General features: G+C 48.0%; 11 protein-coding genes across 29 annotated transcripts; 6 read left to right on the forward strand and 5 right to left on the reverse strand.

The window, feature by feature from the left end:
• The first annotated feature begins 19292 nt into the window (after positions 1-19292).
• Upk2 (uroplakin 2) lies at positions 19293-21067 on the forward strand. Of its 2 annotated transcripts, none has more exons than XM_052189756.1 (5): positions 19293-19368; positions 19779-19910; positions 20040-20178; positions 20455-20529; positions 20935-21067. In XM_052189756.1, the coding sequence occupies exons 1-5, from the start codon at positions 19293-19295 to the stop codon at positions 21065-21067; spliced, it is 555 nt and encodes a 184-aa protein (XP_052045716.1). The 2 variants fall into 2 exon arrangements, with proteins under 2 accessions (XP_052045716.1, XP_052045715.1); XM_052189755.1 differs by having other exon boundaries at positions 20455-20525; positions 20931-21067.
• Positions 21068-28314: 7247 nt separating this feature from the next.
• Positions 28315-36229, forward strand: Foxr1 (forkhead box R1). The gene is made up of 6 exons (XM_052189359.1): positions 28315-28444; positions 33452-33526; positions 33629-33864; positions 34069-34298; positions 35528-35772; positions 36177-36229. Exons 1-6 carry the CDS (start codon positions 28384-28386, stop codon positions 36227-36229), a joined length of 900 nt encoding a protein of 299 aa, XP_052045319.1. The 5' UTR covers positions 28315-28383.
• A 14923-nt stretch (positions 36230-51152) lies between these two features.
• On the forward strand, positions 51153-58678 carry Cenatac (centrosomal AT-AC splicing factor). 3 transcript variants are annotated; one of them, XM_052188535.1, is made up of 11 exons: positions 51153-51342; positions 51417-51580; positions 52012-52110; positions 55175-55241; positions 55313-55375; positions 55643-55707; positions 55801-55927; positions 56330-56360; positions 57830-57916; positions 58224-58356; positions 58439-58678. In XM_052188535.1, exons 1-11 carry the CDS (start codon positions 51223-51225, stop codon positions 58497-58499), a joined length of 1017 nt encoding a protein of 338 aa, XP_052044495.1. In that variant the 5' UTR covers positions 51153-51222; the 3' UTR covers positions 58500-58678. The 3 variants fall into 3 exon arrangements, with proteins under 3 accessions (XP_052044495.1, XP_052044496.1, XP_052044493.1); XM_052188536.1 differs by having other exon boundaries at positions 55822-55927; XM_052188533.1 differs by lacking the exon at positions 58224-58356.
• On the reverse strand, positions 58610-61732 carry Rps25 (ribosomal protein S25). Of its 2 annotated transcripts, XM_052188539.1 has the most exons (5): positions 61615-61732; positions 61294-61389; positions 60653-60836; positions 58749-58847; positions 58610-58656 (listed from the first exon to the last, which is right to left on the reverse strand). In XM_052188539.1, exons 1-4 carry the CDS (start codon positions 61615-61617, stop codon positions 58753-58755), a joined length of 378 nt encoding a protein of 125 aa, XP_052044499.1. In that variant the 5' UTR covers positions 61618-61732; the 3' UTR covers positions 58610-58656; positions 58749-58752. The 2 variants fall into 2 exon arrangements, with proteins under 2 accessions (XP_052044499.1, XP_052044498.1); XM_052188538.1 differs by having other exon boundaries at positions 58610-58847.
• Positions 61733-62005: 273 nt separating this feature from the next.
• Trappc4 (trafficking protein particle complex subunit 4) lies at positions 62006-66164 on the forward strand. Its single transcript, XM_052188537.1, has 5 exons — positions 62006-62251; positions 62442-62616; positions 64543-64646; positions 65457-65583; positions 65815-66164. Exons 1-5 carry the CDS (start codon positions 62077-62079, stop codon positions 65891-65893), a joined length of 660 nt encoding a protein of 219 aa, XP_052044497.1. The 5' UTR covers positions 62006-62076; the 3' UTR covers positions 65894-66164.
• A 611-nt stretch (positions 66165-66775) lies between these two features.
• Slc37a4 (solute carrier family 37 member 4) lies at positions 66776-72932 on the reverse strand. 4 transcript variants are annotated; one of them, XM_052188531.1, is made up of 9 exons: positions 72821-72932; positions 71172-71518; positions 70269-70501; positions 69705-69948; positions 69103-69261; positions 68822-68907; positions 68225-68338; positions 67552-67690; positions 66776-67455 (listed from the first exon to the last, which is right to left on the reverse strand). In XM_052188531.1, the coding sequence occupies exons 2-9, from the start codon at positions 71317-71319 to the stop codon at positions 67289-67291; spliced, it is 1290 nt and encodes a 429-aa protein (XP_052044491.1). In that variant the 5' UTR covers positions 71320-71518; positions 72821-72932; the 3' UTR covers positions 66776-67288. The 4 variants fall into 4 exon arrangements, with proteins under 4 accessions (XP_052044491.1, XP_052044492.1, XP_052044490.1 ...); XM_052188532.1 differs by lacking the exon at positions 72821-72932 and adding an exon at positions 72516-72753; XM_052188530.1 differs by lacking the exon at positions 72821-72932 and adding an exon at positions 72358-72753.
• Positions 72933-76632: 3700 nt separating this feature from the next.
• On the reverse strand, positions 76633-89478 carry Hyou1 (hypoxia up-regulated 1). Of its 6 annotated transcripts, none has more exons than XM_052188543.1 (27): positions 89242-89372; positions 88768-88868; positions 88371-88468; positions 87986-88079; positions 87764-87842; positions 87488-87642; positions 87312-87388; positions 86820-87001; positions 86271-86386; positions 84263-84455; positions 83973-84107; positions 83785-83867; positions 83548-83680; positions 83200-83387; positions 82798-82936; positions 81563-81623; positions 81314-81393; positions 80746-80931; positions 80472-80644; positions 80279-80366; positions 80042-80164; positions 79725-79858; positions 79531-79615; positions 79206-79446; positions 79058-79108; positions 78076-78126; positions 76633-77972 (listed from the first exon to the last, which is right to left on the reverse strand). In XM_052188543.1, exons 3-27 carry the CDS (start codon positions 88459-88461, stop codon positions 77911-77913), a joined length of 3000 nt encoding a protein of 999 aa, XP_052044503.1. In that variant the 5' UTR covers positions 88462-88468; positions 88768-88868; positions 89242-89372; the 3' UTR covers positions 76633-77910. The 6 variants fall into 6 exon arrangements, with proteins under 6 accessions (XP_052044503.1, XP_052044505.1, XP_052044500.1 ...); XM_052188545.1 differs by lacking the exon at positions 89242-89372 and adding an exon at positions 89046-89229; XM_052188540.1 differs by lacking the exons at positions 88768-88868; positions 89242-89372 and adding an exon at positions 89389-89478.
• Positions 89479-98763: 9285 nt separating this feature from the next.
• On the forward strand, positions 98764-113933 carry Vps11 (VPS11 core subunit of CORVET and HOPS complexes). 3 transcript variants are annotated; one of them, XM_052188546.1, is made up of 16 exons: positions 98764-98986; positions 100634-100782; positions 100873-101008; positions 101493-101656; positions 102245-102492; positions 105233-105434; positions 105810-105961; positions 106537-106723; positions 107424-107570; positions 107684-107872; positions 107973-108134; positions 108603-108742; positions 108834-109036; positions 109143-109314; positions 112902-113124; positions 113443-113933. In XM_052188546.1, the coding sequence occupies exons 1-16, from the start codon at positions 98800-98802 to the stop codon at positions 113605-113607; spliced, it is 2826 nt and encodes a 941-aa protein (XP_052044506.1). In that variant the 5' UTR covers positions 98764-98799; the 3' UTR covers positions 113608-113933. The 3 variants fall into 3 exon arrangements, with proteins under 3 accessions (XP_052044506.1, XP_052044509.1, XP_052044507.1); XM_052188549.1 differs by lacking the exon at positions 98764-98986 and adding an exon at positions 99042-99163 and having other exon boundaries at positions 100611-100782; XM_052188547.1 differs by lacking the exons at positions 98764-98986; positions 100634-100782; positions 100873-101008; positions 101493-101656; positions 102245-102492 and having other exon boundaries at positions 105272-105367.
• Positions 113934-118004: 4071 nt separating this feature from the next.
• On the forward strand, positions 118005-126104 carry Hmbs (hydroxymethylbilane synthase). Of its 2 annotated transcripts, none has more exons than XM_052188555.1 (14): positions 118005-118169; positions 120096-120149; positions 120468-120540; positions 120903-120952; positions 121041-121096; positions 121355-121432; positions 122133-122210; positions 122295-122370; positions 124405-124518; positions 124762-124800; positions 124987-125106; positions 125292-125345; positions 125441-125530; positions 125608-126104. In XM_052188555.1, the coding sequence occupies exons 1-14, from the start codon at positions 118137-118139 to the stop codon at positions 125779-125781; spliced, it is 1089 nt and encodes a 362-aa protein (XP_052044515.1). In that variant the 5' UTR covers positions 118005-118136; the 3' UTR covers positions 125782-126104. The 2 variants fall into 2 exon arrangements, with proteins under 2 accessions (XP_052044515.1, XP_052044514.1); XM_052188554.1 differs by lacking the exon at positions 118005-118169 and adding an exon at positions 119805-119947.
• A 254-nt stretch (positions 126105-126358) lies between these two features.
• LOC127689182 (histone H2AX) lies at positions 126359-127752 on the reverse strand. Its single transcript, XM_052188556.1, has one exon. It carries the CDS (start codon positions 127666-127668, stop codon positions 127237-127239), a length of 432 nt encoding a protein of 143 aa, XP_052044516.1. The 5' UTR covers positions 127669-127752; the 3' UTR covers positions 126359-127236.
• Positions 127753-128998: 1246 nt separating this feature from the next.
• Positions 128999-135508, reverse strand: Dpagt1 (dolichyl-phosphate N-acetylglucosaminephosphotransferase 1). 4 transcript variants are annotated; one of them, XM_052188550.1, is made up of 9 exons: positions 135003-135499; positions 134536-134656; positions 134065-134278; positions 133374-133520; positions 131182-131266; positions 130297-130485; positions 129909-129996; positions 129607-129762; positions 128999-129527 (listed from the first exon to the last, which is right to left on the reverse strand). In XM_052188550.1, the coding sequence occupies exons 1-9, from the start codon at positions 135161-135163 to the stop codon at positions 129462-129464; spliced, it is 1227 nt and encodes a 408-aa protein (XP_052044510.1). In that variant the 5' UTR covers positions 135164-135499; the 3' UTR covers positions 128999-129461. The 4 variants fall into 4 exon arrangements, with proteins under 4 accessions (XP_052044510.1, XP_052044511.1, XP_052044513.1 ...); XM_052188551.1 differs by lacking the exon at positions 133374-133520 and having other exon boundaries at positions 135003-135507; XM_052188553.1 differs by lacking the exon at positions 134536-134656 and having other exon boundaries at positions 135003-135097.
• Between the last annotated feature and the right edge of the window lie 823 nt (positions 135509-136331).

The following is a 136331-nucleotide window of genomic DNA, read 5'->3' on the forward strand; positions in this document are numbered from 1 at the left end:
GACCTCCGGAAAAACAGTCAGTACTGCTCTTAACCGCTGAGCGATCTCTCCAGCCCCAATACACTTGGCTGTTTTGAGAGAGGATCTCACTATGTAGCCTAGACTGGCTCCTAACCAAGTCCACCTACTTCAGCCTGAATTTCAGTAATACAGATATCCACCACCACCCCAAGTAGTAATAGGTACTACAAAGGAAAATCACTTCATCCAATCAATGCAAGATTCTTTTTGAGATAGGGTCTTATTGTGTTGTTCAAGCTAATCTCAAAATCCTAGAGTCAAGCAATTTTCCCAAGAGCTCAGGCTATGAGAACATTCTCCCTCCAATCCCCAACAGGCTTTCTCTGTGTAGCCCTGGCTGTCCTGGAACTCACTCTGTAGATCAGGCTGGCCTTGAACTCAGAGCTCCTCCTGCCTCTGCCTCCTGAGTGCTGGATTACCACCACTGCCCAGATTTACTATGGCATTCTTAAGCCCAAGAGAAGAACTGATGGTGTGACCCAAGGTAGAGTGGCTGCCTAGCATGTTCAGGACTCTGAGTTCAATCCCCAGCACAGCTAAACCTAAAGATAAACCTAAGAGAGGCTGTCAGAGGCAGGGTCCGGGGGAGGGGGGGGGAGGAGCTGTAGCCACTTTCGTCCTCTCTTGGCCTGCTGCCCAACTGTTCCACCAGTACTTCATCTTAGAAACATAATTCCTGCTCTTCAATCCTTGTGTTAAAGGCTGGAGCCTTCCTGGGATTGTTCTGGGAGGAGGGAGGGCTCGCAGAAGATGATTAGATACTGCTTAATTTGCTCTTCTGCATAGCACTATAGAAGTGTCCTTTTGCAGAGAGAGGGTTTGCAGGGTGCTGAAAGACTTATGCAAAATCACATGGCTGGCGAGGGATAGCTGGGAGATGACCCAGGCTTCTGGATCTCCATCCAGACTCCGTCCACGACACCATAGCAGAGCTTGCGTCCAACTTTCCATTGGATGTCTTCCTGTGCCTGGCTCCTTTCCCCGTGGCGCCTCCAGAGCTGCAGTGACAGCCTTGACCTCCTTATCTGGATCCTTCCCAGAGCGTAGGGTGCCAGGGCTCCCAGCACTGCACCCCTCTGGTCATGAGCCTATTTATAAATTCCTTTAGCTCTCTTGGTTCATTTTAAAGCATCACTGGATTCTAGAGGAAGCCCTGGGCCAGGCAGAGCTGGAGTCCCAGTCATTCCTAAAGAGCTCTGTGACCTCAGACGTGCACATCTTCCCAGGCCTCATAAAGATCTGTCAAGACCACTAACCAGGTTTTAACTCCTAGGGCATTTGTAACTTGCCGTCCCAGGTTAGGAGGTGGCTCTGAGAGGCCTGGCATGTTGACGCAAGCCTATAATCTCAGCATTCAGGATCATGAGTTCAAGACCAACGTCAATCAAAACCAACCTGGGTTATGTGATACCTGTTATGCGATATTTGTTTTGTTTTGAGACCGGTTTCTCTGTGTAGCCCTGGTTGTCCTACAACTACCTCTGCAGACCAGGCTGGCCTTGAACTCACAGAAATCTGCCTGCCTCTGCCTCCCGAGGGCTGGGATTAAAGGTGTATGCCACCAGTGCCCAGCCATGGCACCATGTCTTTAACAACAATAACATCAACAAAAAATATACAACATGAGGCAAAGGAATGGACTGATATTTCTATCTCTCCGCAGCATCCCACAGCCTCAGGGCCATATCTGCAGTATCTTCAGGGTTAGGGTGTTATATTGAGACACCCACACTCTGGCCCCATGTGTGACCCTGTGAGAATTAGGGGACATGTGAGCTGAATATGTGTGGGGCCCCCATAACTCAAATACTAATAATTACAGAAATGAATTCCTGTTTGGGGGCCTGGAGAGAAAGCTCAATGGCTATGAGCACTGGCTGGTCCAGATGGTGGCTCCCATTCACCTGTAAGTGCAATCCCAGAGGATCTGAGCCCTCTTCTGGTGTGTATGGGCACTGCACACAAAGCGGTGTGAACAGACATATTGGCAGGCAAAACACACATATGCGTAAAATAAGAACAAATTTAAGCTGGGCGGTGGTGGCACATGCCTGTAATCCCAGCACTCTGGGAGACAGAGGCAGGTGAATTTCTGAGTTCGAGGCCAGCCTGGTCTACAGAGTGAGTTCCAGGACAGCCAGAGCTATACAGAGACCCCCAGTCTTAAAAAAAAGAAAAAATCCAAACAACAACAACAACAACAACAAAAAAGAATTCCAGTTGCTATAAATGACTCCAGTCCTCTGCACAAGTCATAGCTATACTCATACACGTCTTTCTACCATTCTGTTCTACTCTGCAGTCATCCCCAGCACACTGCAAACAGTAAGCCACCAATTCTTTACTACGTGGATTGGGTGGGGGGTACCCCTCAGGTTTTCTTTTTTTTCTTTTTTTCTTCCACCTTATTCCATGACAAAGCTGCTTTCCCCGTGCCTGCCTCATCCAAACTCTTAGCTCTGGTCCTCTCAGTTCTGCATCACAAGAGCTCTGAAGAGCAAGCCAAGACCAGGTGTTTCTACAACAGGGAGGGATAACATTATCTTGACAGAGAGAAGCAGGCAGGCTGGAAGCATCAGAGATTAGTAAGGTTTTGTTGTATTTGAGACAGGGTCTCCTACGTATCCCTCGCTGTCCTGAATCTCTCTACTAAGACCAGACTGGCTTCAAACTCAGAGACCCACCTGTCTCTGCCTCTTGTGTGCTGGGATTCATGTGCCGCCACACCTGGCCTTTGGTTGTTGTTTTTGAGACAGGGTCTTGTTATGTATGGCCCTGGCTAGCCTCAAATTTGTCTATAGACCAGGCTGACCTTGAAACTGAGATCTCCCTGCCTCCACTTTCTGGAGTGCTAGAATTATAGGTGTGTACCACTATACTAGCTGACCAGTACACTGTTATCCAATAATAGGTAACTCAGGTACCTGACTTAAAGGTAAGATGGGGACAATGATTGGATACTGAGTACCGAGGAGATGACCAGATAATAAAGGATGGGGCAGCATGCATACAGGTAGGTTTAGAGGGCTGAGAGAGCGGCAGGAGGGACCAGGAGCAAACCCAGAAACAATCCCAGCTGTCGCTGGGACTAGACCTCAAGAACCAGCCGCCAGTTCAAATCCTTTCTGATGCCGAGCTTCTTACCAGAATCTTCCGCAAGGAGTGTTCCAGAACCACCCTGAACACCTCCAGCACCGGGCACTTTCTGCCCGAGAGAGACAGCAGCTCCACTTAAGCGCAGGGATCCGCTTTCCTTTCCTCTGAGCTGAATCCGGCTCCCAGGGTTCTCAGCCCAGCTGGACTTCACCGGAGCAGGGATGGGGGTGGGTGGGAGGAATCCACTTTTTAGAAAAAAATGTTTTTAATGTATATAAGTATTTGCCTGTGTACCCCGCGCGTGCCTAGTGGACATCAGATTCCCCAGAATTCAAGTTACCAACAGTTATGAACCATCATGTGGGCACTGAAAACCATCAGATCCTCTGCAAGAGCGACAGTGCTCTCAATCACTGAGCCATCTCCCCAGCCCCATGCTGCCTCGTTGGCTGGGCTGGCTGGCCAGTGAGCCCAAGGATTGCCTGTCCTGGACTAAAAGCACAGACCACTGCAAACGGCCTTTTTCAGTCATTTGGTTTTGTTTTCCAAGATAGAGTCTCTCTATGTATCCCTGGCTGGCCTGGAATTCTCCATGTTAAGATATATATATATATATACTTATATATATATATATATATATATACTCATATTTATGTATATGAGTATTTGCCTGCATGTATATATGTACACTACCTGTATGCACAATGTCCACAGAGGTCAGAAGAGGGCATTCGATTCCCCTTGACCTTGAGTTACAAATGTTTGTGAGCCACTCTGTGGGTAATGGGAACAAAATCCAGGTCCTCTGCAAGAGCAACAAGTACTCTTAACCACAGAACCATCTCTCTAGAACGAACTCACTATGTAGACAACGCGTGAGTGCTCCCAAGTGCTGGATTAAAGGTGTGAGCTTTAAAAGCCGGCTCAAAGCACAAAGCTTTTTAAAAGATGGGTTCTGAGGCTCCAGATGTGGTAGGCATGCTTGTGAAGGAGCCGTTAGAGGCTGAGCAGCCAGGGCTGCATAGAAAGACCCTGTTCGGAGTGGGGGGGAGAAACTACTTTGGCGTGTGTAGGGAGCCCAAATGTCATATAGTACATGTGGCGGTCAGAGGACAGTTTGTGGAATTGGTTCTCTCCTTCTGCTTAGCATGCATAATCCCCATCCAGCAAGGCATAAGGGCATTGGGGGGTGAGGGGGCTGTACATACTTTTGATCCCAGCACAGGAGCCAGAAGCAGGCAGATCTCTGGGTCTCCGTGTGAGTTCAAGTCCAGCCTCATATGCAGGTCAGACAAGGCTACAAAGACTCTGTTGAACAAACAAAGAATCCAAAAACTAGGAATGGCTGTGCTCTCAATAATCCCAGCATTAAAATGCTGAGGCAGGACGATCAGTAGCTTATAGTTGGGTCACAGAAGTTACTCCTCAGTAAAGCACTTGGCTCTCAGATCTAATGAGAGAGGGGACGAAAAGAATTGTAGTTGATAGAGATGAAGACAGACGGGAAGCATACAAAGGTTGATGTTTGTGCTAGTTCATATCACATAAAACAGTAAGACACATGCAGGAGACACTAGACGGGAGGGCTCAAGACCAGATGAGTCTCAAAGTCTGTCCTGAGAATAAGGAGTCAGAAAGGCTCAGATGCCTTCTGACTTGGAAGAGCCATGTGAGAACAGTGCAGTGTAGCAAAAAATTAAAAAATAAAAAATAACACACTAATTTTGGAGAATGCCAAATCTGGATTTGAGTCTCAGCTCTTTGGCTGACTGGCGTGAGTAAATTAACTGCTCTGAGCTCCAGAGTCTTCTTGGAAAATGGAATAATAACTCTCTGATCAAGTATCCTGAAGATGAAGTGAAGAGCCAGGTATAAAGCAGCTAGAACACAGTAGCTGCTCAATAAATGGTAAAGAGAGACAAAGAGAAAAGGATAGCAGATGTGCTTAAGGCAGGCCTAGCTTCTAAAGTGTGTTTATACATGTAGTCTGCCCGGGTCTATCTCCGGGATGTTAGCGAGTACGTAAAATGACTTGTGGGGTGTTTGACGTAGACTCACATCCAGAGAGCTGTCAAAGTGGTGGCAGATGAGTACCTTCCCCAGAAGCACTGGAAAGGAGGACAGAAGGGTCACACGTAGCATCCCTCCAACTTCATATCTGAGAAATGAGGTACTTACTATACCCCTCCCAGTCAGGGCCTCCTATAGCCCAGGCTGTCCTCAAACCTCATGTTTAGAGAATGACCTTCAGAGCCTGATCCTCCAACCTCTACTTCCCAATGACTGGGATTACACATGTGCACCACCATGCCTATCCAAAAAAGTCTTTATTTACAGGTTACATGATGATTCAGTGTCCCATTTCTCTGTTACAAGATAAGAGGGACAGTGAAGTTTGTAAGGGATAGTGACAGGGAAATCCCTGCACTGGGACACGATAATACCCAACCTGCCCGGTCTACCCCACCCCCATAGATATGATCAATGAAGGGATGAAAAGGCTTAATTGAAATTCGAAGAGAAAGAAATCAGAACTGGTTAGGCTTAGAGGCTCTGCCCCATACTGGTGTTAACCTGAAAGGCATTGCTGAGTGTCTCCAAGGGTGAACCAGGGAGAATATCCCACAGGACACCCTCAAGAACAGGTTGATTTGACTGAGCGCAGAAACAAAAACAAAAACTGTCCAGTGCTGCTGCCTGCCCCCCCCCATGCCCTTTCTTCTGGTCAGAGTACAGTCAGCTCACAGGGGCACCCTACACCCACACACCAGTACAGTAGACCCCTGCCCAGAACCCACTGGGATCCAAACCCTGCCCCTCTGAGATGCTCTCTTCTCCATCCAGGAGGGAACAAGAGTTCTTGTCTGACCAACAGACAAGACCCCAGGCGGCGTCTGCAGTCTTAGACTGGAGAAGGGAGAGGTGAGAGAGAGGTGTTAGAAACAGATCTGCACAGGGGGAAGGACAGAGGGACCTGGGGGAGCTGAGAGGGGAGACAGGTGAGCACCTGGCACCCTTAGAAAAGCAGAGCAAGGGAGGATGAGGAAAGGAAGATTGAATTGGGGAGGGTAGAAAAAAAGATTTGCTGAGAAGCTGATCAAGTGCAACTGAGAAAACTGTTGCCATGGTGACAGGTCCAGAGGAGGGAATAGGAATATAAATCGGATTATGAATTTTAGGGATCTTGTATGTGCTGGAGTGGGGGCTGAAACCCCAAAGGCAGTTCTCCCATCACCAGGCCTCCTTCTTACTAGACTTCCTTCAGCCCATGAGGGATGCCGTTCCAGCTGTCAGTCCCAGGCCAGAAAACCAGCCCGTGGAGGGCTCCTGAGCTCTAGCGTGGAGGGAGACAGACTACGCCTGCATTCTTACCTCAGGTGATCCCCACCTCTTGAAGCACACCCCTCTTCTTTCAGAGCCCCCAAAGAATCCCAAACAAGTTCAGAGGAGATGAACTTGTTCTAAGCACCTGCTATTTGTCAAGCACCGTGTTCGGCTCCGAGAGCCTCGTGTTCTTTTGCATTACCCCAGATCTGAACAGATTACAACTGCTGTTCATAGGCAGTCACCTGAGTTCAAGGTCGGGGCTGGGCCCTCTGCTCCAGGCTCACTCACCCTCTCCCAGCCCTCTGCTTCCCACTCTCCAGTTCTCCCATTACCCTTAAGGCAGGCCGCACCCTTGGGAGCTGATCAGAGGGTGCACTCCTCAGAACTGTCTGCCTCCATTTTTGTATGCTATAGACAGCGAGGAGGATCGGGGCTCAGAGCTCAGTGGGAAGCTCAGGATGCTTTGAGGGCTGACTTGGGGAAGTGGAGAGGAAGGAACTGGGTTCAGAAACTCCTGGACCAGGAAGAGGGTAGTGGGAAGCACAGGCCGGGCTGTTTCTAGCAGTCGTGAGAACTCAGAGCTTGACCAGGGGCACTTGGGTAACCAGGGAAGCAACAGCCTCCAGTGTGTTAGTCCAAACGGCAGTGAGAGTGACTAGGGGGTGATGTGTGTGTGCCTGCAGATCCCTCAGCAAGAAGTGGTGGCAGGGACAGAGGATGAGGAGGGGACGATTTCCCTCCATCCCCATCCCCTGGGCTTCTGTACAAATAGCAGCTTTGCAAAGGACACCAGTAGCTGATGTGCATGTCAGATAAGGTCTGGAGATGTGGAGGGCCAGCTTCAGGTTTGTGGCGGGCGGCCATGCTAAAACTACCCATCAGCTTCAGGAGGCTGGGAGCAGATTCAAAGCATTATTGGTCCCTCCCCATCACTCTTTGCTCTTCTTCCTGGTGGGAACCTTGACCTATCAGAGCTGTAGACTGGCTTGGGCTACACCCCAACTGGAAAGTCCCTATTGGTAGGGGAGGGCTCAGAAATGGCTAGACTTCAAGAGGAATTTAAAAATGGCAGTTTTTGGGTCCCTGGGTCACCTGGCTGGAGATGGAGTCCTACTCTTCTTTGGCCACGGTGTGCTCCTTCTGCTGAAGCATTCAGGCCTCTCCACCCTCCATCCACGTGCCAGGAAGACTCCTGCATCTCCTTCCCTGTGCCCATCAGAGGTGCCCATAGATACTCTGTATGAGACTGTCTTCCTTACTTTTCCATTGCTGTGAAGAGACACCGTGACCAAGGCAACTTATAAAAGCAAGCATTAAATTAAGGGCTTGCTTACAGCTTAGGCTTTGGAAACCTCAAAGCCCCACCAGGTGCGTATCTTTTCCAACAATGCCACCCTCCTAATCCTTCCCAAACAGTTCCACTAACCGAAAACCAAATATTCAAATACATGAGTGTATGCGGACCATTCTCATTCAAAGAACCAAAGAGGCTTAGAACCAAAGAGGCTTAGAAAATCTTAGAAACGATATGACAAGGCTTAGGAGGGAAGATCTTTCTGTACGCTTCCCCTGATCCTGTCCTCCCTCCCCAGGCTGCCTGGCCTCTTGGACGTTAGGGAGCCCTAGACCCATCTCCATACAGCCATTTTCTCTTCAGTACCCCCTTGTCGTCCATGCTGGTCCTTCTCTGACTTTGGATCTTTACAGTTTTTTCAGCCTCCAACAATCCTCCTCCACCCCTCTCTCCCACTTCATTAGGCTAATTCCTACACTTTTAGCACTCTACCTCTTCTGTTTCCTCCAGGAAGTCCTTCCAGACACCCCCTACTCCAGTCCATTTAATTTCTTCTTTGGCAAATTATATTTGGTTAAGAAAAATTCCTCATTGGTAAAAGTCCTACAGAGAAGTCCATCCTTAGTCTCCAGATACTAAAGCAAGAACAACAGTTCCTGGCTACCTACACTGCACCTCTGTGGTCCCAGCTCCCCCAGAGGGCTGAGGCTAGAAGATAGCCTCAAATATCCGCTTTAAAATATAATGTTCATAGTAATTGAGATTATCCATCCTGTCGGTTCAGTTTCAGAGAACCTAGTATAGTCGGTGCTGACAAAGAGAGTAGACCCTGGAAAAGTGGCTTGTCACCACCAGTACAGCTTTTCTCCGGAGTCTCGGGAGCTTTAAAACCCAATTCACAGCCAGGTGGCGGTGGCGGCGCACGCCTGTAATCCCAGCACTCTGGGAGGCAGAGGCAGGCGAATTTCTGAGTTCGAGGCCAGCCTGGTCTACAGAGTGAGCTCCAGGAAAGCCAGGGCTACACAGAGAAACCCTGTCTGGAAAAAATCAAATCCAAAAAACAAAAAAAAACCAATTCCCCTAACGGCCATTTCAAACTTCTTTGGCCCCAAGATCTTCTCTCCACTGAATTTTTCATTTCACCAAAACAGAACAAAATAAAACAAAAACAAAAAACCAGAAGCCTTCAGGAAGGAACCCCTGAGTCTCTTAGCCCCTGCCCCCTGCCCCCTGCCTTTTCCACTCAGCTCCCCCAAACACCGCATTTCATAGCAGGCCTGCCCATATCCCTCCCTCTTCAGAGGACCATGGCTCTTATGGTCAAAGACTAGTGCATCCACATCTCTAAGCAGAGTCCTGTTCTCCATCTTCCAGAAGGCTTTCATCCATTTTAGTCATCTCTTTCTGATCTCTCTTTATATTTTTAAATATTTCCTTTGTTATTTGCTGCTTTGTTACTTACTTCTAGATAACTCTTTAATAGATTTATTTTTAAAAGTGTGCCTGGGCTAAAGAGATGGCTCAGCACTTAAGAGCACTGACTGCTCTTCTAGAAGTTCTGAGTTCAATTCCCACCAATCACATGGTGGTTCACAACCATCTGTAATGGGATCCAATACCCTCTTCTGGTGTATCTGAATACAGCTACAGTGTACTTATATACATAAAATAAATAAATGTTTTTTTTAAAGTGTGCCTGTGTGTGTGCGTGGGCGGGGGATGTTCAGGGGTCTGAGGTGGCCAGAGGTACCGGATGCTCTAGAAATTAGGATTGCAGGTAGTGTGAGCTTCCTAGTGTGGGTATCAGGTAGCGCTTGGGTCCTGTGGAGGAGCAATGCGCTCTCTTAACTAATGAACCATCTCCCAGCCCATGATATGGGGGTTTCGTTTGTTTGGTTTGGTTTGGTTTTGAGATAGGATCTTAAAAGTTCTGGCTGGCTCAGAACCCAAAGGAATCTGCCTATCTTAAAGGTATGTGCTGCCAGGCTGGAGTTTCTCCTCCATTTTATAAAGGGGTTGAGGGAGTAAGACGGCCTGGCAGGTTGGCATTTACCACCAAGTCTGATGACCTGAGCTCAATCTCTGAAACTCTCATGGTGAAAGGAGAGAAGTGACTCAAATTGTTCTCTGATCCTCATACACACTATGGCCTGCACACACTACACACCACACACACACACACACACACACACACACACACACACACACACACATTGTGTGTGCAATCAACCAATCAATCATCAATCAATCATCAATCAATCATCAATCAATCATCAATCAATCAATAGAAACAAAGAAGAAAGCCAGGCAGTGGTGGCGCACGCCTGTAATCCCAGCACTTGGGAGGCAGAGGCAGGCAGATTTCTGAGTTCGAGGCCAGCCTGGTCTACAGAGTGAGTTCCAGGACAGCCAGGGCTACACAGAGAAACCCTGTCTCGAAAAACCAAAGTCAAAAAGCCAAAAAGTCAAAAAAAAAAAAAAAGAAAGAAACAAAGAAGGGAGGGAGGGAGGGAGGGAAGAAGGGAGGGAGGGAGGGAGGGAAGGAGGGAGGGAGGGAGGGAGGGAAGGAGGGAGGGAGGGAGGGAGGGCGGAGGGAAGAAGCTAAGCACCACAGCCTGCAGCTCTAGCACCCTGGAGATGAAGCAGGAAGATCAGGAATCCAAGATCCTCTCCAGCCTTGTAGCATCTGAGGCCAGCTTGGGCTTCATGAGATCTTCTCTCAGAAAACCAAAAGTGAGCTGGTTTAAAGTTGGTAGAGCACACATGAGACCCTGGGTTTAGTCCCCAGCACCACGCCTGTAACCCCGGCCCTCTGGGATTTCAAAGGAGAAGGGAACAGGAGGAAGAGCAGCCAGGCGTGGTGGTGCACACCTATATTGCCAGTCCTGAGGGAAGACCTTGTCTCTAATTAGTAAGTTAGAGCACAGCCAATCACGCTTAAACACACTACAGTCACATTTCTTGGAAGATTGAAGATCAGGAGCTCAAGATCAGCCTGATCATCAAATCAACCCAACTTTATAAATAGTAAATAAATAAACAAATAAATAAAATCCAGAGCCAGAATCAAGCTAGCAGGGCTGGCAGGGCTGAACCCAAAAAAGGGATGACCTGAATTTGGTCCCCGGGACCCTCCCAGGAAGGAAAAAGCCAACACACAAGTTGGTTCCTCATGTGTGATGTAGCACACACGCCAGGGTTTCTCAGTGTAGCCCTGGCTGTCCTGGAGCTCACTTTGTAGACCAAGCTGACCTGGAACCTACAGAGATCCTCATTCCTCTGGCTCTGGAGTGCTGCAATTAAAGATGTATGCCACAATGAGGCTCAATTTATTCTTATTCTATGTATATGAGGGTTTTCATGCATGTACATCTATGTAGCGTGTGTGTGTGTGTGTGTGTGTGTGTGTGTGTGTTGATCTTAGAAGTCAGAGGAGGGCATTGGATCCTCTGGAACTGGAGTTGTACAGTTGTGAGCCACTACGTGGATGCTGGGACCCAGACCTAGACCCTCTACAAGAGCAGCAGTTGCTCTCTTCAAAGAGCTGTCTACCCTGTTCTGACCCAAGCACCTCACCCTGCAGCTCTGGTTTCTGTGTTCCTCACCTCCAGGAAGCCGCTCTCCCGAGGTGAGGCAGAAACCCCGTGGTACCAGGCCCAGTAGGTAACCTTCATTGTTTCCTCCAATCCTGATCTTCACGCCAACGTGACACTTCATTTTTAAAAGACTTTAAAATTATTTTTCAATCGATGTGTATGTGTGAGCATGTGCCTTGAATGTGTGTGGTTGCCCTCAGAGGGCTAAAGGAGGAGCCAGGGTCCCCTAAACTGGAGTTACACATCATGGCCTCCCAGTGCCTGTGCTGGAAACAGCTCCAGTGCTCTTAAAGAGCGGCAAGCATTCAACTGCTGAGCCCTCTCTCCAGCCCCAACACAGCATTTTTGAAACTCCATCTATCCCTCCTTTAATATTCATTTCTTCTTCATCAACCTCTCTTCCTCTACTCTTTTAAATGCCCTCCTCTGCCACCTCAGGAGCCGCCGTGTGGCACTCTGAAAGATCCTCCTTCCACTGTCAAAAGGGGAATCCTGTCACATGCCAGTCTGTGCTAATGATTCAGGTGCCCATTATAATGTCTTCTTGACTACTTCCCAAGGCAATTAATTGTATTGGTTCGCTTTTACTGTAGGGGAAACTACCACCAGTGTAGTAACTTGTAAGTGTAAGCATTTGTTCTGAGAGTCAGGTATTTGAGCAAGACCTGTTGTGTGTGTGTGAAAGGTGGTGGTGGGAGTGTTGTCTCAAGAAGGCATGGTGAGGCTGGCAGGTGAGAGATGGTTATTTGATGACGTCCTTGGTGCTGGAAGACAGACTTAGCTCCATGCCTTCCCCGTCACACGCTATTGTCTGAAGCTTTAGTCCCTTGCTGGGGAGGCCTCACCTCACCATGCAAGTGCTTCTGTCTCCTTCAGAGTGAGCAAGGAGGGACATCTGGCCCCGCCCTCAAGTGAGTCATTGCTTGCTGCCCTTGGGGGAAGGGGACTTCTGAGACAGATGTTCATCTTATATCCTGTACTGTCTGGTTCTGTGCAGCAACTTGACACAAGCTAGAGTCATCAGAGAGGAAGGAGCCTCAGTTGAGGAAATGCCTCCATGAGATCCAGTTGTAAGGCATTTTCTCAATTAGTGACCAGATGGGAGAGACCAGACTATTGTGGCTAGCGCCCTTCCTGGGCTGGTGGTCCTGGGTTCTATAAGAAAGCAGGGTGAGCAATCCAGGAGGAGCAAGCAGTGAGCAGCACCCCTCCATGGCCAGTGCATCAGCTCCTGAGTCCAGGTTCCTGCCCTGATTTCCGTTAGTGATGAACAGCAGTGTGGAAGGATATGCTGAATAAATCCTTTTCTCTCCAATTTGATTTTTGGTCGTGGTGTTCTGTTGCAGCAATAGACGCCCTGACTAAAACGTGCCCGAAGCTGGCCCTAGAGCTGCTATAGTTCAGGCTGGCACTGCCCCTTAAATCCTCTTACTAAAGTCTCTTGAATACTGGGATTGTAGGTGTGCAGTGTCTCGCTTGGCTATTCTGAGTTCTCTTTCTTTCCCTGCCTCCCTTAGACCTGTTCATCTGTCTCTTAATTTTGAGACAAGGTCTCATGTAGACCAGGTTGGCTTCAGACTTCTGATTATTCTGCCTTTAACCTCCCAATGTTGCTGGCTTCAAACTCCTGGCTCAATCCATCCTTCTGCCTCAGCTTCTCAAGTAGTTAGAACTACAGACACACACCAGCAGACCAGGCTACTTCTGTGGCTGTCTTATTGGTCACACAGACTAACCCTGACACAACGGAAAGGGGTTCCACACAGATTCTAGGAAACAGGAAGCAGGGATAATTATGGGTCATTATGGAGGAAGTCTGCAGTCATGACACCTCTGCCTTAAAGGCTCCACAGGGAACACTCTTCCTCTACCCCATCATTCAAGCCTGATCTGAACCATAAATCTGGAGATCATCTGTTCTGCCCTTCTCTGCTCTGGAGTTGTCCCTGATAGGGACACCACTACAGCCTGCTCCTTTCTATCCTGGTGCCCACAGCCTGGCCACACTTCTTTTCTCTTGGGCATTTCAGCTTCTCAGTCTCCTCACCTCACATCTGACCAGACGCCAGTCTATCCTCTACACTGCCAGGGGGATCCACGTCAGAACGATCCCTACAGAACTTTGGTGAAGAATCTCAAAGGCAACAATTAAAACCCTCAGCAAAGGCTGTAAGTCACCGGTGGCCCAGAGTAGCTGGAACTCCTACCAGGCTCCATTTTTAAATTTACCTTTTGAGGAAGACATTTGGTATGCAGTTTCTAGGTGTTAAGTATAATTCAAGTTACTCAGCCTTTCTGAATGCAGAATCTCCCCACCCCTGCCCATTTTTTTCTTTTTTCTTTCTTTTTCTTTCTTTTTCTTTTTCTTTTCTTTTCTTTTCTTTTCTTTTCTTTCTTTCTTTCTTTCTTTCTTTCTTTCTTTCTTTCTTTCTTTCTTTCTTTTCTTTTCTTTTTTTTTTTTTTTGAGATAGGGTTTCTCTGTGTAGCCCTGACTGTCCTAGAACTCTATCTGTAGACCAGGCTGGCCTTGAACTTTTGAGATCTACCTGCCTCTGCCTCCGGAGTTCTGAAGATTAAAGACATGCCCAGTAACAAGGTCCCCTCTTTCTAGGCTGTGGTCCTCTACTTAGTCCAGGTAGACCAACTGAGAGCAGGGGTTGAATCTCATTTCTCAGTATCTCAACACCCATAGTGGTACCCACCATAGGGGATTTCTCTACCAGTGTTTAATAAGTGAAAGAATCAGACAAGCTCTTCAGGACGCCTGATAGTCTGTGGCTACTCGCCCCTGGACAAGTTTTTCTATCCTAAACATCTCTATCACTGACAAAGCTGGAAAAGCAAATGCTGAATTGTTTAGGGCACTGCATTCCCTGTTGGTGCTGCAACCTCGGGGATGGCGTGGATCACCTCATACCCTCATTCCTCATCTACAGTGAGAGCTGATACAAGGGAGACAATAAGGGGCTGGAAAGATGGCTCAGCGGTTAAGAGCACTGACTGCTCTTCCAGAGGTTCTGAGTTCAATTCCCAGGAACTACATGGTGACTCACAACCATCTGTAATGGGATCTGATGCCCTCTCCTGGTGTGTCTGAGGACAAAGATGGTGTACTCATGTACAAAAAACAAAATAAAAATCTTAAAAGAGGGGGAGGGGAGAGCAAGATGGATTACTTAAATCAGTATTTATTGAACCAGATACTTTCCTAGGCACCTTTAAGTAAATTAGATGGACTGAGAGTCACCATATTCCCTCGAGATGGGTTTCATTTCATTCCTATAGAAGTAGAAACTAGAGTGGCTGGAGAGACCGCTGTGCAGTTTAAAGCATTTGTTGCTCTTACAGAGGCCCTGGGTTCAGTTCCCAGCGCCCACATGGCAGCTCACAACCATCTATAACCCCAGTTCCCTGGGATCTGATGGCCTGATTTCCAAGGGCATCAGCCCAGAAGTGGTGTACAGACATATATGCATGCAGGCAAAACACTCATAACATTAAATAAGTAAATAAAAAAATAAAGTCCACTTACAGTGGGAGCTACAACTTGACAAAACAAAGGAGATTACTTAGCCAAGGTCAAAAGCTGAATGGCTTGGGGCAAATAGGTATTTTGGCCTTAAAACAAAGAGTACTCAAGTCTCTTCCAGCCTGAATGATGGAGTTCTCCTTTTGTCCACGGCATCCTCCAGCCTCAGATCTCTAAGGAATGGTCCTCAACACTTCCAACAGACCAGCATTTGCTGAGCATCACTTCAGGCCTCCAGGTCCAAGCCCTCAGGGGGTCCACTGTGCTCCTGGATCGTGGGTCTCAACCCTCTCTCTGCATCTTTGCCCTAAATCATTTTTACACTTGTCATGCCTTGCTAGACCTAAGTTCGAGAAAAACGAATATTTCCATTTTCAAATTGGAAAAAAAAAAAGTTTCAAAGTGTCTCACCCAAAGTTATAAGTCAACACTCACCACTAGGAGTACAACGGCCACCATCAGTATCTGGCATACCCCAGGAGAAGACAGGCATCTTTTTCTAGTTGACTAGGAGGGAGGCAGGGGAGTGGCCTGTTGAGGTGGGACCATGGGCTTATCAGGCAAACCTGGGTTCTGAGCCCAGTTCTTCAGGTTGCTGCAGGACTGCAGTTCAAGAAGGGGACAAAAGGACCGCAGTCCCTGAAGAGGAGGTTTGTTTTAAGAGCTAACTGAGCAGTAGAGGAAAGTGGGGAGCCTCAAGGACAAGAACTTCCCCTGCTTTTATAGCTTTACTGCCTTGTCTACTCCAGTGGCATCCCTGGTACTCAGTAAATGTCTGTTGGCTTGAGGAGAGTATGTGTAAGGAGGAAGGAGGGGGAACTTGAGGGAGTTTAGATTCAAGGATCAAGGAGAGGACAGCAGAGAAGACGGGGTTTAGGGGAGAGACTCCAGACTTGTGGCCCTGGTTCCCTTACGTGGCTACTGGGAAATCCTCCAGAGGGACAGGTGCTGTGGCTTTAAGTGACCTCAGCCACTGTCAGAGAAGCCACTCTGCTCAAAGAGTTATCCTCCTGCTCCTGCGCTGGCCTCCCCCTCCTCTCAGCTCCCCAAACCCTTCTCAGCCACTGTGATGGGATAATTAGATGCGAGAGCTCAGCACAGATGATGCTCCAGTTGCTTAGCAACTAATGGTTTCCATGGAGACCGCAAAGCACAGCCTCCAGAGCAGCCAGTGAGCAGCTCGGCAGGGCAGGGAGAAGACGCAACTCTGCTCCTCCAGAAACCTGGGGAGGGTTAGGGTGGGGAAGATGCAGGGGGGATTGGAGGCAGATGGAAGGGCTTAAAGGCACAGGACCCTCATATCCCTTTAAAACTGTGACCAGAGATCTGCTCTTTCCTATCCCACACTGTCTCACTTCTAATTTCAAGTGGGGCTTAAGAGTGGACCCTATATGGTCTGCTCTGCAGTAAACCAATTCTCTCCCTGATTCCTCCTTAGCCCAAATGGGAAGAGACAGATCCTTATGTAAACACTGTGCTATGTTGAGGTTTGAGACTTGCCAGGAAAATCTCCTGACCCTGACACCCCATCATGTACCCCACCGCCAGTTCTCCCTCATGTGTGATCTTTCTGTGTGTAAAGGGAGACGATCTTATCTAAAGGGGACAAAAGCCAAGGAGCCGGAAAAACAGAATTCAGTTCCAGTTCTCCACCCAAAGCAGCCTGTTGTGGCAGCTTGAGAAAAACCTCTGGCCCACTTTGCATGCGTGTGTGTGTGTGTGTATGTGTGTATGAGTGTGTGCATATGTATGTGTCTGTGTGTATGTGTATGAGTGTATACACCAATACAGCATCTGCTAACACCAAATGTGAGTCTGTGACTCTGCATTACCTGTAAGCGCCTTAGGAAGTTTTGCGAAACCATGAGATGGCTCAACAGGTAAAGGCTCTCGCCACCGAGCCCTACAGTTTGATGCCCAGAGGCCACATGATGGAAGAAGAGACCCAATGCCAACAACTTGTCCTCTGACCTCCACATGCACACTGTGGCACACACACACACACACAATAATAAATGCAATTTTAATTTTGTTTTTATTTTTCGAGACAGGGTTTCTCTGTGTAGCCCTGGCTGTCCTGGAACTCACTCTGTAGACCAGGCTGGCCTCGAACTCAGAAATCTGCCTGCCTCTGCCTCCCAAGTGCTGGGATTACAGGCGTGCGCCACCACGCCTGGCTCAATTTTAAATTTTTGAGAGAAATTAAATTTCATGTTTTACCTCAGACCCACTGAATCAGAAGCTGCATCTGAACCAGTTTCCTGATTGTCCATTGCACAGTAAATTTGGAGACATTCTAGTGACAGCTCCTCCTGCTCCCTGCCAGAGCCCCTAAGTTTTGTCTCATCTTCTACCCCACCCCTTACATATATTGCAGACTTTAAGTCCACCCACCACGGGGAAAAGGACAGAACCCCATCAGCCCTTCAGTGGCTCCCACTCTTCCACCAGGACCATTCTCTGGGATTGGGGAAAATAGGAGGTTCCTGGAGCAAATCCTGACAGTATGAGCTCAGGCCCTGCAGAGTTCACCGATCTGAACCCCCCACAGCCCTGCAGCCACTTTGCAGTGAAGACCTGAGCTCAGGGACCACATCTATATAAGCAGTGCCTCTCAGGAGAGCATGCAGAGCCCCTGGCCAGCGTCTAGAGGAGGGCTGACAGTAAGTTCACATCACTTGCCCTGGACTCCAGAACTCCCATCAGCTCTCTCATTTAGCCCTGGGGTGGGAGACAGCCAGAGGCCATGTGACCAGTGGTAATTTCCCCCCAACAGAAAATAGTATTTGTCTTGTTGCCTCAGGGATCGAACCCCAGAGCCACCTGCACATAGTCCACTACTAAGCTACCCTCTGTCTCAGTGTCTTCTCGTTGTTACAGGATTGTTTTGTCTTTGTTACAGGGTTTTGTTGTTGCTATTTTTTGTTTATTTTGTTTTTTGTTTGTTTGTTTTGTTTGGATATAGGGTTTCTCTGTGTAGTCCTGGCTGCCCTGGAACTCACTCTGTAGGCCAGATTAGCCTCAAACACAGATATCCACTTGCTTCTGTCTCCTGAGAGCTGTGATTAAAGGCCTCTTGTTGCTCTGTTTGTTACTTTTGTTGATTTTTGTTTGTTAGTTGAGACAGGATCTCTCAACATAGTTCTGGCTGTCTTGGAACTCACTCTGTAGACCTGGCTAGCCGCAAATTCACAGAAATCCTCCAGCCACCGTCTTTTGAGTGCTGGAATTAAAAGTGTACACCACTGTGCTTCACTTGACTGGTTTTAAGACAGGGTCTCCCTGTATAGCCTAGGTTGGCCTGGAACGTACTGTGTAGCCCAGGCTGACAAAAATAAACAAATAAAAATAGCAACGACAAACCCCTCAAGCATGGAACTCAGGGTCCTCTGTGTTTACTGAGGTTTTTCTTCTTTACTCTATATCAACTGAACAAATGCTTGCTGTCCAGGCTGTGTGTATACACGCCACAGTCGGCTGTCCTGCTGGACTGGACCAGTGTTTACCTGGAAGCCTCCCCTGACTTCCCTGGTCTTCACCCTCTGGAGAAATCTGAAGGCTCACACTGAAACCCTCAGCTTCTCCCAGAGTTGGTTTCTTCCTTCCTTCCTTCCTTCCTTCCTTCCTTCCTTCCTTCCTTCCTTCCTTCCTTCCTTCCTTCCTTCCTTCCTTCTTTCCTTCCTTCCTTCATTCTTCCTTCTTCCTTCTTTAAAGATTTATTTATTTATTATATATGAGCACACCATAGCTGTCTTCAGACACACCAGAAGAGGGCGTCAGGGCTCATTACGGATGGTTGTGAGCCACCATGTGGTTGCTGGGATTTGAACTCAGGACCTTCGGAAGTGCTCTTGACTGCTGAGCCATCTCTCCAGTCCCCCCCCCCCCCTTTTTTTAAATATAAGAGTTGCAGCTTCTTGGGCCTACGTTAACAGCAGAACTGGATCTCTGGCTCTGCCATCCCCACCCTACTCAATGAACCTCTTGTTCTCCCATCCTTATTAACCAAAGCCCTTTCAACCCTCGGCGGGTTTCCTAACATACCAGAGCAATTTTAGAACTCATGGCCCTCCTAGGAAAACTCCTACCTCCTTGGGGAGAGCAGCCTCTACAGTCCAGGATGCAGACACTCATACAGAGGACCCCTGTGCTTCAGATATGAGGGTTTCAGAGTCATACTCCCCTGGCTCTAACTGAACTGCCAGGACCTGGCTAGAGCATCCCCTTCAGGCCTGAGGGCCACCCCAGCCTGAAAAACCTGTCTGGGGGCCCTCCCTGAGGCTACAGTGCCCAAGGGGCAAGTTGGACTGGATTCCCAGCAGCCCCTCCCACTCCAAGGCAAAATCAGCCACCCTGGGGCAGGGCCTCATTGGTCCCAGGAAGCCCCAGCCTGCCAGCATCTGTTCCAGGATCCAGTTCCCAGCGCAGTATGGCATCCACACTACCTGTCCGGACCTTGCCCCTGATCCTGATTCTGTTGGCTGTCCTGGCTCCCGGGTCTGCAGGTCTGTTTCTGGTGGGAGGGAGGAGGGTTTCAGAGCTCTAGACAGGAAGCATTGTCTCTCCCAGGGCTCTCAACAGGAGAGTGTTGGTCTAGCTGGTTGGGGTTGAGTGTTACTGGTGGTAGGGATCAGGTGACAAATTCCTGGGCTTCTTCCAGATCCAGGAGTAGAGAAATATGGGGAAGGGTCCAAGGTTTGCGTGGGTTGGGCGAGACTGGGTGTCAAGGTCTAGTCCGGCTCCCAAGCAGTGCGGCGTACCCACCATCCGCAGCTCAAGCCTGCCATCTGGTGGTCAGAGCTACACGGTCCTCTTCTGTCTTTGCAACCTTAGCAATGACCCATACACCCACCCTGCCAGCTCTGAGCTAAGAGGGGGCTGACTCCTTCTGAGTTCCGGCTTGGCTCCCTAACAGACTTCAACATCTCAACCCTCTCCGGTCTGCTGTCTCCGGCGCTAACAGAAAGCCTACTAATTGCCTTGCCCCCATGTCACCTCACGGGAGGCAATGCCACGCTGATGGTCCGGAGAGCCAACGACAGCAAAGGTAGGCCTCCCTTGTACCCATTTATTCTCCTCATCTTAACCCCTCTTAACAATACCCAAGAGCTGCCCGTTCTGCAAGAGTGGGCTTGCTACAAATCTAATCTTGCCTTTCACCCCTATTCCCCATCAGTGGTTAAGTCGGCCTTTGTGGTGCCTCCATGTCGTGGGCGCCGGGAGCTTGTGAGCGTGGTGGACAGCGGGGCTGGCTTCACCGTCACAAGGCTCAGCGCTTATCAGGTGACAAACCTAACACCAGGAACCAAATACTAGTAGGTACCGATGGACACCTGCGGAGGTGGGACACAGAAAGGGAAGGACACCTGTGGAGGTGGGACACAGGAAGGGAAGCGGAGGCCGGGTGAGGGTGGGGAACGGCTGGAGAGCACGGGTTAGAGAGGGTGCAGCTAGAGGGTGTGAAATGTGAACCTGCACTCCAGGGCGGCCCAGATGGGAGACACAGCTAGAAGGTGGAGGCTGGAACCCCTCCTCCCAAGTGCCAGATACATACTGGGATCTCTGCTTTCTCTCCACTCCTATCTCTAAAGCATATCCTACCGAGTACAGAAGGGGACGTCCACCGAGTCCAGTCCAGAGACCCCCATGTCCACACTTCCTCGTAAGTGAAATGCCTATATTTCACACCTCAGTGTCCACACACTTCCCTGAGCTCTGGCTTTATTCCCCTAGAGCAAGTTAGCTAAATGGTTTTCTGAGCTCTCCCTCCCCCTCCCTCTCTTCCCTTTCCCTCCCTCCCTCCTTCTCTCTCTCTCTCTCTCTCTCTCTCTCTCTCTCTCTCTCCCTCCCTCTCTCTCTTTCTCTCTCTCCTGCTGAGTGTTTGGTATAGCCACCTCCTGTCCTGTTCATTCATCTGTTCCTTGTGCAGAGGGATGACGTCCTATTAGATCTCCTTGGTGGTTGTTGTGAGAGGGTCTATGTTTGCTTGATTGGGGTTGGCTGGATAACCACAGGGCGGCTAGGAACCCCTTTCACTCACAAAGGTTTGCCCATCTTCTTCTGACAGGAAGAAACATGGAGTCTATTGGGTTAGGAATGGCCCGGACGGGAGGCATGGTGGTCATCACAGTGCTGCTGTCTGTGGCTATGTTCCTGTTGGTTGTGGGTCTTATCGTAGCCCTGGTCCTGGGGACCCGAAAATGAGAAGGGCTCCCCTGCATCCCAGGCTCTTCCAAGAAGGCCAGCCTGCCTCCTCCCAGGCCGCAGTCCAGTCACCGGCATTTCAGTGGCTTCCCTTCCCTCCCCCTCCGCTGAGTCCATCCCGACAGTGCTCCTCTCCCTGCCCCCCAGCTCACCTTGCAGCACTCCCTGCCACCCGCACTGCCAACCTGCCAAAGCTGATTTTTCTCTGAACTGTACTTAATTCTCACAATAAAGGCTTACCCACGGAGCCGACCCTGTCTATGTGTCTAAAGTATCAGTGTCAATGGCACATGAATGTCATTCTCTCTAGCCCCAAACTCCAAGGACGGCTTTTCCCAGGAGGGAGGCAAGCAGGGGCAGAGACAATGACAGGGACAGCTCTCCAAGCCCCAGACCTAGGTTGTGGGGTTTGCATCCTGCACTCAATAGATGATCTAAGGGTCATCTTAGGAGAGATGGCTCAGTGGTTAAGAGCACCGACTGCTCTTCCAGAGGTCCTGAGTTCAAATCCCAGCAACCACATGGTGGCTCACAGCTATCCGTAATGAGATCTGATGTCCTTTTCTGGAGTGTCTGAAGGCAGCTACAGTGTACTTACATATAATAAATAAATAAACTTTAAAAAAATAGATGACCCAAGCAGAACTCTGAGTTGGGCAGGGGGGTAGAAGCTGGGTTACCATGTGGGGCTGTGTCAGGGAAGATGACAGAGCTTAGGGAAGTACTACAGAAAACATAAACAGGGCAGGCCCTGGAGCCTGGGTAAAGAACATGCTAAATGGTGCTAGACCGAGAGAGCTGAGGTGTCTGGCAGGAGGGCACAAGTGTAGTCCACTGTGGCAAACAGGCAGGGATGTCACCCTCATCCATCTTTTTTTTTTAAGATTTATTTATCCTATGTAAGTACACTGTAGCTGTCTTCAGACACCAGAAGAGGGGTCAGATCTCTTTACGGATGGTTGTGAGCCACCATGTGGTTGCTGGGATTTGAACTCAGGACCTTCAGAAGAGCAATCAGTGCTCTTACCCCCTGAGCCATCTCTTCAGCCCACCCTTGTCCATTTTTTAAATTTAGTTTTGTTTTATAAAAGTTGTATTTATTTGTTTGCTTGTTTTTATTTTTTGAGACCGGGTTTCTCTGTGTAGACCTGGCTGTCCTAGAACTCTCTATAGACCAGGCTGGCCTCCAACTCACAGAGATCTGCCTGCCTCTGCATCTCCCAACTAACGGTTTTGTTTTTCCGCGCGTGTGCATATAGTATGCTGAATAGATTGAGGACAACTTTTGGGGCGTCCATTCACTCCTTCAACATGGGTTCCAGAGATCAGACACGGGTTTTGGGGTTTCACCACACACAGGTGCCCACTGAGACATCTCCTTGGCCTACTTCCTTCGTTTTTGTCCTCACCAAGATGTATTCCTGATGGGAAGCAGTGACCTTTGCTTTGCTTTTGGGTGAAAACCCCAGTCTGTAAAGTGACCTTAGGGCCAGAGCTGAAACACACAGCTTCCCCTCAGCTGTTGCCTGTTTTCTTTCTTGCCACAGGACCTTTGCACAAAGGACTGCATGTGCCTAGACTGCCCTCGTGCCTGCTCATAGCTCACTGCCCCTTTCCTAGAGAAGTGTCTAACCTTCATCAGCCCCTTCCTCCCCCCTCTAATTCCTACCCTTCCCCCCAGTGTTACAGAGGCTCACAACTGTGTATGCCATGACTCGGTTGCCCCACCCCTCCAGACTGTAAGTTCCCTGAGAGCAACTACTTTGATCTTAGGGACTTACTATACCTGGTTCTATGGTGCTGATGACACAGTAGGTACTCAGTAAATGTTTGTCCATTTCAACTCTTGCGAGGTTGAGGAGGATTGCCCAGCCTGGACTAAATAGTGAATTCCAGAACAGCCTGGGCTGTGAATTCCAAAAACAGCGAGATCCTGTCTCTTATAGTTTTTGGTTGTGAGCCTAGCCTTTAATGGCTGAATTTGAGAGATCCTATCTCAAAAACAGAACAAATGCAAAGGGAAGTGAGATAGCTCTGCAGGTAAGGCTCTTGCCAGGCTAGCACAAGGACCTGAGTTCAATCCCCAGAACTCACATGAAATTGCAAGAAGAAAACTGAACCCACAAAGATGTCCTCAGACCTCCACACATTCGCTGTGGCATGAGTGCTTCAACCATCATACACACACACACACACACACACACACACAGAGAGAGAGAGAGACTGGAGGGTTAGCTCAGTGGTTAAGATTACTGAAGTCCTGGTTCTATCAATTCCCAGCACCTACACCTACATGGGGCTTCATAACCATCGATTACTTCAGTTCCAGGGAATATGATGCCCTCTTCTGGTATCTGCTGGTACTGCATGCACACAGTGCCCAGGTAGATATAGGCAAGCAACTCCTCCCCCAACCCCATCCCACACCCCACATAAAATGAAAATAAATAAATCTTAGAAAAACAAAAACAGAAAGGGAAAAATCATTTGGAATGTAAACAAAGAATATAGGAAATTGAAAAAAAAAGCCGGGTGGTGGCACACACCTTTAATCCCAGTACTTGGGAGGCAGAGGTGTGGTGGGAAGAGAAATGGTAAGTGTTCAAGAGCGCAGGTGACATGGAGGCCAGAAGGTGTTAGGTCAAGGTCCCTTTAGGCTGAAGTTACAGGTGGGTCAAGAGCAATGGAACTCAGAACTCAGACCCTCTGGAAGAGCAGTGGAGCTAGCTTTAACCTCTGAGCCATCTCTCTAGCCCCACTGCCCGCCCATACTTTCCGCCTAGATAAAATATTTGTGTAACAGCCCTGGAACTCACTCTGTAGACCAGGCTGGCCTCGAACTCAGAAATCCACCTGCCTCTGCCTCCCAGAGTGCTGAGATTACAGGCGTGCGCCATGGGGGGGGGGGGGGGAGCCTCACACACACCCTTTAAAAACAAGGTCTCAATGTGTAGCCCCAGCTGGCCTAGAAATCACTCTATAGATCATGTTGGCCTCGAACTCGAAGAGTTCTGCCTAGATCTGCCTTCAGCTCCGGGACTCAATACATGCATTGCTGTGTCCAGTATTAAATAAGAATTGTAGAACGTAAAACAAAACCCAGCTTGGCTGTGGTGATGCATGCCTTTAATCCCAGCACTCAGGAGGCAGAGGCAGGTGGATCTGTTGAGGCCAGCCTGGTCTATAGAGTGAGTTCCAAGACAGCCAGGGCTACCCAGAGAAAACTCTGTCTCAAAAAAAAAAAAAAAAAAACACTTAATTGTTTTTAGAATCTTTATATGAATGTTGTGGTTTGAATGAGAATGGCCCCATGGCCCCCATTGGAACTATTTTGGGAAGGACTAGGAGGTGTGTGGCCTTGTTGGAGGAGGTGTGTCACTGAGATGAGCTTCAACATTTCAAAAGCCCATGCCAGGCCCAGTCTCTCTGTCTCTCTGTCTCTCTGTCTCTGCCTCTGTCTCTCTCTGCTGCCAACCTTCAGATAAAATATAGCTCTCAGCTACTGCTCAGTAGCCGTCGTGCTTCCTGAGGTGGTGAACACGAGGTGGTGAACACAGGCTCACCATCTGAAACTGTAAGGAAGCCTCCAGTTAGTACTTTCTAACATAACTAGGACGACAAGTAAAAATTTAACACCCTGTATAAAATGCACAATTAAAATATCACAGACAGGGTGGTTAGGAGCATTAGCTGGTCTTGCAGAGAACTTGGTTCGATTTCTAACACCCACTGGGTGTCTCACAACTGTTCTAAGATCCAATGTCTGGCTGGCAGTGGTGACCCACACCTTTAATTCCAGTACTACACGGAGGCAGAGGCAAACCTTGTCTCTCAAAAAAACAAACAAATAAACAACAATAACAAAAACAGCTATTTACATTATAATTTATAACAATAGCAACGGAAATAATTTCATGGTTGTGGGTCACCACAACATGAGGAACTGTGTTAAAGGGTGGCAGCATCGGGAAGGTTGAGAACCACTGGGCGAGTCATCTGAGAAGAGGGAGCTTCAGTTGAGAAAACACCTCCATAAACAGACTGGAGGTGAGCCTGGAGGGGATTTTCTTAATTAGTGGTTGAGGTGGGAGGGACCCCACTCTTTGTAGTGCTACCCCCAGGCTAAAGATCCTAGGTTCTGTCAGAAAGCAGGCTGAGAAAACCCTGAGGAGCAAGCCAGTAGGCTGCAGGGCCTTCTCATTAGCTCATGCATCAAGGTCCCTCGAGGGGACCATGTATGACTCTGGGTATGTCAGCCAAATAAACCCTTTCCTTCACAAGTTGCTTTGGTCCTGAGGTTTCATCACAGCACTAGTAATCCTAAAGTACTTATCTTAGCTCCGTGGCATAATTCCAACCTGGGCTAAATGAGAGTTCAAAGGAAAAGAAAGATTAGCCTGGGTAGATGGATGGTGGGTGAGAGTATTTGTTCTGCAGACTTGATCTGAGTTTGAATCCTCATTAAAACAAAAACAAACAAACAAATCATGATTCCCTACACTTAGGAGGCAGAATAAGCAGATCTCTATAAGTTTGAGGCCAACCTGGTCTACATAGTGAGATCCTGCCTTGAAAGACAGACAGACCGACAGACAGGCAGACAGACAGAAAGTTCCAACTCCCAATTTTTGTCTATGTAATCTAATATTTGTTTTTAGGAAATACCAATAAAAGTGTTTCTGGGTGAAAGGATATGCTGTTGACAAATTACTAAACGATTCATTAGACATTATAGACTTTTAAGGGCTGATTGTGGGGACACAGACACTGACACCTGAACTCCAGCCCTTGCGATTGAACGGCAAGTGCTCTTTACTTCTGAGCCATCTCTTCGGCCCTAAAAACCAGATGTAACTCCAGCAAAGCAGTTGCCTGGTGTCCCTAAGTCCCTGGGCTCTATTCCCAGCACCATCAGGCAGCCATCATTTAGGAAAAACAGGCCAAAAGGAGGAGGAGCAGGATGGGCGGGGCAGCACCTTTTGATCCCAGCACTGCAGAGGCAGAGACAGCTGCATCTACTTGAATTTGAGGCCAGCCTGGTCTACATTGGGAATTCCTGGATAAGGAGCTACATAATGAGATCATGTCTCAAACAAACAAAAAAACATTAAAAAAAAAAAGAAAAGGAAAAATATCCACTGAGGATTCATAAGATGGCCCAGAGGGTAAACTCAGGGATCTGAGTTTGATCCCTGGGACCCAAATGGTTGAAGAGGAGAACCAACTCTCCCAGCTTGTCCTGACCCCCACTAGCACCATGGCAAGCTCAAGCACACACACACACACACACACACACAAAATAAATTAAATGTGACATATATGTATAAACATGTATAATGAGCTAAACATGATGATGCATACCTGTAATCTTTTTTTTTAATCACTTACTTTAATTTTATGTGCATCGGCCTCCATGTGTGCCTGCATTATAAGGGTGTTGCATCCCCTGGAACAGGAGTTACAGACAGTGGGGAGCTGTCATGTCGGTGCTGCGAATTGAACCCAGATCCTCTGCAAAGGTTGTCAGTGCTCTTTTCCGCTGAGCCATCTCTCTTTTCCTGCATGTCTGTAATCTCGGGGAGTAGATGAACGAGGTTCAAGGTTTCCCAGCTACTCTCAGACCACAGAGTTCAAAGTCCAGTGAGATCCTATTTTCAAAAAACTGAAAAGAAAAAAAATACATGTGTGTATACATGCATACATAAATATACACATATGGGCTGAGCGTCTAGTCAGACAGTACAACGCTTGCCCACCAATTCCCAGAACTGAGGAAAATAAGTGGATGAATGAATAAAAAATTAATAAGGACATAAAGAAATGTTTACAGCATATAAAATTTTTCTGTAAATTTGAAAAACCAATTTTTGTTTTTGTTTTTTTTTTCCAAGACAGGGTCTCTGTGTAACCCTGGCTGTCCTGGAACTCACTCTGTAGACCAGGCTGGCCTCCAACTCAGAAATCTGCCTGCTTCTGCCTCCCAAGTGCTGGGATTAAAGGTGTGTGCCACCAATGCCCAAGTGCTGGGATTAAAGGCGTGTGCCACCAATGCCCGGCTGAAAAACCAAAAATGTTAAGTCAATTTTTATTTAATTTAATCTCTGCTCTACTCTCCATGTTGCAATCTTGAATAAACTGTTTAAAACTTTTATGAAATATAAATTTAGTTAAAAATAAAATACAGCTGGGTGTGGCAGCACACACCTTTAATCACTGCACCCAGGAGGCAGAGGCAGGCAGATCTCTGTGAGTTCAAGGCCAGCCTGGTCTGCAGAGTCTTCTCCAGAACTTCTCCAGACAGCCAGAACTACACAGAGAAATCCTGTCTCAAAAAAACGCAATTAATGCATTAATTAAATAAACATAAAATCTTTGTTTAAAAAAACTAGATATGCTTTAAAAGCATTCATGATTTGTGGAATATAGATATTAATACAATCATGGGATCATTGTGTCTTTAAGGGCTTTCTCAGACATGATTGAGCATGGTCTGGGATATGTTTCTTCTGTATCCTCATATTCTTTTGTTAGGACATTTATTTATTTATTCTGTTGGGGAAAGTCACCTGGATGAACCTTGACCCTTCTCTGAGCCATTCCATCTTCCTTTGTTCTCTTCATCTCTTCATTCATTTATTTGTTTCTTTCTTTTTCTTTTTATGTATTTATTTTGAGACAGGGTTTCTGTGTGTAGCCTCCAAAAACTAGCTCTGTAGGCCTTGAACTCAGAGATCTGCCCGCCTCTGCCTCCAGAGTGCTGGGATTAAAGAAAGGCCAGAAGTGCACCACCACGCCCTGTTTTTTTTTTTTTTTTCCTTGCCTTAAAAAAAAAAAAAAAAGACCTTGCTGGTCTAGCACCACGCCTCCCGCATTTAAACTCCTCCTCCTCCATCCCCTCCACTCGCTCCAGATTCGCTTGTGTCGTTTAGGGTAACTTTGAATTTGTGCTTCCGCCAAGTGTGATTGATTTTAGGCGTGTAGCTCGAAATCTGGTTTTAGGAGGTTGCAGGCTTCGAACTTGGCAGATAGGCACTCTACCAGCTGAGCCACATCCGCAGGCGCAGGGAAACCTGATGAGCGAGAGCTGGTTGTATCCTGAGGCAATCCGGAGTGTCTGCAGGGATGCTGAGCTCCTGACCGCTCCCACCCCGGTTTGCCCGCGGCTTGAGGAAGCACCTTCCACGCGGGCGAGTCTCCCCAACCCTTGCATCCCGCACCGCTTGTCTCCTCTAGCCTCAAAAGTGGACCCCAAATCCCAGGACCCGGACTTCTGGGCCAGCCTCCATGGCCAGGTTCCGGGCTTGCTGGATTGGGATATGGGCAACGAGAGCTTCTTGTCCTTCACCACGACACACTTGTCCCAGGCCGAGCAGAAACGTGAGTGGGGCAGTGGGGGTGGGGCGCGTGGGTGACTCTGGCGTCAAAAGGGCGGACTGCCTCTGGCTTCCCAGGCTAGCCAACTCACTGAGATAAGGGTCTCGAACCACTCGCCGGAGTGGGTGTGGCCCTTCCCGCAACTGAGTCCCTAGAGGCCATATACTGTGGGTTATCAGCTTTTATCCCCAGAACCCCCCAGAACATTCCTAGACCTCTTCTGAGCTTTGGCGCTTGGGCATAGGAACTTGACTTTTTTGTTCTCTTTCGAGAAGTATCCTTTGCCTCTTTGGTTGTTGCTGTTTTTGATTTTGGTTTTTGGGTGTTTTTTTTTTTTTGTTTTTTTGTTTTTTTTTTTTTGCTTTTTGTTTGTTTGTTTTTGGGGGTTTTTTTGGATTTTGGTTTTTTCGAGACAGGGTTTTTCTGTGTAGCCCTGGCTGTCCTGGAACTCACTCTGTAGACCAGACTGGCCTCCAACTCAGAAATCCGCCTGCCTTTGCCTCCCAGAGTGCTGGGATTACAGGCGTGCGCCACCACCGCCTGGCTTATGATTTTGTTTTTGAAGTCCAGGTTTGCTTCAAGTCTTAACAGTTGACCTACTACTGGTGCTCTAGGCAGGGGCCTCCACCATCCCTGGGTGCTAGCCCACCTTTCCTTGTTTTATTGTAGTACAAGATGGAGTTAATATCATCAAAAGGATGGTGGACCCATTTTAGGTTTTTCCTCTTCCTTGGAGCAAAAGTTCAGTAGTTTTAGGTGATCACCCTTGCTTTTGAAGTGCTTTTCTTAATCCAGTGCAAGGTTGTTGTTTCCCCCTATTGATAGTCAGAGCCATCATTTCCACATCCACATATAAATGTTTTATTCTCCAGAAGCTGAGACCGGAGTGATTGGACCCAGGAGTTCTAGACCAGCTTAAAGGTGTCTTGTGCAAGGCCCTAGTCTTTGTTTCAGGACAGGTGTTGTGTTGTGTTTTGTTTTGGGGCAGGTTCCCACACTTGTAGCATTGGGCTGGATCCTGAACTCTAGATCTGGCTGGAGCAGGAGCAGTAAAGTAGGCCGTTAGATGTTGGAGCATGGACTTCTGGGGAGGAGTGTGATTGGTGACACTTGTTGAGTGGCTTTGGTATTTAATTAGAATTGCCGGAGTGAGAACACTTGGACCAAGGCTGAACCCTGAAGCATTCCAGTGTAGAGACTGAGGAAACAGATAATCATCCTCTCGGAGACAGCCGAGAATAAAAAACAGTGGTACAGCCTACAGGAACCCTGCTGATAAGTTTTAAGGACTGAGATTGGGAGATAGGCTGGAGGTCAAGGTTGTGCGTGGCTTCCGCGGGACTTAAGGGCTGCATGGGCTAGACGCTATGCCCTCCCCTTCCCCTGAATGGGGGGATAAAGGGGGCCAACAAAGGGAAACGGAGCCTCACTGTGTGACTGAGGTCTTACCCTGTGACACACATGAAAGTCAGTGCGTCCTCTAGGAGCTCACTCATTCTGTTATGAGGTTAAACCCAAATCTGCAGGCCAGGCGGCAAGCTCTGTGACTCGCTGATGCATCTCATAGACTCTAACATGCTTTTATGTCTTCTAAAGGTACTGTATAATTTTTGCATTCCAAATGGATCCTTCCATCTCAGACTCTCAGATGCTAGGATAATTACCTTGTACAACTCCTGCTCCTTGGCTTTACTATGTTTTTATGTTGGTCAAAGTTATCATATAGTTTTTGTGCCCCAAATTCACAATCTTCCAATTAGACTCCCACTACTGGGATTACAGGCGTGTACCCTTATGGATATGTTTATCAATCAAAGTTGTTGTACCCTTGTTTTGTTTGTTATACCAGACAGGGATTCTCCACGTATCCCCAGCAGTGCCAGAACTGACCTTGAAATCAGAGAGACCCACCTGCCTCTACCTCCCAAGTGCTGGGATTAAAGCCCTGCACCACTATCCTGGATAAAACAAATATTTTAACAAAAGACAACCTAAATAAACATCAATTGGATACTTACATACCATGGATGGTAGTAAAGCCTTAAGACTTTAATGCTGGACATGGTATTACACTAGGAGTCTTAGGCAGACCAGTCTCTGAGTTCAGTGCCAGCCTGGTCTGGTCTACAGAATAAGTTATAGGCCAGCCAGGATTACATAGTGAGATCCCTCCATCTCAATACAGTCTTAATATTTCATCTTGTTTTGTGGTTGAAGAGTGAACCCAGACTTGTGCCTCTCAGACAAAGGCTTTCTTTTTTTGTTGTTTTTGTTTTTTGTTTTTGTTTGTTTGTTTGTTTTTGAGGCAGGGTTTCTCTGTATAGCCCTGGCTGTCCTGGAACTCACTCTGTAGACCAGGCTGGCCTCCAACTCAGAATCCGCCTGCCTCTGCCTCCCAGAGTGCTGGGATTACAGGTGTGCACCACCACGCCCGGCTGACAAAGGCTTTCTTTACTGATGAACTGTAACCTTAGCCCTAAGGTCTTTTGGGTCTCTTAACAAAAAACGTGGGGGCCAGGGAGGTGGTTCAGTGGTAAAGGGCACTTAACTCTGCAAGTATGTGAGGTTCTGATTTCAAGTCCCCGGCACCTGCCTCAAAAACTAGGTATGACTGTGCTTGTACCCCAGCATTTATGAGTAGAGGGGTACTTCTGGTTCAGTGAGAGATCTTCCTAAAAAACACTAGGGGCAGCTAGTTGCTTAGTGGGTAAAGGTTCATGCCACCTGAGTCTCATGGTGGAGAGCGAGAACCAGCCCCTTCAAATGATCTTATGACTTATACATACCATGACACATGTGCTCCCACACACCAATTAACTGTAATTTTATATATGTACATATGTATATATGGTAGAAGATGAATGAGGAAGACATTGGAAGTCCTGGCCTCCACATGCACTCATACAGGTGCCTGCATACACAACCCATACATATTGGTGTTCTGCCATGCACGTACATGCTCCACAGCAAACATACATCCTCCACATCTCCACCTGTACACACATATACAGGCCCAAACACATACATGCTCTACACCACACATACACACCACACACATAAACCCACAATAAAGACAATAAAGGCAGACAAGATGGCTTAGCAAATAAAAGGATCTGCTGTCAAACCAGATGACCTGAGTGTGATCACAAAGAGCTCACGGGATGGAGAGAACTTGCTGGGTGTGTCAGTGCGTGCCTTTAAGACCTCCCCCTATCCCCCCAAAATAAGAAAGAACAAAACGTTTTGTGCAACGAAGACACTGCAGTTTAAGCCCAGCATTGGGGACGCACGCCTTTAATCCTAGCACTGGGGGGGGGGGGGGGCAGAGGCAGGTGGCTCTCTGAGTTCAAGGATAGCCTGATCTACAGAGGGAGTACCAGGACATTCAAGGCTACACACAGAGACTCAGTCTTGAGAAACACTGCAGTTTGTAACAGAAAATTCTCAAATCTAAGCTGATGCTTATCAGGCCCGTTGGTAGTTTGCTTGTGTGCACAACACCTGTGTTTGTTTTGCCTTTGTTTTGGTTAATTGGTTTTTTTGTTTTCATTCATTCATTCATTTCTTCTTCTTCTTCTTTTTTTTTTTTTCAAGACAGGGTTTCTCTGTGCAGCCCTGGCTGTCCTGGAACTCACTCTGTAGACCAGGCTGGCCTCAAACTCAGAAATCCACCTGCCTCTGCCTCCCAAGTGCTGGGATTAAAGGCGTGGGCCACCACCTCCCGGCTCATTCATTCATTTCTTTTTGGGGAGGGGGGGCAGGGTTTTCAAGACAAGATTTCTTTGTAACCCTGGCTGCCCTGCAACTGGGTCTGTAGACCAGGCTGGCCCAGAACTCAGAGATTTGCCTGCCTCTGCCTCCCAAGTGCTGGGAATAAAGGTGTGAGTTACGACTGCCTGGATGGGTTTAGTTTTTATTTGTTTTTTTTTTTAATTTAATACAGGGTCTCTCTAAGCAGCTAGCTGTCCTGGAACTCCCAGTAGAGATCCTTGCCTCTGCCTCCTAAATGCTGAGATTGAAGGCCTGAGCCACCATGCCTGGCTGTTGTTCTTGCTTTAAATGTGGTTCTATAGATTGAAGTCATGTTGAAGTCGTGTCCAAGTGCTCAGAGCTATCTTCTCAGCCAAGGGTGTTTTGGGGTATTATTTGCATATGCAAAGACCTTTAACAGATGGCCATAAGTCACCATCTGTAAATCCAAGGCTCTCAGATCTACCTACAGACAAGAACTCCACCATCTGTGACCCCCTCTTTCCGTCCTACCGACTGTATAAGGGTATGGAATAACTCACAATTTACTAAGGTCAGGTTATAGAATGAATGACACTTCTGAGCAGGGGCTGAAATATAGGGCTGGACATTGCCTGATGTGCTGCCATCTTGCAGGCCTGAGAAAATGTAATTTAATTAAAATATGCTAACCATGAAGTTGACCATGTGATACATGTCTATAAGCCTGGGAGGCTGAGGCAGGGGTATAGCAAGTTTGAGGCCAGCCTGGGATTTATAGCAGGAACTCACATCAGGAGGAAAAGGAGCAGAGGGGAGAGAGAGGAGGAAAGGTGAAGGGAGAGGGGACCAGGAGAGAAGATACTGAGTTTGAAGTACTTGTCAGTTACCCAAGCAACAACATCCGGTCTGCAGCTCTGCCAGAGACTAGCAGAGAAGCCTGGTGTGTAGTAGATTTGGGAGCCTTGGATTTGTGGATGGTAACTGTCAGTCATGGGTATGAGATTGTTGAAGGATAGTATGTGTGGAGTAAGAAGAGAATGAAGAAAACTTGCAGTCAGAGGTGACGGGAACGCCAGCCGCTGTAGCCTCATACTACCTGGGTTTGGCCCACACCTGCCCCCAAGGGATCTTCAAGGCCCAGATCGTGGGGTAACAGTGGAAATTCTAGAATGTCTTGACTCTGTTTTTGCCAGTTGCCAAATACAGACTCCAAATAATTGAACCACCAACACTGCCTTTCTCTTGACTCCTCTCTCTCTCTCTCTTTCTCTCGGCCAGTTGCCCTATACAGACTCCGAATTGTTGAACCACCAAAACTGCCTTTGGAGAAAATACCCAACCCTGATCAAGATGGTAAGTAGTGAGCTCTATGGCCAGGATTCCATCTCCTGAGCTGGGAGCACCTTGCTCCCCAAAGCCAGTGAACTATAAGATAGCTCCTATTCCTCGGCCCAGGTCCAGACATTAAACCCAATCTGTGGATGTGGGTGAGCCCCAACATCGTGTATCCTCCCGGCAAGCTGGAGGTCGCAGCTAAAAAGGAGGCCCTGCCAAGCTTGCTGCCTGCCCTGAAGAAGGAAGAAGACAACTGTTCAGAAGCATCGGAGGCGCCGTCACAGCAGCAGCCTCACAAGCAGAAGAGGAAACAGAAGGAGAAGCACATTGCCTCTTCCCCCAGCCCCTGGGAGGAGGTATGGATGGGTGGGCACAGGGTTGAGGCATCAGCAGCTGGATTTCTGAGGGCCAATAAAAGATGAACACGTCTAGACCTGACCTGTACCCTGGGCCTGGGGAGAAGGTCGGATAGTGGGTTCTAGACTGCACCCCTTTCTGTCACTGCACACTGGAGCTGAGGCTGAGGAGTCAGGACCAGATCCTACTCTGTGCCCCTCTAGCCTACAGAAGAGGAGGCGGCCAAGGACCAGGATGACAGCTCCTCTGTGGCTCTCCCATCACTTCCCACAAGGGCCCCACTCCAGAGTCTGTGGAGGCTTCAGCAAACCATCAGCCCAGAGGGGAGGCTCTGGTCCCGCCCCCCTCTCCATTACTTCCATCTGATTGCCTTGGCACTCAGAAACAGTCCCCCCTGTGGCCTCCACGTACAGCAGATCTACAACTTCATTCGGTATGTGCCCAGGGGGCCCTGTAAAGAGGGGAAGGGGAGGGTCAGGGTTTAATAACTTCCAACCTGGCCCTGGGCTGCTGACTCAGTTTCCCCTTCTGGTTTTATTTCCTTCCACAGGCAAATGTATGCCTACTCAATGGTCAAGAACATAGCCATTCCCACCCCCTCGCCTCTTAAAATTCAGCTGTTCCTCAAATACCAATTCTCCTGGGTCAAGTCTCCCATCCTGTCCTTAAAGATTAGCCAGAATAGAATTCAGTATCCCCAACAACATCTCTCACTTCCTGCCCCTTAGACTGTCCTGCCTGGCACAGAACCCTGTACCTCCAAGGGTCAAGGAAGCTTCACTGAGAATTTGAATTGTATGTGTCTGTGTGTGTGATCATTGAAACTAGGGCCTCTTTTTTGAGACAAGGACTCACTTTGTAGCTCAGGCTGGCTTGAATCTCACTGTATAGACTGGGCTAGCCTTGAACTCAAGAGACCTACTTGCCACTGCCCCCCTGAGTGACAGTGTGTAGCCCTGGCTGTCCTAGAACTCACTGTGTATACCAGGTTGCCTTCAAAATCAGAGATCTACCTGCCTCTGCCTCTTCCTCTTCCTCTGCCTCTGCCTCTGCCTCTGCCTCTGCCTCTGCCTCTGCCTCTGCCTCTGCCTCTGCCTCTGCCTCTGCCTCTGCGGTGGTAGAATTAAGGGTGTGTTACCATGACCAACTAACATTTTGCTTTGAGTATGAGGGAGGCCTTCCTTGGTATTAGGCAAAGAGCCCCGTGTCTCAGATTAAACCACCTCTTGGGTTCTGCTTTGTTCCTGCTGTCAAAATCCCCAGCCCTTGAGGGAGGAGCAAAAATGAACCTGAAATTGGGGACAGTAAACTAAGCTAAGAAGAAGCAATTTCTCATCCTAACATGGTGGCACAGGCCTGTGATCCCAGCACTCGGAAGTAGGAGGGTGGCCAGGGGTTTAAGGTCATCCTCAGCTACCCAGTGAGTTCAGGGTCAATCCAGGCTACATTAGACTGTCTCAAAGACTGAAAGGAAAAAAAAAAGATGGTTCATAAACTGAGTTGTGGTTCTGCCAGCAAAGTGAATTCCAGCAAAATTCCAGACCAGTCTATCCTTCACCCTGAGAGGAAGCTGAGGGTCCTGGCCCTTGGGAGGAACAAGGACCAGAGTGTGTCCTCTTCAGAGGCGCCATGCCTTTCTTTACCCTTCCTCCCTGTCCACAGAGAGCACTTTCCTTTTTTCCGGACAGCTCCAGAGGCCTGGAAGAATACAATCCGTCACAATCTCTGTTTCCGAGACAGTTTTGAGAAAGTGCCGGTCAGTAAGCAGGGCGAGGCCAAGGCCAGCATTCGGCCTCGATCCTGCCTCTGGAAGTTGACGGAGGAGGGACACCGCCGCTTTTTGGAGGAGGCCCGCACCTTGGCTTCCACTCAGATGCAAAGTATCCAGCAGTGCATGAGCCAGCCAGGTGTGAAGACTTCTATGAGCCCAAGGGTGGGGGACTCTAGGCCAGCTGTGCCCTCTCACCCTCACCCCCCCAACCCCCCACCCCCGTTATTCTCCACATCTGCAGGAAGCAGAACACGAGTGGTTGAGACCCTCTAAGTGATACCATCCTCTGAGACCTCCCAATGAGAGTCGGAGTTTGTGTTCAAGGAATAGGGAAACTGAGGTTGCCGCAGACACCACTCACAGCCCGGAATCCTGGGCACAAGGGCGTTTGAGCTAGGGCTTATCTGTTAAGAGGATTCTGCTGTAGCTAGCAGAAAGGCTTCAGAAGTGGTAGCATCCGAACCTTAAGCTCTGTGGGATAGCATAGCAGACCCGGCACAGAACAGGCCAAGATTGCAAGCTCCTCTGACTCTCTTACAGATTTGATGCCCCTCCTCTTTGACCTTCATGAAGAATCAGCCACGCCCTATTAAAGTTTTTTTCAGCAACACCTGTGTATGTGTGTGAGAGATCTCTGAGGATGGGGCTAAGCAGGGAGTGGGATTCAGCGATAGCTCACAACCATGTGTAATGGGGTCTGAATGATGAGCGAGAGAAGGAAGAAGCAGTGGTGTAGAAAGCCTTTAATCCCAGCATGTTGGAAGCAGAGGCAAGTGGATCTCTGAGTTCTAAGACAGCCAGGACTACACAGAGAAACCTTAAACTCGCTTCAAATTAAGAACAAAATCCCTAACAGGCGAACCCAGATACTTGAGGTTTAGTTAATTCCAGATGTTGTGAAGTTGATAACCAAAAAGAAAAATCACAACTCTGCCCCTCGCCAGTTTGACACAACCATATCTCTGTATGCCATGTTTAATTTGCAAATGAAGACAATAACCAGGTCATAATTATGCTGAACACGATGTGACTATCTCATACAATTGCCAATGTATTATATATTTAACCAGGTCATAATCTGGTTAATATGATACAACTCTCCTTCATACAACTGCAAATGCATTATAAATTTAAGAATAGGGGCCAGGGACTGGAGAGATGGCTCAGTGGTTAAGAGCACTGACTGTTCTTCCAAAGGTCCTGAGTTCAAATCCCAGCAACCACATGGTGATGTGGTCCGATGACCTCTTTTTTTTTTTATATGTGAGTACACTGTAGCTGTCTTCAGACACTCCAGAAAGGGGCATCAGATCTCATTACAGATGGTTATGAGCCACCATGTGGTTGCTGGGATTTGAACTCAGTACCTCGGGAAGAGCAGTCAGTGTTCTTAACCACTGAGCCACCTCTCCAGCCCATTAAATGTTTTTTGTTGTTGTTGTTGTTTTTTCTGAGACAGGCTTTCTCTGTGTAGCCCTGGCTGTTCTGGAACTCACTCTGTAAACCAGGTTGGCCTCGAACTCAGAAATCTGCCTGCCTCTGCCTTGCAAATGCTGGGATTACAGGCGTGCACTACCACGCCCGGCTATATAATTTTCTTTTTTTTTTTTTTTTTTTTTGGATTTTGGTTTTTTCACGACAGGGTTTCTCTGTATAGCCCTGGCTGTCCTGGAACTCACTATGTAGACCAGGCTGGCCTCGAACTCAAAAATCCATCTGCCTCTTCCTCCCGAGTGCTGGGATTATAGGTGGCCGCCGCCCAAATATTTTTAAAGATTTATTTATTATTTGAGTATACTGTAGCTATGTTCAGATGCACCAGAAGAGGGCATCAGGTCTCTTTATGGATGGTTGTGAGCCACGGCCCCCCCCCCCCCCCCGCCCTCTTCTGGTATATCTGAAGACAACTACAGTGAACTCATAAATAAAAATAAGTAAATCTAAGAACTGGGACCAATGTTCCATGAGGGTCTTTTTTTTTTTTTTTTTTTGGTTTTTCGAGACAGGGTTTCTCTGTGTAGTCTGGCTGTCCTGGAACTCACTCTGTAGACATGACTAGCCTTAAACTCAGAAATCTGCCTGCCTCTGCCTCCCAAGTGCTGGGATTAAAGTGTGTGCCACCACTGCCCGGCTAACACATTCTTAACAGTATATGTCAGAAACACTCTTGTCACTTAGGTTTCTGCAACTGGTCATGTGTTTACAGCTGGTATTAACTACCTCTCTCTACTACCCATTCCTCTATTTCCTCCATCCTCAGCAAACACCTCAGCAGGTCTTGACTTTTTCTGGAGGAGTGACCCATACCTTCGTTCCTGAATAGTCTGTGTCCTTTGTCACCCTGCCTAGGTTAGGTTATTGTAGTTTCCCATTGACTTTAATCACAGGATGATATGGTAGCACCAAGAGATGTCCTAATAGATTTCCTGCACTCCAGACATAACCTTTCTTACTTCCATTGTGGAGATGCAATTCAATTTCCTGAGGGTAATCTGTATCTGCCGCACCTCCTAACAGTGTTATTCCTTCCTTAGCCTGTAGGTTTGCGGGCATTAGAAGCCAGAAGTGGCCAGGAGGAAATCCGAGCTTCCAACTCTTGCAGGAGTGCTCCCCACACTGGAACCAAAACTTCTAGGCCAGCAGAACTTAAGGTTGTGGAAACAGGAAGCAAAAAATCTAGTTGGTCACTAGGGCGGATGGATAGTGAATGGGTCTATTTCCTTTTTCACCCCTTGACTCCTGGGCCCATGGTTCCAAGCTATGGGAGAAACCACACCATATATTGGAAGCTGATTAAAAGCACATACCACACTTTCTGGACAATCCTGCCCTATTCTTCCAGGCTGCTGCTATCTAATTGGTGCTGGAATCATGTCTTCAAAAGGCTATTCCAGCCTGGCAGTGGTGGCACACGCCTGTAATCCCAGCACTCTGGGAAGCAGAGGCAGGCAGATTTCTGAGTTCAAGGCCAGCCTAGTCTACAGAGTGAGTTCCAGGACAGCTAAGGCTACCCAGAGAAACCCTGTCTTGAAAAAAACAAATCCAAAAAACAAAACAAAAAAACCAAAACAAAACAAAAAGGCTATTCCATATTTCTTTTGGCCAGCTGCTTCAGGATGATGAGGAACATGGGAGGACCAGTGGATCCCATGATCATGAGCCCACTGTCACACTTCTCTAGCTATGAAGCAAGTCATAGCATTGTCAGAAGCAATACTGTGTGGAATATCATGATGGTGGATAAAACATTCTGTAAATCCATGGATGGTGGTTGTGGCAGCATTATGTGCAGGAAAGGTAAATCTATAACCAAAATAAATACTCCAGTAAGGACAACATGTTGTCCTGTTCATAGCAAAAGTGGTCCAATGTAGTCAGCCTGCCCCTAGATCACTGGCTAGTCACCCCAGGGAATAGTGCCATATCTGGGTCTCAGTGATGGTCTCTGCCGTTGGCAGGTGTGGTACTCAGCAACAGCTGTAGCTTCTCACCAGGTCAGCTGGTGAAAATCCAGTGGGAATCCATGTGGTTGAGTCCATGCACATTGTTCATCTCCGCCACCATGGCCACTTTGTTCATGAGTCCATTGGCCAATGGCAGGAACGGGTTGGGAATGGGGCTGACTGTCCACAGAATGGTTCATCCTCTCTACCTGACTATTGAACTCCTCTCCTCAAGTCAACATTTACATGGGACACAGGTAGCTTTACATCCTTTGCCTATTTGGAGAGATCTATCTTATTTCTTTCTTCCTTCTTCCCCAGATGTCTCTTTTTTTTTTTTTTTTTTTTTTTTTTTTTTTGGTGGTTTTTGGTGGTTTTTGGGTTTTTTGGTTTGGGTTTTTTTTTGTTTTTTGTTTTTTGGATTTGGTTTTTTCGAGACAGGGTTTCTCTGTGTAGCCCTGGCTGTCCTGGAACTCACTCTGTAGACCAGGCTGGCCTCGAACTCAGAAATCTGCCTGCCCCTGCCTCCCAGAGTGCTGGGATTACAGGCGTGTGCCACCATCGCCTAGCTCCCAGATGTCTTTCTCACCAATTTTCCAATCATGTTTTCCAAGTCCCTGACCATACATCTGATCCACTAGTTACAGACCATGAGTCAGTAAACAGTCACACATCTGACCATTTATCCTTCCAAATAAAATGTATGACTGTATGGACTACCTACTATGAAGATTTCCCTTCACCAGGATTTTTCAGGGTTGTTCCAGAAAAGGGTTGTAATGCTGCAGTTGTCCACTCCTTGGTGGACATAGTGTGCAGAACCATCACTAAACCAGGTCCTAGTCTTCTCTTTCATGGTCAGTTGATCGCAGGGCACACCCCACCAGGCTATAACTATATGCCTGACAGCAGATGGCATTGTGACAGGATTAGAAGCCATAGGCATTTGGGCAACTTCTTCACATAACTTGCCTGTGCCTTTAGGACCTGCTTGGGCCCAATCACATATATATCATTTCCATTTGATAATAAATTGCTGCTGTGCACACCCTGCTTTATGACTTGGTAGGTCAGCTTGTGATGGACAGCTCAGAGCCCACAGTAACTTGATTACCTCACTGTCAAACATTCAGTTTCTACTAAGGCCCAATAGCAGGTGAAGACTTGTCTCTCGAATGGTGAATAATTGTCTGTAGATGATGGCAGAACCTTGCTCCAGAATCTCAAAGGTCTCTTCTGTGATTCACTAGGGACCTGCCAAAGGCTCCAAACAGCATCTGCCACTGACAAACTGTCAGGTAGGTCTGCTGATACAGTCTAAGTGGTAGAGCAACCTGCACAGCAGCCTGAACTTGTTGAGTCTCCTGTACCAGGCCCCTTCAAAGCTAGCAGATTTCTGAGTCACTTGGCATATGGGCCAAAGGAAAACACCCAAGTGAGGAATGTATTGTCTCCAGAGTCCAAATAGACTCACTAAACACTGTGCTTCTTTCTTGGTGATGTGAGGGATGCGAGGGGCCAGGTGCACCAACTTAGAATTACAATGTTCATCTTAGAAGTCATGTACTGGTGGGGGGTGGGGGGACAGGTGGTAGTGTGTCAGGTAGAGGGGCATATACACAGAGGCAGGAGGTGGGAGGAGGGGAGGGGGGCTTTTGGGAGGGGGGAAATTGGGAAAGGTTTTACCATTGGCAATGTAAATGAAGAAGATATTCAATAAAAAATAAATAAATAATAATTAAAAAAAAAAAAAAGAAGTCATGTACTGCATGTCCTATACCACTGGGTACCTAGGAATTTCACTGAGGTAGAAGGCCCTTGGATTTTGGTTGGTTTTATTTCCCATCCTCTGATGCACATATGCTACCAACAAAATGGTTGCTACCTCCGGCTCACTTGGTCCATGTGAATCAATGTGATATTTCGTGGAAGAGACAGTCGAGTTTCCTTCAGACCAAGTTATGACACAGGACTGCAGAGTTAATATATGCTTGAGATAAAACCGTAAAGGTTTACTGCTGGCCTTGCCAACCAAAAGCAGATTGCTGACAGTGCTTCTTTTCTTATGGCCTGGTATTGAGAAAAAGGCATTTTCTAGATCAATAGCTGCATATCATATACCAGTGGATGTGTTAATCTGCCCAAGTAAGGGTACCACATCTGGTACAAACAGTTGCAATCTGAATCACTACCTGATTGAATTTTCAATAGTCAACTGTCATTCTCCACCACCATTCTGTCTTCTGCACTGCCCACATAGGAGAGTTAAAAGGAGACGTCTTTCAAGTCCTTGATAGTGGCACTAATTTCTGCAATTCCTCCAGAGATGCAATGTTTTTGACTCACGATTTTCTTTGGCAGAGGCAACTCTAAAGGCTTCCATTTAGCCTTTCTAGCCATATTAGCCTTCACTCCACAGGTCAGGGAACCAATGTGAGAATTCTGCCAACTTCTAAGTATATCCATCCCAATTATACATTTTTGGACTGGGAAAATAACCATAAAATGAGTTTGGAGACCAACTGGACCTACTGTGAGTCAAACTAAGGCCAATACTCCATTAATCACCTGACCTCCATAAGCCCCTGCTTTAACTGAAGGGCTGTAATACTTCTTGGGAATTTCTGGGAATCAACATTAACTCAGAACCAGTACTCAATGGATCCCAGAAAATCTGATGGTTTTCTTGCCTCCAGTGTAAAAGGCTATAGGTCCCTGTGGGGAAGGAAGGACTGAAGAAGTCCTAACAGTAGAACTTTTATCAAGGTATTTTATCAAGGTTCCCCTTCCTTGGGGGAACCTGGCTATCTCTTCATTCTGGGTCTACACATTGACTCAAGTCTGGAAATTGGTTCATGGGCTGAGATTCCCTTTTGCCACTACCCAATGTAGTCTTTCTTTCATTTGTTTGAGAATTTTTCTCCTTATATAGACCAAATTTTTAAAAAATATCTATTTCATGCCCAGAAATACCATGACTGATTAGATAATACCAAAGGACCACTTTGCATAATAGCATAAATAGCTATGGCCTGAAACCAAACAGTATGGTACGTGCCTATCAGTCCTGGCACTCAGGAGGCAGAGGCAGGTGGATCTCTGCGAGTTCGAGGCCAGTCTGGTCTATGGCTAGAGTTCCAGGACAGCCAATGATATGCAGGGAAAAAGTCTTGAAAACTTAAGGGAAAAAGTCACTTTGCCTGTGCTGACCACTATGGGTTAGGCCACTATGACATTACTTTGTCTATGTTGTCTATTACAAGAACTATACTTACATTGGCAATTCAGTGCTACCACCTGGCTCCAGACATCTCTAGGGCCAATTAAACCCTTTGCATTAATTCATCTGATTCATCCAACTGAGCAGCAGTGTCTCCAACACTAAAGCCTGGCGCAAAGAAAAGGGCAACAACGCAGCTCTTTAAATGTACTGGTGCCCCTCTCACCATGTCTTAGGGTTTGACTGCTGTGAACAGACACCGTGACCAAGGCAAGTCTTATAAAGGACAGCATTTAATTGGACTGGCTTACATGTTCAGAGATTCAATCCATCATCATCAAGGTGGGAGCTGGTTAATTTTATTACAAAACATATTCTTCTCCTTTGTCAATTTTTCCAGAGATATTTGGAGCAACCAACCAGCATCATTGTTTTTCTTATTTTTTCCCACAAATTGTCAATTTTTGTTTTTTGTTTTTTTTGGTTTTGTTTTTGTTTTTCGAGACAGGGTTTCTCTGTATAGCCTTGGCTGTCCTGGAACTCACTCTGTAGACGAGGCTGACCTCAAACTCACAGAGATCCATCTGCCTCTGCCTCCTAAATGCTGAGACTAAAGGTGTGCACAACCACCTGGAAAAATGTTTTTATTTTTAGTGTGTGTGCTCATGCACGCGTGCGCACAAGAGTGCAAGTACCTACGAGACCAGAGGTGTTGAATTCCCCTGAAGCCAGAGTGATGGGAAAGTGGTGAGTCAGCCAAGGCAGGCGCTGGGAATCAAATTCTAGTCTTCAGGAAGAACGGTCATTGTTCTTAACAACTGAGCCCCAGTAAAAAAAAAAAATTTAAAGACACCAGACCAGGAGTAGTGGTTTATGCCTGCAATGCTGGTACTTGGAGGCTAAGGCAGGTAGATTGCTAAAAGTTCTGGTTTTAGCCAGAGTGAGACTCTTAACTCAAAAAAAGGCTTGGTGAGCCACACACAAAGTCCTGACTGAGGGTTGCAGCACCACCTAAAACTGGTGGGCCACACCTATAATCTTAGCCTTCTTGAGGTGGAGGCAGGAGAATCAGAAGGTTCAGGGCCACTATCTGGGTAGTGAGTTGGAGGCCTGCTAAGATATAAGACTCTGCCTAGAAATAAGTAGATAGATAGTAAGAGCAATGTGTAGAGTTTAAGGCTTATCAGGGCTCCAGATACCGAGCGTGCATTCAAAAGCCCTATCTCCCCTGGACTGATCTGACTGTCCAGTTTGACATTTCTGCACCCACGGCTGGGTCCTCAGAAGCCCTTGCCAGAGTTTTCTCTCCAGAGACACCCATGGGTGTGACTGCCTCCTGAGCATAGGTCTGTGACGGGCTCTCTTGTCCCACATGCACTAAAGTGGTCTCCTTCATCTTTCCTTGCCTTCCTTGCTGGCTATCCGCCCTGACGTAGCTCCTACCTCCTCATTCTGAGCCTGCCTTGGATAAGGCTTTAGTATCCGGAAAAGGAGGCCTCTTTCTAAGACTGGGAAAGGAATGGAATGCAGTACTGTGCCAAGTATAGAATCTGGTTCTTAGTGGGAGCTAAAAAAAAAAAATAGTAGCTGTCTGGGTCTGGAGAGATGTTTCAGTGGTTAAGAGCACTGGCTGTTCTTCCAGAGGTCCTGAGTTCAATTCCCAGAAACCACAGGTGGCTCACAACTATCTGTAATGATATCTGGCGCCCTCTACTGGCCTGCAGGCATACATTCAGGCAGAACACTGTATACATAACTCTTTAAAATAAATAAATAAGCCGGGCGGTGGTGGTGCACACCTGTAATCCCAGCACTCTGGGAGGCAGAGGCAGGCGGATTTCTGAGTTTGAGGTCAGCCTGGTCTACAGAGTGAGTTCCAGGATAGCCAGGGCTATATAGAGAAACCCTGTCTCGAAAAAACCAAATCCAAAATAAATAAATAAATAAATAAATAGATAAATAAATAAATAAATCTTAAAAAAAAAAAAAGAAAAGGAATAGTAGCTGTCTTACTGTTCACTGTGACTTCTGCCTCTTCCAGGATACTGATGGACTAGTCATAGCTGGATGACTCCTACTGATAACTGGGACCTGCACGTTGCGCAGCAACTTTTTATTTTTGTCTTTGACACCTCTCTTGCCCTTTTGAGTGAATAACCTGCCCTGAATAGAGCTATGTTTTTTGCATAAGTTTTCTTAACATTTCTTTAGCCTGTTTCCTCAATATGTAAAATGAGGATAATGAGATAAAGTGGGGATTTGATTTGAGAAGTAAATACGATCACGGAAAGGGCGGTGTCTGGTGCGGTAACGAACGAGAGGGATGTCTAATCTGATCAGACACCATCCTAGGTGCTTCTGGGTTTCATGCAGCTCAGTGGCTCAAAGAGCGGGTATCTTCTACATCCCGGTTGGTTCGTGTGTGTGTGTGTGTGTGTGTGTGTGTGGTGTGTGTATGTGTGTGTGTGTGCGTGTACATATATATGCATTTATTTAATGTGTGTGAGAGCAAGCAAGTGCATGAGTGTGCACACATGCCGTACCACGATGCGCATGTGCAAGCTAGAGGACAGTTCTGGGGTGGAAGCTCTCCTTCCACAGTATGTTTTCAGGGACTGAACTCTGGTCTTCAGCTTTGGCAGCAAGCACCTTTATCCACTGAGCCATCTCAGCAAGTCAGTTGGCCAATTATTTCAATTATTTGAGAACAGGGTATCATGTGTCCCTGACCGGCCTCAAACTTAGTATCTGAGGATGACCTTGATCTCCTCATCTTGGTGCCAAGCCTCCAGAGTCTAGGATTATAGGTGAATGCCGCAAGACAGTTTTCATTGTTTTTGTTTGTTTGTTTGTTTTGTTTTGTTTTGTTTGAGACAGGGTTTCTCTGTATATAGCCCTGGCTGTCCTGGAACTCACTGTGGAGACCAGGCTGGCCTTGAACTCAGAAATCTGCCTGCCTCTGCCTCCCAAGTGCTGGGATTAAAGGCGAGCGCCACCACCACCACCTGGCTTTGTTGTTTTGTTTTTAAGATACAATCTTCTTTGTAGCCCACGCAGTTCTCTGACCTGCAGTGTCAGGATACTCATGGCCACACCCTCACAGACATCATTTACACACACAATAATGATAAAGTTTTTTTTTGTTGTTGGTTTTTTTTGTTGTTGTTGTTTTTTTTGGTTTTGGTTTTTTTTTGTTTTTTTTGTTTTTTTGAGACAGGGTTTCTCTGTGTAGTCCTGGCTGTCCTGGAACTCACTCTGTAGACCAGGCTGGCCTCGAACTCAGAAATCCGCCTGCCTCTGCCTCCCAAGTGCTGGGATTACCGGCGTGCGCCACCACGCCCGGCTTAATGATAAAGTTTTAAAAAGTGAAAGATGATCTGGAGAGACAGCTCAGCAGTTAAGAACAGTGGCTGATTTCCTAGAGAACCCGGGTTCAAGTCCCAGTACCCAGAAAGCTCACAACCCTCTGTAACCCCATTCTAGGGAAATTTGGCCATTAACAGTATTGCATAGACATGATGCACAGATATTCATTCAAGACAAAACATATAAAACTTTAAAAAATAGCTGTGCCATGCTGGTGCATGCCTTCAATCCCAGCACTCCAGAGGAAAGGCAGGCAGATCTCTGTGAATTGAGGTCAGCCTGGTCTACAAAGTGAATTCCAGGATAGCCAAGGCTACACAGAGAACCCCTGACTGGAAAAACTAAAATAAACAAAATAAATTTTCAAAAAAGGCAAATAAAATCTACATTCTGGTTCAAATTTTATAATGAAATAAACTTATTATTTCTTTTTTGTTTGCTTGTTTTTTTTCTGAGACAGGGTTTCTCTGTATAGCCCTGGCTGTCCTGGAACTCACTATGTAGACCAGGCTGGCCTGGAACTCAGAAATGGGCCTGCCTCTGCCTCCCAAGTGCTGGGATTAAAGGTGTGAGCCACCACCACCCGGATATTTCATTTTTAATTATGTGTGTGGGAATATGCACGTACAGGTGCCAGTTGGGTGCTGGAGTTATAGGCAGTGTATGGCCAGCATGTAACTTGGGTGTTGGGAACAGAACATGGGTTCTCTTGAAGAGCAACAAATGCTATTAACCCCTGAGCCATCCCTTCAGCCTTTAAACAAATTCTTAAATGTCAGTATTGGGAATGTAGATGAGAAAAATAAGGTAGTTAACAGGACAAAAAGCATCTCTTCCTGTCCATTTGAATGTCATCTTTAAGTCGACTTTCATGCAGGTGTCTAACCATCTCAGACTCTCAAGTCCAGTTGCTCATTGCAGTATTTTTCATTGATTTTTCTCCCCTGCCTTTCTTTTTTAGTTAACCCATCTAGGCAATTACAATGAGATTTGACTTGAGTTCCTCTTATTCAGACATGGTCTCATGTAGCTCAGGCTGGCCTTGGACTCCCGATATTGTTCATAATCACCTTCACCCCCTGGCCCTCGTGCCCACACCTTCCGAGTGCTGTTACACTTGGGTTACAGGGATGAAGTGCCATTGCTAGCTCTATAATAAGCTTTTAAAGGTTACATGTGTGGTAGGTTATTCTGTCAGGAAGATTCATCTCAGAGGAGTGAAGTGTCTACTCTGGGGTGAGGGGGGGTACCCCTGAGGACGGGGAGATCCTCCATCCCCCAGGGGGTCCCTTTCGGTGCTCCTGGCAACCAGGGAGGACACCACCAAAGAATAAATGATGTTCATGTCCAAGTCGCCAGAGCCTACCGTGGGGTCTGCTAGGTGATGATAGGACCTCGCTGCTGGCTGTGAAGAGTCACTTCTGTAGCAAGCAGATGCCGTATATTCCTGGGAGACACACAGAGAGGAGGAATTAGCTCTGGCTGCAGGAGCTGGAGGTTTCTCAGAGGAGTAAATGCTAGCTCTGAGTGTTTTCCTGGTCTGGAAAAGTTAATTCATTTCCATAAGGACCCTAACCTAGGCCTGCTCAGCCGGATCAGCTTCTGTTCCAAGAAAGCCCAGGTATAGGGAAGTGAAGAGCAGAGGTGGGATTAGAAAACATGGGTTACAGATGTGCATGAGCCTCTGTCCAGATGTAAATGTAATTCTTGGGGGCTGCCAGGCATCCCTTGGCCGCTCCATTCCACTTCCAGCTCTCAAGTAAATGACACAGAGACCTGGGATTTTTATTAACAAGCTGCTGGTACGATGGTGGACGGGTTACCCTAACCCTCTAAGCCACAAGTTCATTTACCGTCAACCTGAGTCTTACCTGGGTCACTCTGCTCACGTGTGTCCTCCTGGCTGCTCTCTCATGGTGGCCTCATGGCGAATCCTCATGGTCCCTCCACATGGTCTCTGCACACCGCACACCTTCTTCTCTTCTTCCTCTCCCTCCTCCGCCCCCCACCCCCCTGTTTGGGGCTCTTCACTAGACTCAGACATCCTGCCTCCCCTGTCCTCTCCCGCCCAGACATAGCTGATCAGCTCCTTTTTTTTTTTTTTTTTTTTTTTTTGGTTTTTCGAGACAGGGTTTCTCTGTGTAGCCCTGGCTGTCCTGGAACTCACTCTGTAGACCAGGCTGGCCTCGAACTCAGAAATCCACCTGCCTCTGCTTCTCAAGTGCTGGGATTAAAGGCATGCGCCACCACTGCCCAGCTAGCTTTTTTTTTTTTAATTAAAGATGTATTTATTCTGTGTAAGTGTACTGTAGTTCTCTCCAGACACTCCAGAGGGAGTCAGATCTCATTACGGATGGTTGTGAGCCACCATGGGGTTGCTGGGATTTGAACTTGGAAGAGCAGTCAGTGCTCTCAACCGCTGAGCCATCATGTCTCCAGCCCCCATCAGCTCTTTATTAATCAATCAGAGATGATAGAAAACAAATTTTAGAGGGCTGGAGAGATGGTTCAGCGATGAACAGCACTGACTGCTCTTCCAAAGGTCCTGAGTTCAAATCTTAGCAACCACATGGTAGCTCACAACCATCAGTAATGAGATCTGATGCCCTCTTCTGGTGTATCTGAAGACAGCTACAGTGTACTTACATATAATAAATAAATCTTAAAATAAAAAAAGAAAGAAAACAATTTTTAGTGGGCTGGAGAGATGACTCAGTGGTTAAGAGCACCGACTGCTCTTCCAGCTCTTCCAGAGGTCCTGAGTTCAATTCCCAGCAACCACATGGTGGTTCGAAACCATCTGTAATGGGATCCGATGCCCTCTTCTGGTGTGTCTGAAGACAGCTACAGTGTACTCATGTAAGTAAAATAAATAAATAAATCTTTTTTTTTTTTAGAGAGAGAGAGAGAACAATTTTTACATAACTTGAGACCAGAGATGCTTGACCATGCCATACTCCAACTGCAACTAGATGTCTGGGCATAGAAATCTAGAGGTCAGCATCTGAATGCACAGTGCACAAAACCATTCCCCAACACCAGATAAAGTGATTTCCCCACTGTAAATCGAAAATGCATTGAATGCCTCTAACAGAGAACTTCCTCATTTACCTTAGAGCATGGGTTGTCTGTCTCATGACAGACTGTCTAACTGGAGCAGTGGCTATGCTACTGCCCAGTATCAAAAGAAAACAAGCTTGCAGCGGGAGAACTGGCTCAGTGGTTAGAGTATGACTGACTGCTCTTCCATAGGACATGGGTTTGATTCCTAGCACCCACTTGTATGGTTCACTGTTTAGTTGAAGTCCTCTGCTTGACCCCTCCCCCCACATGGTTCAACAAATTCCATTTCTTCTCTCTCCCTGCAACCTCACCCACTCAGAAAACCTCCAAGCAGAAAAAACAACGAAAAGGTCCAGTCTGGCATTCCTGACAAGTGCCAAGTCCCTCTGAACACCTCCTACCCTACTCCCCACCCCCATCTATAATCGGATCCCACACCATAATCTGCCTGCAACTTCTTCTGGTTTCAACTCCTGAAACTGGTGAACTTGTCAAGGAGTCCATTTCCAAATAAACCTGCCCTTTTACTTTTAATTTGGCTGAATTGGCTTAATTCTTCGGGGGAGAAAAAGCTATCAGTCTGTAACTAGTTCCAGTTCGAGAACTGATGCCCTCTTGTGGCCGCCAAGAGCACTACGCTTTCATAGCACACATACACAGAAAAATTAGAAATTTTTCTGAGCACCGTGGCTTACATTTAGAACTCCAGCACTCAAAGACTGAAGCGGGAGGATCATTGTGAGATAAGAGGCTAGCCCAGGTGCAAAATCTTGGTAAAGGGGGAGGGAGAGAGACAGAGACAACGGGGAAGGGAGAGACCAGAGAGAACGAGAACACACTCATGCTGGACAAATGGTTCAGTGTAAGCTGGGCGGTGGTGGCGCACGCCTTTAATCCCAGCACTTGGGAGGCAGAGGCAGGCGGATTTCTGAGTTCGAGGCCAGTCTGGTCTACAAAGTGAGTTCCAGGACAGCCAGGGCTACACAGAGAAACCCTGTGTGGGGGGAAAAAGTTTCAGTGGTGAGGAGCACTTGCTGACGCGAAAGATCCAAGTTCAGTTCTCAGAACCGAAAGGTATCCCAGCATTTGAGAGCCTACGAACACCACAAAGTCACACCTCACACAAGAGAATCATTAGGAAAGGTACAATAAGACGACCGCCTCTCCTCAGGAAAGAAGCCGCAAAGAGCATAAAGAGAAGGAGGCAGGCTTTATATAAGGTTTGCGGGTGCTTTCCAGGATAGTTTCTGATTGGTGGGATTTTATGGTCTGATCTTGGGCAAGCTCCTGGATTGGTGGGATTCTGTGACCTTTTGAGGGGCAAGCTCAGTGATTGGTGGGATTCGGTGGTCTGATTTTTGGGGCAAACTCAGGGATTGGTAGGATTTTGTGGCCTAATCTACATATTTTTTCCTGTCGGCTAGGGCTTGGCTACCGGCATCTTGAGGTGCTGGAAACCTGGCCCCTCAAGGGGACTTAATCATGGAGAAGCTGGCTTCTGTGTCACACGAGGCAGGTTCTGGTGGGAAGTGAGCATTCGGTAGAGGAGACTGGCAGGAAAATACTATCAAATAAGCTAAACTGCAGAGACTTTGGGAGCAGACTAGCTTTGGAACAAAGGAGGACCCACTGGTCTGACCTGGGTGGCACATAACATATTCTGGTAATGGCGGTAGGGCAAGATTTACCGTGTTTTCAGAATTAGATTTCCCAGCCAATGCTGGGAGAAGTGATTTACGGAGAATATTCCTGTGCGGAGCACCTTTGAAGATTAAGAATATTACAGGTGTTAAGAGCACTGACTGCTCTTCCAGAGGTCCTGAGTTCAAATCCCAGCAACCACATGGTGGCTCACACCATCTGTTATGGGATCTGATGCCCTCTTCTGATGTCTCTGAAGACAACTACAGTGTACTCATATAAATACAAATAAATAAATCTTTAAAAAAAAAAAAAGAATATTACAGGCACTTAGACCAAGTGCTTGCTCCCCTGCAGGTCTGGGGAAGCTGGAGGGGCTGACTACCTGCTTAACACACCTCTGCAGCGTTCCTCAGAGGTCTTCTTCAGAATACATTCTTTCCCATGTGTAAAATGCCAGTAATCCCACCCCACGAAGCGTCGATGTGAAGATTCAGTGAGGTCATTAACACAAAGTCTCGGGGACACAGTGTGCGTCCTGAAATTACCAGTGAATTGGGTCTTTGTCAACGCCTAAAAGAATGCGCTTCTGAGGTCCTAACTGGCGTGGGCTCGGTCTCGCTCTTTCCCAGGCTATCGGGTTTTCTGCGGGTGCGTGGGAGGTGGAAGGGGCGGGGCAGGGAGTGAATAGTCCGCGCAGCCGCAGAACAGAACGGATTGCAGTAGCCGCCTACTGCCTCTAGGGGGAACCGGGAGCTCCCAGGTCGCCCCGCCCCGTCCGGTCCGGAAGGGTCAGGGGTCAGTGGGTGGTGACGAGCCGCTGCTGGTGGCGGTGTTCGCGGGTCCCGGGTCTATGGCGCCACCGCAGCGATGCCCTCTGTGTCGGCAAACTTTCTTCTGTGGTCGCGGGCACGTCTACAGCCACAAGCACCAGCGGCAGTTGAAGGGGGCTCTGGAGCGGTTTCTACCGCAGGTGCGGACCCGGGGCTGGGGAGGCCAGGAGTGTGGGCTGTGGTTTCAGGGTCCTAGCTGGCTTCTGTCCTGTAGGTGGAGGCTGCTCGCAGGGCTGTCCGCGCCGCCCAGGTGGAGCGCTATGTCCCCGAGCACGATCGGTGCTGTTGGTGCCCGTGCTGTGGCTGCGAAGTGCGAAAACACCTGAGCCATGGAAACCTGACAGTGCTACACGGGGGTCTGCTGGAACATCTGGCCAGGTGACAACTAGGGAACACCCACCGCCCCCGAACACACACACACTTGTGGGATGGGAAGTTGGAATTGGGGAGAAGGAAGGTCGTCGACTTTGTGACTTAATTGAGTTATGGAATTACCTGACCAACCGTGGAGCTTAATGGGTCTTAGCCCTACCATGGTCCCAGTGATGTAGGTGATCTTTCTAGAAAAGCCAGCCTGCCCTCCACTCACCACCACCACCACCACCACCACCACACACTTTATTGGAAGAAAGGAGTCCCAAATAGAGGTCTTGAAGAGGTTGGTAATAAATAATAGTCTTCTCTCTGCCTTGTCCACAGAAGCAAGCCAGTGGCCAATCTGCATTACTTACCTAGTGCTGGCTCTGGTACTCAGTACTGTTTTACTGTCTTAATGACTAGCTACGATTACTCTTCCTCTCCATTCTCAGCCCAGAGCACAAAAAAGCCACCAACAAATTCTGGTGGGAGAACAAGGCCAATGCCCAGATGAAAGAGAAGTTTCTGATCTCCCCCCAGGATTATGCGCGGTAAGTCACCTGCTATAAAAGACCATGTAGCTATCTGGGTCTTTGTCAGGCACAAGAGCTTCTTTAAATTGGGAAGTTCTGAGGGAGTGCAATGGCTCACATCTGTGATCCCAGGACTGGGGAGGCTGAGAGTGGATCCTTGAGAGGCCAAAGCAAGCTACAGAACCTTATATTGAAACAAGAACTAATTGGGTAAAATCAAAGTCAAGCATGTTGGTAACCATTTATAGTTCCAGTACTCAGCTGAATCAGGTCAAGGTCCAGCCCAGCCCACACTGTATGTTTCAAATCACCAAAAATAAGTAAATGCATTGCCAAGTCCAGCAGGGATTTCATTATAATCTACTTATATCCAGTATTTTCATGACTTTTTTTTAAAGATTTATTTATTTATTATATGTATATGACTACACTGTAGCTGTCTTCAGACACTAGAAGAGGGTGTCAGATCTCATTACAGATGGTTGTGAGCTACCATGTGGTTACTGGGAATTGAACACAGGACCTCTGGAAGGCAGTACTCTTAACAGCTGAGCCATCTCTCCAGCCCCTTATGACACTTTTTAAACACAGAACACTAAAGATGTGATGGCTGGGTATAGTGCCTTAGGCCTGTAGTCCCAATTGTTTAGAAGGCTGAGACAAGAGGATTGCTAGTTTCAGAGGTCAAAAGAGGGCGTCTGAACCCCCAGAACTGGAGTCACAGAAGTAAGGCACAGGCCTGTGAACTGTCATATGGATGCTTAAGTGTAGGTCTTTAAAGATCAGCCAGTGCTCTTGACCTCTGAGCCATCTCTCCAGGCTCCTTCATAGGATTTTTGACTAGTGAATGAAGATATATAAAAACTTACTATTGGTGGTAATGAATTACTGCTTGTTTTTTGTTTGGTTTGTTTTGTTTGAGGTAGCATATCTCTGTGTAGTCCTGGCTTTCTATATAGATCAGGCTGGCCTTGAACTCACAGAGATCTGCCTGCCTCTGCCTCCTGAGTGCTGAGACTAAAGTCATGTGTCACATTTGACTCCCACTTCTAAGTAAGAAAAAAAAGCCAAGGTGTAAAGGAACATCAAAAGCCCTGAACCTCTGAGCCATCCATCTTTCCAGCCTTTATTTTTAATAATTGGGTCATTTGCATGTGAATTCGGGTGTCCTCGGAGACCAGAGGTGATAGCTTCCTGGAGCTGGAGTTACAGGCAGCTGTGGACAGCTGCACATATGTGTTGGGAACTGAACTTGGGTTGTTTGCAAGAGCAGTATGTGCTCTTAATTTCTGAGCCTTCTCTCTAAGCAAATAGTGATATTTTTTTCGAAGTGGTATTTTGTGTGTGTGTGTGTGTGTGTTTATGTGTGTGCCCATATCTGTGTTACTGTGTTGAGTATGTGCATCTGTGTGCTACTGCACAAGATGGCCAGAAGCACCAAATCCCTCTGGGGTTGGAGTTATAGCTTGTGTCAGCTATCCAACATGAATGCCGAAAACTGAACTTGAGTTCACTGGAAGAGTGGGTTGTGGTTTTTTTTGTTTTTTTTTTAAATGAATGATTTTATGTGTATTGGTTTTTTATCAGCATGTGTGGTGTGTGTGTGTGTGTGCCATTTGTGTATTTGATGCCCTCTAAAACTAGAAGGCATTAGATGCCCAGGAACTAAATTAGAGTCTCCATGAGACACCGTGTGGCTACTGAGAATCAATCCTGAGTTCTCTAGCATAGCAGCCAGTGCTCATAACCACTGAGATCTCTCTCTAGCCCTACTTTTTAAGATTTATAGTGTAAAACAAATACAAAGGGGCTGGAGAGATGGCTCAGCAGGTAAGAGCACTGACTGCTCTTCCAAAGGTCATGAGTTCAAATCCCAGTACCCACATGGTGGCTCACAACCATCCATAAAGAGATCTGATGCCCTCTTCTGGTGCCTCAAGACAACTACAGTGTACTTACATATAATAAATAAATCTTTAAAAAAAAAAACAACAACAACAAAAAAAAAAACCAGCCAGGCAGTGGTGGCTCATGCCTGTAATCCCAGCAGAGGCAAGTGGATTTCTGAGTTCGAGGCCAGCCTGGTCTACAGAGTGAGTTCCAGGACAGCCAGAGCTAGAGTTTTCACTGTAGCAGAAGGAATAGACACATAAGGAATGAATGGAGGGATTTAGATAGGAAGAGAGAGAGCCTATAATTTCTTTAGGTATAAAGGTTAAGTGGACAAGAGTAGTATTGGTAAGCCAGGCATGGTGGTACATACCCTTGATCCTAGCACTTGGGAGGCAGAGGCATGCAGATCTCTGTGAGTTGTAAATTGGAGGCTAGCCTGGTCTACAAAGTGAGTTCCAGGACAGAAAGGGCTTTGTTACACAGAGAAACCTGTCTCAAAAAGCCAAAAAAAAAAAAAAAAAAGACAAAAAACAAAAGTGACATTGGTAACAGGGTAAGTGTTGGCGCTTCACCAGCAGTGTAATATTCCTGTCAGAAACTGTTAATGTGAGCCTGGCATGGTGGCACAGCCTTTAATTGATCTCTATGAGTTCCAGGACAGCCTGGTCTACAGGGGCTAGAGCTGAGCTCTGTGATTAAGAGAACTTGCTACTCTTGCAGAAGACTTGAGTTCAGTTTCCACTACACACAATTGTGCAGCTCACAGTTACCCATAACTCCAGCTCTAAGTGGTCAACACCCTCTTCTGGTCTCCAAGGAACCAGAAATGCATGTGGTAGACAGACTTGTATGCAGGCAAGATAACCATTAAAAACTCTTAAAGAAAATAAATGAAGAATAGCGGAGCTGTATGACAGTGTTCTGTGTCCCCAGGTGAGAGGCAAGGTGTTCAGTTTCATTTCTGTGAGTTAAAAATTCTCAAAATTTTCTGAGATGACATGTGATTCACTCCTGTATTCTCAGCACTCAGTGTCTGAGGTGGGCATTCTCTGCTGGCTTAATATACAATCAGACTGTTTCTTTTAACCCCCCTCAAAACTATCACTGAAGTGTTCTTTACAGCTGGTAGGGTAGGAGTTCTAAGTGGCTTTATTTCTTTTCTGTATCTTTATAATTCCTATATTTTTAGGTTTAAGAAGTCTATGGTGAAGGGCTTGGATTCCTATGAGGAAAAGGAGGATGAGGTGATTAAAGAGGTAGGAGGAAAGGCCTCTGAAAGACCGTGCCCCATAACCTTGAGCCCTTCTAAGCATTCTCTCCCCCACAGATGGCAGCTCAGATCCGTGAGGTAGAACAGAGTCGGCAGGAAGTGCTCCGCTCTGTCTTAGAGGTTGGTTTCCCTCGGAGGACCCAGAGCAGTATCCAAATCCAGTGATGCCTGGCTTCCCCCATCCAGCATTTCAAGTCAGCTCTTCTCAGAGAACTAACGGTTCATACTACCATGTCCACTGGGGCAGGCCCAGAGATGTGGGCAGGGCTGGGAGGTGGCAAAATGGGCAGTACCTTCCATAAGATACTGGAGTCTGGAGTGTGGGGCATGGCCCAGGCAGGCTCTTAAGCACTTTAGACACATTTATTTTTCCTGAATCAAACTCAGCCTCAGGCAGAGTCAGATCCAGAAGAGGGTTCTTCGGCACCTGAAAACTGGAAAGCAACCAATGGGTAAGTCCTTGGGGTGTTGTGGAGTTGGATGCTGGGGAGTGGGAACTGACCTGATCTTTGCCATCCTCAGTGCTCAAGGACCTCATCTGCCAGCCTGGCTCCCCTGTCTTTCAGCCATGTAGCCTCCGGCTCACAGCAGGTACCACACTTGGCCTTGCAACCTGTTGCAGAGCTTGATTGGATGGAAACAGGACAGCGCCTAACATTCATTGGCCATCAGGTATAAGAACAGACCAACCAGATGAGGTCACTAAGCTCTCATGTCCCACAACAGACCTATTTTGGCTTTCCTGCTTATTCTAGCCATCTCTATCTTCTCTGTTATCTTCCCTTACTGTGCCCTTCCCTCGCTATCAGTGTCTCAACCTGCTCGAAATAGGGTGTCCACACTCGGGTATCCACGCAAGCATCTGAAACTAGCCACCCTGCCCTTAAATGCTAGTACCTGCCCAATTTTACCCAGTCTATTTTGAGAGTCAGTCTTTAGTTATTGGTGAATTCTTTAGAAGTGCTGAAGAAGCATTGTCCAAATTTGTGTTCCCCATCCCCTAAAGTCTGCTGTCAATTGCTTTTGAGTATTTTATCTTGTGGCTTTCTTATCTCTACCCCATTTTTACCACAGGATACACCTGGAGTTGGTAACATTCACTCAGGTAAGTTTCTGTTGTTTGGACAGTCTCACTATGTAGCCATGGCTGTTTATGCCTCCTGAGTGCTGGAATTGAAGAATGTATTACCATGCCAACTATTTTAACCCTTTGTTTACACTGGCCTTGAGTTCTTGGAACAAATTAAGTCCTAGAACTAGACAGTTTGCCTGGGGTCTTGTTTTGTTTTCCCTTTTGGTTTTCGGAGACAGATTTTCTCTGTAATCTTGGCCATCATGAGACTCATTCTGTAGACCATGCTGGCCTAGATCTCAGTGATCTGCCTGCCTCTGCCTGGAATTAAAAGCGTGCCCCATCACCACCCAGCTGTTGCTTTCTTTAACTTCTTTATCTATTCAAGAATTTGTATCCAGAATAGATCTAAACTTGCAACAGGTGAGGAAATGGTTCTGTAAGAGTACTTGCTGTGTAGGCATGAAGACCCACCTTCCAATCCCCCAAACCCAGGCATGACTTTAGCCCCAGTACTATGGGATGGAGACAGGTGCAGGCCAGCAACCCTAACTGAAACTAAGTTTATTTCAGCTAGACTCCAGTACAGCAAGACAAACACAAAACTTTAACTCCAGCACTTGGGACTAAGTCAGGGAGGTCATCATTCGAAGCTGGGTCGAGGGACACAGTCAAACCATTTATCAATTTGAGAATTTTACAACAGAAGGTGACTAAAATAATAACTCCCATGTACCAACTGCTTGGCAGTTCTGCAAGGTGGAGGTTACTATAATGCTGCGGAGTATAATATGCCACCTTGAAAGTATATATACACTTACAAATATCCCTTCTAAAGGAAGCTATACTGCAAGCATTTCTTTTCCAAGACTGAATTTCTCTATATAGATAGTCCTGGCTGTCTCTTGAAACTCAGTCTGTAGACCAGATTGGCCTTGAACTCAGAAACCTGCCTGCCTCTGTCTACCAAGTGCTGGGATTAAAGGTGTGCACACCCCCCCCCCCTTACTCCAAGTATTTTAATGGAGTACAATGATGCTTGCATCATTAATTCAGGGTTTTCATCGAAGCTAGTTATATTGTCAGCATTTTCCTTTAAAAGCATTAGAGATAGCCGGGTGGTGGTGGCGCACACCTGTAATCCCAGCACTCTGGGAGGCAGAGGCAGAGGCAGGTAGATTTTTGAGTTCAAGGCCAGCCTGGTCTACAGAGTGAGTTCCAGGACAGCCAGGACTCTACAGAGAAACCATCTCAGGAAAAACCAAATCCAAAAACCAAACCAAACCAAAAAAAAAAAAAAAAAAAAAAAAAAAAAGCATTAGAGATAGAGGCAGGTGAAATCCTTGAATTTGACGATCAGTGCCCAGCACCCATTTGGCAGCTCAGTCATCAACTCCAGTTCAAGGGAATCCACTGTCCTCTTGTGACCTCCACAGGAGCACAGCTAGCTGGAAGTGATATGATCTGTATTGTGGAGCTTAAAGGGCTTTGCTTTGTTGTAGGTGCCACCCCTCCCTGGATGAGGGAGGAGCAGCACAGCCCCGGAAGCCTCCCAATTGGACCCTCCTATGAAGAATTCCTCAAAGAAAGTAAGCAAGCTGCCTCCGCAGCACCTTCAATTTCAGGTCTTCGTAAGTCTTCACAATTGAAATTGTTTTTCGAGACAAGTCCTAGCTGTCCTGGAACTTACTCTGTAGACCAGGCTAACCTCGAACTCAGAAAATCTGCCTGCCAAATGCTGGGATTAAAGGCGTGCACCACCACAGCCCAGCCACAATAGAATTTCTTGAGCTAGCTGCAATGCAGTAGCACACGTGTCAGTAGCCCTAGCTACTTAGCTAAACAAAAGTACTTAAGTTATAAAATCAGCCAGGTCATCGTATTTCCTATTTGCAGAGGAGAAACAAAAACTGAAGAAACTCCCTCCAGATAGAGTTGGTGCCAACTTTGATCATAGTTCCAACACCAGTGCAGGTTGGCTGCCCTCTTTTGGCAGAGTCTGGAATAATGGACGCCGCTGGCAGTCCAGGTATGGATAAATGTCCAGACTTTAACTGGCAACCCCTCTAAAGATTTACCATTTATCTTGCTAAGTCTTTATTTCCTTTCAGGCATCAATTCAAAACTGAAGCTGCAGCAAGAAGCAAGCGGCCACATAAAGGGAAGAGCTAAAGGCTCCAAGGCTGAGTTTCTTCTGATCTCACAGTCAACAAACCCATTCCAGCTGTTATTCCTAAGACCAAATCCTCTCCACCTGGGAAACAGAGAGATGCACCCATTCATTTGATTCAATAAAGTTTTATTTTCCCAAATGTACAGCTGATTGAATCTGGAAAGAAAAAAAAAACAAAGCGAAGTCATAACCGGAACATCTCATAGGGGCCATGTACTTCCTCAGCACTAAGAAGCCTTGGTTCCCACCTGCTCATGCATCTTCACCAGCAGCTGGCGCATCTCCACCCTTTGTGTTTCTGGTGTAAATTACTTGGGCTCTGTGCTTGGAAACCAGCTTGATAAGTCCTATGGAGAAAGGGCACAGTATTTGAATGTTGTTGTTTACATGAATGTATGTACACATGTGCATCAGGTATCTGAGAAGGAAATCTGATGCTCTGGAACTGGTTATTAGAGATGGTTTGGAGCCATCTTCCCAGCTCCAAAGATGTCTTCTCCAAACAGAATTCCTTAACCATTCTTTTTGTTTTAGTTTTTGGATTTGGTATCTTTGAGACAGGGTTTCTCTGTGTAGCCCTGGCTGTCCTGGGCTGCACTCTGTAGACCAGGCTGACCTCGAACTCAGAAATCCACCAGCCTTTGCATCCCATAGTGCTGGGACTAAAGGCGTGCACCTTCCTTAACAATCCTTAGGAGATTAGGTCATATTCTGTATTCCAAACTGGTCTGGGATTTGGTGCTGATCCTTTAAAGAGGATTAAATATACTAGGTTCACAAGCATGCACCCTTAAACCCAACACTTTGGAGACAAGACTCTGATGATGTGGTCTACAGAGAAACGGTCTCAGGAGAACCAACAAGTGAACCATCAATGTAGCTACTTTTAGGAATTACTATAAATTCAGTGTGTGTGGGTGTAGGGAGAGTCAATTATCAGAAGTCAGTTTTTCTCTTCCACCCTGTTGAGCCAGTATCTCTAATGCTGCTGTCAACAGTGTACAGCTGGTCTGAAAGCTCCTGGGTAAGTCTCCTACCTTGCCATGGAAAGGTTATGATTATAAGAATAACTGCATGAAACTCTGAAGGACATGAACTTTGCTTTTTTAGATCCTTAGTACAGATCTGATAAGCCTCCATGTTATCGGGACCACAGTTTATACTTGTGTCCCGACTAAAACCACAACACCTAAACCCCATCTGTGTAGACCTTGCTGTATATAGTCGGTGTCTGTACTTTTTTTTTTTTTTTTTTTTGGTCTTTTGAGTCAGGGTTTCTCTGTGTAGTCCTGGCTCTGGCTGTCCTGGAACGCGCTCTGTAGACCAGGCTGGCCTCGAACTCAGAAATCCGCCTGCCTCTGTCTCCCAAGTGCTGGGATTACAGGCGTGCGCCACCACTGCCCGGCCCAGTGTCTGTATTTAAAAAAAAACTATAAAACACCAGAGGCAAGAGGATAATTTGTCCAGACAACATAGTGAAATGGTATTCCAAAATAACAAGGCATGGTGGTAACTTGCCTTTAATCCCAATCAACTAAGAAGCTCCCCCCCAAGATAGGGGGAGGGGGCGCCGGTAACCAGGAAACCAAGGCCAACTCTAAGAACACTAAAAAAAAGCAGTGGAGGGAGGTGGCAGTGAGCAGGCAGTAGGCCTGAGTTGGAGGCCAGACAGGTCTACAAAGGGAGTTCACCTCTAAGGCGGCTACATAGAAAGAGGGTTCTATCACACAAAAAAAGCAGTTATTTTTTTTTCTCTAATTGCATGATATATATTCACTTGAAAGATCCTTGTGCTTCACTGAACTGCAAAGGAATCTATGACACTAAAGTGATTAAAAACTGAGTTTTTCACATCTGAAGACTTTAGAAGGGGCTGGAGAGATGGCTCAGTGGTTAGGAGCACTAACTGCTCTTCCTAAAGTCCTGAATTCAAATCCCAGCAACCACATGGTGGCTCACAACCATCTGAAATGAGGTCTGATGCCCTCTTCTGGTATGTCTAAAGACAGCTACAATGTACTTAGATATGATAAATAAATCTTAAAGAGAGAGAGACAGACTTTGGAAGTGAGCCTGTCCTTCAAAAGTTTTCCCCATAATGCCTCTACCAACAAGACAACCCACTGGTAAAAACACGGCACACATCATTTACCTTTACTAAGTAGCTCCTGAAGGGCTGCCCTGGCCAAGGAACCTCGAATCTTCAGTCTCTCAGAGACCACAGCTGGAGTAATAAGCTTATAGTTGGGAACTTCCTTACAGAGCTTGTCATATGTAGCTTTGTCAAACAGGACGAGATTGTTCAGCTTGTCCCGAACTTTGCCTTTGGACCACTTCTGCTCATCAAAACAAATGAGAGACCCAGTCAGAATCATCCCTTTCCTCCCAAATACCAAGTATCCAAGAAACCCGTCTCTATCACCTCAGGTAATCTAAAGACTTTACGGCTTTATTGCATAGACTCTAAACTTTGGAGTCGCTATCAGACTCCTGAAGACGAGGTATTTACGATTCATAACAGGAGCAAAACAAGCTATGAAGTAGTAGCAACAAAAATAATTTCACAGTTGGTGGTGGTCACAAGTGGAACTGTATTAAACAAGCCGCAGCATTAGGGAGGTTGAATGCCACTGCTTTAAAGGGATATATGCCGCCATATTCTTTTAAGATGACAAAAATGAGTAGGAAGAAAAGCGTCAACAGTATGACTTTAGAATTCAGTATCTAGGGGGAAAAAATACAGCAGAGTTCACGAAAGGTCCCACAGAATCGCACTATAATCATATCTCGTACCTTCTTTTTGGCCTTGCCACCAGATTTATTTACTGGGTCTTTGTCTTTTTTGGCCGACTTTCCGGCATCCTTCTTCTTCTTGTCGTCTTTGGGCGGCTAGGGGAAGAAAGCAGGAGTGCGGGCTTGTCACACGGTGGTCGCATGCGCCCGGATCGCAGTCCTTCACCCACCCACGGCAGCCGCGCCGCCGGAGCACATGGCCACGGCAGCCCGGAAAGGCAGGCCCGCGGGTCACGAATCGCTCCGTGTAGGGTCGCCTCCACCTTCCCCCAGAACCGCTCAGCCCTCTAAACCCCACTGCTCAGCATTCGCGGGCCTTACCATGGCGAAACTCAGAGAGTAGTGTGGACCACTGCAGCCTCCCTAAGATGTCGGAAAAAAAGGAAGGCGGGTGGGCCAACAATCCCAGAAACCTCTGCCTCGAGAGAGTACTTCCGGAGCAAGGGGTGGGACCAGGACTTGGCTAAACTCCACCTCACCCTCCCATGAGACGGAATAGGGGGCGTGGCTTCCAACCTGCAAACTGTGGGGATGGTCGCAGAATTGATGCTCTTTGCTGTGGGTCGCCCGACAGCCACTAGTCCTCTTCTGTGTCACTGAGAAATCCAGTACACCAGTTCCCAGAAATTCGCTTATTAGAACTATGGGACCTTTGAGCGTAGGCTTCAGACGGGGGTGGGAGTGGGGCGCAGGAGGGAGAGCAGAGGCGGGGCTACGACACCAGTTCCGGGGCTGGAGCGTCTGGAAGGGGCCGGGTTGTAGCGCCCTATCCGTAGCGCAGTAATGGCGATTTTTAGCGTATACGTGGTCAACAAAGCCGGCGGCCTGATTTACCAGTGGGACAGCTACTCGCCACGGGCTGAGGCTGAGAAAACATTCAGCTACCCGCTGGACCTGCTGCTGAAACTGCACGACGAACGTGTGCTGGTTGCTTTCGGCCAGCGCGACGGCATCCGGGGTGGGCTGGGCTCGAGGGCGGGGCCGGCGCTGCGGAAGTGTGCTGGTGGGCTGGTGCGGGGTGGGAGTAAAAGGAGGGGTTAGGTGCAGGGTGGGAGTAAAAGGAGGGGTTAGGTGCAGGGTGGGAGTGGGAGTAAAAGGAGGGGCGGGGAGTGGACGGAGCGTCTCTGATCCTTGTCACTCTTACGCAGTGGGCCATGCAGTATTGGCCATCAATGGCATGGATGTAAATGGTAAGTACACGGCGGACGGGAAAGAAGTGCTGGAGTATCTGAGTAACTCTGCGAATTACCCGGTTTCCATTCGATTCGGCCGGCCCCGCCTTACCTCCAACGAGAAGCTTATGCTGGCCTCAATGTTCCACTCGTAAGTGTCCCTACCCCTCTTAAACAGTTCCTGCCCAGATGAGTGCATCTGTCTCTAGGCTGGCTAAAGTGTTTTTTGTGTACTGACAATCACTTTGTACCTCATAACGGCTGAGCTCTTGTTATGAAGAAATATCAACTATACCCAGGTTTGAGATAGTTTGATTTTTGCCCAGTCAGCTTCTTGTCCTCTTGGTTCTAGTTTCTTCATCTTTTTTTGGTTTTTTTTGTTTTGTTCTGTTTTGTTTTTGATTTGGTGTTTTCGAGACAGGGTTTTTCTGTATAGCCCTGGCTGTCCTGGAGCTCACTCTGTAGACCAGGCTGGCCTCAAACTCAGAAATCTGCCTGCCTCTGCCTCTCAGAGTGCTGGGATTACAGGCGTGCGCCACCACTGCCCGACTAGTTTCTTCATCTTTAACATAAGGTAATTAAACTTTAAAATATATGTATCATAAGATAATTAAACTTTAAATTATTTATTTATTTATTTATTTATTTATTTATTTATTTATTTTGAGACAGGGTTTCTCTGTATAGCCCTGGCTGTCTTGGAACTCACTCTGTAGACCAGGCTGGCCTCAAACTCAGAAATCCACCTGTCTCAGACTTATATGCACACCACATTAAAGGTATGCACCACCACCACCACCACCACCACCACCACCACCACCACCACCACCGGGTAGATAATTAAATTAAGTGGACATTCAAAGTCTTCTTGTGCCAAGCGGTGGTGGCGCACACCTTTAATCCCAGCACTCTGGGAGGCAGAGGCAGGTGGATTTCTGAGTTGGAGGCCAGCCTGGTCTACAGAGTGAGTTCCAGGACAGCCAGGGCTATACAGAGAAACCCTGTCTCGAAAAAACCAAATCCAAAAACAAAAAAAAAAAAAAGGAAAAAAAAAAGTCTTCCTGTATCTATGTGTAGTGTAAGGTGTATTGATATAGCCATGAACTAATAAGGTATGCATGTATTCCCTAGCATGTTGGCTTTAGCTAACACATTTAGTATAAGATGTTTCAGTTTGGCCGGGCGATGGTGGCGCACGCCTGTAATCCCAGCACTCTGGGAGGCAGAGGCAGGCGGATTTCTGAGTTCGAGGCCAGCCTGGTCTACAGAGTGAGTTCCAGGACAGCTAGGGCTATACAGAGAAACCCTGACTCAAAAAAAACAAATAAAAAAAAAAAAAAAAAAAAAAAAAAAAGATGTTTCAGTTTGAGGCTTGAGAGATGGTTTGCTGCTTGCTGTTCTTGCAGAGAGCCAGCATCCACGCGGTGGCTCACAACTCTAACTCCTGTGTGAAGGGATTTGATGGCTTCTTCTGGCTTCCATAGTCACCAGGCACATGCATGGTACACATACATACATACATGTAGGCAAAAACACTCATACACTTCCATAAGCCCATTTTTATTTTGTTCTTATTGCTATATAAAGCAGCCTACAGAGGAGGCTAGAGATGGAGTGACTTCACTGTCTCCAGGTGACAGAGATGATAAATAAAATAAAAATTAAAGCTGGGCGGTGGTGGCGCACGCCTGTAATCCTAGCACTCTGGGAGGCAGAGGCAGGCAGATTTCTGAGTTTGAGACCAGCCTGGTCTACAGAGTGAGTTCCAGGACAGCCAGGACTATACAGAGAAACCCTGTCTCGAAAAAACCAAATCCAAAAAAAAAAAAAAAAAAAAATTAAATAAATCTTAGGGAATAAATCTTGTTTCATGACAAAATGTACAATATATAATGTGTACAGAAGGCAGATGAACCTAAAAGGAATTTTGACACTCCTGCTAGGCAGCTCACAGTATTTCTCCTGACTGTCCCTGTAAAGTGAATTCCTCCAAAGATTGTGTACAGAGTGGAAAAGTTTGAGGACTTTCCCCTCATGTCACATGGAATATTCTCAACTTCACCTCTTTTACATACAGGCTCTTTGCCATTGGTTCCCAGCTATCTCCGGAACAGGGCAGTTCAGGCATTGAGATGCTGGAAACAGATACATTCAAACTGCACTGCTTCCAAACACTGACAGGTATGCGCCTACAGAGGTCATAGGGATAGACGGGGCAGATTGGTCCAATATGGACCAAGGGATTGACTTGAGAAAGTTTCGTAAACATCAGGATGGTGTTAGGTTTTCCCGGCACACGTGTGTAAACATACCCATTTGTTTGGTGAATCCAAAGCCACTCTTTAGTCCAAAGCTGATTTTGTTTGTGTCAGCCAGCTGCTCAACCCTAGTTCTCCTGGGCTTGGATACAATCCAGATTGGTAGGTTTCACACATTTTGGAAGGTGTGCGTTCTAAATAAAATTTGAAAGCCAAGTAGACATGGCCTTTGGATCCTATTTATCGTTGCTTCACTCCTTGGTGGGATCACTGAACTGTCAGACTTTGGCTTCAGTTATCCTGTTTCTGCTGAGGAACTGCAAGTGTAAAAATGCGGCTGATGCCGGGTGTTGGTGGCGCACGCCTGTAATCCCAGCACTCTGGGAGGCAGAGGCAGGCGGATTTCTGAGTTCGAGGCCAGCCTGGTCTACAGAGTGAGTTCCAGGACAGCCAGGGCTACACAGAGAAACCATCTCGAAAAAATCCAAAAAACCAAAAAAAAAAAAAAAAAAAAAAAAAAAATGCGGCTGATGTTGAGTCTGGTCACTCAGTCACCTAGTGAGAGTGAAGTCGCCCCATCTCTAGCTGCTTTGTTAGCTGCTTCATGTGGCAGTAAGGACAACAAAAAAATGGGTTTATGAAAGTAATTTATAATATGGAAAGGGCTGCAAGACTACAGAATGGTATTGATGCATTCTCTGTTCTTGGGTGACCATTCCTGGCTTTTCTCCAGGGATCAAGTTTGTGGTCCTGGCAGATCCTAGGCAAGCTGGAATAGATTCTCTTCTCCGAAAAATTTATGAAATTTACTCAGACTTTGCCCTCAAGAATCCATTCTACTCCTTGGAAATGCCTATCAGGTAGGTAGCCCCATTCCCCAGATACTGCCAAAGCTTTGTGTTGTCTCCCGAGTCGTTCAGAGTATGGCCAAGTATTGCTGTTTGCAGACAATAATGACCAGCTCTGTATCCTGAGAACACAGGGTTCCCTTAGGCTTTATGTCCTCCAAATGGTTTCCACCAGTTCTGCCTCTACCCTTTGTGGTGGAAGTCTCATACCTCACAATTTCTTGTCTTCTGGGTCTGACCTAGATGTGAGCTGTTTGACCAAAACCTGAAGCTAGCTCTAGAGGTGGCTGAGAAGGCTGGCACTTTTGGACCTGGGTCATAGGATGAACCTGGAACGGCCCACCTAAGGTCTGAGACGTGCTGCAGAGGCTTCGCTGTTTCTGCGTGGTGAGGATCCCACTTGAGCAGCCTTGCTAATATACTTGAAAATGGTGGAACACTGAGCCTGGTGATGGGAACAGATCCTGTGCTCGAATGCTGTGTTCTCTGCTCCTCTGTATATATCACAGTCCTTTGCCCTACTCTGTACAGATTTATTTATAGAGGAAGCTAGCTTAGCAATGCTGTAATAAACATTCCTTTGTTGTAGTGTTTTCTGTCCTAACTGATCATTTGGGAGCAAGGCAGGAGAGGGGAAGGCAGAGCTGATAAGGACATTCTATGAATGTAAAGTACTGTCTTCTAGTAGAAAACAAGACACACGATGTTCATTAAACAAACAAGCAGAATACTTTGACTCTGAGCCTTAGAGGCAGTCCCAGAGCTGCTGATTTTCTAAGAGCCTGAGGTGGTCGTGGTAGATGATGGAGCATTTACTTGCACTTGAAATCAAGCTAAATTTTATCTCAGTATGCCCTCCAAACCCTCAGTGTACATTCTTTTATATTCTCTTACAGAATTTAGCAAATTATAAAACACCTGTGCTTCAAAGTTCTCGAGCCAGTTACCACTAGCCTAAGTTTGGATCCATGCTTTCAGAGCCCCCTTCCTTAAAATTATTTAACATTCCTGCAACCTCGAAGTGTGTAGCATTAGCCGATTGCTGAGCTTCTACTTCAAAGGTTCCATTTATACTTCTGCTGTCTTACTCCAGAGAAAAGTCTTTCCTTCTGGGGGCAGAAAGAACAGATACTGGGAAGAATACTTTCCCAAGAAAAGCTATGTCTAGTTTATGTCTCCCTTTGAAAGGACGAGCCACTGACTGTTTAGTATCAAATCTAGTTTTATTAATCTATACAAGTCGGTTTGCTCTATTTCTCCCTTTTGTCACAGGGTATTGATGAGAGTGGTGGCCTCTCCTCCCTTAGGGACTGAGGTATTGGCAACAATTTTGCCCCCTGACAAGAAGCCTTGGGGTATAGCAGAAACCACAGGCCATTAATATTCTGCAGCTGCAGAGGCCCATTCACCTAACTAGGAGATCAGGACCACGGAGAAGAAGGTATAGGAGACGCCCTGAATTCAGCAGTTGTCTGTCTGCTAGAAGGTAGAACCAGAAGCTAATGGGGTCTAAAACCAAACATCATCATTTAAATAGCGCATAGAATGGGGATTGGGACCTCATTAGCCACTGGTAACGTGCAGCACCACGGAAGTCCAGAGAGACAGTGGGAACACAGAAATGCAAAGGTTCTGAGCTAGCCAGAGCAGCCAGCCTCCCTTTCTGTGTCCTGCCAGTGAGGCTGCAGTTGGGGATGCTCCATTGTGAGTACTCTGTTCACTCTGCCTTCTTGGATACTCGGCCCATCTTGGTGCGGATATTTCGAAGCAAGAAGAAGACGCCTGTGCTGGCTATACAAATCACTTCTGCCACCCAGAAGGCCGTTCCCCAGCTATAGTGCTTGGCAATGGTGCTGAAGGGTAACCCAGCCAGAAATCCACCCACTGTTGGAGAGAAGAAGAAGAAACTGAGCCACACATGAGGAGTAATAGGTAGGCGGTCGCCTCTAATAGGCCCAAGCAAGGCGGAGAAGGACTTACCATTGGCCATGAGCCCCACAATAGCATGAGAGGTTCCACACAAGTTGGGAGGTGCACTCTCATTGGCTATGACTCCAAACAAGGCAATGGGACCATAAGAAGAGAAACCAAACACGGCTCCCAACACCAGGATCCAGATCTGCAAGAGGTGTGAGAGGTGGCATTGAGAACTAGAAAGTGCCCGCAAGTGCCTATCGAGGAAGGAGTGCCTAGCCCTCAGGAACAACCTAGACAAGGCATATAGTCGAGAGCCATCCTCAACCCACAGTGAATGAGCCAGCCCCAAAGGCCTAGGTGGGAAGGGACGGGAGACAGAGTCATCCCTCAGAGTTGGATGCTGGCTGTTTCAGACTTTGTGCAAGCTGGGATGATTAGGGGCAAGACAGGGGTGAAACAAAAGTGAGACAGACCAGGAGGAAAACCAGAGATATCTTTAAGGCACCTCGTGCTCCGTAAAGCCCGTGAGCTCAGCCAGAGGATGGAGAGCGGGAGTCCTGAAAGCATCCTAGAGAGCAGAGGAAAGAGAAGAAAACCAGGCAGAGTGGAGGCGAGACATAAAGTACCAAGCAGAGAAAATAAGGCACAGCCAGAACTGCAAAAGGAGGAGCTGGCCCAGAGGAGGATGTCTTTCTTCTCTCCTCGTACCTTGCAGCCGGCTGGGCTCTATGTTTACCTTGGGTGAGTCACTGGTCACCGTTACCCGGAAGAGGAACATGGATGCCGCCATGCCAGCCATCATGAGCAGCAACAGACTGTGGCGAGGGCTCCCATACACAGACAGCCCTGCCTGTGGACACAGTACCAAGCATATCAGGCCCTCCAAGCAGGGCGAAACACCCCGACCCCTGGACTCTGACACAGCAGGCCTATTGCAGGTCTTTGGCAATCTGTCACAGTTCTTGGCCCCAGGCAGCCCTGGGAGGCCCTGGGAGCTGCTCTGCGTTCTGAGGCCAAATTCCACAACATCCCTTCCTCCACCTTGGGGCAGGCATGGGACACGTGCTAGGGAGCTAGCTGTACCTAGTCCACTGCCACCCCTAGTTTTCTTGGGGCAGAGAAGCCTGCTGACTAGGGAGAGAGATCCTGGGTCTCTTTCTTACTGGCTTTATCTCTGCATCTCTAAGGCAGGCAGTGAGAGACCTGGGATCACTCCCATCCCACCCAACGTCTGCCTTCTGTGCCAACCAGCTCATGCCAGGACTCCCACATCAGCCCAGCCATGCGAGGAAGCTCAAAGGGCTGCTCTCCCCAGTTCCTCCTGCCCACTCACCTTTGCCATGGCTCTGTCTGACAGGTAGCCAGCTGCAATGCTGCCTACAAGGCCTCCAACCTCTAAGGCACTGATGTAGGAACTACCTGCATGGGGAATTGTGAGGAAGGGGAAGGGAAGAGTGAAAAGGAATTTTCCCATTGAGGTTATCACAAGGTACAGACCCACCTCCAAGGATGCCCAGCCTTAAGGAGGAAGCGGAGTAAGGGAGAAAGGGCGGGGATCCCATCTCCTGCACTGGCACCTGGTTTGCACATTCTCTGTCCAAACACTCATCTTACCCACAAGAGCGGATTGCCCTCTCTCCTGGATAAGGAAGAACTGGCCCCAGTCTGTACAGCAAGTCTTTACTCCAAAGACCACGAGGTAGCCAGTGGACAGCACCCAGAGATAGGGGGACAGCAGCAGATCTCGTAGGGTGCTCTCCTCCTTGGATGAGCCTGGGGATGGGAAGAGGCCGGTTAGGATTCGGGCTCTGCTCTTGCTGGCCAGCCCCACTGCGCCACCACCATTCATCAACCAGCTGCCAGGACAGGCTGTGAGAGCAACCAGGATGGATGCGGGGCCTCCCCTCAAAGCCCCGCTTCCCTTCCCAACCTCGATGCAAATGAAAGAAAGTGAGGATGCGCAGGTGGAAGAAGGCACCCAAACTGCTTAAACTCAGGGTGCTGCCCAGAAGACAGGTCTGTGCTGTCAGAGAAGGCCCGGGATGTGCTGGCTTGGACTCTCAGGAGAGAATTTTTACTCCCCGCACCCAGTCTCCATTGCCAGTCCTTCGCCTTCCTCCATTGGAAAGCACAGGCCAGGCAAAGACTAGTCCAACAGAACCGTGCGGAGCCAGGGGAGTGAAGGTGATGTAGGGGCCAGCCTGGTAGAGGTTTACCCTTTTTGCCCTTGGAGGGGGCAGGGTCCAGATTTCGGAGTCCAACATCAGCAGGTTCGTTGTGGATGAGCAGCAGACAGAAGAAGGAGACAACCACGCACAGTGCCCCAGACAGGGCCAGGGTGCTGCGCCAGCTGTAGCTCTGGGCAAGGATCGTTGCCAGGATAGGTCCCAAACTTCCAGCCAGGTTCATGCTGGTTGACAACACAGCCCACCAAGTCCCAAACTGGGAGGGCTCAAACCACTGTGATGCCGAGGGGAACAGAATAGGTTTCCTGGCTTAGAGGCCACAGAAAGGGAGCAGCAAGTGTGACAGACCCGGAGACTCACATTACAGGGATGAGGGAAAGAGTGCTTCTACTTGGCAGAGCCAAGTCCCTCATCTGCCACCCGATCCTACCACCCTCAGGCTCCTAAAATATCCTGACAGCAGAAGGAACTGGCAGGGAACTCCTAAGGAACCTGCTGTGGGTTAGGGGTGGAAGGGTTGTGTAAGAAGAGGTGCTCCCGAGTGCTCACTGGGTAGCCTGTACCACTTGAGGCAGGCATGTCGGGTGTGCTCACCTTCCTCAGGATCTTCCCACAGGGGGGCCAGCCTAGCCCCTGTGCCAGGCCATTAAGAAACCAGAGAGCAGCAAAGACTGGCGCTGTGGAGCTCCAGGAGAAGACCACGTTGACCAGACCAACCAGGAGCAGCCCCGAGGAGAAGAGCCAGCGGGCACTCGTCCGATCTGACAGCACCCCACTCACAAACTTGCTGATGGCGTAGGCTGCCGACTGGCTGCTGGTGATGAGCCCTGCAGCGAAGGGGAGCAGGGAGCAGGACACCTGGGGGGTTAGGGACAGGGCAGAGGCACAGGAGGGGTGGGGGAAGGTAAGGGGTCAGGTGTGTACAGGTGCTCGGCGGGGTGAACCAGGTGCCTTCCCAGAATAACAGGGACCTGTGCTGAAGATATGACGCTCCCCTGCCTGCTGAGCCGTGGATCATAGGCCCAGGCTGACTCAGGACTTCTCAACCTCTTGGATTTCTTTCCCTCCCCCTGAAATTTGCAGTTCCCACCTCACCCTGAATACCCACAGAAGCCCTCAAGCAGTTCTGCTGCTCAAACACGGCTGGATGTGAAGGGCTCTAGAGAGTCAAGGACCTTATTCCTCCTGGTGGGTAGCACAGCAGGACACATCAAATCATGGTGCTACTTTCCCAGTGTCCACTGTGACCTGCAGGTGCAGCCTGCACACACTGGCGTGAAAACCTTGCTGCCCCTCCCAGTAGCGCCTCCTGGGCACGTGTGAACCCCAGGCCTATACCCCAGATAAGCACTGGCCTCAGCCCTCCACCCACACCCATGCACGTGGAACTCGGCCTCTGCACAGGATACATGCTTGAAACCCCTCACGCTTGGACAAACCATACTCCAAGTAGTGTGTCTATCCCACAGCCTTCCACCCTACTCTTCCCAGGCTTACCCAGATCGTCCTTGTCCAGAGTGATCTCGTCCACCAAGGAAGGCATGACAAAGGAGAAGGTTTTGCGGTTGAAGTAGTACAGGCTGTAGCCGCCAAACATGGCTGCGAAAATGACAGTTCGATAATAGCCGTAGCCTTGGGCTGCCATGGTAGGAAAAGCTGGCCCTGCTGGCCCGCTCACAGTGCTTCTGACCAGACTCTTGACGGCTCCTGCTTGCAGCTAGCTCTCTTTAGTGCCTAGATCTGCTGAGCTGTGTTTTTCTGCACGCACTCCTCCACCCAGGCTCTTTATAGCCGCCTTCTGGACAATCATTAAGCCTGGGGCAGCAACCAGGGAACCCAGTGTCCTGAGAGAGACAAGAAAACAGTAGATTACTGAGAGCCAACATGGGGGAGGAGAGGGTCCCCAGGATTGCTTGCCTTTCCCTCCTTTCCAAGTCCTCCTGCCTGTGACACCAGCTGTGATTAAAGGCTCAGCCTAATTACTTTTGTCTGCAGAGCCCAGGGGAGGCTGGGGTAGGATGAGCAGAGCTGAGCTCTCAGTATAGCCCTGCTCCCTTAGTCAATGAACTGTCTGGTTCTCTCAGGTTCATTGACTGTGCCATGCTGCCAGGCATCGTGAAAGGCACTAGATTGGTTTCTTCCCCCAGGCTCATTCAATCAGCTACATACCTTAAAAACAACCCGGTACCTACTTCTGAGCCTTCTAGAACTTACTGCACGAAATGCTTAGCAAACAATGGAATATACTTTCCTAGTAAGTATTCCCTTCATCGGGGGATATTATAGTCCATGAGCCCCTCATGGTGGTAGTGAACAGCGCATACACTTTCTTTAATACAAAGTGATAAAACTTAAATATATAAATTAGGCCTAGTAAGTAAATAATAAAACACAATAAGGCACCATAGTAAAAGTTCCTTAAAGCCTATTATTTATTTCTGGAATTTCCCGTTTCTCCTTTTCCGTTGAGGCTGGCCTCCTTCACTGAAATGTGCAAAGAACAATAGTAAATAAATAAGGAGCTAGCTAACTGCAGCAGTTGCAAAATTAAACGGGGACAAGCCCCTCAGTTCATCCCGCAGTGGCACGCAGAAGGCCCGCTAAGGACTTAGGGCCTTGTGAGAGCCCCTTGGAACTGCCTCTGGGTCCCTATTACCCTGCGACATCAGTAGGGCGTCCGTACTGCAGGGCTGTGGGCCCCGAAGCCCGCCAGCGTAGCTTTCTGCTCCGCTGCGCAGCCGCTGGCGCAGAAGCCGCAGTCGAGAGGGAGCCTCGGGAGGCCCCTCGCTCTGGCAGCCTAGGCTCTGCCAGTCAGGATGGGCAGACGGCGCCGCTAGGCACCTGCCAAGCACCCCGTGTCCTCAAGCCACCCGGGACACCCGACTCCAGGCTGGGAACTGCGGGTCCTGGGAACTGGAGCGAGAGAGCTGCGGAGACTGTGCACTGCAGCCACGAGGGCGCGACATCTACAAGACCACTGTCCCTGGGCGGTGGAACTGTCGCCATCCCGGAAGCCACCGGGACAGCCTCCGGCAGCCACCGGGACAGCCTCCGGCGTAGTCGGAAGTCAGGGGAGCCCCAAGGCCCCAGACTTGCCCTCTAGTCCCGCCCTCGCTTGACGCCCCTCCCTCGCATGCCACCCCTACCTGGACAGAGGCGGTAACCCCTAGACGGATGGGGCGGGACTCTGGTGCGCACGCACAGAGTTGGGCAGACTACTATCCACCCTGGGATGGAGACGTCATCCTGCCAAGCAGCTTCCAGAGTAAGGACAGTGCCGCTTAGAGGCTGAGCACCACATGACCCATTACGTTTCGTCGACCAGTGTCTATGGAGTGCCTCCTGTTAGGGCGCAGATGCAGAAAACTAAAGAAATACTCCCTGCTTGTAGAGGCATGGTGTTTTCTCCGGGAAATAGAGTCAGCACAATTTGGAGTTTTAATTCGTGGTTAGATTAGTCAGAACAGAGACAAAACCATTTAGTCTCAGCATTTAAAAGACAGAATCCCAACGAAACCACGAATTCTTTTAAAATATGTTTAATGGTTATGTGTGTATGTATCGTGTGTGTGTGTGTGTGTGTGTGTGTGTGTGTGTGTGTGTGTGTGTGTGTGTGTGTGTTACGGTGGGTTTAGAGTCAGGACAGCCTGGAATACTACTTCCTTTGAGACCAGTCTCTCATTGATTAGGCTAGGCAACACACCTCTGGCCATTTTTTTTCACATTGGTGCTAGGGCTGAAATGTAGGTCTGCTCAGGTAACTTTACCAACTGAGCCACCCCCCAGCCTCACCTTTTTTGGAGGGGACAGGGGTTGGGTTTTTTGTTTTTGTTTTCCTCTGTATAGCCTTGACTGTACTGGAACTTACTCTGTAGACCAGGCTGGCCTGGAACTCAGAAATCTGCCTGCCCCAGCCTCTCAAGTGCTGGGATTAAAGGCGTGTACCACTACTGCTTGGCGAGGGTTGGTTTTTTTTTTTTGTTTGTTTGTTTGTTTGTTTGGGTTTTGTTTTGGTTTTGGTTTTTTTTTTTTGTTTTTTGGTTTTTTTTGAGACAGGGTTTCTCTGTGTAGTTCTCTGTTGTGTGTCTGGAACTCACTTTGTAGACCAGGTTGGCCTTGAACTCAGATTCAATTGCCTCTGCCTGCCTCCAGAGTGCTGGGGTTAAAGGCACGTTCCACCACACCCGGCTTCAACTCACATTTCAATCCTTAAGCCACTACTTTATGGAGACAAAGTTATAGCTTGGATCTAGGAGGGTGATCCTCCTACCTCTGTCTCCAAGCACCTAGGATTACAGACATGCTTTAAGCTGACTTGGGCCCACCATAGTCTAACAGTGCACTGTTCACTGTCAGGGCCAATATCCAATCCTTTGAGGGTTCCACAGATGATTTCTGTAAGATCAGAAAAGTTAAACCTGACCTTGACCAAGTGGCCCAGTCTGGGTTCTGCTCCCCAGAAGGATGAGGCAGGGAGTTCACAAATTCAATGCCTGCCTGAGCTACAGAGCCAGCTCAAGATGAGAATGGATAACCATGACAGGCAAGACCCTGTCAAGGAAAAAACATACATCAATTTTTTAAAAATGATGATACAAGCTGGGCGGTTGTGGCGCACGCCTATAATCCCAGCACTCTGGGAGGCAGAGGCAGGCGGATTTCTGAGTTCGAGGCCAGCCTGGTCTACAGAGTGAGTTCCAGGACAGCCAGGGCTACACAAAGAAACCCTGTCTTGAACCCACCCACCCCCCAAAAAAAGAATACTGAAAGCCAGGGGCAAAGGGAGATAAACTAGGATTCAATCGGTCCTGAACTTCCTAAGGATCTACTAAACTGAAGCCTGGTATATACCAGGCTCATGCTCTTAGGTAGATGACAGAATCTAGAACTGAGTTTCTTCAAAAGAAAGCTCCAGGGGAGTCAGTCAGATGTGGTGGTGCAGGCCTTTAATCCCCACTTGGGAGGCAGAGGCAAAGCAATCTGAGTTTGAGGGCAACCTGGGCTCTAGATTTGGGGAGGTAACTCAGCGTTAAAGCACTTGTGTTGAATGTCTAAGGTTCTAAATTTGATACACAAGGCTGGGGGGGCGGGTAAGGAGATTCCCTAAATCCCTTAGATTGTTTGTAATCACTTGTAAACTCAGCATTTAAAGGACAGAGCAGGTTCAGCAAATAAGAGCACACATGGCTCTTGCAGAGCACTGGAGCTTGGTGTCTAGCACTCCCGTGGAATAGGTCACAGGCACCTGTATAACTCACACATGCAGGCACACGAGTGCATACCCACACAGACACATAGAGCGCAAAGAGCTTGTTCATTGGGGCTGAGGGGATGGCTCAGTGCTTAAGGGTACTTTTTTAAAAAAAGATTTGTTTGTTTTTTGAGACAGGGTTTCTCTGTGTAGCCCTGACTGTCCTGGAACTCACTCTGTAGACCAGGCTGGCTTTGAACTCAGAAATCTGCCTGCCTCTGCCTCCCAAGTGCTGGGATTAAAGATGTGCACCACCACTGCCTGGCTTAAATAAATATACATAATACCATTGCCAAGCCATATGAAAGCTAGTGGCTGCATCATTAAGCTTCAATTTTGGGTAATATTGCTGTAAAAACAAAAATATTCTCCCATACAACCACATGACTGTCACACTAACACACATGAGCCACAGTGTGCCATTAGAAACCTAAGCATGCGTGTGTCTTTCCACAATATTGGAACCTATTAATTACAAAATGACAAGCCACCTCAGTTTCATTGGCTGTCAGTCACCAATGAGTAATTCCCCTTCACAGATGTGAACTGTCACAGGTGCCTTTGTCCAGTCTCTCCAGCTATTTTTTGTTCCACAGTGTAATGATTCCTGGATGTCCTAGACTCCCTTTGTAGACCAGGTTGGCCTTGAAGATCCACTTGACTCTGCCTCCTGAGTGCTGGGTTTAAAGGCCTGTTCTACCATGTGTAGCCTACTCTGTATTTTTGTCTGACCACAGATCTGTCTGGTTGGTTCACCAGTCCACTTGTGGATGTTTTGTGTTTCTGATAGAGTGGATGTAGTCCAGGCTGAACTGAGACCTTGAACTCCAAGATCCACCCACCTCTGCCTCTGAGTGCTGGGCTTAAAGGCCTGCAGCCACCTCCCAGCTTTTTGTATTGAGACAGGGTCTCATGGTATGCCTCTGAATGGCTTAGAACTTGCTACATGGCCAAGCTGGGCATAAACTCCAGGAGATCCCTTGCCTCTGCCTGCAGAAGCCTGGTAACATTTCAGTGCAGATTTGAGATAAAGCAGTAAGAGACACACATGGACATTAAGATCACTGTGCACCAAGGTCTGGCTGTGGACTTCTCAGGAGATTCATTTAAAAGCCATTTTCTCATAAGAATTTTGAACTTTCTATCTTATCACACTAAATATGATTGTTACAGGAAACAATGACTTTTTTTTTCAATATAACCAAAACTCCAAATCAAAAAAAAAAAAAATGCACTTGGGAACTAGAGCAATGGCTCACAACCATCTGTAAGGGATCTGAAACCCTCTTCTGCTGTCTGAAGACAGCTAAAATGTGCTTATATAAATCAAATAAAATGAATCTTAAAAAACAGCCGGGTGGTGATGGCACACACCTGTAATCCCAGCACTCTGGGAGGCAGAGGCAGGCAGATTTCTCAGTTCGAGGCCAGCCTGGGCTACAGAGTGAGTTCCAGGACAGCCAGGGCTATAAAGAGAAACCCTGTCTCGAAAAAAACTAAATTAAAAAAAAAAAAACAAACAAAACCAAACAAACTGCACTTGGTGTCTAAGTTATAGTTTCAGCATTGGACAGATGGAGGCAGGAGGGGGGTCAGGAGGGTCAAGAGGCCAAGGCCAATTCTCAGTTAACCTGACCTATATATTACCTGTTTGAAACAACACACAACAAACAAAAAAGGGAGGGAAGAAGCAAAATACATACAACCTATAGAAAAGAATATTTTATTGAAACAGTTTTTCAATTAACAATGGAACAAAGTACAATTTGATTCAAACCTGTCCAACCAGCCTGAACTGCTAACATAAGAATTCAAACACACAGGAGGGAACTGTGTAGGACCTTTAGGTCCCTCTGCCAATGTGGCAAAAAAAAAAAAAAAAAAAAAAAGGGTGGGGTGGGAATGGTCGGGTAGAAAAGGCAAAAAAGATTGACATCAGGTTTGCTTTGCCCCTGCGCTGGGATGGCCCTAGCTCCTGCTACAGGTGCAATACTGGAGGACAGGCACTCTAGGCATGGGTACAGCGGGCAAGGGGCTCTCCTTCCTAGCTAAGTACACTGTCAAGATGAACCCTGACCCCTCTTCTTTTCCCACAAAGGTGCCCAAGAGTTAGGTGGCATTTTTACATTCACACCAAGGTCTCTCCATCCCCCAGGGTCTTGGGAAAGGGGCTCACAGTAGATAGCACATTTTTGGTCAGCCCAAGGGGAAGAAGGAAAGCGCGTGAAGGAGCAGGTGTCACAGGAACTGGGGATGACAAGGATGGCAAGTGCCTCAGTATGCTTGCATCCTTGCCAACCATTCTCCGGACTTGTACTGTCCTGGGCCCAGCAACCCATTGGGGCTACAGGGCTTTCCCTGCTTGCCTGCTCCTGCTTGCTCCAGCCACCAGGGGTCGCACGAACCATGAGAGCATATTTACTCTATAGACAGTCCAGATGAAAGGCTTTGGGCAACAACACCGTAGCCCAATCTGCACAGGGAAGGAAAGGACAGAAGAGCCAAAGAGGAAGGGCAAGGGAAGAGAAGACACAGAAGAGAAAAGAGGCACTCAGAAACCAAGTGGGACTGAGGCTCTGTAGACACTGGCCCAAACAGGACACTGATTTTGTGTTAGAGAAAAGATGAAAGGATGGTGAGAAGACTGGCCACTCTCCAGTGACCCACGACATCCTTCCCACTACCAGGTCTCCAACAACCACTGGTAGCCATTCTCTCACTTACCCACAGGCATAAGAATTACGACATAATAGTGATTTTTCCCAAACACTGGGCCAGAGAGTAGGAGACCAGAGGGCGAGGCTGGGGACAGAGCTATAGCGGCTTCACCCACGGAACTACTCCAGGACTGAGCAGCCACCTCCAGTCCCAGCTGAGAGAAGGAATTTGAGCCAAGGGCACCAACCCCCTCTCCAACCCTGATGTATAATAAATAGAGGTGGTAGGAGAAGGAGCTGGAGGCAGGTCAGGAGGCAGGAGCTAGGGTTATAGTTCATCGTTCTTCGAAGGCCGCTTCTGTCCTGCTGTCTGCTCTTCCTGTTCAGATTCTGTTGGGGGGGGGGGGAGGGAGAAGAGCAGTCTAAGGCTCAACAGTCTGTTCTTTCCCTCCAACCCTAACAAACCGCCCAATGCCCCAGGCTTCAGTCTTACCAGCCCCAGGACCTCCTAATTCCAGAGGCTCAGAGTCTGCTGGTTCCGTACCTGCATTTCAGAAGGAAAAGGCCAGTCACTAAACAAGGGAGAGGCTTTACAGATCCAGCTGGTAAATATCGAAGATGTGTGAGTCACATCTGGGTTTCTCCGTTTTTTATTCTTTAATTTCTATTTAATGTTTGTGGCTGTTGTGTTTGCATGTATGCCTGTGCAGTATATATGTGCCTTAGAGGCCAGGACAGGGAATCAGGTCTTCTGGAACTGGAGTTATAGACAGTTGTGAGCCATTAGGTGCAAGCTGAAAATAGAAACTGAGTTCACAGAAGAGGAGCCAGAACTCTTAAGTATTGAGTCATTTCTCCAGCCTTTTCACCCACACTCGAGAGGCAGAGCCAGGTAAATAAATCTGTTGAGTTCAAGGCCAGTCTGGTCTACAAAGCAAGTTCTAGGTCAACCAGGGTTATATACAGGCAAACTACCTCAAACAACCAAAAAACCTAAATAAATAAATAAATAAAATAAAATAAAATAAAATAAAAAATAAAAAGTGTTTGTTTTGTCCAGGCATGTAGAAGCCAGAGGCTGACGCAGAGCCTCTCCCTCATTGCTTACTGCCTTATATATTGAGGGAAGGTCTCTCACTTGAATCTGGAGTTGGTAATTCCTCTAGATAAGCTAACCAACCTGCTCTAGACACCTGTCTCTTCGCATGCTGGGACAGTAAGCAGCAGTATAGCTGCGTAGCATTTACGTGGGGTTCTGGGGATCTGAACTCTGATCCTTACACTGTGCAACCAAGCGCTTACCACTGAGCCGTCTCCCCAGCCTGTCTTTGCCCTTGTTTTTTTTTCCCCCCAAAGAAAAAACAATGCTTCTAAAAACTAAAGGCCACCACATTCACCAACCTGAAAGAGACCATGCTTGCCAGTTTGCCTGCCCAGACTAATGAACTGTCCCATTCCTCAGGTCCCCAACTCACCAGTCTCTTCTTTGTCAGGTTCTAAAATGGGCTTCACCTCTTCAGTCTGGCCTGGAGGGAAACCAAAAGTTAGATGCAGTCCTGAGGAAGAGGTAGGTGGCGTTCTGACTGCTCGTAGCAACTGGAGCCAAGCATCATCCCTCCTCACCTGCAGGTGGAATGACCTTTTCCTCTTGGTCACCAGCACTGGCGTTGAGGGGAGGCTCTGTCCGAGTGCCATTCTTGTCCTTGGGCCTTGGCCGGGGTTTGGTAAACTTGGCCTTATTGAGTAGATACTGTACCTCCCGGTCCAGAGCCATCATTTTGGACTCAATGTCTTTTGAAAGCAGTACCGGCTTCTCTGTGGCAGGAAGCTTGGCCTGCTCGGCCAGAGTTGCATTCTTCCAGGCCTGGGGATGAAGCAGGGAAGACTCAGGACTCTCACCAACCCAGGGCACCAGCTAAAGCGTCTGGTTACATCTTAGAGCAATTACCCAGGTATCATTGATGACTTTCTCCAACGTTGTCATCTCCACCTCAGTGAAGATCTGGTCCATCTCTGGGATGAGCCGGGCACCCCTAGAAGCCAAAGAGGAAAAGATCAGCCTAGAGCAGAACAGAAGTTGGCAGAACGGGGAATTACTGTCTCAACAGGACTAGCCAAAGAAAGGGAGCAGAGGACACCCACTTGAGGAAAATGCTGGAGTGGTTGAGGAGATTATCCAGAGCTGAAAGCCGCTCTGGCCATTTCCTGCGCTCTTCCACCCGAAAAAACAGCCCTTGGCACAGCTTCCTCAGCTCAGCCAGCTTGTCCTTCAGCATCTGATGGGCATGAGGAGGAAGAGGAGGGCTGGGGTGTAACGCAAGCGTCCCGGACCCAGCCCTGCAGCCTACTTCATGTCCTGACACCCCAGCTCACTCTGGCCCTAGAAGCGGGGGTGGGGTGAGGGATTGGGGGCAGGGCAGCACTCCCATCTGCCTGCCACACCCCAGAAGGCCCCTCACCACAGTGGTGGCTCCAAATCCCTCCTCCTCCAGCCAGGTAGAAGTGGCGCTGAGCTTCCCAGAGATCTCCTCCCGCTGCTCCTCAGTGGATACTTCCTGGTACTCAGGCTGGTACAGCTTGTCCTGTAAAGGCCGCAAGTCCATGATGCACGCAGTGGTCTTTGGGGCAAGAGAGAGCCACGTGTCCCCAAGCGGACGTCCTGGGAGGCGGGAGTGCTTGCTGCCCTTGCTGCTCACCTGGGTCTCAAAGATAAAGGCTTCCAGGCTGTTGGCAGCTTTCTCCCTCTCCTGCTTTTCTAGGTCTCGCAGGGTCAAGTCCTCAAGTCTGCCAGATGAAAAGGCAGGGAGAGGTGGGGCTGGAACTGGGGGCCCATCCAGGATCACCTTTCCACAGCCAGCTGGCTCACCTTCCGCACGGGCCAACACTTACTTCTGCACGGACCGGGACAGCTCATCCTCTGGCAAATCGGGCAGGTCCAGGACAGCCAGCTCCACACCTATCTCCTCTACCATCTTCTGCTTCCGGGCAGGTTTCTGCTTTTTTTCTTCCTCAGGAGTTGGAGCAGCCCCCTCAGGCCCTGCCTGCCCCTTCTCATTGGGCTTCTGAGTAGACAGAGCAGTGATGTAAGAAAAACCTTAGCTGTCTCCTCCTCTACAAGGCAAGAAGCAAGCAGACTCACCCTCTGCCTCTGCAGGCAGCTCACCTGGGCCTCAGACTTGTCCCCACTTTCTTTTTCTTCAGGTTTCTCTCCCTCCCGGGCTGCATCCCCCTTAGGCTCAGAGGGTGGAGGCTGAGAGGTAGCCTCTGCTGGGCCTTCAGCTTCCCCCTTGAGCTCCCCCTGCTCTGCAGGCTCTTCCTTGCTCCCCTCAGCAGGGCTCTCCTCTTCCTCCTGGGAGACAATTACGGGAACCCCAAAAGTTACACACATTATTAGCTGAGTCTATGCCCACACTTCATCTTGACCGTATCAGCTCCTCTGTCTATAAAGGGAACGCTAGGCAGCAGAAAGCTTGGGTCAAGCAGATGACACTTGTGGGCAATCAGGGGCTGCTGGAATTCCAGAGATATAAGAGAACAAAGGGAGGGCAAGCGGTGCTAAGAACAGTAAGCCGTAGGTTCTGGCTCAAATCTGATGAAGCAGGGGCAGGGCAGCCTGCCACAGAGAGACGAAGACCACTGAGGTTCACTGAGATCCAGTCAGCTGCAGTCCCGCCAGACTTGGGTGACACCCCCCAGCCCCAGACCGCTGCTAGTCTGCCCTCTGCCCTTACCTGTACAGCATCAGTACCATTCTCTTTGGCATCTGACAAGGTCCCACCTCCAAACAGGCTGGAAATGGTGTTGCCAAGCTCTAGGAGGAAAGAAGTAGAGAGGTTTGGGGGGGGGGGGGGGGAAATCAAGCAGCAACTCCACTTCAACGCCAGAACAAGGCCATCACCTCCCCAGCAGTCATGCGTGTTTACTCGTTCGTGCCTGCTGGCACTCCCTTGCATGCACACAGGAGCCCAGGTTCATCTTACTGGTAAGTGTAGATTCTTCCTCCGGGCTGTCCTCCACCAGGGTCTCAAATACGGACTCCACCTATTTTGAAACAGTTAAAAAAAAAATGGCTATAACCCATGTTGTTCCCAAAGTGTGCTGCTTATGCATACATTAGGAATACAAAATGGCTTGCACCGGGAGGACCTACTCTCTCACCTCCCGTTTCTGAGACTCCTGGATGGCCACCCCCCTTTAAGTAGCAGCCCTCTCAGTACAGCTCCCACTGCTCTCCTTAGAGCCCTGTTGGTCTCCACTTGGCAATACAATAGACCATTTTCCCAGGGTGCCAGAAAATTCTAATTCAAAAGCAATTTTTTTTTTTTTTGAGACAGGTTCTCTTAGTATAACAGATCCCTGGCTGTCCTAGAGTCACTTTTGTAGGGCAGGCTGGCCTCAAACTCAGAGAGCTGCCTCTGCCCTGAGTGCTGCACCACCACACCTGGCTCAAAATTACTCTTCAGAAGCTGGCTTATTTGGGGGCTGAAGAGGTGGCTCAGCAGCAAAGAGCGCACAGCCTGTTTTTTCAGAGAACCCATGCATGATGCTCCGCACTGACATGGTGGCTCACAGCCGTCTCTAACTGCAGCCCAGGGGATCTGACTCCCTCTTCTGGCCTCCTGGGGCATCAGACATACACATTATACAGACACATGTGCAGACAAACCACCCATATACATTTTAAATTGAATTAAAGAAGAACAGGGTTTCTCTGGGCTGGCAAGATGGCTCAGTAGGTAAAGATGCTTACTCTCACCAAATATAGAAGAAAACCAACTAGTTTCCTGTTTCCTCTGCCTCTACATCCACTGTGGCATGTTTGCATCCCATCCACATTATACACATGCACACTCAAAAACCTCTTAAGGGCTTGGAGAGATGGTTTAGCACTAGGTCCAAGTCCCAGCATCCATACCCATTTGTTAAGTCCAATTCTAGGAGATCCAATATCCTTTCAGCCTCCATGGGCACCAGGCACATAAATGTTGCACAGGTATATACCAACAGATATGTTTTGAAATCTGTACTTGCCTTTAAGCAAGTTACAGTGACCATTAGCATGAGGTCACAAAGAGCCCATTGCTGCACTGTGTTTAAAGCCAAGATTCATCCGATCTGCTTCCAAATGCTTTCTGGTTATCCTGTGAACCACTGTGAAAGTGTACTGGGTCCAGGGCTCGCCCCTACCCAAATAAGGGTTCCCTTTGGCTCTCACCCTGTCTAAACTGAGCACCCCACTCTCGTCCAGGTTAAAGTGGGCCTTGATGCCTTTGGACTCGTAGTCGGGATATTTCTTGAAGCTCTCTCCCACACCTTTTAGTTTCACTGTGGTCAGATTCTGGGAGCCAAACACCCTGATTGGGAGGAAACGAAGAGTTTGAGGAGATGCACCTGGCCCATCACAAACTCTAGACGACATGGCCTGCAGGCATGAATGAGATGACAGGGTCCCTACCCAGGACTTGGCAAGATGGACCCTCTCTCTAAGACAGGTTGTTCATAACAACCCTAACCCACCTTCAGCCCTTCAAGTCCCGCATTGCCCTCCCCATCCTCAGATCATCCGGCAGGCACACCTCCCACACCCTGGAGGTGCCATCCTGCCCCCGCCCCTCACCGAAGATCCTCAGGCCCCAGGAAGCCCAGGTCACCGTAGTTGATGTGAAAGTTGAAATCATGGCTGTAGCGGTTAAAGGTGATGACTTTGCGCTGGGGGTAGGGCCCCATTCGGGAGAAGAGCACCCGCTTATTGTGCTTCAGGCTTCGGAGCCCAGGCTCCTCCTCCACCTCCCTTGTGAACTCCACCTACATCACAAGCAAGGAGAAGGTGCACTGGAGAACCAGGGAAGGTTCGGTGAGTAGGGAAGAGGGAAGATCTCTCAGCCTAAAGAAAAAGGGACAGGGTGAGGTGAATAGAGCTCTCAGTTGGAGAAGCGATGGGAGTGTGTCACCTGAGGAAGCTTACCAGGATGGGGTAAATGACAGCATCACGCACAACAAATGGCTTCACTTTGAAGGCTTTGCTGAGTGCGGCTGCCTGGTACACAGCCCCCATGGCAGCCGCTTCGTCGGCATTGATGTTCTTGCCTAGCTCCTCCCTAGGAGACACAGCTTTAGCATTATCTGCCTGGAGTGGGCTCTCCCCCGCCTTATGCAGGTGCCCAGCCCACAGCTCCAGGCCTAGCTCCAACACCATACTCACTTGCCCACAGCCTTTAGCAGCACCTCTTGAACTTTGGGAACACGAGTGGCCCCACCCACCAGGATCACCTGCTCAATTTGATCCTGCAGAAGGGGAAGGTGACATGCAGGAGTTAATGTCCTTTTCCTCTGACACTCTGGGGTGTGCTATGCTCTCCTGTAGGCACACCTGTCTCCCTCATCCCTCACCAAGCTCATCTCGGCACTCTGCAGGGCCTGCTGCACTGGCCCAGGCACTCGATCAAACAAATCTGCACACAGCTCCTCAAACTCCACTCGAGTTACTTTTGCCTTGAAGTCCACATCATCCATCAAGCCCTCAATCTGTGGGAAGAGGAGTAAGAAGTTCTGGTCAGGTCTGCTCTCTGGGCAAAAGAAGGTGGAAATCAAGAGAACAGAAGAGCACTTTGGGAGGAATAAAAGGCCCTCCATCTCCATGGACAGGAGCCACAGGCCTGCTCTCTGTCCCATGTGGGTACCTGTGCCATGTGATCTGCATTGGCACTCAGGACGGTTTTCAGCCGATTGGCTTCCCGAAGTAGTTTGGCCATGGCGCGGGGGTTCTCCCGGACATCCTTGGCTTTCTGACCCTTGCGCTGCTCATTGAATAGCTTAGCCAGGTGCTCTCGCAGGCGAAGCTCCATCTCCAGACCACCCAGGGTGCGGTCAAACCTGCTCAAGGAAAGGAACAAGGACAGGGTGAGGACATGGATGACCCTCCTTCTGCAACAAGAGGCAACAGCGCTTCGCCTGCAGTTCCCGGCAGCACACACAGCAGTTCAGGGGCAGCTCGGCTACCTAGTCACTCAGCAGAGTACTGAGAACCAAGTATTTGAACGTAAGTGAGGAGGAGCAGGAGAAGGACAGCTCCCTGCTGTCAAGGAATTTGTAATCAAATAGAATAGCTTCTTAAACTTGAAATCATACATGTCATAAAAAAGCTGCACCCAGCATCAGTGAGTTTGAGGCTAGTCTGCTCTACATACAGACGCCCAGGCCAGCTAGGGTTACACCGTGAGACTCTGTCTCAAAACAAATGAAGAAACACAGAAAAGGTTAGAGGAACACATAGAGGAGTCTGAACCACTCAGAGTAGTCAGAGAAGAGAGTGAGGCACATTCCAGATAGAAGGAACTGTTACTAAAGACCCCAAGGAAGGATGTAGGAGAGTACATTCAAAGCTCTGAAGGATGACAGACATATTCTTTAAGAATAAGAGGAGCCGGGGCTGGAGAGATGGCTCAGTGGTTAAGAGCACTGACTGCTCTTCCAGAGGTTCTGAGTTCAAATCCCAGCAACCACATGGTGGCTCACAACTATCTGTAATGAGATCAGATGCCCTCTTTTGGTGTGTCTGAAGAGAATAACAGTGTACTCATATACATAAAATAAATATCAAAAAAAAAAAAAAAAAAAAAAAGAAATGAAAAAAAAGAGTAAGAGGAGCCACCCAGGGGGACTTCACCTCCATGCAGCTCATGTTTTACACCCAGCATTTGGGGGCAGAGGCAGGCGAATCTCTTGAGTTCTAGGCTAGTCTGGTCTATACAGTATTCCATGAACCAGGACCATGTAGAGAGATCACCCAAAAATTAAAACAAAACAATGAAAGAGCTCGGGCAGAGCTCAAGCAGGTGTAAGGAGACCCTGGAGAATGGAGCACTGTTACACTGGTGCTTTATCTCTTTACTGCTGAGTCTAGGGCCCATGAATACTAGCCAAGCTCCCAGGATTACTGTCCAGACACCAGCCAGGATCTTGAGAGACCCTCCTAGCTCAACAGTGAGGAGCCGGAAAAGGTTTTTTTTAATTTTTAATCAGGGTCTCATGTATTCTATACTGCACTAGTACTCCATATATAGCTACAGATGAGTTTGCATTTCTGACCCTCCTGTCTCCACCTCCCCAGGGCTAGGATTATACCCCAATGCCTTGCTTAGGAAGGGTTTTGCTGTTTTTTAAATTCTGTAGGTGACAACATAAGAGGTAGGACCTCCATAAGTCTCCGACCAACCTGAACAACACAGTAAGTTCCAGGGGTATATAGTTTAGTAGCAGAACGTTTGTGTGGTGTGTGTGAGACTCTAAATTCAACCTCAGTAAAAACAAAGAATTGGTAGGGTGGTGGTGGTGCAATGTGTGACTTTAATCCTAGCACTCAGAAGGCAGAGAGGCAACTGTATCTCTGAGTTCAAGGCCAGCCTGGTCTACAGAGTGAGTTTCAGGATAGCCAGGGCTACCCAGAGAAACCCTGTCTCGAAACACCAAAACCAAAATAAAAAAGAAACCAAAGACGGGAAGAAAGACAAACAATGTCACTGATATAACGTAATGTGTCAGGAGTCAAACTGCCTCTCCTGCTTTTGTGTCTTCTTTGGGAGCAGACCCTCTAGAAACACATGCTGTGTCCAGGAAGTGTCCCTTCAGGGATCAGAAAAGGCACCTGAAATGCAGGAGACACCCCTCCCTGAGGTCTCAGTAACCTACCCCACGCCCCGGATCTGCAGCTGCGGCTGCATCCCAGCCTCCTTCGTCTTCACCGTCTGGTAGGTCACGATGGTGCACACAGTGCTGCCTGAGCCCATGTCATAGAACATGACATTCTGTGGGGACACCAACAATAGTCAGGGGAACCTAATGTAGAAGCCATGCCAGGTATGATAGTGTACATCTTTAATTCCAGTGCTCAGGAGGCAGAGGCAGGTGGATCTCTGAGTTCGAGGCCAGCCTGGCTTACACAGTGAGTTACAGGACAGCCAGGACTATACAGAGAAACCCTGTCTCACCCCTCCCACCCACCCTACAACAAAGCAAACAAAGAGACAGTTTATCAAATGCAGGATGCCTGTCTACTTGTCTGCCTGAAAAATCAAAAACTGTCACCCTTCATAAAGCTAACCAACTCCAACAGGTACTGAAAGGTCACAGTTCGTCAAGGGATGGTCATGCAAACAAGATGCAAAATGGGTCAAGGCTCCTCCATCCTCAGACACAGCGTCTTGTGTATCTAGTTGCCAGGCTGCCTCCCCGGCTCACCTGTGCAGTGGCATTGATATCTTTCCGGCGGAAGACACCATAGCTGAGGGCTGTGGCGGTGTTGTCATTGATGAGCTGCAGCACCTTGAGGCCAGCCATACGAGCAGCCTGCAGCACAGCTCGGCGCTCGGCCTGGTTGAAAAAGGCTGGCACGGTGATCACTGCATCCTTAATGGGTTGTTCTACAGAGGACAAAAGATCAGGATCTCACCAACTCCAAACCTCAGACCGGGGTTTCCAAACAGTATCGCTGACTCCGAGCCAGGTAACTAATTCTCTTATTGGGCCTCCCTATCCTCTTCATACTGGATGCCAGGAGCATATCCCAAGCTTGTGACAATGAAACCTGTCTTCAGGCACGGTCCAATTTTCAATAAGGAATAAGAGGCTCTGTTTGACAGTCACGTACATTTTGGGATGTCCCGCTGCCACCAGCCCCACCATGAGGCTCACCTGGGGATGTCCCATTGCTACCAGTCCCACCATGCTCACCTGCAAAATCCTCAGCCAAGGAACGGGAGTAGTTCAGAACCATGCCCAGCACCTCCTCGGGGGAGAACTGCAGCTGCCTGAGGGAAGAGGAGGTGAGGCACAGAAAGGTAAACACCAAGCCCGATAATCACGAATTCATGCCAACAAGGGGTTACCTTCCCCCCCTGGACACTCACGGGCTGATCTGGAAGCGCACAGTCTGCCTCTGTGGGTCAACGATTAGCTCATGTTCTGGGAAACGGGACCGGTAAAGGGCCACATGAGGGTTATCCGCCTGTTTTCCAAGGAGGTGCTGGAAATAACGGAGCGTAGCCTTTGGGTTCTTGATGGCCTGAAAGGAGAAGGTCCGGCAGGTTCTTAGGCCCAAAGCTACCTTAGCTTGCCTCTACTTCATCCAGACAGATAAGAGGCTAGCCTCTGGGGGATCCAATCTGGCGAGCGCTGTTACTCACCATGCCGGCTGCACTATCACCTAAAAACCTCTCATTTTCTTTCAAGGTCACGGTCACTGGAGTTTTCCTCCGAGATTCCCTAAGAAAAAGCAGCATTAGCCTAGCTGCCTGCAGCAGACTGTGAAGCCAGAAGCCTCCAGATCTCATGCGGGGGCTCAGCCACCACAGTCTGGAATGGGTACTATACATTAGATACACACCCCGACATAGAGCTACTCTTACTTGTTCAATACAATCTCCATGGGCACTCCAGGCTTGACAATGGCCACCTTCATAGATTCACTACCCAGGTCTACAGACATCACGGCCAATGTGTCTGAAGGGAAGACAGAAAATAGGTTTATCTGTCAGTTCTCTGCTTCCCACACCTTCCTGCCTTCGTAAGCTAAATCAATGAAAGCAGCCTGTTTTCCACGGCAAAGACAAAGAAAAAGGGCTAGATCCAGCAACCCCAACCTCGAGCAGGCACTGTCCCCTCCTATTCTTCCATTTACTCTTTTTGGGATTTGAACTCAGGACCTCTGGAAGAGCAGTCAGCGCTCTTAACCGCTGAGCCATCTCTCCAGCCCCCATTTACTCTTCTCTGACACCTCTGCCAGGTACATACCGCTCAGTGCCAACAGGTCTGCCAAGAGGACAGCCACCAAGGCCCAACAGAGGAGCCTCCTTGGCCTCTGCCTTCTTGCTGTGGCTGCCATTGTGACCCTGATGGGGAAGGAAAAACACTTGTAACTGGATGCTGAACGGAGAAGGAAACAGAACTACATCCCAGACCAGACAAGCTCAGAGATTCTTATCTGCTGCCCTTTGGCTAAAAGCACAGCAGCTCGGACCCCTTCTCTTCCTTCCTGAGGAGTTTCAATCATTTTAAACATCCTCCCAAGTCTCTCTCATTCGAACCGAAGCAACAAGGTCCTCCACCACTCATTTAGACAAGTAAGAAGGAGGTCTGACCTTTCCCCATCTCCATACTGCCAAGTAACTGGCACACCACAGCACTGTACCTGTCAGACACCTGGAGCCTGGCCAGGACCCTCGAGATCGGCTCAACTACCTCACACCTGGAGCTCCCCTGGTGGCAAGCCAGGTTTAGACTGGACAGGAACTGGAAGGTGATGACGTTGGGGATGGCTGGCATAGAAGGGTCTGTCCCCTTCTCTGCATCCCTTGAGCATTGTCCAGCCCACTCTCCTTGCCCATCCCACTCCCGGGCCCCGGCTGCCTAGGCAGACATTGTGCGGGCTAAGGTTATAAGCCGGGTGAGTGTTCACCTAAACCTCACCTGACGAAGGTGGAAGATCCCACTCCCAGAAATGGATTCCGGCCCACCCCGAGCACGAGGGGGCAGCTCAGCGCCTGAACTTCAGGGCCGAAGGAACCGGTGTCCGTGCGGCCCTCTCTCCCGCTCCCGGCCCGCCCCCGAAGCTAGCACGCTGCCTCCCCTAGGAGCCGCGGCCCGATGGCTGCTCCATCCTCACCCCCGCTCCCTCTGGCCTTCAGCTCCTGCGCCCCTCGCTCCGGGATCAACGCGGCGAGGACGTACCCACACAGCCAGCAGCACGACCCCCAACCCCAGGCCCTTCACAACTCCCCTTCGTTTGCAAACTGTTACAGTGGCCACCAACCTCTCAGAGGCGTCTCGCGCACCAGCCAGCCCCGGACGCACGCGGCGCACGCTCATTGGCGCCTCCACTGCCCGGCCCTGTGCCGCGCACCCGGACCCGCCCCCGAGACCCGGCGCGAGTCTCCGTTGGTCCACGTAGAAGACCCGCCCCTCTCCGGCCCCGCCCCCGAGGACGAAGCTGGGCCTGAGTACCGGTTGGGACGAAACTGCCGGAGCCGGCTGAGGATTGGGCCACGTCACGGTTCGCGGCCGGGTTGCTCCTCGCGGGACTTCTGCCAACCTTGGTGCTAGACGCTTCTATGCGGAGCGCTAGCGGAACCCCGCGTGGGAGCAGGTGCTCTCGTGGATTGCGAAGTCCTCGGTCTTCTTCCGGTTACCTGGGGTGTCCGCGCGAAGGAATGGTACTGAGCTGCATTCGCCCCGGCGACGCGGAAGAGGCGCGTGCGTGAGCCCTCGGCTTGGGCTGGATACCAGAGGACCGCGGCGGTACTCCAGCCTTCCTGATGGGCCGGAGATAAACCGTGTTTGTGACAGAACTTGGCTTTAACTCTGAACCCCAATAGTAGGAGAGGCAATTTTCCAAACTAAAAAATAAGACTTTCATTGGCTTGACCGTACCGCCATTGTTTCTTTTTAGGAATGGTTCAGGGCTGGGAAAGTAGCTCAGAAATACAGCTCTCGCCTGGCGTAGTTGAGGCTCTGGATTCCATCAATAATACCGTTCAAAATGAAAGAAAAGAAGTCAGTATTCATGTGATGTCAAATTTAGAAACAGGCTGGTGTGGGTGGTGGTCCTTAATCTTAACACTTGGGAGGCAGAGGCAGGCAGATCTCTACATGCTTGAGGCCACCCCAGTCTACAAAGCAAGTTCCACAACAGTCAAGGTTACCCAGAGAAACTCTTGTCTCGAAAAAACAAAACCAACCGAACACACACCCAGGAAGGGGGGGTGGGGGGGAGGAAAGGAAAAGGAAAAAAAAAAAGCAGACCTTTGCTTAAACTCATAACGCAGTGTAACCACACCAGACGAAACAGATGCAGTCGTGGAAAGATTTATAAATAAAAGAAAATCCCCTGACACAACCTCCCACTCTATCTGTAGCATGATATGTAACTTTCCTGCTCATTCTGATTTACATAACTCTTTCTAGAAAATAACATTTTCCGAACAATAACAAAAAGCAATTATTTGCTACTTTTCAACTAAGAATTTTCTGTTAGTGGGATTTGCCTTGTTACTACTGTACAACGCTTTGTACAACCTTGCATAATGTGAGCCTTATTTGCCGTAGTGATAAGTTGTCAGTTCTATTGCTTTTTCCTTTTTCCATTTTGTGTGTGCTATACACAATTTATGGTGTGTGTGTATGTGTGTGTGTTGAGTCCAGAAAAGGATGTTAGATGTCCTACTGTATCAATTTCTGCCTTACTTATTTTTGTAGACAGGGTCTCTCCTGGAACATGGAGCTAGGCTGGTGCCCACCAAGCCCCAGTGAATTTCCCTTTCTCCAACCTCAACAGCACTGAGATTACAAGTGCATAGGGGCTTTTAAAATGTGAACATTTTCATCTGAACTCAGGTCCTCATACTTGTGCAGAACACCCAATATCTATCTAATGCCCTCCCCCTTCTCCCTCCCTCCTCTGACCTTCCCCTCCCCCTCTCTCCTGTCCATTAAAAAAAAAAGATTGATTTATTTGTATGAATACAGAAGCTATCTTCAGACACAGAAGAGGTCATCAGATGGTTGTGAGCCACCATGTGGTTGCTGGGATTTGAACTCAGGACTTTGGAAGAGCAATCAGTGCTCTTAACCACTGAGCCATCTCTCCAGCCCCTCCTGTCTCTTCATGTCATTAGTTGTTTTGTTTTTCTTTGGTGTTTTCCTGTGTAGCTCTGGCTGTCTTGGACTTTGCTCTGTAGATCAGGCTGGCTTCAGATTCAAAGATCTGCCTGCCTCTGCCTCCAGAACATTGGGACTAAAGATATGGCTTGTCACCATGTCCGGATGTGTTTTGTTTTTTTAAACAAAAGCCTAACTACGTAGTGATAGTAGATCCTGGACAGGTACTCACTATATAGACTAGTTTAGCTATGGACTATGAATTTGAGGCAACTTTCTTGCCTAAAATTCTGTCTCCTGGGTGCTGGAATAAGAAGTATGTGCTACAATGTACAGTGAACAATTCTATTTCTTGTTTCGCTTTTATTTGGTTTTCCATTTTTTGAGATAGTTTCATGTAGGCTGGCCTTGAACTCACAGTGCATCTGACTTCACCCATCAAGTCCTTAATTGCAGGGGAAAAGATTGTGTTTCTCAACAATAACTCCATTTTTGTCCAAAGAGGCAATATATTGAACATTCCATCTATTTTGAAAACTGCATTTAACACTTATGTGGCCTCTGGAATGATCAAGGAGTGTTGTAAGAGCTAGGACTCCAGAAAGGGGTATGCATTCATCTTTGCCCTCGGAAAAGTTACAATCAAATGTGTCCAATGGTTTCCTATATTTATTTAAACCTCTCAGCTGGTTGCTGATCTGGAAGGCCAGTTTCCTGTTAAGAGTGCTCCACCCCGAGAATACCCTGGACAGAGCAATGCCCTTGCCAGTTACAGTCCTCAGGCTGGGTATCAGTCCCTTTGGAAGGTGTGGCAGCTGCAAACACTCTAGGGAGCCACCTGTTTTGTTCTTTAACCAGAAAAAAAAAAAAAAAGAACAGTATTTCACAAGGACAAGTTGTGGAACAATGGAAAATTTTTCATGTCAAAAAAATGCCTGATTTGGTTTGACCTTGGCTGATAAACTCACTGTTCTGACCCAGAACAACCTATTTATATAGCCCTTTTCTGGCACTGTGGAAACCAGAGGAAAGAACATCGATGGCATACAAGGCTAGTGGCTAAACTGACAAGATTAAACTGAACACACATTGAATATACCAGCACAGGCCTGTACTCTGAGTAGTTGGCAAAATGAGTCTAGAGTTCTAGACAAGTCTAGGCCACTTAACCCATCCAGAAAGAAACCCAGGCAGAGGATACCTGCTGTGTTTTTTACTTACACAAAATTTAACAGGAGGTGAACAGTTCTGGAAGTGAGGACTGTGCTTACCCTTAAGGAAAGGTAGCACTCCAAAGAAGTCCATATGCAGGCTTCTAGAGTGCTGGCAAATTCATTGCTTATTGCAAAAGATATGTCCTATTTGTATAATATTAGTGGACTGTAGCACTGAACTTCTATATATCTATATATCTATCTATATATATATGTTAATTTAAAAAATGTAGGGTTGGAGAAATGGCTCAGTGGTTAAGAGCACTGACTGCTCTTCTGAAGGTGCTGAGTTCAAATCCCAGCAACCACATGGTGGCTCACAACCATCCATAATGAGATCTGACACCCCTCTTCTGGAGTGTCTGAAGAGAGCTATATAATAAATAAATAAATCTTTAAAAAAAAAAAGTAGCCAGGCAGTGGTGGCACATACCTTTAATTCCAGCACTCAGGAGGCAGAGACAGGCAGATATTTGTGAGTTCAAGGTCAACCTGGTCTACAGACTGAGTTCCAAGACAGTCAGGGGTACACAGAGAAACTCTGTCTCAAAAACCAAAACCACAACCAAAAAGATGCAAATATAAAGCATTTTTCAATTAGTGATTGATGGAGGAGGGCCCCGCCCACTGTGAGTGGGATCATCTATTGGCTGATGGTCCTGGGTTCGATAAGAAAGCAGGCTGAGCAAGCCGTGGGGAGCAAGCTAGTAAGGAACACACCCTATATGGCCTCTGCATCAGCTCCTGCATCCAAATTCCTGCCCTGTTTGAGTTCCTGTCCTGACTTCCTTTGATGATTAATATCAATATGGAAGTATAAGCCAAATAACCCATTTCCTCCCCTACTTGCTTTTGGTCATGGTGTTTTATCACAGCAATAGTAATCATAGCAAAACATGTGACCTGCCATGGCTTTTTTTTTTAAAGATTTATTTATTTATTATATATTAGTACACTGTAGCTGTCTTCAGACACACCAGAAGTAGGCATCAGATCTCATTACAGATGGTTGTGAGCCACCATGTGGTTGCCGGGATTTGAACTCAGGAAGAGTTCTGATTTGAACCTCTGGAAGAGCAGTCAGTGCTCTTAACCACTGAGCCATCTCTCCAATCCCATTTTTTTTAATTAACTTATATATATATAAGTTATATAGTTATAACTTATATATATATAAGTTTTAATTAACTTATATATATATTCTGTATATATATATATATATTTCTGTATATATATACAGAAATATAGTGCTACAGTCCACTAATATTATACAAATAGGACATATATATCTCCAATCATGCCATGGCTTTTTTAATGAAAAAAAAAATTTTTTTCCGAGACAGGGTTTCTCTGGCTGTCCTACTACTCACTTTGTAGACCAGGCTGGCCTCGAACTCAGAAATCTGCCTGCCTCTGCCTCCCAAGTGCTGGGATTAAAGGCATGTGCCACCACTGCCTGGCTGAAAAAAAATCTTAAAGATTTATTTTATTGTGTGTGATAATTACTACAAATGCACGAGTATCACATGAGTGGGGTCACCATGTGGATGCTCAAAGGGAATGATATCTGCTCAGGACCCCAAAGACCAAGTTCTCAGCACAAGGGAGAGTTATTTGCCCCAGAGGTACAAAGTACAGGAAATAAGAGAAAGGAGAGGAGATAGAGGGTGAGAGAAGGAGTATTTGTCCCAGAGAGGGGGAATAAAGGACTGCCTTTGGGTAGAGAGAAGACAGGTGAGACCCTCAGGAAAATGGCAGTTTATAAAGGTAAAGGGGGAAACCCAGTGTCAGAATGAGGAGCGAGTTATTTATATATGTATGTATGTATATATGTACATATTTTTGGTTTTTGGAGACAGGGTTTCTCTGTATTGCCCAGGCTGTCCTAGAACCCATTCTGTAGACCAAGCTAGCCTTGAACTCAGAAATCCGCTTACTTCTGCCTCCCAAGTGCTGGGATTAAAAACGTGTGCCTCCACTGTCCAGCTCAAGGAGTTTAATTTTAATTGGGCATGCTAATTAGGTAAGCCAAAGGGGGCTTTTGAATTCAATACTTTACTGGACTTTGGTAGTCAGCCTCAGGAAGAAGTGGCCAAATAAGGGAATAGACCTCTGTTAACTTTAGCAATGTAATCTAATGAGTTTTTAGCAAGCAGGGGAATGGAGAAGGGCCAGGTCAGCCAGAGCTGTGTTTGTTGCCATATGTGTCTGACTGGCTGGAGTCCCTTCAGATGCTGAAAACAGCAGGGGTCCTGCTGAAAACAGCACCAGCTCCCTCCGACTGTTCTGAGATAGTTGTCTATAGCCCAGGCTCGGCCTTGGGCTTAGTTGAGGTATCTTTGGATTCTGTCTCTTCCTGTCTCCATTTCACAAGTACTAAGACTGTAAGCACCTGCCACATGCCTGCCCCTACGGTGGGTGGGGGAGTGTTATCTTGGCTCGCTTTCTTCTCTTTCTTACATATTTGGCTTTTTTTCATTTGTTTTTAGAGGGTGTATTTATATTATATTTTATATATGTATAGGAAGTTTTGCTGGCATATACATTTATGTTCAATGAATGTGCGGTTCCTTAGAAGGGCAGAAGATGGTGTCATTATCATCTGGTAGATTCTAGAACTAGAGTTATAGATGGTTGTTCGTTGTTGTCACATCAGTGCTGGGAACCAACTCTGGATCCTTTGCAAGAGCAACAAGTGCTCTTAACTGCTGAGCCATCAAGCCAGGTGGTGGTGGCACACGCCTGAAATCCCAGCACTTGGGAGGCAGAGGCAGGCAGATTTCTGAGTTCGAGGCCAGCCTGGTCTACAGAGTGAGTTCCAGGACAGCCAGGACTACACAGAGAAACCCTGTCTCGAAAAAAAAAAAAAAAGAAAGAAAGAAAGAAAAAGAAAAAAAAAACCTGCTGAGCCATCTCTCTAGCCCCTATTTTTTGTTTTTTTTAAATTGAGACAAGGTCTTGTCATTTAACGTACACTGGCTTCAAACTCGCTATGTAGCCTACATTGGCCTCAAAGTTACTGTGATCCTCCTGTCTTATCATACCAAATCGTAGATATGCACTGGCATGCTATGTGATTTCATTAACTTCCTTCCCCGAGCCCCAGCATCAGCGTTGAAACTAGGCCCACTTCTACACAAGGAAAGACTTCTGCCATGGGTACAGCTTTAGCCTTTTAAAATTATTTTAGGGGGGTTGGGGAGTTGGCTCCATAGCTACATTAAAAGCACTGGCTGCTCTTTCAGAGGACCAACCCTGGTTCAATTCCAGCACCCACATGGCAGCTTATAGCTGTCTAGAACTCCAGTTCCAATGAATCTGACACCCTCACACAGACATACATGCAGGGAAAATACCGATGCACCACAAAAAACAAACTATTTAATATTTTTTTAGATTTATTTATTTTGTGTATAGCAGTGTTTTTCATGCATATGTTTGTGTACAGCATGTGTTCTTGGAGACCTTGAATGTCAGAAGAGGCTTCTTTGCAAGAGGACCTGGGTCTGTGTCCCAGTATTTCCCATATTGGCTCACAACTGTCTGTAACTGCTGTTCCAGGAGATCCAGCACCCTCGTCGGGCCTTTGTGGCACCACATTAACACAGTGCATATACATCCAGGCCAAACATGCATACATGTAAAATAATAAATAAAAAATTATTGATTCTTGAATTCTTCTAGAACTGGAATTATCAGTAGACAACATTTAGTGAACCTGTACACATAGTCCTTTCATGTTTATGTTCCTTGCCTGACTGACTTTCCTAGAGTCAGAAAAGTAGAACGAATGGACAACCCTGGAGTGTGTTCTGACAAGTGTACCTTTAGCCTCATGCCGCAGAATAATATGTAATTAAAGATCAGGCAAATGAAGACTCTTGTTTTATTTTCAAATAACTTTGATGTTTTTTGGCCAGAGAATCACCTTTCCTCCTAGGATAATTATACCTCTTTTTGCACCTGGATGCTACAAGGACTCTATGAAAAGCAAAAACACTGTTAGGTATAATTTTCTACATGAAATTGAGGGTTGATTCCTGCCTCCTTTTTCTTTTGAGACAGAGTTTCTTAGGCTAGCCTTGAACTCATGGCAACCTTCCTGTCCCAGGCTTTCAAATTATAGGCTTGGGGCACCATCCCTGGCTACTGCCTGTTGTTGTGAATGCCTGTTCTCTAGGGTGCTGGTCAAGGGCCACAGTTTGCTCCTTAACTTTTTGGGCATTTAGTACAATTCTAGGAGTGGGTAGTGCAGAAAATGTATTTGTCAAGAAGTGAAAAGCAGAATAGGAGGTGAAAAGTGGCGCTGTGGGTGGCTTTGGCAGGGCAGTTTTTACCTTAGTATCACTCATCAATGTAAGACCCTGCAGGTACAGGTAGGGCCGGACCCAGACATCAGTAGAGAAAACCTGCCGTGTGGCAGGAGGCAGAGCACAGCTGGCCATCTTCACCATGTGCTAGTCTCTTTGTTTTTGTTTGAAGACAAGGTCTTATTATGTATCCCTGACTGACCCGTCATCACAATATTTCTTGAGAGCATGTTTGGAAATTCTAGCAGGGGAGCTCAGCTTTTTGTATGTTTGAACTAAGAAATGGCCCTCCTCTGTCCTGGAAGGACAGGGCCTTCAACAGAACATGCCACAGGACAGCCACAGCCACAGATGGAGTGATAAGAGAAGGGACATCTTGCCTAGATAACAAAATTCACTAAATCAGTCCTAGAGAACAAGATGTCACCTTGATATCATCGTCAATTTCCTCACAATGCTTCTTTTGACACAAAATTTTCATGGTTCCCTCTAACACACAAACCGGACACAGGACACAGAGCTGTTTCTATACAGAGCCAGTGGTACAGCCATGGAAGATCTTGGCTTATTAAATCATTCTGTTCCCAAAGCTGCCACTCTCTGGTCTTTGCTTGCCCCCGCCTTTATAGAAAGGATAAGAAGGGGTTAACAGGGTCTTGAGAGTTTCATTTTCCATTTTGCACCTCAACAAACAAGTACTGAGTATATCAGGAGTTACACATTCTGATGCACAAAACAGAATATCGTATACAAGTCTGTTTCAAAATGTGTTGGTGGCAGGCACAAACTTTTATTTTTCTTTCCAGCAGTTGAAAAGCCAGTTTCATACACCTGCTTTCTTTCATTTATGACTTAAAATATCTCTGATAGGTTAAAAATGTAACCCACTTAGGCACAGCAAGCTAGAATTCACAAAATGTGTGACATCCTTTATTAAGAACGATCAGTGCCTGAGCATTTTGTTCATTTGTCTGCTCCCCACTGTTAGGATTCTGCCACCACCACCGCAAACAAACAAACGACCCCCCCAAACTTTCTTTGTTAGAGTAAGCTTTCTGACTGGTATACATGGTGTATTTACTATAGGGATCTGCAAATAAATTACATACTATCCATCTAGTTGCTTCTTGATAGAATAGTTTTATTTATAAAGTTTTATACATCTAAAAAGCTTTGAATTCGCCGGGCAGTGATGTCACACACCTTTAATCCCAGCACTTGGGAGGCAGAGGCAGGCAGATTTCTGTGTTCGAGGCCAGCCTGGTCTACAGAGTGAGTTCCAGGACAGCCAGGGCTATACAGAGAAACCCTGTCTCGAAAAAACGAAATCCAAAACACCAAAGAAAAAAAAAAGCTGATAAATTAGATAGCTTCCCCAAACATTATTCTCTGCATAGCGACGCTGAACAGAGTATTCGAATTTTGAAACACAGTGGAGGACATGCTGGCCTTGGAACTCGCAGCTACTCGTCGGAACAACCCTGGCAGTCCTAACAAGATCAAAGCTCGGGCTGAAGAGATGGCTCAGGGGTTAAAGAGCACTTGCTGCCCTTGCAAAAGTCCTGAGTTCAAATCCCAGCAACCACATGGTGGCTCACAACCATTTGTAATGAGATCTGACACTCTCTTCTGGTGTGACTGAAGACAGCTACAGTGTAATCACATATAATAAATAAATAAATCTTTTTTTTTTTTTTTTTTTTGGATTTGGCTTTTCCGAGACAGGGTTTCTCTGTGTAGCCCTGGCTGTCCTGGAGCTCACTCTGTAGACCAAGCTGGCCTCCAACTCAGAAATCCGCCTGCCTCTGCCTCCCAGAGTGCTGGGATTACAGGCGTGCGCCACCACCGCCCGGCAAATAAATAAATCTTAACTAAAAAAAAAAAAAAAGATCAAAGCTTTAATGAGCTACAGAACAAGCTCCACCCCCTCAGCGCTGCGCAGCAGGCACTGCTCACTCAGAGAGCGCGCATGCTCCCTACTGTCACGTGACTAGCCTTGCGGTTCACGTGATTTCGCTTCCGGAGGCGGGGGCCTTCGGCAAGATGGCGGCCTACCTGCAGTGGCGGCGATTCGTTTTCTTTGAGAAGGAGCTTGTGAAGGAGCCGCTGGGTAACGATGGTACCGCTCCCGGTGCCGCGCCGGTGTCGGGATCCACTGCTTCCAAGTTCCTTTGCCTCCCTCCTGGCATCACTGTCTGCGACTCAGGCCGCGGGAGCCTGGTTTTTGGAGATATCCTTCTTTTGGAGCTGTCTCTTTCCTCCGCGGACGCAGGACAAGTTCCTGCAGCTGTAATCTGTCAATGGCGCTTTTCGTACTCGCAGTTAGATGCGAGCCCAGATGTCTCTTGTGGTCTGATGGGAGAAAGAAGGAAGTTCATTTTCTCACTTGTCAACTGAGCAGCCCTGGGCAAGTCATTTAACTCTCGACTTTAGTTTCCTTTACTGTAAAAAGATTGTTAATGTCAGTTTGACAAAGATTAAGACCAGTTCCCTCGCAAGTAGATGCAACTTGCCTTTAAAAGATGTGTGTAAGATAGATGTTACCATTCTTGTCTAATAATGTAGGCAAAGAGGTAAATGAGACAAGGAGTTTGTTTGCTTTGTTCACGAGATATGTGGGGAAGCCCCTGGGATGTTTAAGAGGTTGTGTGCCTGTTTGTTGTTATCTAGATTCTGGTGTAAGTACAATCAGACCCCAACTGAGATCTCAAGCCACTGGTAGTTACAAACTACATAGGTACTACTTTTTCTTATAGAGACGTTCTTCAGCTTACGATGAGGTTACATCCATTTATTTCCATCATAAATAGCAAGTAATACAAGCCATTGTGCATTTATCGTGCCTAGTCCACCAGTCTAAATAGCAACAGAGTACACTTTATCAATGTTCCCTTCTGATTCCATTGCTGACTGGAAGCTAAACATACCCAGCATCACAAGAGAGTCTATTTTTTAAAAATTTTGGACAGGGTCTCAATGTGTAGACTAGGCTGGCCTTGAACTCACAGAGATCTGCCGTTCTCTGTCTCCAGATCACTGGGATTAAGGGCTATCCTCAAAGAGAGTATCTTACCCACATTACTAGCTCAGGAAAGGCGGGCAACGTCTCAAGCATGCCTTCTTCTCACATGCTCTGTGCCTCAGCCCTTCGAAGTAGGATTTCTACTGCTTGTCGCTTTTGAAGAGTAAATTAAAATTTGCTAAGTCAGTGACAAGACATATTAATCATACCTTTAATTTCTAAATTAAGCCCAGTAAGAAATTAGCAATAGTACTAAAACAGAACAGTTATAATAGTATCCTGTAAGTGAAATGATGTGAATGTGATCTCTCTTAAGATAAGTGCATGTGAGCCGGGCGGTGGAGACGCACACCTGTAATCCCAGCACTCTGGGAGGCAGAGGCAGGTGGATTTCTGAGTTCAAGGCCAGCCTGGTCTACCGAGTGAGTTCCAGGACAGCCAGGGCTATACAGAGAAACCCTGTCTCGGACAAGCCAAATCCAAAAAAAAAAAAAAAAAAAAAAAGATAAGTGCATGTGTGTGTTTCACTTCCTTCTTTCTTTTTTAAATTTTTAACACAAGATCTCATTTCGCTCATATATAGCCAAGGATGACTTCTAACCTCTTACCTTTACCCCTGGAATTGTAAGATTACAAGCATGTACCATTGCACCCAGTTATAGATGGTGCTAGATATCTGACCCAGGGCCTTGTGTGTGCTAAGTGTCAATTGTGTGCTATGTCTCCAGCCCTGGCTTCTCCTAAGATATTTCAATACCTCATTGTACTATTAAAGCATAGAAAAATGCAGCTGAAGATGAAGTGGGGGAGGGACATGTCACTCCTTGGAAAGGAGGCACCTTGACTACCCTGCACATATGGAAGGCCAGATCTGGTTTTTGCCACGTTCTCTACAGCTTACAGGGTTCCAAGCCTACAAACTGCGGGTGACACATTTATATCAGCTGAAGCAGCACAATATTCTGGCATCGGTTGGTGAGGACGAAGAGGGTATTAATCCTCTGGTAAGTCCCAGAAAAGAAAAATCCACAAGCCAAGGAATGGTTTTTGGTTGGAGGGAAACTAACACTCATGTATCTGTGGGCTGTCTCCAGGTAAAGATCTGGAACCTGGAAAAGAGAGATGGCGGCAATCCACTCTGCACCCGGATTTTCCCTGCCATCCCGGGGACAGAGCCGACTGTTGTGTCATGTTTAGCAGTCCATGAGAACCTCAGCTTCATGGCCATTGGTATGTGGAAGGGGGGAAAGGCATTCCTGGATTCTTTTTTTTTTTTTTTTTTTTTTTGGATTTTTTGCTTTTTTCGAGACAGGGTTTCTCTGTATAGCCCTTGGCTGTCCTGGAACTCACTCTGTAGACCAGGCTGGCCTCGAACTCAGAAATCCGCCTGCCTCTGCCTCCCAGAGTGCTGGGATTACAGGTGTGCGCCACCACCGCCCGGATTTTCCTGGATTTTTTAAAAAATGATTTATTTTTATTTTATGTACACTGGTGTTTTACTTATATGTATATCTATGTGATGGCATTAGGTCCCCCAGAACTGGAATAACAGACAATTGTGAGCTGCCATGTGGGTTCTGGGAATTGAACCTGGGTTCTCTGGAAAAGCAGCCAATGCTCTTAACCACTGAGCCTCTTCTCAGCCCCCATTCCCAGTTTTTAAATACATTTTCTTTGAAGTGGTCTTTGCAGTTCACTGTTTTCTGTTTTTCAGGTTTCACTGATGGCAGTGTTACTCTGAACAAGGGAGATATTACCCGGGACCGGCACAGCAAGACCCAGATTTTGCACAAGGGCAACTATCCTGTTACTGGACTGGCCTTTCGCCAAGCAGGAAAGACCACTCACTTGTTTGTCGTGACAACTGAAAATGTTCAGGTATGACCAAGGGGAACAGACAGGAGGTTGGAGAGTCTTACGTTTTTTATCACAGAGCTTTGAATCATTTGCCCAGTTTAATATTTTCTTCATGTAGAAGACAAAGGGGTAGACTTAGGAAAATAACTCTGTGCTTGTAATAGCATTATGTGATTCTTTCTTGTTAGGCACAGTTAGACAAAGAGCTTTAGCTCTCTGGTTCCTGCTACTTCCTGGAGTTACAGGTGGTTGTGAGCTGCGTTTGGCACCAAGGATCAAGCCCAGAACCTCCTGTTTACTGTGGTCACACTGGTGTGAACTGCCTCCCCAACCTAGGAATGCACTTTTTATAACTAGCAAAGAACCGGTGTAGTTCTTAACTTGTAGGATTCTGCTGATAGCTTCTGCTAGTATAAAAAGAAAGAGAATATGGCCCCCGGTACATTCTTCTCATGGCTATGTGACAGTGATGGAGAAGGCAAGTTGCCTAGGAGAGATAGAAATGCTAAGTAGGGAAAATAGTGACGGTCAAAGGGAGATGGGGATGGCAGTGAAGGCTTAGGAGCTGCCTCTCCAAGGTAGCCTGCTAACTTTCCTTCCCGTTGGCAGTCCTATATAGTGTCTGGAAAGGACTACCCTCGCGTGGAGTTGGACACCCATGGTTGTGGCCTGCGCTGTTCAGCCCTGAGCGACCCTTCTCAGGACCTGCAGTTCATTGTTGCTGGAGATGAGTGTGTCTACCTTTACCAGCCAGATGAACGTGGGCCCTGCTTTGCCTTCGAGGGCCATAAGCTCATCGCCCACTGGTTTCGAGGCTACCTTGTCATTGTCTCCCGTGACCGGAAGGTTTCTCCCAAGTAAGACTCCAGGGAAAAGGGAAAAGGAGAGGATTGACTTGTTCCCCAGAACTATCATTTTCTTAAGCCCTAAGCCTAAATCCAGCCAGTCTGTCACTTGTGGTTTTTAAAAATAGGTTAGCCAGGCAATGGTGGCGCACCCCTGTAATCCCAGCACTCTGGGATGCAGAGGCAGGCGGATCTCTGAGTTCAAGGCCAGCCTGGTCTACAGAGTGAGTTCCAGGACAGCCAGGGCTATATAGAGAAACCATGTCTCGAAAAAAACCAAATTCAAAAAAGAAAAAAAAAAGATAGGTTTTTTTTATATATGTGAGTACATTGTTGCTGTCTTCAGACACACCAGAAGAGGACATTGGACCAATTGCAGATGGTTGTGAGCCACTGTGTGGTTGCTGGAATTTGAACTCAAGATCTCTCAAAGAGCAGTCAGTGCTCTTTGGGTTTTTTCTTTGTTTGTTTGGGTTTTGGAGACAGGGTTTCTCTATGTGGCCCTGGCTGTCCTGGAACTCACTCTGTAGACCAGGCTGGCCTCGAACTCAGAAATCTGCCTGCCTGTGCTTCCTAAGTGCTGGGTCTAAAGGCATGCCCAACTTTTTTTTTTTTTTTTTTTTTTTGAAGGTCAGTGCTCTTAACTGCTGAGCCATCTCTCCAGCCCTTTTAGTTAACTATTTCTTACTGAAAATGTGTTTGTTTGGTTTTTTTGTTGTTGTTGTTGTTTTTTAAATTCTACGTATTTTATGTATGAGTGCTCTATCTGCATGTATACCTGCATGCCAGAAGGGGGCATCAGATTGCCTCTAAATAGTCATGAGCCACCATGTAGTTGCTGGGAATTGAACTCAAGACCTCTAGAAGAACAAGTATTTTAACTGCTCTTAACCACGGAGCCATCTCCCCATCTAAGAAAATGTGTTTTTGTTCTTGACACTTGTTGTAAAAATACTCTGTACTCTGTGAATGAAGAATGCTTCAGGGAATCTGACCTGGGATTGGATTTTTTTTACTATTTGGTGAATGAAAGTAAGTTAGGTAGAACGAGAAAGGATTGAACGTCAGAGGAACTACAAGATGCTATAAAGTATATGGCATAGGTTTTCTTGTTTGGGGTTTTCCAGAGCACTACAGAAAGACTGGTGGGCCTTTTGCATAGTGAGAGCACTCCCTGTTGGTTTTGTGTGTGTATGTTCGTGTGTGTGCAGATACATGTATGGCCACATGTGTGGAGGCCAGAGGTCAACCCCAGGTACTATCCACTTGGTTTGTTTTAGAGACCATCTCTGACTGGCCTGGACCTTACTAGGTAGACTAGGCTGGCCTGCAGGTTAGCAACCAGTGAGACCCCAGGATCTGCCTGTTCCTACTTCCCCAGCACCTAATGTTTTATTTTAAATTTTGTTTTGTTTTGTTTTTTTGTTTTTTGTTTGTTTGTTTGGTTGGTTGGTTGGTTTTTTGAGACATGGTTTCTCTGTGTAGCACTAGCTGTCCTGGAACTCACTCTGTAGACCAGGCTGCCCTCAAACTCAGAAATCTGCCTGCCTCTGCCTCCTGAGGGCTGGGATTAAAGGTATATGCCACCACTACCTGGCCCTTATTTTAATTTTTTTTTTTAAAGATTTATTTATTATTATATGTAAGTACACTGCAGCTGTTTTCAGACACACCAGAATAGGGCATCAGATCTCATTACAGATGGTTGTGAGCCACCATGTGGTTGCTGGGATTTGAACTCAAGACCTTCTGAAGAGCAGTCAGCGCTCTTAGCTGCTGAGCCATCTCTCCAGCCCCATAATTTTTTAATCTTTAATTATGTTTATGGAGTTTGCACACACAAGTGCAAGTGTTCTGTAGGGCAGAGGCATCCAATTCCTTAGAGTTACAGGTGGTTGCGAGTCGCCTGATGTGGGTGCTGGGAACTGAACTGGGGTCCTCTGAAAGAGCTAAGTGCTCTTAACTTCTGCGCCATCACTTGGAGCCCCATACCGGGGTTGTTTGATGTTTGATTTTTGTTTTCAACGTGGGTTCTAGCCAGGCGGTGTTGGCCTTTAATCCCAGCACTTGGGAGGCAGAGGCAGGCGGATTTCTGAGTTCAAGGCCAGCCTGGTCTACAAAGTGAGTTCCAGGACAGCCAGGGCTACACAGAGAAACCCTGTCTTGAAAAAACAAACGAACAAAAATAATAAAATAAACGTGGGTTCTAGCCAGGCGGTGTTGGCCTTTAATCCCAGCACTTGGGAGGCAGAGGCAGGCGGATTTCTGAGTTCAAGGCCAGCCTGGTCTACAAAGTGAGTTCCAGGACAGCCAGGGCTACACAGAGAAACCCTGTCTTGAAAAAACAAATGAACAAAAATAATAAAATAAACGTGGGTTCTAAGGATTGAACTGAGATCCTAGTGCCTGCAAAGCAAGCACTTTCTCACTGCCCGTACTGGATTGTTTCCACGCAGCACATTGTCTAACCAGGTGATGGGCAATTTTTTGTTAAGTAAATGGACATCTGAATATTTACTTTCTACTATGTTGCTAGGATTGAGGATAGGATACTGAGGGGTAAGACCAGGACTGTGTATTCTTTCCACAGCTGTCAGCACAATCCTGCATGTATAAGATGAGCTGCTGGAGGGCCAGTGAGGTGATTTGTTCTAACTGGAATGGGGCAGCACTGATATTGTCATGGGAAGGAACCATAAGGGAACTGAGAAAGAGGTGATCTAAATAGTAGGTGCTTTTCTTTTCTGTGCAGGTCAGAGTTTACCAGCAGGGACTCACAGAACTCTGACAAGCAAATTCTCAACATCTATGACCTGTGCAACAAGTTCATAGCCTACAGCGCTGTTTTTGAGGATGTAGTGGATGTGCTCGCTGAGTGGGGCTCCCTGTACGTGCTGACGCGGGATGGGCGGGTCCACGCATTGCAGGAGAAGGACACACAGACCAAACTGGAGGCAAGGCCACCAGGTTCTCAGAGCTGGCACAAGCATCTAGAAGTAGCTCCAGGAATGGGTTTCTTAGGTCACCTGGGCCCAGCAACTTCTCTTTCCTTTGGGTCACACACAGCCTTCCTTAGTTTCCTTAGGGTCTAAGATGTGGCTTTGGAGGGAAGTAATGGCTGGGAGCTAGGCCAAACCTCCTTGTTTACAGAGACCTGTAGGTGAGGTGATTGATGTTGGTGTTTGGTCTTGGGGTTATCTTGAGGTCTTTGTCTAGACTGTAGGCAGATTATAACTCCCGAACTGTCTACTGTGTCTATTATGGGTACTTTTGGAGGGGGTATACTCTGAGCACTATTTCTACCAATGTTCTAATCTCTCTTCTTCTAGATGCTATTTAAGAAGAATCTATTTGAGATGGCAATTAACCTGGCTAAGAGTCAACATCTGGACAGTGATGGGTTGGCTCAAATCTTCATGCAGTATGGAGACCATCTCTACAGCAAGGGCAACCACGATGGGGCTGTTCAGCAGTATATCCGGTTAGTCTGGATGTGCTGTGGGATGCAGCTCTGGATGCAGAACAGGCAGCTAGATTGCTGAAACCCATGCCAGTGGGGAGGGCACAGTGAGGGTATTGTATCTCACCACGAAGTGTTCGCTTTTCCTGTGGAAATTGTGGTGTTACCAGTGTAAGAAGAACTGGTGATAGTACCTGTAGTACCAGGACTGAAGCAGGATTGTGACTTTAAGACTAGCGTGTACTACAGAGCGAGTCTATCTAAACACAAGACCTGGTATAGCATTATAAGACTTTAATTGGGAGGCAGAGGCAGGCGGATCTCTGCGAATTCAAGGCCAGCCTGGTCCAGGTAACAATTTCCCAAGCCAGCCTTGAATACATAATGAGATCTTGCCTCAAAAACAACGAAAACAAAAGAACCAGTGTTATGGATCCTCGCATACTGTGATCCTACACAGTTTATAGTAAGTCTAGTATCACCATGACACCACATTGGCTTTGTTAGAGGTAGGCTACATGGGACACACTAACAGGTCTGCAGTGATCCCTGTGCAGTTGTCTTGACAAAGTACTCTCATCCTGATGTTTTCCTAGAACCATTGGAAAGTTGGAGCCATCCTATGTGATCCGTAAGTTTCTGGATGCCCAGCGCATCCACAACTTGACTGCCTACCTACAAACCCTGCATCGGCAATCTCTGGCTAATGCTGATCATACCACCCTGCTTCTGAACTGCTATACCAAGCTCAAGGACAGCTCCAAGTTGGAAGAGTTCATCAAGGTGAAGGGCGGTGTGGGATGGGATGATCCCGGAAGGCCTCACTGTTCTTCAGCATGACCCAGGAAAGCAGAGGGCCAGCTTTACATGGGAACCAGTGCGCTCTCTAAGAAGAGTCGCTGTTCCTACTGTCTAGAACATTCCATGGCACTGAAGCCCAAGAAGTTCCATTAAGGAAGCCCTGAGTCCCTAGAAATGTCTTCCTAATGACAGGGACAGAGGAAAGCCTTGGGTCTTTAAGCAGAAGTTGAAGAGGCTGGCTAGCATGTTTTTAAAGCCAGGATGTAATTGCCCTTTAGAAAGATGCTCTAAGCTGGGCGGTGGTGGCGCACGTCTGTAATCCCAGCACTTGGGAGGCAGAGGCAGGCGGATTTCTGAGTTTGAGGCCAGCCTGGTCTACAGAGTGAGTTCCAGGATAGACAGGGCTACACAGAGAAACCCTGTCTCGGAAAAAAAGAAAGAAAGAAAGAAAGGAAGGAAGAAGGAAGGAAGGAGAGAGAGAGAGAGAGAGAGAGAGAGAGAGAGAGAGAGAGAGAAGAAAGAAAGAAAGAAAGAAAGAAAGAAAGAAAGAAAGAAAGAAAGAAAGAAAGAAAGAAAGAAAGAAAGAAAGAAAGAAAGAAAGAAAGAAAAAGATGCTCTAATGTCAGGGGCCTGTTTATTCTCTCTTCCATGCAAATGATTCTGTTTAATGTCTTATTGGCAGACAAAGAGCGAGAGTGAAGTCCATTTTGACGTGGAGACAGCCATCAAGGTCCTCCGGCAGGCTGGCTACTACTCCCATGCCCTCTATCTGGCTGAGAATCATGCACACCATGAGTGGTACTTGAAGATCCAGCTAGAGGACATCAAGGTGGGTGAGGTTCTTGCTTTGGGCAGAATGCCACTTTGAAGACACTTTGAATAATAAAAATACATCCTGGGGGTGAGACAGCACTGCTTCCTTCACCTTTCACCTCTTCACAGAACTATCAGGAAGCTCTCCGGTATATCGGGAAGCTGCCTTTCGAGCAGGCTGAGAGTAACATGAAACGCTATGGCAAGATCCTCATGCACCACATACCGGAGCAGACCACCCAGCTGCTCAAAGGCCTCTGTACCGACTATCGGCCCAGTCTGGAAGGCCGAGGCGATCGGGAGGCTCCGAGCTGCCGGGTGAGACCTGGGAGAGTTTGAGTAGCAGGATCACCTTGGAGGCCGGTGAGGACTGAGCCGCCTTGCTCAGCCACCATGCTGCTTTGTTCCTCTGTCCTAGGCCAACTCTGAAGAGTTCATCCCCATCTTTGCAAACAACCCAAGAGAGTTGAAAGCCTTCCTGGAGCACATGAGTGAAGTGCAGCCAGACTCGCCGCAGGGCATCTATGATACGCTCTTGGAGCTGCGGCTGCAGAACTGGGCCCATGAGAAGGATCCACAGGTGACCCTGACCAGAGCCCTGGGAGGTGCTGGAAAGAAGAGAGCTGAGCGCTCCCTGCGCTAGCGTGTGAGGCCGAGGATAAGAAAAGCTCCTTCCTTTTGTGCCTGCTCTCTGGCTTTGTGGCTGACCTTTGTTGGTTTATTTAGAGCAGTGGTTCTCAGCCTTCCTAATGCTGTGACCCTTTGATCCAATTCCTCGTGTTGCGCTGACCCCAGTCATGAAACTCCTTTCCTTGGTACTTTATGACTGTAATTTTTGGTACTGTTGGGAATTTATAATGTCAATATTTTTGGAGATAGAGTGTTAAGACCCACAGGTTGAGACTCAACACCGCTGGTGTTGACAGTAGTCCCTTACCTCTGGGGCCGAGTAGGATTTACTGATGGGAAATTGGATTGAGGGGACATTTGATCTGCCTTGTATAAGAGACCATCTGATGACTCACAGCCCAAGAACTTTCTCTTGTAGGCCAAGGAGAAACTTCATGCAGAGGCCATTTCCCTGCTGAAGAGTGGCCGATTCTGTGACGTGTTTGACAAGGCATTGGTCCTGTGCCAGATGCATGACTTCCAGGATGGGGTCCTTTACCTCTATGAGCAGGGGAAGCTGTGAGTTAGGGGGACCCTCAGGGGAAAGGAAGATTTGGGTGATTGACTTTTGCAGGACAGCCCATGAGGTATGCCCTGTTCCTGGCCCCAGGTTCCAGCAGATCATGCATTACCACATGCAGCATGAGCAGTACCGGCAGGTGATTGCCGTGTGTGAGCGCCATGGGGAGCAGGAGCCCTCCCTGTGGGAGCAGGCCCTCAGCTACTTCGCCCGCAAGGAGGAAGACTGCAAGGAGTATGTGGCAGCTGTGCTCAGGCACATCGAGAACAAGAGCCTTATGCCGCCTCTTCTAGGTACGTGTGTGGACAGACTGCCGCAGCGAGGGGCTCCGCACTGCTGCTGCTGCTGCTGCTGCTGCTGCTGCTGGATTCATTCTTTCCTCTTGGTCCCCAATTTCAGTGGTACAGACCCTGGCCCACAACTCCACAGCTACCCTGTCCATCATCCGAGACTACCTGGTCCAAAAACTGCAGAAACAGAGCCAGCAGATTGCACAGGATGAGCTTCGGGTGCGACGGTACAGAGAGGAGACCACTCGCATCCGCCAGGAAATCCAAGAGCTCAAGGCGAGGTAGCCACACTGGGCTGTGGAGTGAGTGGGACAGGGGCTAACTTTGGCTGTCAGTGTGCTGCTGCAAGCTTCCTCGGGATTTGTGAAGTGGGTTGGAGCTCCCACTTTGTTTCTTCCATTTTTTTCTCCCTTTCTCCTCTTTTCTCTTCATCAAAGAGTAATCTCAGGCATTGGTTCTCAATCTATGGGTCATGACCCCTTTGGGGGTCACATATAAAATATTCTGTATATCAGATGTTTATATTACGATTCATAACAGAAGTGAAATTACAGTTACAAAGTAGCAACGAAAGTAATCTTATGGTTGGGTCACCACAACCTGACCTGGATTAAAGGGTCATAGCATCAGGAAGCTTGGGAGGCACTGGGCCTCCAGCACATGAGGCACGCACTCTACCAGTGAAACTACGCACCACCAGCCCTCTGGAGATGTTTTAGTGAATTCTAAAAGAATGATTAATTCTATATCTCCTGTTTTTGTTTGATTTTGTTTTGTTTGAGACAGGGTCTGTCTGTATAGCCATAGCTGTCCTACGACTGGACTGGCCTAGGACACAGAGATAGACGTGCTTCTGCCTCCTGAGTGCTGGGATTAAAGATGTGTACCACCATGGCCAGCCATAAATATTATTTTTTAAAGATTTTAGTGTCTGTGTACATGTGTGCATGAGTGTGCTGATGCTTGTATAAGAGGCCAGAGGGACATTGGCTCGAGTAACAGGCAGGTGTAAGCCCTTAATGTAGAAGCTTGGAACTAAACTCGGGTTCTCTTCAAAAGGAATATGTATGCTTAACTAGTGATCCATCTCTTCAGCCCTATCATACCCTTGTTTGTTTGTGTTTAAATGATGTATATATGTGTGTTTGTCTTTGTACAAGTATATGTACTTGAGTGCAGCTTCCTGCAGATGACAGAGGCATCAGATTCCCAGGTGTTAGGCCTATAGGCCGTTCTGAGCCTCACCTCCAACTCCATGTGTGCTGGGAATTGGACTCAGGCCCACTGCAAGGGCATGTGCTCTTAGCTGCAGAACCATCTTCCCAGCCCCGCAAGTCATTATTTAATGGGCCTGGGAGGAGGCTATTTATGTATTTATTTATTTAAGATTAATTTATTTATTCTATGTATGTGAGTACATTGTGGCTCTCCTCAGACATGCCAGAGGAGGCATCAGATGCCATTACAGATGGTTGTGAGTCACCATGTCGTTGGTGGGAATTGAACTCAGGACCTCTGGAAGAAGAGCCAGTGCTCTTAACCACTGAGCCACCTTTCCAGCCCGGGAGGATGTTATTTTATGGCCAGTACTTCTCTGCATACACAATATTTATCTTTTCTGAGCATACTGCAAAGTTGTGTAGGTGTTCTGAAATAAAATTCGATCTTAGAAAATGCAGAAAGTTGATAATTTATGTTTCAAAGTTTTTATTTGTTTGCAGTTCTGGAGATTGAACCCAGAGTCACTAACGTGCAAGGCAAGCACAGGGCACTCGGCACCCACTCACGTGCAAGGCAAGCACAGTGCACAGGGCACTCAGCACCCACTCACGTGCAAGGCAAGCACAGTGCACAGGGCACTCGGCACCCACTCACGGGCAAGGCAAGCACAGTGCACAGGGCACTCGGCACCCACTCACGGGCAAGGCAAGCACAGTGCACAGGGCACTCGGCACCCACTCAAGTGCAAGGCAAGCACAATGCACAGGGCACTCGGCACTCCTTTGTTTTCTGTGTGCCAGCGTGGCTGCCTGTGTGCACAGGGCCATGTGGGAGTCAGAGGACTGCTTTTAGTAATTCTTGCTTAGTTGAGGTTTGGTCTTACTTATTTCTGCCATGCTGCATACCTGACCCACAAGTTTCCACCTCTAGGAGTGCTGGAATCACAGGTATGCACTGTCATGTCCCACTTTTCCACGGGGGGACCAGGGCTCAGACTCAGACATCAGGCTAGCACAGCCAGCCCTGTCATCTCTGCTGAGGTAGCCATCCTCCTCTTGCAGCTTGTGTAGGCCAGGCTGAGCAGGAACAGCTGATCCCTCTGCCCACCTGCCCACCTGCCCACCGCCCGCAGCTCTCGATAGTTGTGCTCGTCGGCCTCTTCTACTAGGCTTGTTTTTGTTTTTATTTTTGCTTTTTCATTTTACTCTATGTGCATTGGCATTTTGTTTTGTGCATGTACAGCTTAGAGGGGATATTGGATTCTAGAATTAGAGTTACAGACAGGTGCTGTGTGGGTGCTGGAAATTGAACCCAGGTCCTTGAGAAGAGCAGCTAATGCTCTTATTCTCTGAGCCATCTCTCCAGCCCATATCTTGTGTTATTTTTGAGACATAATCTTACTCTGCAGCCTGAGCTGACCTTGAGTTCAATTCAAAGCAATCTTTCTGCTTCTTCCTCCTAAGTGCTAGCATTGCAGAAACAAGCCATCATGCCTGGATAGAATTATCAATAGTAGAGATTATTCTCAAGTGCTAAGTCTTGAGGAGTTTGCTTTGTTTGTTTGAGACAGTCTCATATAGCTGAAGCTAGCCCTGGACTCTTTAATCTTCCTGAAGTGCTGGGATCATAGGCAATCACTACCATGCCTAGCTATGAGGTATTCTGTCTGCTCTGCCCATTACATTGTAAAATATTTATTATGAAATGGTTTCTCAGGGGCTGGAGAGATGCTCAGTGGTTAAGAGCACTGACTGCTCTACCAGAGGTTCTGAGTTCAAATCCCAGCAGCCACATGGTGGCTCACAACCATCTTTAATGGGACCTGATGCCCTCTTGGTGTGTCTGAAGACAACTACAGAAAATAAATAAATTTTTAAATTAAAAAACAACAACAACAAAAAAACGCCAGGTGGTGGTGGTGCACGCCTGTAATCCCATCACTATGGGAGGCAGAGGCAGGCGGATTTCTGAATTCGAGGCTAGCCTGGTCTACAGAGTGAGTTCCAGGACAGTCAGGACTATACAGAGAAACTCTGTCTCGAAAAAAACAAACAAACAAAAAAACCAAAACCTTCAGTTTCAAGGGATCCAGCATCCTCCCCTGACTTCCTGTGGTACACATACATATATGGAAAAAACACTCATATAAAATACATAAAATAAAAATAAAGTCAGGTATAGAAATCTTTAAAAGATAATAACAAAGGGAGAAAAAAATAGTGTTATGTGTGTGTTTGTGTATGTGTGTGTTTGTCTGGGGGTGGGGTGAGGTGTGAGTGCCATGATACTGAAGATTGAATGCAGGCCCTGGGTCTTACTAAGTAAATACTCTGCTACTAATTAGATCTGCTTCTCCTTCCCTTACTGCAAATGTGTGCCACAATTTCAGGGGCAGGAGAGGCTCCTTTAGAGGATTGAGTGGCAGTTTGGAAGCTGGAAGAGGGCAGAGTTTCTCCTCCTGGATGACTTGCACTTAGGAAACCTCACTCTAGGCTGGAGGTTTTGTGCCTGTTTGACTCCCTTTGGGTGGGAAGAACAGGCAGGGTTTCTGTGACCTCCGTAGGGACCTTGCACATCCTGTTTCCTCTCTACTGGGCACTTGTCCCTGCCCTCACTGTTTGCCACTGTTTCTGTCTCCTGCCTGTAGCCCAAAGATTTTCCAGAAGACCAAGTGCAGCATCTGCAACAGTGCTTTGGAGCTGCCTTCAGTCCACTTCCTGTGTGGCCACTCCTTCCACCAGCACTGCTTTGAGAGTTACTCAGAAAGTGATGCTGACTGCCCCACCTGCCTCCCTGAAAACCGGAAGGTGATGGATATGATCCGGGCCCAGGAGCAGAAACGAGATCTCCATGATCAGTTCCAACATCAGGTGGGGATGTGCAGGCTACAACAGGTGGGGGACATGGTAGTCTGGAGAGCGCTCACTAGGTCAGAGAGCAGGAAGCACTCTTGCGGACCTGAGTTACTTTCCCAGCACCAGCATCAGGAGGCTCATAATTGCCTGATCCAGTTGCATGATATCTAATGCCCTCTTCTGACCTCCATTGGTACATGCATGCACACGATCACGTATGCGTCCGTGTATGTGCCACCATCAGTGCCATGGGGTCCTCAGAGTGCCAGAGCATTTGTTCCCTTTTCAGTTAGCAAGTGAGCACTGTCGGTCTGATTCTTTGCTTCCTTCTAGCTCAAGTGCTCGAATGACAGCTTCTCTGTGATTGCGGACTACTTTGGCAGAGGGGTTTTCAACAAGTTGACTCTGCTGACCGACCCTCCTGCAGCCAGACTGACCCCCAGCCTGGACACTGGACTGCAGCGGGACCTGCTGATGCACTCCAGGAGGGGAACTTAATGAAGTGGCTCCTGGGAAAGCCTATAACCCTGGGCCTCTGAAGCACAGACATGGCCTGAGACAGATATGGTAGCAGCTGGGAGCACAGCTCCAGAGCCTCGGGACTCAGGGGAGTTGCCTTTCCTGCCTCCGCCCTTTGCCAGCCTGCATCCCTCCTGCTGGCCAGCAATATAGATTATTCCACACCAACGAGGAAGGGCATCTCAGCAACCTCTCTGTGGACAATAGCTGCTTTATTCTCTTTTCAAGGGCACCAGACTGTGCTTGGGTCCTTGCTCCCAGAGCCTATAAATAAAAGAGTATAATAACATGAGAATTGAAAAATACTTTAAGGAGACTGCAGGTGTTTTCTCTTTTGTTTTTGATACAGGATGTCATTGTGTAGCCCTGGCTGGCTTTTAATTCATTATGTAGACTAGCTGGCCTCAAACTCACAAAGATCCTCCTGCTTCTGTCTCCTGAGTCTGGGATTAAAGGCATGTGTCATCATACTTTGCCTCAGGTGACAAATATCTAAGAACCTCCTGAGTTCTAGTTCCCTGCCTGTGGTCTTCCGGTCTGGTCAGCTCTACCACACCTGAGTAGGGTGGGGCCTGTGACACCTGGGGAAGTTAAGCTCCCAGAAACTCATTATGTTCATACATAGGGCCGAGTACATCACTAATCTATATACTAGCTGCCCTCTGGAGAGCCTCTTCAAAAGGCCCACTGAAGTTGGGTGTGGTGGCATACACTGCTAAACAAGAAAATGAAGCAGGAGCCAGTCGGTGGTGGCGCACACCTGTAATCTCAGCACTCTGGGAGGCAGAGGCAGGCGAATTTCTGAGTTCGAGGCCAGCCTGGTCTACAGAGTGAGTTCCAGGACAGCCAGGGCTATATAGAGAAACCCTGTCTAGAAGGAAAAACCAAATCCAAAAGAGAGAAAGAGAGAAAAAGAAAGAAAGAAAGAAAGAAAGAAAGAAAGAAAGAAAGAAAGAAAGAAAGAAAGAAAGAAAGAAAAAGAAAAACTGAAGCAGGAGGATCACAAATTAGGAGCAGCCTTCACTACAGAGCAAGTTCCAGGACAGGCTGGGCTGTGTCTGGGCTTCTTAGCTAAGACCTTACCTCAAAACAAAAATATGACTGACCTGAAAATGCATCCTGGAGCAAGACATGCAAAAGATTTTGCTCAACTAAGCAGAAATGGAATGACCCTCCTCCCCTACCTGGACCCAGCACTTCTGGGATGGAGACAGGAGAGTCAGAGGTTTAAAGTCCATAGTTAAGGCCTCAATCCATAGTTCTCACTGGGCCGCTGAGAGCCTGGGAGATGACTCAGCAGGTAGATCACTTGCAACCTTACGACCAGAGTTTCATCCCTTAGGGCCACATGTTGAAAGGTCTCCTTCAAGTTGGCTTCTTACCTACATACGCACACAGACACATGCACATGTAATATGTTTTAAAACACTCAAACAGAAGGCAGATAGCCTTGGACCTAGTCAGGATAGGTTGGTATTTTGCTGTATTCAGTATAAGATAAGCAGGAAAAAAGATCTTTTGTTTAAACATTTTACTCCTTTTGAAGTTGTCAGGTTAAAGGTTATATTTCTAGGGGAATTCCAGAACAGGGAAGTGGGAAGGGGTAGATGGAGGAACAGGGGGAGGGAGGAGGGCTTATGGGACTTGCAGGGAGTGGGGACCCAGAAAAGGGGAAATCATTTGAAATGTAAATAAAAAATAATTAAAAAAAAAAGGTTATATTTCTATGCTTATGTTATCTGGGGCCCTGTCAGTAAGTTGCTCCCATGAGATTGTTTAAAGAAAGTAACATGAGCCAGGCATGGTGGTGCATTAGCATAGAGGAGGCAGAGGCAGGCAGATCTCGGTGAGTTCCAGGCCAGCTGGGGCCACACCATTCCTGTCTGTCTCAGTAGAAAAAAATCACGGGCTCTGACTTTAGAAGTTTTGTTTTCGGGGAGGGGGAGTGGAGTGGTGATGGAGGGGAAACTGGGAAGGGGGATAACATTTGAAATGCAAATAAATAACCAATGAAAAAGGAAAAAAAAAAAACCCACACAGTTTCTAAATTGGTGTGCCTTAAAATATGCACCCCTGGGGAGTAGTACTTGGTCCTATACAAAACAATGGACCTGATCATATTATCGGGAGAGGCAAAAAAAAAAAAAAGAAAAAAGTTTTGTTTTCTTGGTTTGGTGGATTCTCTTTGTATTCTTTAGAAAACCTTTCTATGAGGCCCTGGCTAGCCTTGAACTTGTGACAGTTCTCTTTTGTCAGTTTCCTACGGGTTGGGCTTACAGGTGGCTACTACTTTGGCGGTTATGATAGACTGGATCAGACAGCCCAGATCAGACTGAATCCTAGTTGTATTATTTGATTTTGAGCTACTTTATTTAGTGTGAGTGTGTGATGTGGAGGGAGGGTAGGCATGCGATGGCACACATGTGGAGGTCAGAAGTTAGTGTTATGAGTGGATTCTCTCCTGCCTTTACCAGGGCTACACAGAGAAACCCTGTCTCAAAAAACTAAAAAAAAAACTGTAACTGTATAGTTAAGTGCTTTGGCCACTGAGCCATTTTGCAGCACCAGGGTCATTCTTTCTCATTTTGACATGGGGTCTTCTTTTGTTGTTTAGGCAGGTCTTGAACTCCTGGACTCAAGGCATCCTCATCTTGTTTTAGCCTCCACAGTAGCTAGGATCATCTGTGTGCACCGCGCCTCCCAACCACTTAGGATGATTTCTACTTTCTCAGAACCTTAGTTTTCCCATCTGGACTTTGAACAGCAGTTTTGGCTTAAGAAATAGCCTCTGTACAATGCTTGATTCATTGCTATTAATCAAAGTAGTGGAAAGAACAGTGTGTGTGTTTCTTGGAGCTAACCCAGGACCTTAGGCATGTGATACAAGTGCTGTGCATGCCAGTCCAGTGTGTGTGTGTGTGTGTGTGTGCTTTTGAAACAGACTCTTGCTACCCAGCATAGCATAAAATTCAGAATCCTTTTACCTCAGCCTCCCCACCCTGGCACACATCTGACAAGCACTTTCAAAGCTGGGCCTATAGCTCAGTGGTGCAGGGTGTACCAGAGACATGTGAGGCCTGGATCTCACCCTCACAGTGTTGGCACTCCCACTTGTCCCCAGGTTGCACGCCCCATGACCCACACACTTCCTTGTCCCCAGGTTGCACGCCCCACACTCCCTTTTTGAGGAAGGGTCTCACAATGTAGACCAGCCTGGCCACAAATTTGCAGAGATTTGCCTCTGCATCTGGAGTGCTGAGAATAAAGGTGTGTACCATCTGGCAAACTGGATTTTTCTAGGGTGGGAGAGGGAGATAGGGTCTCTTGTAGCCCAAACTAGCTTCAAATCTGTGTGCTTAATTTGACCTTGAGATCCTCCAATTCCTAAGTGCTAGGATTAAAGAAGTACCATCATGCCTGGTTTTTCGCAATTTGGTAAGTTGTATTTTTATTGTATGCATGTGTAGGTGCCTGCCTGTATGCCTGGTGCTCAGGGAAATTAGGAAAGGCTCTCAGAATCTCTAGAGCTGCAGTTGCAGGTGACTGTGAAGCCCATATTGGTGTTGGAACCAAACCCAAGACCTCTGTAAGAGCAGCAAATGCTCTTAACCATGGAGCCATCTCTCCAGACCCTGACAGGACCTTTTATTTTATCTTTGGAAATTCAAGCATGTTCTAATACTAGTTCAAGGTCATTCTGGACTACATAGCAAGTTTGAGGCTGGGCTACATGAGACCCATCTCAAACAAAAAAACAAGAAATACTCTCTAGTATGAGAGGCTAAGGCAAGAAAATGGAAAACTTCAAGGTCAGCCTGGGCTCATAGCAGCACAAACATTGCCTTGTTAAAACAAAACAACTATTACACTAATTGCTTAAGCCAGCTGGAGAGGTGAGGCTGTAAAATTCTGAGGAGCCTTCTGGAGATGACAGCACCCCAGCAGGCAGGCATGGTAACTTGTTCAAATGGTCTGGACATAATGGAGGGCAGAAGCTAACTCTATCAGGTTACCCTAGGACCTCCATATGCACCAACACTACACACCGAATAAATGCAATATGACATAGCCCGGCCTTGAGGGAAGGGCACGCCTTTAAATACCAGCACTCAGGAGTCAGAGGCAGGCTGATCTATGTAAATTCGAGGCCAGCCTGGTCTACAGAGCTAGCTCTAAGACAGCCAGGGCTACACAGATCCTGTCTCCAAACACCAAAAATGAAAAAAAGTAAAATAAAAGTTGAAAAGAGAAAAATCTTTTGATTTGTTCTGTTCAATGGACTTGGGCTGAGGCTGGCTATGTCGCAATCCTAATTCCCGCCCAGAGGAAGGTGCCGCCCCTTCGAGGGAGGGCAGCGGACGTGACGCAGAGCTCAGCAGGTCTGCAGCCGGGGTGAAGTGCGGGCTCGGGCCCCATGTGCCTTCAGTCCCCGCCGGCCCAGGTCGCCGGCTTCTGCAGGCTCCAGGGGACCGCAGCGGCAGCGCCGCGCCTGCGCCCTGTGCGGAGTCATGTCCGGTAACGGCGGCGCGGCCACAACCGCGGTGAGTCCTGAGCCGGTGACCGATGACCCGCGAGGCTTTCTAGGTGCAAGGATTGGCTCCGGGTTGCCATGCTCCGTCGTCTATTGGTCAGAATAGTTAGCTGTCATTTCTCTCCCCACCCCACCCCTAGGTTATTTAAAGGGCTAGTAACTAAGTTGCCCTAAGGCAGGGAAGAAGCGATCCTAAGCAGTGGGGGCGGGGTTGAGAGTGGAAAGGTGGTCAACCGTGGGATTCCATCCCTGTGGGCTTCTGGCTGGATTTCCGTGGTTCCCGGGCAGTAAAGGTGTATATACAGACAAGAGCCTTTTACGAAGGAGGAACTGAGGCAAATCCAACTATCTCGGAATATGATCCACTTCATTCAGGGAAGAGCACACCCCACTTCTTAAAACTGTATACAAACATCTTGGAGGTATACACACCTCCCGTTCTCCGTTATGGAAGTCACCCAGCCCTACCCACCCACAAAGTCCTAGCTGAGACACACCTGAATGACCATTGTGAGTGGGGAGCCACCCCTGGGCCTTGTCATTTCTGGCCTGCCTGGAAAGTTCTGGACTTGTGGTCAGGCTGCCTGAGATAAGGCAGAGCTGGGAGGCCTGCTTATCTCCTGTCCAGGCAGTAAGCAGTAGTCTTTGCTAGTGAAGACATTTCAGAGCACCGGGTTAGGGCAGGGAGGGCTAGATTCCAGCGCCCACTTTCTGTCTGTTCATAGCTGTGAGACATTTAGACAGTAATTTGACCACTATTCATCTTTGCTTCTGTGATGCTTGTGGAAGTTCCTACCCGGTCTAACCTAGTAGGGTTGTTGCAAGGACAGTAGGCAGACATGGCTCAAATGCTGTTGTGAGTCAATTAATTTAAAAAATTGTTTGAACTTAGCATTTCCTTTCTGTGGGCTCCTTGTTGTCTGGAATTTCTGTGTTATTTCAAGCCTAGCCTAGATTACAAAGGTTATCTCAGAGTCATTTGTTAGAGGAGTCATCACCATGGAGTAGACTGGAGTCCAGGAGTGTGCTTTCACCTCTAGTGACCAAGAGTCTGAGTGTCTAGCTACAGAAGAACCTGTGAGATAAGGAACCAGGTACAGGGAGGGGGGACAGTTTGTACAGTGACTCTGGTCCCCTTCGTGTCAGACTGCAGAACCCAGTTCTACCTGCTTGGCACTAGACACCTTTATCCAAGGCGCCTTAACAAAAGGAAGAGGTGTGTCCTTTTAATCTCTTGGCTCTGGCTCGGACACCAGAGGAAGCATGCAGGCCATGGCTGTGAGGCAGTTTATCCTTGTAGTCTTCTGGGACATCTTGAGGCATTCAGTGGCCTTTAACTTAACAAGTCCTTGATGGGATGATGTTCCCAAAGTCACCCAGCCAAGAGGATGAAAGGACTGTACATTAGATTGGTTGACTTCAATCCTTATAGAAGAAGTACATCCTGGTCACACTAAGGAACACTTAGTGTCTCACCCAGGGGCTAGTGCGGCCTTCTCAAGTGCCTGAGTTATTGTGGACAGTGAGCCTGTCCTCTCACCATGGGAGGCTTCAGCTGGCCTGCCCCAGCCTCTGCAGGCCCCACCCTCTGTAGGCCCCACCCTCACTGTGCTTAGGCTGATGGGCCTTATCTTGTTGTCCACCTGGCTGTCTGCAGCCCTTCCAGTCAGAACCTCCTTGGCCAGGCTGGCCTTTGGGGCTCAGGGTCCTATTGCTGCTGCCACAACAGATCCTGTTACAGCTTTTCCTCTGGTCTCTGCTTCTCTGGATCCCGGAGGAAGGCAAAAGGTAGATTAAAGGACCAGTCCTGGGAGTCTTTCCCTCCTTCAGGCTCATCTGGCTGGGGCCTGGGAGTCCTTTTTCCTAAGCTTGTGATCCTGGTTCTTTGGATAAGGTGTTGTGGAAAAGATTGTGACCTAGGGACTTCCTTCTGCAGGAAGAAAACGGCTCAAAGATGAGGGTGATTCGAGTGGGCACCCGTAAAAGCCAGGTGAGTACGGACTTAGCGCGTTGCCTCAAGAGTTCTAATACTCATAAGGTCACTAGTGGGGACCCAGAGTTCCTAGCATGGAGCAAATACAAGTGTGTGGGAGTCAATTTCATGGGAAATGGCAGCTCAGTTCCTCTGAAGAGAGTCCTTGGAGCAGGGAAACGGTTCCCAGAGAAAGGACTCGCAGGCCAGGCCCGGTCCTTCTCGTCTCCACGTGAGAAGTCTAACCCCTTTCCTATCTTTCTTGATCCATAAGAGGGTCTGAGCCTGGGGCATTGGCCAGGGAAGGTCAGGAACCATCTGAGTCTCTTTCCCCAGCTGGCTCGCATACAGACGGACACTGTGGTGGCGACACTGAAAACCTTGTACCCTGGCGTACAGTTTGAAATCAGTAAGTTTTCTTGAGAGGGGCGATTGGTAGTGAGTGGGAAGCCGGTGAATGGGAGGAAGCAGAATTTCTGGCTTTGCCTGTGGTCAAAGCCTGCCTGTGAGACTCTGTTCTGGCTGCGTGTGGACGGGAGGATCGTCTCCTGTGCGTATCTCCTCCAACTGCCCAGGCTAGCCTGATAGTTGATACTTTCTGCTTTGGGTCTTTTTATGCGTATGTCTTCTTTTTTTCTCTCAGTGTGTATCTGAAAGGGGAGGATCTGGGGCTTATGTGCCTCAGACTCCACTGTGAATCTAGGAAAGTGCTGAACCAGGGGTGACTCAGTACGTGCTGGTTAATGGGTATCTGATTGACTCTCTCCTCAGTTGCTATGTCCACCACGGGGGACAAGATTCTTGACACTGCACTCTCTAAGGTAATGGCAGCCCTTATCCCGTTCTTGTCCCTCTGTCTGCTCATTGTTCCCATAAGGGGTTCCCTCTGAGGTTCGTTCTTCCTGGCAGATTGGAGAGAAGAGCCTGTTTACCAAGGAGCTAGAGAACGCCCTGGAAAAAAACGAGTGAGTGAGGGTAGAGGGGTGTGGTACCCCGAGTCCCCAGAGTGGCTCCCCAATATTCGCAGGACTGCTGGGTTGGATTGGAGTGCATAGGCTTTCACAGCGGAGAGTGCCTTGCTTTGGAGGAGCCTGACTGCCTGAGGAATCAGGCTTAGATCTTAAGATGTCCTCTTCCTGAACCACCGTCGAGGATACTGGAGTGGGAAGTGAAGGGTGAGGTCACCTACTCAAAGCCTCTCTCTGTGTCCTCCCCCTCTCTAGAGTAGACTTGGTTGTTCACTCCCTGAAGGATGTGCCTACCATACTACCTCCTGGCTTTACCATTGGAGCCATCTGCAAGTAAGAGTCCAGCACAGGCCCTGGGGGAGGACCCTGGGCAGGATTAAGCCTCTTGTATGAGTCCTTGATTTTTTTTTCCCCCCATTGGGAACTTGACCACTTAGCCCTCTACTTTGAAGGTTGTCAGTCATTAAGTGTGGTGGGGAAAGCCAATTTGTTGGCTCTTTAGAGTTCGTGGACAAAGGCCTGTAATCTTGGGAGGCTAAGACAGGATCAGAGATTCAGGGCCTGCCTGGGGTACAGAGGGATTTGAACTAGCCCGAGGAACTTAGATTGTGCCACAAGGTGTGGGGCACAAGAAGGCTGGCTTTCAGTGGCTTAGGTGGGAAAGAAAGGCATTTGCTGTCAAGGTAATGACCTTGCTCAGTCTGTGGGGTCCACTTGCGGGGAGGGGAGGATGGAATCCCACGAGCCGCCATCTTATGCATACTCACATGCTATAGAATGCATATGCTCCGCATCCCATCAATAAAAATAAAAACAATCAAGAAAATGAAACACAAAACCTTTTCAAAGAAAATAAAATGAATTTGGCCTGGTGGCTCATGCCTATAATCTCAGCATTCAGGAGGCTGAGGCAGAAGGATTAATGTGAGTTAGAAGCTAGCCTGGGGTACAGAGAAAATTTTAGGTCAGCCTGGGCTAGAGTTAAGCCCTATCTCCAAATGCTAATACATTTATTTCATCATTTGCTCTCCAGACGGGAAAATCCTTGTGATGCTGTTGTCTTTCACCCAAAGTTTATTGGGAAGACCCTAGAAACCTTGCCAGAGAAAAGGTGAGTGGTCCTGGTATACCGGGCACAGAGGGTTGAACAGTGGGCAGCCTGTGTCTAATTTAATTTTAAACTCTCTCTGAGCAGTGCCGTGGGAACCAGCTCCTTGCGGAGAGTGGCTCAGCTACAGAGAAAGTTCCCCCACCTGGAATTCAAGAGTATTGTATCCTTTCAGAAGAGGGACGGGCCAAAGAGGGAAAGAAGTTCTGGAGGACTCTGAGAGTCCTGAAAATAGAAGGACCTTCCGAAGCAAGTGGTCCATATGGGCAGTGGGTCGTCTTTCCATTCATCCATCTATCCATCCATCCATCTATCCATCCATCCACCCACCCACCCACCCACCCATCCACCCACCCACCCATCCACCCACCCACCCACCCACCCACCCATCCACCCACCCACCCACCCACCCACCCATCCACCCATCCATCCACCCATCCACCTACCCACCCATCCATCCACTCACCCACCCACCCACCCATCCACTCACCCACCCACCCACCCATCCACTCACCCACCCACCCATCCACTCACCCACCCACCCACCCACCCATCCACCCATCCATCCATCCATCCACCCACCCATCCACCCATCCACCCATCCACTCACCCACCCACCCACCCACCCACCCGTCCACCCACCCATCCACCCACCCACCCACCCATCCATCCATCCACTCACCCACCCACCCACCCGTCCACCCACCCACCCACCCACCCACCCACCCACCCGTCCACCCACCCATCCACCCACCCACCCACCCACCCGTCCACCCACCCATCCACCCATCCATCCACCCATCCATCCATCCACTCACCCACCCGTCCACCCACCCATCCACCCGTCCACCCACCCGTCCACCCACCCACCCACCCACCCACCCGTCCACCCACCCATCCACCCACCCACCCACCCATCCATCCACTCACCCACCCACCCACCCATCCACCCACCCATCCATCCACTCACCCACCCATCCATCCACCCACCCACCCACCCATCCACCCACCCATCCACCCATCCACCCACCCACCCATCCATCCATCCACTCACCCACCCATCCACCCATCCACCCACCCACCCATCCATCCATCCACTCACCCACCCACCCACCCATCCACCCACCCATCCACCCACCCATCCATCCATCCATCCACCCACCCACCCACCCACCCATCCATCCATCCACAGTCCTTTAATGTTTTCTTAAACTCAGGCCTGGCAATGAGGATAATTGCAAAACAAACATGGTTCCTCATTACATAGACTTGACGTGTTAGACAGGCAGGCAGGCATTGGCAATATAAGTAATACTGACCAGTGATTACTTCTGGATGGCAGGGATGGAAGGTGCTTCTGCTTCTTTTACTTTATATGCTACTAAATGGTTTGGGGTTTTACTTTTTTTTTCTCTTTTTTTTCCAAATGTTTTTTTAATTTTTCCTTTTTTTTTTTCCAAATGGTTTTTTAATTTTTCAGTTTGGGGTTTTTACAATGAACATGTGTGTCCTGGGGCTGGAGAGATGGCTCAGTGGTTTAAAGTGCTGGCTGCCTTTCCAGAAGACCCTGATGCAACTTTGAGCACTCACAAGGTAGCTCACAACTATCTAGTTTAGTTCTACGGGATCTGATGCCCTCTTCTGGCCTTTGAGGACATGCATGCAAAACACCCATACACATAAAACTAAAATAAAAATTACAGAGTGCGTTCCAGTACAGCCACGGCTACATGATGAGATCCTATCCAAAAAAGTATTTTTTTTTAAAGATTGATGTATTTATTCCTCATTCTTTCTGATCCCCTTACTCTCTTGCCCTCTTGGGCTCTTCCCTTACCTGTTCCCTTCCCCCTTCTCTCCACATGGTTGTGAACCATCATGTGGTTGCTGGGACCTCTGCTCACTCCAGCCCAAAAAGTTTTTTTTTTTTTTTTAAATTTTTAATTTTTACCATTTTTCTAGACAGACTTTCTCTGTATAGCTCTGCCTGACCTGGAACTCTCTCTGTAGACCAGATTTGGCTTTGAATTCCTGGAGATCTGCTTCTGCCTCCGGTGCAGGGATTTAAAGGTGTGTGCTATCACCACTCAGCAAAACAAAACAAAGGTTTTTAAAAAGTTAGCTAGAGGGGGGGAAAGATACTGGGGCAAAGGGGGCACTGTGTAGGTCTTGAGTTTTCCTTAGCAACTCTCCCCAGCGGGGAAACCTCAACACACGGCTGCGAAAGCTGGATGAGCTGCAGGAGTTCAGTGCCATTATCCTGGCTGTGGCTGGCCTACAGCGCATGGGTTGGCACAGCCGGGTGGGCCAGGTAGGCACAGCCGGGTGGGCCAGGTAGGCGCGGCCCTATTCCTCTTCCCATTGAATCTGCCTCTCTCCTGCCTTTGGTACCTTCTTGACCATTCTGCCAACAACACTAGGCCAGGTTAAGGATATTATTAGTTGCTGGACTTCCTACTTTGCCTTCCCCAGGCTTTCTAGATTAGCAAACCCTAGCTCATTGCATTTGAACACGCCCCCCCTCCCCCCATCCCACCATTTTATGTCTCCACAGATCTTGCACCCAGAGGAATGCATGTATGCTGTGGGTCAGGTACGTTTGCTTTGTTGAAGTGCCCCTTCAAGAACCTGGGCTCATAACCTTTGGCACCCACTACCCATCAAATAAGAGTTTAGAGAGGGGCAGGTTTTGGCAAGCAGACAGGAAGCCGGTAGAGGAGGGGGTGTTTCCCATGTTTATTTCTGTGACTGGAGAAGATCTGGCCTGTTGTTCCTCTAGGGAGCCCTAGCGGTGGAAGTCCGAGCCAAGGACCAGGATATCTTGGACCTAGTGAGCGTGTTGCATGATCCTGAAACTCTGCTTCGCTGCATTGCTGAAAGGGCTTTTCTAAGGCACCTGGTAAGATGGGCTCCTCCCACGATATTGTGGGGACTTGGGAAACCAAGCAGGGTGGTTGAAAGAGATTTCTCAAGTATTCTGTAATGTTTTATGTATGTGGAGGACTTTGAACTGGCCCCTTAAGAGGGTTGTGGTCAAAAGTGGTGTTAAAGGCCCTTAAAGCTCAGAGGAACATCTCATTGCAGGAAGGAGGCTGTAGTGTGCCAGTAGCAGTGCATACAGTGATGAAGGATGGGCAAGTAAGCCGGGGAAATGGACGAGGGGGAGGGACTGGCATCTCCATGTGTACCCAAACAGCTAAGCTTTAAATATACTGGTACATTTTATTTCCTAGCTGTACCTGACTGGTGGAGTCTGGAGTCTAGATGGCTCAGATAGCATGCAAGAGACCATGCAGGCCTCCATCCAGGTTCCCCCTATTCAGGTATTGACTGGGAGATGAGGGAATAATAAATAGAACTGTTGGTAATCTTCTCACCAAAATTCTAACCCACCATTCAGCATGAAGATGGTCCAGAGGATGACCCACAGCTGGTTGGCATCACTGCCCGGAACATTCCAAGAGGAGCCCAGCTAGCTGCTGAGAACCTGGGCATCAGCTTGGCCAGCTTGTTGCTCAACAAAGGAGCCAAGAACATCCTGGATGTGGCACGGCAGCTTAATGATGTGCGCTAACTGGTCTGTAGGGCACAAGAACCCCGGCTGTCACTCCAGTGCCAACATCTGGCTTTCAAGTGCCCCGTGCTCCCTAGCCTGATAGGGTGATTATCCCAGGAAATTGAACCACAGCGTGGTTGAGACTTACGCTTTGGAAGACTTGCCTCACTCTGAGGCCTCCCATGACTGCCTTTCCCTCAATAGTTGGGGGCTTCATCTCTTTAGATTAAGTCCATGCCAATCTTTGTAACCAATGCCACTAATAAACCAGTTCAGAATGTGGTTCTCCCAATGGAGTTGGGGAAGATATGAATAAACCCAAAGCCCTTTTTAAACCTGAATTTTGAGTTTGGGACCTTTCTGTTGTAAACATGCTTTCTGCCTCATGTTCTCAAAACGTGTACCAAACAAGCAAAGAGAAGCCAGCCTTCAATTCCTACAGCCTGTCTTCAGCTAATGGGAGCTTTGTGTATTACACAGCCTTTCCCATTCCCACTGTCTGCAGAAAGGAAGTTACCTTACAGTCCCACGGATGTGCTAAACACATGGCTCTACCCTCGGACTACAGCGTTCAAAATTAAATCAGACACTCCGCTTTCTTTAAAAAAAACAACCGAACGATCCTTTAATAAAATTAGCCCATTAAATCTCCCCACTTGAGGTTCCAAACTTGTAATAGCTGCAAAAAAAGTTCCAGTTCAGAAGCCAACAGAGGCTCAGTCCAGACAGGGAGTCACCGACTTGTGCTGGTATCTAGGTGTTTGGGGTGGAGTGGAGTCGCTGGGGACAAGGGATGGATGGATGGATGGATGGCTAGGCCCGGCTGCCAGCCCCCTGCGGCAGGCACAACTCCTCTGTCCGCAGGCCCGAAAGCGTCTCCCTGACCCTTTCCGGGAGGCATCCTGGACATACCGGGTTCACATTACAGTGATTCCTGTCCCGGCCACGCCGCACAGCGACCTACGAATGACGACAGGGTCAACTTGGTTTGCGATGCCAGTAAGGGGGACACGCCGGACGAAACAAATGTGATCGATCCATTTCTCCTCACCAGAGCCCAGCAAACAAGTCACTTCCGAGAGGTCCAGGCGAGGGCTAAGCACCAAGCTTTAGAAAAGCCGCCGGGGGTGTCGCGCGGAGGGTTTAACCTTCAAGCCCACCTCGGCCGTACGTCATCGCGCGGGGCCGAGACTTCGCAAAGGCGCTGCAGCCTCTCCGCGCAGCCGGTCGGCGAAGCGATGTCGCGAGCTCCGAGATGGGCAGGTGCCGCGGCGCCCGCGTTCTCCGTGTCGGAACCGGAGGCCGTGCGGGGAAGGGGAGGGGCTGGGCCGCGCGAGGGCTCTGAGGGAAGGGGATGCGGCGGAACGGGCCGCAGCCCGAAGTGGCTCAGCTCTTTCTGTGAGGGAGGTGGTGGCCCTTAAAAGGGCCTTTGTGAGGTGTGGGGAGGGCTGGGCGGCCTCGGCGCGGGCTCCCTCAGTACTCCTGAGAGGCCTGGGAGGCCTTCTTGCCGCCAGCCGGCGCCTTGGGCCCCACGGTGGCGCTGGTCTTCTTGGGCAGCAGCACGGCCTGGATGTTGGGCAGGACGCCGCCCTGCGCGATCGTCACACCGCCCAGCAGCTTGTTGAGCTCCTCGTCGTTGCGGATGGCCAGCTGCAGGTGGCGCGGGATGATGCGCGTCTTCTTGTTGTCCCGAGCCGCGTTGCCCGCCAGCTCCAGGATCTCGGCAGTGAGGTACTCAAGCACGGCCGCCAGGTACACCGGCGCGCCTGCGCCCACGCGCTCGGCATAGTGGCCCTTCCGCAGCAGCCGGTGCACGCGGCCAACCGGGAACTGGAGCCCGGCGCGTGAAGAGCGCGACTTGGCCTTGGCACGGGCCTTGCCGCCGGTCTTGCCGCGTCCGGACATCGTGAGCGAGGTAGAAGAGCTGCGAACACCGCCGAGGATACACGAACCGCCAACCGCCGCAGTCAACTGTCGCCTCGCGCGGGCAAGCCCGCCCTTATAAGCTCCTCGGACACGCCCCCGCTTTCGTCTGATTGGTCCTTTTTTTAATACCCACCTCTGGTTGGTTGCAATTAACCCTTCGGTGACGCACCGTAGCAGAGAGAACGCGCCCAGCGATTGGTCCAATTTGAAAACCTTTTTACCCGGGGAAGAAGACAAGGCGGAGTGGCCGCAAGCTGGCGGCTAATCTCCCGTGGAAATGGCCAATCCGTTTAGAGCGCGCGAAATTTAAACGCTAAGGCGCGCCAACAAAACCCGAAGTCTAGAGGGTGGAGCTTGGAGCTACCTCTACAGTTTCTGGGAAATTTGAGCCGGTCTTTGGTTTTAAAGGAAAAGGGTCTACACTATAAGCACCTTCCTCCTACCAGGTTAGAGCACTTCCCGCTACTCCCCCCTCTAGTCCGGCAAGCAGAGGGTTTATTTGTTTATTCATTATTATTTTGGGGTTTTCGAGACAGGGTTTTTCTGTATAGCTCTGACTTTCCTGGATCTCACTCTGTAGACCCTAGGCTGCCTTCAATTCAGAGAGCTGCCTGCCTCTGCCTCCCAAGCGCTGGGATTAAAGACATGGCCACCATTATCTGGCTTTTTGAGACAGAGTTTCTGAGTAGCCCTGGCTGTCCTGGAACTCAGAGATCCTCCTGCCTCTGCTTCCCCAGTGCTAGGATTAAAGTCTTGGCAGAAAAGGGAGAATTTAAAAGAAATGAAACCTCCTGAGAGTTTAATCCTGTTCCAGAAAATGGAGCTCTGTGATCTTTTATGCTATCTCAAGTTTGTGCTGTACTATTTATTCAACATGTTCTGTCTGGTCTTAGTTTGTGACAGACCGTTTTTTGCAAGAAAAGAGTCTGATGGAGCAGAGGTAGACCTCCTGTTGGAAAAAGCACCCACTCTAATCCTTCCAATCTCTCCTAAAATGCCTATATAAAAAAATAAATAGCTGAGCAGTGGTAGCGCACACCTTTAATCCCAATACTTGGGAGGCAGAAGCAGGCGGATTTCTGAGTTCAAGGCCAGCTTGGTCTACAGAGTGAGTTCCAGGATAGCCAGGGCTACACAGAGAAATCCTGTCTCAAAAAACCAAAACTAACTGACTAAATAAATAAATAATCAGGTTTGGGATATAGTTCAGTGGTAGAGCATTTTAAGTATAAGGAAGCCTAGGGTTCAATCCTCAAGCACCTCAAAGGTTAAAAAGAAGAGAGGGAGGAGTGAGTGGCTACCCTAGAGGAACAAGTTAAAGGCAGTCCTTTATTGTCGCCATTCTGAGCACATGGCCCTGCCTCTGCGCTTCCTAATCAGAACACTTAATTTGATAGTCAAATGTGAGGTTACCTTGGAGTATATTGTCCTAACTGTGGTCCTAGCCCAGGTTCTCTCCCAAGGCCCAGAAAATTCCTTTAGTTATCGCTCTGAGAGTTGAGCTGAATATCTGCATAAAAGATGCTACATGCCCACCTGGTGAGGCTGCAGATGGGGCAAAAAGGGAGTAGCAAACGTAAGGAAGCCATAGGCAAAGTCCAACTAGTGGACGTCTAGTCCACTATGGTGTCCATCCAGGATGTCAGTAGTCACAGGCGGCGGCAGAAGCTGAGAACAAAATTGTCAGCAAGGCCTGGACCAGAAGGCAGTCTTGGACCAGACTGGCTGAGGTCCAGTGTTGACTGTGTGGTGACGGGCAGCGGTCAGGGAGCTCAGACATCATAGAAGAGTCGGACGAGCTGGTAACGGATGGAGAAGGTGACAGCGCTGCTCAGGACCTAGAAGTGGGCTGGGATTAGAACCAAGGCCGGCCAGAGACAGAAGCCCGTGGCTTTACTAAGCCACCCTGAGCTGTACCTGCAGGAGCAGCAGGAGCAGTGTGAGGTTCCTCTCTTGTGTGGGCCCAAAGACTTTAAGTAGCAAGTTGATGAGGGTCATGTTGTTACACTCAGTGAAGGCACCGTCCTCACTCTCACCTTGGTGAACTGTCACTAGCCGGAGTCTCTCAGCTACCTGTAGGTACCAGAGGTGAAGGTGACTTCAGTTATGCAGATCTCCTTGATGTTCCCAAACTCCCCTTGGGCCTAAGAGGCCTAGGTTTCTCTTTTCCCAAGTTAAGGATGGCGGCCTGGGGCCTTACCTCCTTGCTACCTTGTTACCTTTAAAATAAAGGTGCCCAAGAAAGAGAGGCTCTTGGTCTTGAACTTGGAATAGCTCATCTCCAGTTTGCCTGTCTTTGTATTGAGTCTGCAATGGGAAGATGATTTCATTTGACTGAGTCAAAAAACTCTGCACCTGTGGTTACTAAGAAGAGTACTGAGTCCTTAGGTACTGAAGTCGGTTTCTGGCTCTGATGCTTACATCCGGGTGATCAGGACTGTTGTAAGCATTATAAACTATGTAAGTCAACAAGCTTTGTCAGTTACAACGGGCTGCCCACACACGGTTAGCTGTGTCTCTCCTCACGTTTTACATAGGAAATGCAAAGGTTGGCTTTAACTATCCCAAGTCAAAACCTATGACCCTTTAGAGCCCCGGAGTAGCTACCTGGGCATACGGTGTCGAGGGCACGGGATGATGTGAAGGAGCTGAGGCAGTGAGTACAGGAAGTTGAATACTTGTGGCATAAAGAAGAGCAGCATGGTCTTGCTGAAGTGTCCCAAGATTCCCACCACGGCAAAGGTCATGCCAGCGAAATAACAGAAGGTATCTCCCACAAACACCCGAGATGGGTACCTGCATGGGAGAGGGGATCTGAGCCACTGGCAAGGGTGGTTAGTGACTCTTTCAATCACCCACTCTCTGTTAACAGGCCAGTCTTGACCCTAAGTTCTAAAAGAAAGGCTGTTCCAGAAAATCTGTAGGCCCCAAGGCCCCACATTCATCTATTCCTAGGGACTGTACAACATTTCTTCCCAACTACTGCAGGGTAGGCAGCGATTCCACAGCACTACCAGGCTGGTGTGTAGCTTATTGATAAAGCAGTCACCTAGCATGTACAAGATCATGAATTTGATCCCCAGCACTATGGTGTCCAGATGGTAGGGTGAGGGATGGTATCTAATAGCACATGCCTGTAATTCAAGTCCAGCCTTGAGGACATAATAAGTTCAATGCCATTCTGGGAAACTTAGTGAAACCTATTCTCAAAAAAAAAAAAAAAAAAAATCTGGGTATACAGTTAAATTCTAAAGTGCCTGCTTAGCATTAAGACCTCAGACTTAATACCCTGTTCATAAACACACACACACACACACACACCATGAATGCTTGTGCTCACACAGGAGTGGCAAACTACTACCAATGGAAGACCCAGAGAATACCCAAAAAAGTATGTGCAATTTTAGTCTCTTCATTAGAAGCCGGGTTATGTCCAGACCATCTCTGCCACATCCACCCATCATTTTCTCTCTTCTCCACAGGCCTACGTACCAGTTATGGTACAGCAATCCCAAGGTGGTGAAAAAGAATGGCATCATGAAGTAGAGGGAAAAGACATGATCATCGCGGTAATCACCTTTGGAGCAAAGCAGACCAGAAGAAGTTAGTACCCACCTCCACTGTGCACCTTGGCCTCATCTGTATCTAATTTATGTTCCCAACCATTTGGAACACCCCACCCAAGTCACTTTCAAAACCAACTCTAACCCCCCCCCCCCACTGGTCTCTTAACTTCCTACGTAGCCAAATCTGGCCTGCACCTCCTTGTGCTCAGATGACAGGTGTTTGCCACCATGCCCTAGCTCTAACATCCCCTTTCATGTCACCAAGGCAATTCCCAATACACTTTCATTAAGACTACAAAAAAAAAAAAAAAAAAAAAAAAAAAGCTAACAACAGGCTAGAAAGATGGCTCAGTGGTTAACAGCTAGCTGCTCTTTCAGAGGTCCTAAATTTCAATTGTAGTCTCATGGAATCAGATGACCTCTTCTGGTGTACAGATGGATGTACATGAGGATAAAACATCCACATAAAATCTTAAAAGAAAAAAAAAAATCCCAAAACAAAACACAAACTAACCAGAAAGCTTGTGGCTCCTAAGAAGGGACAGATAGGTAGATCTCCTGGTCCAAGGCTAACCTGGGCTACATAGTGAGTCCCAGGATAGCCAGGGGTATGTAGAGAGAGAGAAAAACAAACAAACAGAAAAGCTAGTGACTATCTTAAATGTAGTTTAAAAATTCAGGCTGGGATTTGAATACCAGTTTTACTTCCTGGCTGTGTGAATGCGAATATGACACATTGAATTTCAGTAAGCTTCCATTCATCTGTTAAACTCGAGATGCTAGCTATAGAGTCATTTAATTTAAATAAGATAATGCTTTAAAAGTTCTTAGCTTTTTCTGGGAGGCAGGTGAGTTACACATGCCTTTAATCTCAGAACGTGGATCTCTGTGAGTTCCAGGGCCACGTGGTACAACCCTGTCTCAAAACAAAGTGCTTAGGCTTAATAAGCCCTTGTTGCTGTCCAATACAAACAAAAATAACTAATATGCAAACTTAGGCTTATGTAGAAACTAACACTTTGGAAATCGTGCATACACCACAGGGAACTGTAAACATTTCAATCAAGGGGCCCTACAAGGAGCTTCTGTTAGGATTTGTTTTGGGTAACCTGGGAAAGGATGAAAGGAAGTAGAGATGTCTTCCAAACTGGGGGCACAGAAGGCTGGGTGCATGAATAATTTTTATTTTTAAGAGTAGGAAGAAAGCCAGGCGGTGGTGGCACACGCCTGTAATCCCAGCACTTGGGAGAGAGGCAGGCAGATTTCTGAGTTCGAGGCCAGCCTGGTCTACAGAGTGAGTTCCAGGACAGCCAGGGCTACACAGAGAAACCCTGTCTCGAAAAAACCAAATAACCAAAAAAAAAAAAAAAAAAAAAAAAAAAGTAAGAAGAAGCTAGGTGTAGTGGTGCATGGCTATAATTCCAGCTCTTAGGAGACAGACAGGATGATCATGAGTTTGAGGCCAGTCAGGGTTACATAGCAAGACTGTCTCAAAATAACAAAACAAAATGAAGCAGGAAGAACTACATTGTTATTGGAAAAAAAGCTGAACTCTCTCGTGTTAGCTGAGGAATTGTGGTCATTTTTATATTGCTAAGTATTCTGGGTCTATCTATACTCAGACAGGATCAGGGAGAGAAGAGCCTTTTTCCACTGTGGTCAGAATGTGATCCTCCTGTTGCTGGGCTCCTGGGATGCTATCTATGTCCAACAGAAATCACTGGTCTGGCTATTCGCGACTATCAAGCTATAAATGCCAGCACTGCTGATTTTGTTTGTTTGTTTGTTTGTTTGTTTGTTTTCAAGACAGGGTTTCTCTGTATAGCCCTGGCTGTCCTGGAACTCACTCTGTAGACCAGGCTGGCCTCGAACTCAGAAATCCGCCTGCCTCTGTCTCCCAAGTGCTGGGATTACAGGCGTGCACCACCACCGCCCGGCGCTGCTTTTCTTTCTCAAGCTTAACTCCTTATTGCTGTTTGCAGAGGAACAGCTCCCATTCTGAAGTCACCTTTGTGTTGTCATTCCTCCCCACAAACACACAAGGAACTCTGAATTCACACCAGGCAACCCCCTTAACAGCCAGGCTTCTCTTTGTCCCTGATGCCCAATCCCACCCACCTTCTAGCTCCACCAGGTTGAAGACAATGATAGAAGCAGAGATGACGAGTGACTGGCCAGCCTCTAAGCCATTGATGCCTGCCAAAATGTTGATGGCATTGGTACAGAACACCGCAAGCAGTCCCATGTAGACGTAGTACAGGATCCCTGGGGGACACAATAAGAAGAGGTGGTACCTAGGGAAGCAGGATTTGGATTTGTTTGTTTGTTTGTTAACAGAACAGAGCACAGGATGAATGGAACACCAGAAAGGATCCGAATAGGCAAGGCCTAGTAGCCTGTACTTGGAAGGCTGGGACAGGAGGATTACCAGTTTAAGGCCAGCCTGGAGTAAGTGAGTTCAAGGCAATTTAGTGTGTGACCGTTTTTTTTTGTAAAAAAAAAAAAAAAAAAAAAAATTAAATGGAAAAAAGAGAAAGGAAAAGCTTCGATATAGGTCTGAGTGCAAGCATGAGGCCCTTAGGTTCAATTCCTTGAAACAGGAAGGAAATAAGAGGAAGGGAAGAAAGAGGGAAAAGAGAGAAAGCAGATACAAGGACAGAAAAGAAATAGTTGAGGGAGGGAGATCAAAGAAATAGTTGAGGGACCACCAGGAGAGGTCTTCGATTGGGACTCAGAGGCTGCTTTTCTTTCTCAAGCTCAAGCAACCATAAAGTAGGTGCCACCGGGCAGTGGTGGCAGGGCTACTCACCCAAGTCCAAATGCAGGCCAAGAATCCAGCGGAAGGGCTTGGGCACCACGATGGTTGTATTGCCAAAGTTAGTGAAGTAGACCATGAGGAGAGGTAGTGAGGCAGCTGTGGGCAGCAGCAGCTTGTGGCGCCATCGCAGATTGAGGACATCATCAGCAAAACCCAGGAAGATCATGCAGCAGATGGCAAGGAGGGCACCTATCAGGGCCACAAACTAGGAGAGAAGTAGGCACGGAATGACTCAAACCTACTTCTACTAGTCTTTCAAGAAGTCCTGTCTTTTCCACTTTTTTCTTTCGGAATTGGGGATTGAACCCGGGGCATAGGAAAGCGCTCTACCATGCTATCTATCACCAGTCCAAGAATTCCTACAGTCTCTACAGTTGGGGCCACAAGCATCCTTTTCCCAGGTCTAAATAACCCAAACCCAAGTGCTGGGCCCCGGCCAACCATCCCCACTAATGCACTTACTTCATGGTGGGGGAATGCCTTACACTGCTCCTCCACGAAGCAGTTCAGGAAGGGGAAAGGGATGAAGCAGAACAGGATGATTAGGAAAACAGCACCGCTGATCACTCCCTGGGACTCTGGGCTGCGGCCCAGCGGAAAAGGGTGGAGGAGGAAGAAGAAAGGGGCGTGGTCACTCGCAACAGTAGGGGTTACTCTAAACCAAGGTGGCCTTCTTCCCAGGGTTTTGTTTGGGGGGGGGGGGGGCGCGGTAGGGTGAGTGTGCACAGGAAAAGGATACCCCTCTACAACTCCTGACACCCAATGGTTCCATTCCGTCCTTCCCAAGCTAGACAATTCTAATAACCTCCCAGAGTTCTGGGTGCATGGGATGGCTCTCCGGCCAGTGCAAAGCCGAGCACCTCAGTCCTCGCCCCTGTCCTGCACAACCCTGGCCCCCTAACCCAGGACACTAGTGTGCCGTTACTCACATCGGCTGCCGGCTGAGCTTGTTGAGGTCCTGGCCACAGAGGCGCGCGGCGATAAAGTGGCTACGGAAGGCAGGAATGAGGGTGACGGTAGCCACAAATCCCAACAGCGAGCCGATCAAATTCACCAGCAGCGGCAGCGGCAACTCCGGGAAGGCCCACATGGTGACCCTCCGGGGGCCGCCGCTCCGCCGCCTACTCGGCTAACTGGTAAGCCAGGAACAATCCCGAGGCCTCGGCAGCCAGCAGTGCAACTCCTTCCCCGCAGAGGATTCCAGCGCCAGCAGGAACAAAACTCAGCTAGGACCTGACCCTCCCTCCTGAACCGCAAGAAGCTCTTTGAAGCAACCTCGGCTCTGCCCCGCTGCACCTACCCATTGTTTCCACCCGGATCTTAATTGCGAAAGAACTATCGCTGCTGAAGACCGAAGCACCATTTTTAAGAAGGGCATTAGAGCCGGACGGGTGGTGTTATTTTAAACTAAATTTTAGTTCCAGTGGAGCAATACCATTAGAGCTTTGGAAACTCAACTGAAGAAAATATAAGGAAGTAGATACTCTCGAAACAATCATATTGTACAGCACAGAGTGGAGATACGCTTTGCCCAGTTCCAACATGAACGCTTCCTCGTACCACGTGGCTGACACTGCTTATTCTGTGGTTCCACGTCGTCCCCTGCAGGTCGGGTTTAAAGGGCTAGCAGCCTGAGCGTAATCTGGGGTGCCCTGGGGCTGGAAATATGGCTACCGAGAGCCGGCGGTGGGATGAGAGTGTGGAAGCACACCCGCTCTTTGCGGGAAAACTGTTGCCGAGTTAAACACTGGCTCCATAAACTCAGGCACAATTTGAAGGGAGTTTATAAACTGGAAAGCTCAGCCGCTCGAAAAGCCCCTCCCGCTCTTGTTCACGATCCAGGTACTTTTCCCTCAACCCACCCACCTTCTGCCTCCACTATAGCAGTTTGTTGCCGGGCAACCCACGGCTGCATTTCACCAGGAGGGAACCGTTTGAGCGAACGCTTCGGTCTAAGCAGGGACTTGATGTTGGTTCACAGCACTGTGCCAAGCTCCTCAAACACAGACAGAAACTGAGGCATTGCAAATAACTAATGAGGCAGGAAAGTTGTCCACACTTCCAGTGAGCTTGTGGGTCTCCTCCCAGTCAAGTTTCTTCCTCCCAGTCACTTGCCTTTTGACACCTGTACCTCTGCTTAGTAGCACAGCAGTTCACTGGAGTATTGATCCCTTAGATGGCAAATGTTTTCCTCTGAGAGGAATCCACCACAGAGAGTTGGGGAGTTGACGATAACATGGCCATAACATTGTCCATCC

Source organism: Apodemus sylvaticus, chromosome 7 (genome assembly GCF_947179515.1).
Source record: "Apodemus sylvaticus chromosome 7, mApoSyl1.1, whole genome shotgun sequence".
In the NCBI taxonomy this organism is placed as follows: domain Eukaryota; kingdom Metazoa; phylum Chordata; class Mammalia; order Rodentia; family Muridae; genus Apodemus; species Apodemus sylvaticus.

Bases quoted from the DNA above. Each gene is read 5' to 3' on its own strand.
- Cenatac (XM_052188535.1), top strand. From the start codon at position 51,223: ATGGCGCCACCGCAGCGATGCCCTCTGTGTCGGCAAACTTTCTTCTGT. The intron at 55,242-55,312 runs GTAGGAGGAAAG...TCTCCCCCACAG, and splicing joins AGGATGAGGTGATTAAAGAG to ATGGCAGCTCAGATCCGTGA. The intron at 55,376-55,642 runs GTTGGTTTCCCT...AATCAAACTCAG, and splicing joins TGCTCCGCTCTGTCTTAGAG to CCTCAGGCAGAGTCAGATCC.
- LOC127689182 (XM_052188556.1), bottom strand. From the start codon at position 127,668: ATGTCCGGACGCGGCAAGACCGGCGGCAAGGCCCGTGCCAAGGCCAAG.
- Rps25 (XM_052188539.1), bottom strand. The intron at 60,837-61,293 runs GTACGAGATATG...TTTGATGAGCAG, and splicing joins GTGGCAAGGCCAAAAAGAAG to AAGTGGTCCAAAGGCAAAGT. The intron at 58,848-60,652 runs GTAAATGATGTG...CTTTCTCCATAG, and splicing joins TCAGGAGCTACTTAGTAAAG to GACTTATCAAGCTGGTTTCC.
- Slc37a4 (XM_052188531.1), bottom strand. From the start codon at position 71,319: ATGGCAGCCCAAGGCTACGGCTATTATCGAACTGTCATTTTCGCAGCC. The intron at 69,262-69,704 runs GTAAACCTCTAC...TCCCATCCCCAG, and splicing joins CCCCTCCAAGGGCAAAAAGG to GCTCATCCAAGGAGGAGAGC. The intron at 67,456-67,551 runs GTAAGTCCTTCT...TCTCTCCAACAG, and splicing joins TGTGGGGCTCATGGCCAATG to TGGGTGGATTTCTGGCTGGG.
- Upk2 (XM_052189756.1), top strand. From the start codon at position 19,293: ATGGCATCCACACTACCTGTCCGGACCTTGCCCCTGATCCTGATTCTG. The intron at 20,179-20,454 runs GTAGGTACCGAT...CTATCTCTAAAG, and splicing joins ACACCAGGAACCAAATACTA to CATATCCTACCGAGTACAGA. The intron at 20,530-20,934 runs GTGAAATGCCTA...TCTGACAGGAAG, and splicing joins ATGTCCACACTTCCTCGTAA to AAACATGGAGTCTATTGGGT.
- Trappc4 (XM_052188537.1), top strand. From the start codon at position 62,077: ATGGCGATTTTTAGCGTATACGTGGTCAACAAAGCCGGCGGCCTGATT. The intron at 62,617-64,542 runs GTAAGTGTCCCT...TTTTACATACAG, and splicing joins CTGGCCTCAATGTTCCACTC to GCTCTTTGCCATTGGTTCCC. The intron at 64,647-65,456 runs GTATGCGCCTAC...GCTTTTCTCCAG, and splicing joins CTGCTTCCAAACACTGACAG to GGATCAAGTTTGTGGTCCTG.
- Foxr1 (XM_052189359.1), top strand. From the start codon at position 28,384: ATGGGCAACGAGAGCTTCTTGTCCTTCACCACGACACACTTGTCCCAG. The intron at 28,445-33,451 runs GTGAGTGGGGCA...TCTCTCGGCCAG, and splicing joins GTCCCAGGCCGAGCAGAAAC to TTGCCCTATACAGACTCCGA. The intron at 33,865-34,068 runs GTATGGATGGGT...GTGCCCCTCTAG, and splicing joins CCCCCAGCCCCTGGGAGGAG to CCTACAGAAGAGGAGGCGGC.
- Hyou1 (XM_052188540.1), bottom strand. From the start codon at position 89,444: ATGAGCGTGCGCCGCGTGCGTCCGGGGCTGGCTGGTGCGCGAGACGCC. The intron at 87,389-87,487 runs GTGAGTGTCCAG...CTCTTCCCTCAG, and splicing joins GTGCGCTTCCAGATCAGCCC to GCAGCTGCAGTTCTCCCCCG. The intron at 82,937-83,199 runs GTGAGGGGCGGG...CCTCCCAATCAG, and splicing joins CTGGGGCCTGAGGATCTTCG to GGTGTTTGGCTCCCAGAATC.
- Hmbs (XM_052188555.1), top strand. From the start codon at position 118,137: ATGTCCGGTAACGGCGGCGCGGCCACAACCGCG. The intron at 122,211-122,294 runs GTGAGTGGTCCT...CTCTCTGAGCAG, and splicing joins GAAACCTTGCCAGAGAAAAG to TGCCGTGGGAACCAGCTCCT. The intron at 124,801-124,986 runs GTACGTTTGCTT...TTGTTCCTCTAG, and splicing joins GCATGTATGCTGTGGGTCAG to GGAGCCCTAGCGGTGGAAGT.
- Dpagt1 (XM_052188550.1), bottom strand. From the start codon at position 135,163: ATGTGGGCCTTCCCGGAGTTGCCGCTGCCGCTGCTGGTGAATTTGATC. The intron at 134,657-135,002 runs GTGAGTAACGGC...GCTGGGCCGCAG, and splicing joins AAGCTCAGCCGGCAGCCGAT to CCCAGAGTCCCAGGGAGTGA. The intron at 130,486-131,181 runs GTACGTAGGCCT...TCTCCCATGCAG, and splicing joins GGATTGCTGTACCATAACTG to GTACCCATCTCGGGTGTTTG.
- Vps11 (XM_052188546.1), top strand. From the start codon at position 98,800: ATGGCGGCCTACCTGCAGTGGCGGCGATTCGTTTTCTTTGAGAAGGAG. The intron at 100,783-100,872 runs GTAAGTCCCAGA...GGCTGTCTCCAG, and splicing joins AAGAGGGTATTAATCCTCTG to GTAAAGATCTGGAACCTGGA. The intron at 107,571-107,683 runs GTGGGTGAGGTT...ACCTCTTCACAG, and splicing joins TCCAGCTAGAGGACATCAAG to AACTATCAGGAAGCTCTCCG.